Source organism: Hoplias malabaricus, chromosome 11, assembly GCF_029633855.1.
Source record: "Hoplias malabaricus isolate fHopMal1 chromosome 11, fHopMal1.hap1, whole genome shotgun sequence".
Taxonomy (NCBI): Eukaryota; Metazoa; Chordata; class Actinopteri; order Characiformes; family Erythrinidae; genus Hoplias; species Hoplias malabaricus.
In genome coordinates, this window is record NC_089810.1 from 33,003,396 (window position 1) to 33,129,084 (window position 125,689).

The 125,689-nt window shown below is 38.1% G+C and overlaps 6 protein-coding genes across 11 annotated transcripts; 1 reads left to right on the forward strand and 5 right to left on the reverse strand.

Moving 5' to 3' along the window:
* Positions 1 to 1,736: 1,736 nt before the first annotated feature.
* On the reverse strand, positions 1,737 to 22,843 carry si:dkey-119f1.1 (Structural maintenance of chromosomes protein 6-like). The gene is made up of 27 exons (XM_066684856.1): positions 22,688 to 22,843; positions 21,199 to 21,336; positions 20,856 to 20,973; positions 19,412 to 19,517; positions 19,169 to 19,305; positions 18,548 to 18,609; positions 18,161 to 18,241; positions 17,323 to 17,424; positions 15,883 to 16,002; positions 14,758 to 14,856; positions 14,500 to 14,646; positions 12,847 to 12,935; positions 12,605 to 12,769; positions 11,284 to 11,462; positions 10,979 to 11,180; positions 10,418 to 10,532; positions 10,147 to 10,307; positions 8,786 to 8,921; positions 8,278 to 8,358; positions 7,712 to 7,882; positions 7,288 to 7,425; positions 5,733 to 5,878; positions 4,790 to 4,915; positions 4,441 to 4,546; positions 2,640 to 2,792; positions 2,367 to 2,464; positions 1,737 to 2,204 (listed from the first exon to the last, which is right to left on the reverse strand). Exons 2-27 carry the CDS (start codon positions 21,334 to 21,336, stop codon positions 2,099 to 2,101), a joined length of 3,282 nt encoding a protein of 1,093 aa, XP_066540953.1. The 5' UTR covers positions 22,688 to 22,843; the 3' UTR covers positions 1,737 to 2,098.
* A 1,442-nt stretch (positions 22,844 to 24,285) lies between these two features.
* Positions 24,286 to 42,662, reverse strand: LOC136709376 (suppressor of tumorigenicity 7 protein homolog). 3 transcript variants are annotated; one of them, XM_066684542.1, is made up of 16 exons: positions 42,373 to 42,662; positions 37,715 to 37,750; positions 35,212 to 35,294; positions 34,681 to 34,840; positions 33,914 to 33,968; positions 32,373 to 32,488; positions 31,902 to 31,977; positions 30,887 to 31,041; positions 28,528 to 28,625; positions 28,284 to 28,398; positions 27,686 to 27,758; positions 26,994 to 27,096; positions 26,730 to 26,880; positions 25,664 to 25,756; positions 25,246 to 25,385; positions 24,286 to 25,049 (listed from the first exon to the last, which is right to left on the reverse strand). In XM_066684542.1, exons 2-16 carry the CDS (start codon positions 37,734 to 37,736, stop codon positions 24,954 to 24,956), a joined length of 1,536 nt encoding a protein of 511 aa, XP_066540639.1. In that variant the 5' UTR covers positions 37,737 to 37,750; positions 42,373 to 42,662; the 3' UTR covers positions 24,286 to 24,953. The 3 variants fall into 3 exon arrangements, with proteins under 3 accessions (XP_066540639.1, XP_066540638.1, XP_066540640.1); XM_066684541.1 differs by having other exon boundaries at positions 25,246 to 25,388; XM_066684543.1 differs by lacking the exon at positions 37,715 to 37,750 and having other exon boundaries at positions 25,246 to 25,388.
* Positions 42,663 to 42,769: 107 nt separating this feature from the next.
* On the reverse strand, positions 42,770 to 47,181 carry LOC136709687 (ATP-sensitive inward rectifier potassium channel 1-like). Its single transcript, XM_066685113.1, has 2 exons — positions 47,048 to 47,181; positions 42,770 to 44,933 (listed from the first exon to the last, which is right to left on the reverse strand). Exon 2 carries the CDS (start codon positions 44,912 to 44,914, stop codon positions 43,799 to 43,801), a length of 1,116 nt encoding a protein of 371 aa, XP_066541210.1. The 5' UTR covers positions 44,915 to 44,933; positions 47,048 to 47,181; the 3' UTR covers positions 42,770 to 43,798.
* Positions 47,182 to 53,274: 6,093 nt separating this feature from the next.
* On the forward strand, positions 53,275 to 70,776 carry kcnj5 (potassium inwardly rectifying channel subfamily J member 5). Its single transcript, XM_066685206.1, has 4 exons — positions 53,275 to 53,406; positions 60,893 to 60,975; positions 61,589 to 62,468; positions 69,684 to 70,776. Exons 2-4 carry the CDS (start codon positions 60,913 to 60,915, stop codon positions 70,013 to 70,015), a joined length of 1,275 nt encoding a protein of 424 aa, XP_066541303.1. The 5' UTR covers positions 53,275 to 53,406; positions 60,893 to 60,912; the 3' UTR covers positions 70,016 to 70,776.
* Positions 70,777 to 80,962: 10,186 nt separating this feature from the next.
* st3gal4 (ST3 beta-galactoside alpha-2,3-sialyltransferase 4) lies at positions 80,963 to 112,900 on the reverse strand. Of its 4 annotated transcripts, none has more exons than XM_066685219.1 (12): positions 112,729 to 112,900; positions 105,534 to 105,602; positions 103,235 to 103,355; positions 97,524 to 97,596; positions 97,330 to 97,404; positions 93,113 to 93,210; positions 91,412 to 91,481; positions 90,854 to 90,949; positions 88,889 to 89,078; positions 83,176 to 83,307; positions 81,969 to 82,121; positions 80,964 to 81,721 (listed from the first exon to the last, which is right to left on the reverse strand). In XM_066685219.1, exons 3-12 carry the CDS (start codon positions 103,251 to 103,253, stop codon positions 81,632 to 81,634), a joined length of 996 nt encoding a protein of 331 aa, XP_066541316.1. In that variant the 5' UTR covers positions 103,254 to 103,355; positions 105,534 to 105,602; positions 112,729 to 112,900; the 3' UTR covers positions 80,964 to 81,631. The 4 variants fall into 4 exon arrangements, with proteins under 4 accessions (XP_066541318.1, XP_066541316.1, XP_066541315.1 ...); XM_066685218.1 differs by having other exon boundaries at positions 103,235 to 103,380; XM_066685220.1 differs by lacking the exon at positions 112,729 to 112,900 and adding an exon at positions 105,813 to 105,830 and having other exon boundaries at positions 103,235 to 103,380.
* A 1,455-nt stretch (positions 112,901 to 114,355) lies between these two features.
* On the reverse strand, positions 114,356 to 120,063 carry tirap (toll-interleukin 1 receptor (TIR) domain containing adaptor protein). Its single transcript, XM_066685359.1, has 4 exons — positions 119,640 to 120,063; positions 117,903 to 117,951; positions 116,429 to 117,067; positions 114,356 to 114,594 (listed from the first exon to the last, which is right to left on the reverse strand). Exons 2-4 carry the CDS (start codon positions 117,931 to 117,933, stop codon positions 114,491 to 114,493), a joined length of 774 nt encoding a protein of 257 aa, XP_066541456.1. The 5' UTR covers positions 117,934 to 117,951; positions 119,640 to 120,063; the 3' UTR covers positions 114,356 to 114,490.
* Positions 120,064 to 125,689: the final 5,626 nt, after the last annotated feature.

Below are 125,689 nucleotides of genomic sequence, written 5' to 3' on the forward strand. Positions count from 1 at the left end.
ATTTAACATTATTTATTTCCACAAATGAGAGTGGTGTCTTAGCGCCCTGTTGACCTGTCGACCTGTCACATCATGATTGTCATAATGCTTCGGTCACTTCATTTCAAAAACTGTTTTTTTGGGTGTGTTTCCAGTACACAGTGTGAGTACCTACCAAAACTGGTCCAAGAAATGACAATGGCTGAATGGCTGACTGGAGCGGAGCTGGGATGGCAGCTCCAATCCCAGTGTGTGTGTGTGTGTGTGTGTATCTGGACCAACTCTTTGATGTGTAGTTTCTTCACCAAAGGTCTCCTCTCAGACGTTTTTTGGAGAAGAGGGAGATCTTATTTATTTTGGAGGCTGTGTAATGATAGTATTGTAATTAAAACATATTTCCACAGAGGGTGGTGTCCTAGCACCTTGTTGACCAGCCGCCCTGCCAGATCACAAATGTTTTAGTCAGTTCGTTTCCAAAACATGTTTTTGGGATGTTCACAGTATATAGTGCTTAAGACCTACCAAATGTGGTCCAAGGAATGACAACAGCTGGACAGGTTTGGTGAACAATGGCTGCTCTGATCTCACATCTGTGTTTTCCATTCCACTACATTACTGTAAGTGACCCCTACAGATAAATATCTCAGATGCTAAACTCTATCATTTAATCAATTTTAATTTTTTTGATTTAATACATTTAAAATGCATGTGATAAACTATTCCGTCTGTTATTATAATCATGATATAATGAAAATATGTTGATTGTAATATGCAAGGTGACCTGGTGCATTTTTTAAATTTTAATATTAAATTACATTTAAACATGAATTTAATGAATATAAATGCCCAGTAAAGTAAATTACTGGAATATAAATATCCCAGTAATCACCTGCAAATGGTGGACAAATGTCCTAAGCATGTCTCATGACCAGTTCCTGTGTGTTTTAGCTGAAGTGTTCTCTCAGAGAGTGAGTATCACTTACTACTTCAAGTCATCTTTTCTGCTGGAAGACTATTTGTTTTCTTCTGAACAATCACAATCTGAACATATATTTAATTAAGTAAAACATGAAATAGACCATGATTGATAAACTAACATTTATCTAAATCTCCTGTTATCACATCGTTGTCTTGTTAAGGTAGTGTCCTCTCAAGGGTCTTCTTATCACTGCTGTGCCGATGGGATTCATCATCTTTCCCACCTGATATGCGGATATGTCTTTGTCAATAGAACTATTACTGACTTTGTTTATTATGTCTCTGTGAAACATGGGCAAAAGCAAATGAATGCCTAGCTCTGAATGAATCCACTCCCCCAGGTTTTAGCTATTGCTGTTCCTCATGCAGGACTTGTCATGGCAGTGGTGTAGCCACAAAACAAAACTCTGTTTATGAATGACTCCCTGCCTTAATTTTATCCTTGAATCATTGGGTCCATTCTTCTTCTTGTCTTCACCTTTTATTAGCAAGTGCTGTTTGATGTGTCCTCTATATCCCCCTCTGATAAAGCAGGTGGCAGTATATAGAAAATTAACTGTAACAAACAGCACCTGCCAATAAAAGATTTGTTTATAGGCATCAATCCAGAGCAAACACTCACTGGCCCATGATATCTGAATCTTTGAGAAGAGACAGTCTCATATGAGTGATTTCTTAAAGATAAATAAACACACGAAGTGCTTCAAAAGGCACCCATTTTGTTTAATGCATGCTCAAGAAAAACATTAGGGTTTTGTTCTTTGACATTGTTCTTTAATTAACTAAACAATTCCATACAAAAATATAATATAACACAGCAATTTAATTCTGTAGAACAGTAAAGTAAGCAGACTGAAGCAGTAAGATGTGTTGAACTGTAGATTTTATATATATATAATGAGTAAAAAAATTATATATATCCATGCTGTGCAAATGACTATGAGGCAGTAATACAACAGAAACATTCAATTTAACAGATCAATAAATACTTAAAGAATATCTAGCTGTAATTATTTGTACAACATTTTTTAGAATAAGGTTTCAGCACATCTAAGTCTGACAGATGTGCAAACAAAGCTAAAATGTACTTGATCCTGATTCTGTCAGACGTGCACTAAATTGAAATGTTTACTCTCTGCTCTCATTCTGGCACCTCAGGGTTTCTTTGACCAAAGGGCAGAGTGGATTGACTACGGTCCGGGTCAGTTAAACGCAGGATACGAGTCAGATTATTCACTGGGAGAGAACTAAAAATAAAGAGGGGAAAAAAAAAAAAAAAAAAAAATAACAGATGACTAAAACAAATATATGTATAAACAATCAACCCTAATCCTAACCCAGAAATTTCTGGGGTGTCAAAAAACAAATGTAACACATTGCAAGACTTATATTATCAAGAAAGTGGTTACCTCATGCTCTGTGGGGTCAGGAAAATAAATTGTCTGTAACGTTGGCTAGCTGCAATCTTCAACATCATGTCCATGGAAATGCGACGATTCACCATGTCCTAAATGAAAGACAACACATTTTAGAAGAAAAAAAATTCAACATTTCAGTTAGTTTTTGTAAAACTTGAAAATTTGTAAAAAGGTCTCCTTTTTTTCCTATTATATTTAGTATATGGATCTGAAATGGCTTTAATAACATGAGGTAGAAATGTTTATGACAGGGATGTGCTTTACCATGTAAACGTCAAATTCATCCAGGCAGCGAAATGGAGCTTCAGCTATTGCCCACAAAGACAAAACAAAACAGACAGTGGAAAATGATCGTTCTCCTCCAGACAAAGATCGCATGTCACTGAGAGTAGCCTTATTCCCTTCTCCAGGCTGCACCTAACAAAGGTGAAAGAAAGAAAGAAAGAAAAAGAAAGAAAGAAAGAGAAAGAAAGGTAAGTAGGTAAGAAAGAAAGAAAGAAAGAAAGAAAGAGAAAGAAAGGTAAGTAGGTAAGAAAGAAAGAGAAAGAAAGAAAGAGAAAGAAAGGTAAGTAGGTAAGAAAGAAAGAAAGAAAGAAAGAAAGAAAGGTAAGTAGGTAAGAAAAAGAAAGAAAGGTAAGTAGGTAAGAAAAAGAAAGAAAGGTAAGTAGGTAAGAAAGAAAGAAAGGTAAGTAGGTAAGAAAGAAAGAAAGAAAGAAAGGTAAGTAGGTAAGAAAAAGAAAGAAAGGTAAGTAGGTAAGAAAGAAAGAAAGAAAGAAAGAAAGAAAGAAAGAAAGAAAGGTAAGTAGGTAAGAAAGAAAGGTAAGTTGGTAAGAAAGAAAGGTAAGTAGGTAAGAAAGAAAGAAAGAAAGAAAGGTAAGTAGGTAAGAAAGAAAGAAAGAAAGAAAGGTAAGTAGGTAAGAAAAAGAAAGAAAGGTAAGTAGGTAAGAAAGAAAGAAAGAAAGAAAGAAAGAAAGAAAGAAAGAAAGAGAGAAAGAAAGGTAAGTAGGTAAGAAAGAAAGAAAGACAGAAAGAAAAAGTGTTTTATACAAAATACAGTATCCCACAATAGTGGTTCCCATTACTCCAGAACTTAGCCTTTAAATACATGGTACAGGTGTGATTTACCAAGGGATTCAGGTCCATTACTGAACTAGTCTCTACTCCACAGATCAGTGGGAGCTGCAGCATCTACTGAATACTTAGTTTCATCTTACAGCCAAAGCCATGATCCACATAGACCTTCCAAACATCAAAGGGATCTCATTGTTGAAACGTATCAGAAGGGTGCAAAAACATTTCCAAAGCAGCAGATAAGCCATGGAATACAGTGAAGACGGAAAAACTGGACAACCCTCCAGAAATGTTCAGACACAAGACGGAAACTGGTCTAGAATTCTGCCCGGAGGCCTACAGCCAGGATAAAGGAGCTGTAGGGTGTTTCTGTCAGGTACTGGTTGTGGACAACATGTCCCGAACTCCTGGTTTCCTCATATGTCTGGGCTATGGTTTCCAGGGTGATACAGCAGCTTTTTCATACAAAGAAATACATCTAAGCCTGGATATTTTCTCAAATCCAGGTGGAAAATATATGGGGTGACCTGAAGAGGGCAGTGCACTGGAGATGCCCTCGCATTTGAACAGACATTTGGACTTTGGAAGAAACACTGGGGGAAAAAAAATGCATGCAGACCCAAAGAGACAAAATGTTATTTTAAGGGTGTGCAAATTTTATGCTACCATGTTATTGTACTTTTTAATGTTTACTCCCTAAAAGATTTCAGTTGGTTTTTCACGTGAATTTTACAAATTATAGGTCAAGTAAAAGTGAAGATTTTTCAAAATCTTGATCTCATAATTTGCATCACAAACCTGATATTTTTTGTGTTGAACATTATTATATATATATATATATATATATATATATATATATATATATATATATATATATATATATATATATATATTGCAATCATTTCAAAAAGCTCTCACCCATAATATACAGCCATTGACCTTTAAAAATAAACGTATATTTAATAATGGTATTAATGTGATAAATATTTCTTACTGCAATAGAAAGGGCCTCTGTCTTGTGGTTGAAGGCCATTGATCCTGTGTATCCTCTCTGGGACAACATGGAGTCAAAATAGTATTTACATCGCACAGAAAGATACCTGCAATAAACAAACAAACGTTATATAAACATGGCCCTTAAATATAATAACTTCAAACAATCCTAAAATAGATGAAGAAACCCCAATAAAACAAGACAAACAATATTTATTGGTTCATTTATTTTAAGAAAATTATCCAATATTAGAATATCAATATCAAAATTCTTTCAATATCTGTGAGTGGTAAACCTGTGAACTTCTTTAGTTAACATGAAGGTGAGATTAGATTCTGGTTATGCTTACCTCCTCATTTCAGTGTAGACGTTGTGTCGGGTGTTCATGATCTTGCTCAGTAGAAGGGTGAAGTGTTTGAGGCCCTTTACTTGCTGGGCAATGCTGTTATACTTTTCAAAGGCCTCCTGGTATTGCCTGAGGAGATAACAGTAAAATACAATGTAACAGGTTCCTATCTGGTTACTTCTGGGCATATTCATCTCTAGGATTAGTGAAAGTATATGTGTTCTTAAGATACTATAATGGTATCTTCATTGGTCAGTTCCAGATCCCTTTAAACACCATATTTTAGTCACACCCACAAAAAAATAAAATAAAATAAAATAATAACAATAATTGGGAAGGAGCTGAACAGAACAATTCAAATTTAACAGAGCAACAGAACAACATAAATGTCTTTTTAAATGTAAGACAACATGAAGTCCACAAAACACACCTATGTAAACTAACAGTAGTATATGAGCTGGCACAGAGCTACACATCGCATTCCACCGTGCATGTTGCAGTTTGGTTATTGTTTTTAACAAATCTGTTTGGTAAACAATTACAATACTAAAAATGGAGCTTCATGACTTTGTAATTCTCAGATATTTGCCGTAATTAACAGTCTCATGTTTTACGATATTATATAGAGACAACCCTATAATTACATACAGCCCTCAGGTTAAATAAATGTAAGCAATTAATTAAAAAATACACCATTTTACCCATGTTTTAAGCCTACAGTGTGATCTATTCAAGAAAGAAAATGTATTTGAGGGGGAGAGAATGAAATACGCACCTGTACCAGCTGATAATTTACAACTGTTTAACATTTAAATTTAAAAAAGCAGAAATTAAACAAAGCTGAATGCTGCATTATGTGGTCGCAGACTGAACTATTTGTTTCATGAATCTGCAAAAGCTTCTTTTTTTTTTTCATTGTAAATGTATAAGGGGATAATATACATACCTGACTATGGTATCCCTGTCTCCATGCTGGTGCTGTTGTGCACTAACTTTATGTTTCAGTTGATTGATCTCATGGTCAAGACTCTTAGCTGTTCTTCTTATTTCTAATCGCTCTTGACAGATTTCTGAAGCTTTTGTTACAGAAGCCTGCGGGACAATATCACAGTAGGTTAACTACAGATAAAATGCTTTTAAGGAGCATTACCTGCCAGGTCAGGAACCTCAGACAAGCACCACTGTTCTGAGCAGTATTCTACTGGCAGCAGAGCATCCCTCAGTCTAATCGCTTTAACAGAGTTTAAGAGGTCCGGTTTATGAATTTCCCAGCATGCATTATGCTAATAGTGAAAAGTCTGGATTGTTTCTGACATTAAGCCGTTTTATTATTTATTAAATATATTATGCTTCTTGAAATATGGAAGCATATCAGTACCAAAAAGAAACTGCTATTGATTTCAATTTTACATTATTGGCTACAAATGGAAAATAGCAGATCTGTGCTCCCTGAAGAAAATGAAGTAACTGGCAAGTGCAAAGCAATTTCTAATTAGTTGGTGATGTTTTCGAATTGTTTGTTTCCTAAACAGTTGCTTGCCCTGTGAAGGACTGGCGCCCCCTCCAGGGTGTATTCCCACCTTGCGCCCAATGATTCCAGGTAGGCTCTGGACCCACCGCAACCCTGATTTGGATAAGCGGTTACAGATAATGAATGAATGTTGCTGGTGGCTGTGAGGGCATGGCTAAGGAATCCAACGAGGTTGCAATGGTATTTCAGGTAGTTGTTAGGAGGTTGCTACAGTGTTGGTAAATAGTACCTGTGTAAATATAGCTACAGGTAACCTACAAGTGTCACACACCCAATAATTTTGCTAGCTGAAAATTGTAGAAGGAAATGAGAAATCAGATGCCTCTAGGAAGCATTTTATACACAAATATCGGTGTAAAATAATCTTCAAATAATTAAAACAGAATGAATTATAGAAATGTCTCGCCAGATTGTGGTTGGGGGGGGGGGGGGCAGCAAGCAGCTAAACTAGTCTTACCTCAGCTCAAGTCTTTTGCACAACTGTTTATATTTCTGCTGAATAAAATAAATTTTGTTGTTTTGTTCCAATCCAGTTTGTTGGATATGCCAGTAATTCTCCTTTTCAGATCTGTCTGGTTACCTCCTGCTTATAAAATTGTGAATGTAACATTTATTTTTTCATTCTGTCAGATCAATAAGGCTGAAGAACAGAGTGCTTTGGTAGAAAATACTGTATAATGGGTCATAGTTCTAGGCTGAAACATCATCATATATCTTTTAATTAATAATAAAGATTATAGAGTATTTATAGAGTATATATATATATATTATAAACAAATATGTACATCATAAAAACAAATTAATTTCCAATCAAATAATTGGAATTTTATTAAAGCTTAAAACCTTTTGATTAATATTCCTTTATCTTTTTAAGAAATAATAATTATGACACATTAAGCAGAAAGGGTAACAGCTCCTGGACTCCACTGCCATGCTGTCTGCGTATTTGTGAAGTATGAACATGTATTACCTTTAGTTCTTGTTCCTTTTTCTCCAAGACCACCTTCTGATCTTGTATGTTTTTGATGTGCGCCTTACGCTTTTCTTCATAATGTTTTTTATGGTGTTTACACTTTTCTACTTCTTGGTCACTCTTACTCAGCTCCTCCTGCACACAGCAATCAATCAATAAATCAATCAAATAAGAAACCTGGGTGAATAGGAAAAACTGGACAGGGCAACTAAAGGCCAGAAACGAGTGTGTGTTCTGGCTCCTTTGTTTGGGTCCTACGTTTGGTTCTGTTTTTATAAGGAGAAAACTGTACCTCTTAAAAAAAAAAAATCATGACAAGGAACGAAAAAAAAGCTTAGCAGTTATGAGAATAAAAACAGGAAAGATTTTAAAAAAGGAGTTTATAAATTGCAATCTACCCGTGTCATTTTATAGAACTGACCTTAATGGGTTCTGCCTCTTCAGCCACACTGTTTATGGTTTCCCTGTGCTGACGGTAGAGAACATCCGCTTCCTCATATTCCTTTTTTAATGTGAGCATCTGCTGCCGCTCAGACTCACATTCTTCTCGACAAACTTCTAATCTGCTGCTCAGCTCCTCTAATTCATCTTCCTAAAGAAAAATAAACAGGGGAACACTTCACTTCTGCTTTGCAGAAATCATCACTCAGAGAACTTATCATTTGTAAGCATAGGTAGATTGATTATATGGCCAAAATATTAATGCACTTCGGTCAGGCTTCAACTCTAATAACAACTTGTGACGGATTAATTTTCAGTCATTTTTGGTTCAAAACCTAACAAAATTGTGGATAATTTGAATTAAATTTAACTGTAAGCTCCAGGATCACCAAAATGATTATTCATGTATGGAAGACTTTTTTGGAGCATTTCTGTTCTGCCTTTGTTTTTCTATTGAATTTAAGAAAATTATCAGCACAGGACAACACATTTAGAAATGGTAATTTATACAATTTCAACAGCAAAATGTTCTAAATAAGGTGTTACCAGTGGTTTCAGGTCCTCTGACTGTGGTTCTTCCACATTTCTCAGTTCATTAATCTCCAACTGAAGCTTCCGGCACTGAACCTTGATAAAGAAGAAAAAAAAAGTGTTTTGAAGTAGAACCCTGATTGACTTTCAATTTGTGCATATTTCAAAAAAGACTGAGAGGACAAATACAAACTTTTGTTCTGTGAAAACTGCAAATTTTACAAAGATTTTTAACTGCATATACATATTTTTAAAATGTGACTTACCATGGTTAACTTTTAAAATACATTAAAAAAAAGCCTTTACTAAATCTCTGCTCATATATTTGTGTAAACGTTTTCTTTCTACTGACAGCTTTTAATGCTAACATAGCAGGTGTACAAGCCACACGTCAGGCGAGTGTGACAGTGTAAACACTAAGATGGAAAGGAGCACGTCCCTAGCTGTCAAAAATTCTGTACAAAAAACATTTAAATGAAGTAGGTACTTCTGGAGCAAGAAAGACTGAAATATAAATATTAACCTTGATCCTTCTTTGATTTTCAAGGGCTCTCTTCAGCAGAGATTCATTCTGATGAAAGTTTTCATTAACATCACCAATCTGCTGTTTGAAATTTTTTAAATTTGTCTCTTGAGTGCTCAAGGCTGCTTGTAAATGCCTAAAGAGAGAGAAGCAAAACTGAGAAATGGGGAAAAAATAATAATAATAATGACACACCTGACATTTACTGAGCTTGTTTTAAGAGAAGTAGTATATGTAGAAGTATTATTAAGACGTTATTTTATGTTCTTCATACACGTGTTCAGCTAAATATTGGAATATATATATATATATATTTCATTTGTTCATTAAAACAAATGAGGCCAAAATCTCATTTTACAACGTGGATTCCAAAATAGTAATGTTTAACTCAGATGCAGTACATAATGGTGTAGAAGTCACTGACATACACTGTGTCCCTGGATAAAGTGATGTGCTCAAAAACCTTGACAGAAGTCAAAACTTTTTGACGAGGACAGTGAGCAGAAAGACTCCGAAAGGTCTTTTTACGTTTTAGAAGATTTAATCCAATCAGATTTGAAAAGGTTTCTCGGCTTAAAATTTGAAATCATGTGACAGAGATACAGTAAACATTTTTCATTCTCAATTCTGGCTGCTGCTGGGCACAAAGATGTAATATGAAACAAATATCTACATTGTTGCTTCCGGATGAAAAACAAATCTCTCTAAAGTTAAATGAAATTTTAAAGATATGAACAAGAGCAAAGGCAGAGTCTGAGATCAGTGTCGCTGAACTGTTTTTATTGCAGCTAGCAACTCTTGGTAAATAGTAACTAATTTTCATATTTATAAAATATCATTTAATATCCCTTGTCATTATTATTTTTTTAATCTTGCACACTAGTTAGTGTGAGAGATGAAACAATTATTTTTATGAGATTTTGCAATTTTGTATTTTTGCTTCTGGGCTCCTCCTAGTACTCTCCTGAAATCAAGAGGGAGCCAGAAGGATGTGGGCTAGTTTCCTACCCTCCTGCAAATGTTATATTGTGCGGTTTCTGCAGTGCTGAGCCCAGAGTAGCCACGATAGAGGCTGTATTCTCCCTATTACAGCTCAAGGGAATATCCAAATGATTTTGAACCTGTAATCTTAAGGTAAAAATATTACCTTGTGTTCCTTTAAATCTGTGTAAATATGATGTAGGTGATTAATCACAGTTCCACATGTTCGGGTAACACTGACAGCAAGTAATGAACATCATGGTGAAATTATTAAATTCAATTCAGTTTAGCTTCATTTGACATATAACATACCTTGTCTGTTTACTCTGATGAAAAGACTTCATTTTACAGAATTTGTATTTATGAGACAAAAACCATACCTGATTTCCTGCTCCACATCATGGCTGAGGTAGAGCGCTCTTTGTTGATCTGAGGAGTAGTAGCGGTTACTGTACACTTGGTCACCTTCACATGTAAATGCCTCTCTGCAATTGCGAGGAGGGTTTCCACACTGCATCACTCTCCTAGCATCTTTATTATTCTACATGAAACAAGTGCATAGCCGTAAAAGTTTAGAGCTGATCAGATGTCATTTTTACAAAAGTCTTAAGATAAAAACAAAATAAATATAGCGCAGTCCTACTTTCTCACCTTAATAAGTAGAATGGTTTCTACACCTCTCATGTCAATCAAACAATTGGCAACAACTGGATTCTCAATGTAGAGGGCCTGGAGCACTGATGGGTATTCAGGATGTGTGACAGCTCTGTCAGGAGTAAAGAAAAGTTTAGTTAAAACTAAAAAGAAAAAATATATATATATCAAATTTGTCCCTGACACACTTATATCATTTGCGAACTGAGGATACACATAACTGTGCATGTGGCGTATTCTGCAGTTTTTGCTCAATTTTGTCAGATGCGTGATTCAGATTAACAAACTACAATCAAATTGGTCAGTGAGCAAACTGTTAGTATTTTCTTTGATTTCTGTCAATTAAATAAAGCTTCAATATAATCAAAAATTACAGGTTCTTGCTTTTACTGAAGTTTAAAAAAAATAATCCCATTTCTAGGTTTTAGCATCCAAACATGTCTGTCTTATGTAACTGCATCGGAAAAATGTGATTAAAGCACATTTAAATAAACGTATATCAAGTACTGCTTTAGTTATTTTCCCCCTTCATGACAAGGAAGGTAAGACTGTAGGCACCTATCTCTGACGTTGTAAGGTGTGTCAGTAAATTCACTGACAATAATTTGAGGTCTTCGCCCTTGTGGAAAACAGCGACCCATGAGGGACTGTAGCACTCTCTCATCGTTGTAGTTATCACAGCAGAAAGCCAACATTAGGTTTTTCAAACAGTTCTCAACAGCAAGTGCCATGTCAGGGTCCCTCAATCGGATGCAGAATCCTACAAACAAACATTGAAAACTACTGTCAAACATCTTCACCGGAAATCTGCTCATCACAAACTGGTCCATAACCCAGCAACAGGTAAAAACAGGTCCTCTTACCTAGTGGACCAACAGGTTTTCTTCTGAACTGTCCTTTAATATGGGCCTCTTCTATGGCTGCTAAAAATTCTGGCATTTTCTCACCAAATCGTCGAAGCCCACCCTGTCTACTACCCTCCATAGCGGCCAAATCCCTTTGTTTGGCATCTAAAGCACGTTTCAAGTCCTGCTCCTCTCGTCTAAGGAGGGGGCACAGAGACAAAGAGTGGAGAAGATGTTGAAAGAGAAGAAAAAAGAGAATACGAAAGGAAATCCAGGTCAACAGAAACAATAAAAGTATTTAAAGCATTCAAATATTTATGAAATACTAGGAAAAATGTATAAATATTCCTGCAAATATACACATCCCTGTTTCCAAAAAGATTTTTTTTTCAGAATTTATTCATAAAACGCAGTAAAAAAAAGAATCTGTGATGTGTTAATGCTCCTGAACATTTATCTAACTCACAAACGAAAAGAAAATATTACCAATTGTTACTCACTTACGCAATTATATTATACAATTAATTTATATTTTTATGCCTACAACACACTCCACTAAATGGTATAAAAGAAGCATTAAACCAAAGCTCAGTCTTGAAATCAAAGAGAGTTCAATCCTTTCATTTTGTGTCAAAATTCTGCAGCAAAGTCCCACAAGATCAGCGGGTACAGAAATACTCAAACCAGCTCATCTGGCCCCATCAATCATGTCATGGTCAAAATAACAGATCACATTTTCCCCATTCTGACCGTTCATGTGAACATTACATTACAAAGTTGCACTGCTGCCACGACTGGCTGATCATATAACTTCATCACTGAGGTGTACAGACGTAAATCTGTCAAAATATCTTTCTCAAAAACTTGAAAAAGCTTTGTGTACAGCTATTCTCTTGGTTCAAGCATCACCGGACCTGACTGAACACTGCAAAACTAACAAACTGCTGGGGTTGGATCGGGCACACTTTTCAGCAGGTGATTGTACTGCAATAGAGTTTTGGGTGACGCTGAGGTGACAAAGATGATTTTAAAAACCTTCAGTTTCACTGTATCATATATACAAAGAAAAGGTTCACTGAAGGAAGTTAAGACATATATTATGCATCTACTGTTTGCCGTAATCATTTAATCCCTTTCTTTATGGGTTTAGTATTCAGGATCCAAAAAAGAGTTTCTGAGTACTGCTGAGATACAGTCCGCCTCTCACTAGTTCACACTCATATGAACAGATCCAGGGTTTGATGGATGACAGGAGATTGCTACCTAGCAGAATACATAAACTTCATAGTGAACATATTTTTCTAAATATATCTTTAAAAACAGATTGGTGTTTACTCACCTCATTTTACCAAGTCTGTCCTTAGCTCCAGTGCAAGCTTGCTGAAACTGATCGATCTGCTGAGCCAGTGTAGACTCCTGGAAGGTCAGAGTCTCCAACTCAGCCTGAAGGTGACTTATTTGCTGCATGCGGTTCTGAGTGTCTGCTGCACTGGTCTGAGAAATACTGAGGAGAAAAACACACATCAGTCATGTATGAGGCATAACATAATTTAATCTGATGTATGTCTTCAGTGTACAAACCTTTGCTTCAGTTCATTGATGCGTTTAGTCAGCTGCTCTTTGTCCCTCTCCAAGTCTCTCGTCTTAGTCTTTTGCCTATGAAAACCAGCCTGAAGGAAGTGATACATAAATCAAAATATTTTAATTTCACAAGGTATGACTTTACGATACATTACGACTTTATTTATACATTTAAAAAAATTATATTTTTTGCGACATTAAAACCCAATATGTGCAGTGCTTGGTGTCTGCCAAAATTTGCATCTAGTGATGGCCAGATTTCTCTATTTTGGTCCCATCCGAATGAAGAACCTTCTTCCAGTTGAGCTTGGAGTCTCCCACATGATTTTGCGTAAACTGTAGAGGAGCTTTCTTCAACAGCCTCCTATCATGATTTGACTGGTTAAGAACTCGGACAACAGCTGTAAGCATGGTCAGAGGTGTCTCATGTCCTCCCTCACTCATCTCGTTCTTGCACTCTCAGTCTGTGCCATATAGTCTTGCACTCTCTTACACCTGTGCCATATTCCTTACATTTCTCTATGAAGGATGTACTTGAACTCAAGTGGACATTCATCCATACATTATCCACCGCTTATCCAGGTTCAGGTCGCGGGGGAAGCAGTCTGAGCAAAGAAACCCAGATCTCCCTCTTCCCAGCCACCGTCTCCAGCTCCTCTGGGGGTATACCGAGGCGTTCCCAGGCCAGTCGAGACATGTACTCTCTCCAGCGTGTTCTAGGTCTTCCCCGGGGCCTCTTCCCCATTGGACATGCCCGGAATACCTCACCAGGAAGGCGTCCAGGAGGCATCCGGACCAGATGCCCGAACCACCTCAACTGGCTCCTCTCGACGTGGAGGAGCAGTGGCTCCACTCCGAGTCTCTCCCGGATGTCTGAGCTCCTAACCCTGTCTCTAAGGGAGAGTCCAGACACCCTGCGGAGAAAACACATTTCAGCTGCTTGTACCCGCGATCTCGTTCTTTCGGTCAATACCCAAAGCTCATGACCATAAGTGAGATTTGGGACGTAGATCGAATGGTAAATTGAGAGCTTTGCTTTTCTGCTCAGCTCTCTCCACCACAACGGACCGGTACAGAGCCCGAATTACTGCTGACGCTGCACCGATCCGCCTGTCAATCTCCCGCTCCATCTTTCCCTCACTCGTGAACAAGACCCCGATGTATTTCAATTCCTCCACTTGAGGCAGGATCTCACTTCCAACCTGGAGAGAGCACTCCACCCTAGTGGACATTCAGTGATTTAGAAACATTTTTGGATGCATCCTGACACTTTTCAATAAACTCAAAAATGAGATTTATGGAGTGTCATTTTGTCTTTATGGAATAACTGGAGTGAGCAATCAAAAACTGATTAACCAGTGACCAGATTATCCAGAATCAGGAGTCTTCATACTGCAATTGCATACACATTTACATTGTCTTGTAGAAATCTGTTTTAACTTTGACATTATAGACCAAATATTTTTGTGAATCCCAAATATTTCAACCATGATTCCATTTATAAAAGCAATAAAAGGAGAAAACATCCAAGGGGTTAATACCTTAAATAGCCATTATACAAGTAGTTATCCTGCTGCTTTGTCAGTATTATTATCGTAACGAGTTCAGGCTTCTGAGGGAGACAAACTCAAACACTTTGTTATCATCATGTACCTCTGCTTTTCGAAAGGCTTTGTTGCAATCCTGTGCTTTGTCACGAAGTAGACCACATTTTGGCTGCAGAACTTGCACACGCTGAGTAACAGACTCCAACTGATCATGAAATGTTTTATACCTTTGTTCGGCTTCTTCCACTTTTTCCTGTAAAGAAGTGCGAAAAAACAGTGTTAGGAATAGACACTTTGAATTAGAATTGTGAACTGCAACACTTTAATATTTAGTGTAAATTTATGCTGAAAATTATTGAATCACCTTCCACTCGTCCACTTTCTGATCATATTTAATGGTGGATTTATCTTCCTCTGCGATCCTCCCTTTCATCTTGTTAACTTCCTGCTCCATTTCAGCCACCTAAGACAATTAATGTTAAAACAAGTAATGTTCAGGACTTTGTTAAAAATAAATAAATAAAAAATACCAGCAGATGTTTCTGGGTGGTGCGTTAACTAGAACCTGAAAAACCTCAAAAAACACTTCAGTTTCCTTTTTAAAATTTGTTTTCAATTCTCCTCTTAGCATTGTGTCCCACTCTTTATTGATGCGATTGATTGTTATTTGTTTCTTATCAAGGAAAGAAAAATTGAGTTACCGATCTTACATATGACATTATATCCATTATCATTTTTCTAAACTACGAATTTATGGGCATAGTTTAGGCAAAACAATAACAAAGAGCAGAATGGTCTTGAACAACCTATTCAGATTATATTAAAAGCTGTGTTTAGAATAAAATTATACAGGATAAGATGGAAAAAAATCCACAGAGCAAATTCATTTAAAGTTATGTATTCATCCAGTCTAATCCATGTTTCCATGAGGCATATTGCATGAAATCAGGATTAATTCTAATTTAAATTTTATCACAATCTGAGTCTCAAAGTAGACCCTATGTGCCTAAGTGGACCCTATACAATGGTGCTTCGGCCAGTCTGTCTGTTGCCTGGCTTTAGCATGGTTTATCAGATGATCTACTCCACTTTTCTGGCTCAATAAGAAACTATGCCCTACACTGAAGAAAATAGGGGCAGCACCCTCCCCGGTGGGGTGTTGACCATTTTGTGTCGAAAGGCCCAGCTGGACCTCAAAATTAGACCAGTTATAAGTAAATCCCAATTAGTTTTCAGAGCATCCCTTGAATAACCAGGACATTTCTGCATATATCAACCTCTGGGATAATGTACACTCAACTTTAATATTAAACTTGGTAATTTCTCATAATATATAAAAATGTAATACCCCATAATCGCAGACCTCAACAACTTTAAATCAATAATATTAAAAACATCAAGTCTGGTGGAAATTAAATCAGTATTTCATGTGAAAGACTTGATCCACACTTGATAGATTTGCTCAAGTATAGGATGCTACACCGCTCACCAGTGCCCATGCCATCTGATGCTTTAACCGATCAAGTTTCTCCAGCATTTCATCTAGTGAGGCCAGATTTTTATACCGCTCTTCCTTCTCCTTGTATTTACGACGCATTTCCTGCAGAGTCTGTATATGGAAGAAAGGTGAAGGGTGTATTAATTAAGGAAAAACAAAGACAGCAACAGAGAGAAAAACAAAGAGAGAGAGAGAGAGAGAAGTGCGAGAAGGAGGGAGATAAAGACAGAGCAAGAGAAACAGAAGATGAAGAAGAGAGAAAATAAGAGTGAGGACATGAGAGAGCTCATGAAACACAGGTTTAAAATGAGTGCATTGAAGATTTGCTTTTGATGATCATTCAAAAGTTGTAATTCACACCTACTCTGCATGACAACAGAACACACACAGCATTGCACCAGATTTCATTTTAAAAAAAAAGGAACAGAAGTGTGCCTCACCTGAGCAACGAGTAACGAGTACCTGAGTAATGGCTAAGGTCAAGCAAACAAGCAAGTTCCCAAAATAATAGAGAAAAAAAATAGAGAAAGTGTTCTAAAGGAATCTGTTTAGAAAATGTTTCATATCAATCAAACATCCCTGCCTTTAAAGCAAGAATAAACACAAATAAGTAGCAAAGAAGGTAAACAGATCGTTAGGATTTGACTTTGTAGGTGATAATGCCTTCTACATCAGTCACATGAAATGTATACAGAGCTGAACATCTACCAGATGTTACCCTTCACAGACAAAAATGATGAAGATTCACAAAGTAAATTTTCAAGGTCTTAGTATGCAAGCTTCTAAATAAATTTGTGTAGCAGTCAAAAATTCACCCTCAGATAAACTCTTTAGTAGGGGACAATAGGTAAACTGTTAACTTTTAATTTCATTTATCAATTTTATTTACAAATAGGGCTGGACAATTATTCAGTATTAATACATATTGCAATATAAAATGTTTCAATAACAATGATGTGATTCTTAAACACATTTTAAATATTTCAATATACATTTTTCATCTGTCACTGACTAGTGGTCATTAAAGGGTGCTGTCATTCGTTAATTCACTCAATTTTAAAGTTAGATTAATATTAATATAAAGCCAATAGGTTTGTTTGGAGTGGATGTTGTTTTATGTTAGTTCCAGGCAGTTTTTTGTGGCTTTTATGTTGTTTAGATCGATATTGCAATTATATTATATAGCCTAAAATTTAGAAATATATCGTGATAGAAATTTTGGCCATATCGTCCAGCCCTATTTACAAAGCCTTTTTTTTTTTAAACAACAGTTTTAATATCATCTGTGCAGAATGTAATTTCGTAGCTCCTGTGTGTGTAGTCATGGGCCTGAAGATAAAGATTTAATTCCAATGTACGCAAGTTACATAGAAGATTAAAAATAATGACCATCTAACTTCACATGAAGAATTTTTGACACCAGATTCTTACCTCCTCATATTTCTCCACTGTGTTATGGGTCACAGTTTTAGTTTCCATAATGTAGCTGTAATCTTCTTTCATCTGTTCCAGCTGAGTTGCCTTCATGAAAAACTGGAATAAATCATTTTAATGATTACACTCACTATGCGTATAACATGTTTTCATGAATCAAACATTCTGAATACAGCAGCAGAGAGTACAATGTGTATATGACAACCAACAGAGTGTCTCAGGTTCTCAGGTCTCCAGGAGTTTCAAATCAAAGAAGAAAAAAATTTGCTTAATGTGCTGCTGTTTTATGTTGCTCCATGGCTTTGAAAAAACAACGTTTTGTTCCGTGAATACAAGTTATATTGAAATATATGACCACTTGACCTTGAGTTGACCACTTGACCTTGAGTTGAGGCTGTGATCATTTCGGGGGAGACAGGCTGACACAGGCCTGATCCCATTTCTTATTTTGTGTCTTTTTAAGTGTCATCTTGCCCCTTGGGACAGGGAGCGGAGATTTATTTCTGACTAGATATTTCTCAAGGATTTGCCTTTGTAAATATACCACATTAGTACATTTGTGCATGTGCTAAATAAATTATATCACATATGTTTTATCCTGTTCACCTAGTGTTTTGACTGATTACATTTTAATTATTGCATACATTTGTTTTATAGCACTTAGATTTTCAACACAGGGATTTGGTTATTTCTGAAACATATAGCATCTAAACACAAACTATATCATCTGAAAATAAGACTAAATATTAATTTGGAGTTTTGCATAGTTGTATAGAGTAAACACATTAAGGGAATGAAAGTGTACACCACACAAATACGAAGACTTGTCCCTCACTTTGTACTTGTCCCCTTCTCCTTTAGAGTGAAGGAAGTGTTTGCTCATTTCCTGTGTGAGCACAGAGACAGGATTGTCCACCTAAATAAGAGAGTGAGAGAAATTAGATACTGTGTAAATAATGGACAGACTGGGCATCCCTATCCCTTCTCATATACAGAAATCAGCCATAACATTACAGCTACCTCGTTTGCACACTCACTGTCCATTCTCTCATCTCCACTGACCATAGAGGAGAGTATAGATAATAGTATATTACATCTGGAAATACCACATGAAAAAATTATATTAATTAATTAACAGGCTGCAATGTGACTAAAGCTATGGACTGTACAGGCTATGATCATCAAACTTAAGTCTGAAATTTTGTAACCAGTACTGATTTACCTGAATGTTGAAGTGATCAAGGATAGCAACCAGCTCCTCCTTTTTAGATGACACAAGTTGACCTACAGAAATCAAGTGAATCAGTGTCAATTTTAATACAAAGGAAACTGCATCTAAAACTGTATTTCTCTTTCTGGATTACTGCTTGTTCTGTAATCACATGCTTGGTAGATTTAAAATCGATTTATGGCCCTAAAACCTTCACTTCACAAAGAGGCAACGGTGCACTGCCTGAAAATGAAGACAGAGTAAAGTCCCATTATATCTAAATAAACAGCAGTATGTCAACCCAGAGAGAAGTAAATATCTGATTTCTTATTCTAACACTACCAGTGTGTTGACTTATTTCATTGGCTAATCTATGGACTTCTGCAGTCTCTTAACTATTCCTTTCAAGTGCTCCCACTATTTCTATATTAAATTCATAAATCTTCACTTACTATGAAAATTTTTAAATTATTATTATTTAGCTTTGGTGTCAAGCAAAAGAGGATTGGTTTCCATTCAGAGTCCAGATTACGCTCAGTGCTTCTCACCTGGTGCTCAGACCCTGGAATTCTGTAAATCTGTATCTCTCTCCAGTATTTCTCTGTTTTACATTGCAAGCAAAGTTTTGTCTACCTGTGCTGCTTTTGAGTTTGTAGGTCCTTAATCCCTCACTGGAGATGCGAAGATCTATGGAAATGGATTGGCCAAACACGTCCGGTTTGTACGCGTCCTGTCCTCGGTTCCTCATAGTGACTGAAATTTCTGCAGAGCTGATGTTGCAGGACACAAAAAAAGACAAAACATGTTTAAAAGGAAACCTAAGAATGCTGAAACCCGAACAAATAAACACAATGAAAAGTAAAGTAACACAAATACCTCTCGCCTTCTTTGACAAAGCCTTTGAGAGATGAGCCCCTGTTGGTGGTCTGTGCTTTTCCTCCCAAACCAACAATAAGGGCTGTGAGTATGGCACTTTTACCACCTAACAGAAACAAAGATGCACATGGTCATGACTAATAGCAGCTAAATTAAACATATTTTATGTTCTTGGTTTCCTCCCCATATTCCTGCCCCAGTACAATAAGAACATACTGTTTTGAAACTTGTTGACTGAAAAATACAGTAAGAATATTTTCTACTTGCATTTAGTGTCATTCCACACAGAGCAAATATAAAAAACACACTTGGAAAGAGAAAACTAATGTGTTTGCTGCATCCAGCACTACACTGAACATAGAGTGCACATTTTTGTTTGTACGTTTTGTCTCAGAATCTGTACAAGGTCTAAATCTTTCCCCAACTCAATGCCAGACTGAAAGTTTCCACTCTGACCCAAATAAATTAAAGTTGCTCTCATCGCTAAAGTGAACTCAGGACCAGTTCTCCTTCATCCACACAAAATACTCCTCAGGAAATATAAGTCTAGACTTTTAGTCTGAATACTCTTCAATGCCAAGATAGAAATTTGCCCCATTCAACACTGAACAATACCAGCTGCAGTGTAGAACCTATTCCCCATCAAGAGTCTCTATACCACCCTGTTCTCTGCAGCTTTTATCTTACAAGTATGACAAGTATTTATGGAGACTTGAATGAGTGTAATAGTTCACAAGCTGCATTCACAAGGCTTTCCTCAGACTGGAGTAAATGGCTCAACATCTTGCAAAATGTTTACCAGTGTTGCCAGATAAAGAGTATTTGTCAGATAATTAAGGAAATTAACACAAGGTGCCAGATTAGCACCAGCATCCTTAAGTGTTGGAAGAGAATCTCCCCCACGCCCTCTGCTGCAGCTTTCTGAATCTGAAACAGAGCTCGAACTAGGAGGGGTAGACCACTCCACTACTTCTGGAACAGGCAGAGACACTGCTGGTGAACAGACAGCAAACTATAGGTTAAAACATTGTCTTTATCTCAGTTATGACCAAAACTGACAGACTGTTAGCCACAGTGTATAAAGCGATGGTCATACATATAACCTTAGTGCAATGTCTTCAAGAGCTGACGAACCAGATGGTCTGCACTCAGGGCTCTTTCAACTTGTCCTCCTACTGCAGCATGCTAATGTTTATTAAAAGGGATCCATCAAAAGAGGGAAGCAAATATACACCAGACCTTTCAGACTGCATGCACAGCAGAAACTAATGGTGTTTCTGAGTATCCAAACTGAGATCAAGGACAGTGAAGGGTCGCTGAACTTGTGTGAAAGTCACAGGTCATGGATTGGGTCACAGGCAGAGTTGAGACCAAGGGATCTCACAGAGAACAACTAATACATGTTTAATCACAGTAAAAAAGCAATGTAAGAGAAAGAACTTACTTCCATTATTTCCAACAACAAAGTTGACATTGGACCCAAATGTAAAGGGTCCAAGAAGAGAATGGCACATGAAGTTCTTGAGAAATATTTTCTCTATGATGCCCACCTCACCAGATGCCTGAAAAGAAAAGGAGAAACCTTAAAACAAAGCCCAAAGGAGACTGAAAAGATGCAGACATTTAGTGCTCTGCAGAATATTCGCTGAGCCATAACTAAAGTAGTATCAGTATTAGTAAGAATATTTATTTGAAAATGCAAGTTCACAGAAACTGTACAAAAACAATATTAAGGTTTTGTGTGTTTCTGAACTAAATGGAGAAGTGTGTTTGTCTGTGTGCATTACATTTTGTTGTGTCCCAAGCACACTGCCGCCGAGATCATAGTGAATACTTTCTTCCTTGTCTTCCGACGGCTCTGCATGTGAGGACCTCGCCTTTTTCTGTGGAGTGTTCACAGGATGACTGGATTTCCTCTTAGACATCTGTAAACACACAAACTGGGTATTTTAACGCAATCTGTTAAACCATTTAATTCAGGAGAAAGGAGCGACCTCACCAAAGACTGATATAAGATACAGATACAGTTCTACCTGTTCTCGTTTCCTTTTGAATTATATTATTTTAGCACGAGAAGACATAGCAAACACAGACATAAGAACAATACCAAAAGGAAAAGTGCAGAGGATAAAAGTACAAGCCCTTATTGACATCACTGTAAGAGGAATAAAATCACAAACTTTTATTCATCAAACATTCATCACAACAAAATATATATAAATAAAAAAAAAAAACAGAAAAAACAACCAGAACATTTGGAATCATAAAAAGCAGAAACTTCCAATGGAAAATGTTCACGTTTTGTATGTTTTATAAATTAACTGCATTTAATATTTATTTATAAATATAAATAAATATATTTATATTTATAAACAAGCCAACACAGTCCAGCATAATCCAACAGATGTACTTGGCTAAAACGGTTGTATCTAACTGTCAGGAAATACAAAATATAATTCTATGAAAATGACCACAAAACATTTAGGGTATGGAGCCATTCTGTGACCAAAATATTAAATGTCTTAATACTTTTTACACAATAACGTACCAAAACATGTTTATTCCTCTCTATGTCCCTGTGAGTATTATTGTATGTGTGTGTGTGTGTTAAGAGGGTGGGGCAGTTTGCTGTATTTTGTGCTGCTTTGTGTTAGGTGTGGTTATGTATACTTGTAGCTACTGTAAGGCTAACTCTGTAGAAGTCCTGTATAAGGAGAGTTTTGTGTTATAGTTGTTTTGTATAAAGAGAGTGTGTTGTATTTGTGTAGGGGCAGTTTGCCGTGCTTTGTGCTGCTTAACTGTGTATAAAATGTCAGTTGTGTTGTAGTTGTATATAAAGAGGTTTTGTAGTTGCTGATATGACTCTGATGACGTTTGCTTTGTATTTTGTGTTGCTCTGTGTTTGGTACAGTAACAGTAATAGTTGTATTTATGTATAAAGGGTCGTGTGTTGTAGTTGTTGTGCATAAAATGTCAGTGTGTTGTAGCTGTTGAGTAATTGTAGTTTGCTGTACTGTAGCCGGTGTTAGTGTGATGTAGGAGTCACTGATTATATACAGACTCAGACTTTGATTTTTTTTACTCCTAAAGAAAGGGCAGTTACTCGGCGAATGAGTCAGAAATAAACAATGAGTGAAATGTCAGAACAAATAAGAAAAACGTCAACAATATATAATGAGTGAAATAAGTCGGAATACATAAGAAATAAGTCAGAACTAAATAATGAGTGACATAAAGGATAAAAAAGAGGCGCCCCTTCAGAAAAAAAAGAATTACCTCAGACCTGCTCCCGCGCCGCCGTCCCTTCCTCTGCTCCTGGAAGAAGCGTCAGGGAGGAAACTAGATCCTCATACCGCCACCTAGCGATTCTGCCGAGACCAGGCAGCTGCTCCTACACAACTTCCAAACACATCAGCCATAACAACACTACCAACTTCTTGTTCCTTAACTCAAGGTCCATTCCCTCAGCTCCACTCTGTAGTTCTACAATTACAGATTTACTTAGATTGGGGAATAATTCTTAGTTCTGCAGCGACATTTTGGTTGTTTGTTAATGCTTAGGAGTGGAACAGACACAGCAGTGCCGCTGGAGTGTTTACACCCTCGCTGTGTGTTCCCTATTCACTACATAGTGCATTATTTTGTGGTTCCGCCGTTTTGTAGCAGTATCCAAAAACATAGTGAACAGTTTTCAGGGACATCAAACAATCCCACAATGCAGTGCAAACAGTAGTGTACAACTAGAGCTAAATTTCCAAATTCTGATATTGATACGAACAATATAAAAGCCATAGAAAAACGTATAAAACCGATAAGGATCATGAAATCACCATTAATCATAGACCTCTTGGTTTTGTCAATATTATTATTAACCTGACTTTAAAACTGAGTGCAATTAACTGTAGATACTGTATTTTAAAATATTGAAATGTGTTTAAAAAATCATATAGCATATCATTATTGAAACTTAATCTATTGCTTAATCTATATATTGATATTTATTTACTGTCCAACACTAGCTTCCTGAAGTTATGATGAATTGATTAAATTAACAGCTGTGGCAATATTTAAAAATCAGGGTTGTAAAAGTGATATACTCACTTATAAAACAAAATTTCAACATACCAATAGTGTTGTGAAACAGTCTGAGGTCAACATGAACATTCATTCATTATCTGTAACCCAGTTCAGGGTCCCGGTGGGTCCAGAGCTTACCTGGAATCATTGGAAGCAAGGCGGGAATACACCCTGGAGGGGGCGCCAGTCCTTCACATGGCAACAAACACAAACACATAGAATGTGGGAGGAAACCTACACAGACAGAACACACCACACTCCTAACAGAGGAGCTGGGAGCGGGAATCGAACCCACAACTTCCAGGTCCCTGGAGCTGTGTGACTGCGACACTACCTGCTGCGCCACCGTGCCTCCCTCGACTTGAACAGTTTAAAACTAAACATGATATATATGTCCAGTTACTCATATCTCTCCCACATGTGAGACAGGCACATTGTAAACACATTTTAGAGTAAATACAGTAAAGCACATTTATTCATTTATCTTTAGTAAGTGCTTCATCCAGTTCAGAGTCCCAGTGAGGCTGAATCCTACTAGGAATCACTCACCAGTATTTTAACCACTGTCTCGGTTCTGTTCTCTGATTCTCTCGGTTCTGGGTCCATTAGGTCGATTTGTTTGAAAAAAAAAAGTGTTTCTTACATAAACATTTTTATAATATTTATATTCCAAATCTGTGTATTGTGTTCCTAATATTCTTAATGATTATGATTTGCTAAAGGTCAATTGCTCTTTAAAGAAGTGTAACTGAATTACTATGTTATTAAGACAAAATGCTTTGTCTTAAAATGGCAAAAATATTTTATTAAAATAATTTCTGGGACAACAAATCAACCCCAAAAAATGGCTATTGTGACAGGCCTATTAATCATTTTAAACTGGGGCTCAGACTGGTTCTGAGAACAGATTGAATATCGAATGTAATACTTGACCTTGGCTTTTCTTGACCTACTGCTAAACAGACATGCTTTATTGGCACTGCATTTAAGAAGATATTCTATTGTGGTTTGAAAGCAACACAGTAAACATGTGCTGCTGTCCAGCCCAAGAACATGGAAATACAAGTGTGTGAAGCCTTGTGAGATGTACATCTTCAGGTTGAATAAACCATTTTTAAACTGTGGCCTGAAGTTGAGACTGAAGCAGAGGAACAATGAGTGAAGAATCAACCCCACCCATTCAGGTGGAAGAGCTCCGTTGTAAAATCCTGCAGAACGACTGATATCCTCATATTTGTACACAGTGCCAGCCACAGAAATCACAAAGTTATTTAACGTCTTTTTTAACTTTAATAGGGCAATGTTCAGCCGTTTAGAAGAAAAAAAAATCTGAAAGGAAAATGGAAAATGACAAATAATGAGAAGTCAGCAGTTATCTTTCTCTTCCTGTAGTGACACTTTCCATTTTGCTGTGGTCTTATGGAGCTCGCAGTAAATTGGCACGGTGTGTTGAGTTCATATGTTCTCAGATTCGTGTCAGCTGGTGCCAAAGTCCAGAAGGCAGAATACTTTCTACTTTCTCCATGATGAAGTTAAGAGGCGCAAACAGGGTTCCAAGAAACTGTAGAGAGAAGAAAGGAAAAATGGTTAGAAAATGTGTGAGAGTTCTGTAAAGTTTACTGCAATGACCCTGCACATTTAGCTGCTGTGAGTTGAGACAAAGGAAGATAACCTTGAAAAAAAAAATTACCTAAAATCTGACTCAAGAAACTTTGTGTGTGTGGTGTTCTTTAAATAAATAAAATGATCAGACTCACTGCCTTGGCGAAGACTCCCATGAGCTCGGGAAACTGGTGTGTGAGGAGAGCTAGCATTGCAGTGAAAGAACAAAGGCCTGCCGTAAACAGAATGAAGAAAGGCAGCTCCTTCTTCGGGTACACAGACACTTCATGGAACACTGCTTACACACATAAGAAATGTAAGGGAGACGTTAGCTAAGACAACACAATCAAATACACTTTCCTCAATCACTGACCTAATCACATGTTGCTGTCTCATTGCTTTTAACGCACAGAACCAGGGGCATCATTAGACCCAATTGACTGGGGCACGTGCCATGAATGTAGTAAAGGAAGTGTATCCCACTATTAGCTTGGTATCAAAATGACATCCATAACCCCATAGTGGAGATAAGCCTGCCATGTTGTAGTGACTGGAGAGAGGAGAATCTCTTACTTGGTAGCAGTTCCCTGTCTGCTGTTTCTGTGCAGATTGGATATGGATAAAACAGATGTCCTTTCTCCAAAGGGTAAGGAATCATCCTAAAAGCTGAAAAACAAAGTTCATGTTCATTAGTTCTGCTTTAACAACATGTGCTGGATTGAAAATAATGGTAAAGGAACATGGTCATAATTCACAAATGAAATATTGACCTAAAGATTAAGTCAGTGGTTCCCAAAGTGAGGTGGTGGGGCAGAGCTACTGCAGAACGGGACGCAAGCAAAGAAAACGAATAGCTACTTTACAGCTGTACAGGTCATTTTTCACTTTATTTAGTTTTGTTTCATAAGAAATTTCAGTTTTGTATGATTTAGTGTTTAAAATAAATTCCAGTGGAGTCTGAAACAAAGGATGTGTACATGTTGGGGACTCTATAATATTCTCGTGTACAAAAAGGGGAACACTGCAGAAAAAGCTTTTGATATTGTATTTTAAAAGATGTATTTTCCATAAATGTCCCCAGTCCTTTGATACTGCATTTCCACTGAACAGGCCAATTTATGCTTCTGCTTTTATTTGAAGCAGAGCCTAAGCTGCATCCTGCACAAGTGCCCTAACCCTTTGGGAGCTGTTGGTGTTTGCATCGATATGCAGTTACACCACGACAACACTAGGGCTGAATGACAAATATCTACCCCCACTCTGTGTAGTAGACAATGTAGTGGTGTAGAAGTATTAGATGTATAATCTGTGAAGTGCACTATTTAGGGATAAGGGGGTTTCAGACTACAGCGTAGGGTATAGTGTAAGGTTAGTGTTGATGTAGGGCGGAGAAGCATAAATTGGCCTTAAGCTAAACCAGACCACTGCTTTGTGATGAACACTGTGCTGCAGCCAAAACTCTGTAGTCAGGCAAGTTAACAAACCAAGCCTGAACAGTAAAAACACAAAGGGTAAAGATAATTACACCATCTAGTCCAGCATATTGGCCAACTGCCAAGCTGTCTGTTTGTAAAATCCATATTCACACTTGAAGAAAATTAACACTTCAGCACCCGTGAAGCTAAGGAGAGATACTCACTGCCTTCCCACGTGCAGTGTAACAAGTTCAGCGCCCCCTCCACTCTCTTCCAGTGCTGCAGGTGAAAGAAGGCATACGCTATGGCCTCGCTGTCTCCTCTCTTTAGGATGTGTTCTGGCGGCAGTATCAAACTTTTCATCTCTAAGAGGTACTGTAGAAGGCAGTAATCACTTGTTAAAGAGAAGCACAGTGTGATAAATGCTCTAAACTCTCATTTCAGTGCTCTTATTTGATTTATATGCAGTGTTGGTGTGAGGGGATTACTTTGGGTACATGTGGGTTGAATTCTACTGCTCTGTGAATGGCTTCCACTGCATTCATCTCTGCTGTACTCAAGCCTCGCCGAGATGCTGCTTCTGGAGAAAACCTGGAAAGGTGGAAGGGGTGGATTACAGAAAGTGACAGCAAGGAATTTATGGGCAAACCACATGCACCTGTAAAAAAAATAAAAATTAAAAACAGTGGCATAGGGGAGGATTTTGAGAACATTGATCAGTCTCAGACTTTCTTTATTTTATTTTCACTTATTAATTTATTCTTTTAATTTCACAAAATGTTCGGACTGGTGAATTTGTTAAATAAACTGGCCAAGTGCATTTTTCAATCTGACCATGTGTTTCAAATTTAAGAAATTAAAATTATTATTAAAAAATTCAGAACTGAATACGAAAGGGGAAGCACTCTCTGTGTTCCTCAATGTGAAAGAAACAGTCAAAATAAACGTTTCCATTACGTTAAAAAAAAGACTCATTCCGTCTTTTAATATTTATACAAAAACTGAAATGTCTCTTTGGCTTCACAAACTGACGTTCACATTTACATCGTTATTGACCTCCTTCCACAGTGAAGCTTTGTAAAATTACTGAGGATTTTCCCAGAATGTGATATTTGTTTGAAATTAAGCAATCTATGAAACTCCATCTTGGCTTTACAAAATATAAACACAGAATACTCACTTGTCAGACACTGCCCTGGCTTTGAGAAGAGCAGCTGTGTAGCATATTGTGGCAGATTTTGGTAAGCTAATGTCTGTAGAAGAAGGAGTTTAAGTTAAGAGAAATCAAGACATGATGGCTGAGATATCCTCTGAAAAAAAATAGGACCACTTAGAATCTATCACTGATATTAGAATTTAACAGTGGCTTCCTCAGTCTTTCTCCTTCAGCCTTAAAAAAAATCTCCAATAAACCATTAAAATAAAAACAGTGATTAAGTCACATTTATTCTCTTAGAAAAAGCACTGTTCTTGACAAATAAGTGAAATAACAGGATGAATGGTGAGTGAATGAAGAAAAGAATTAATTTGTGTATGTCATTAACTGAATAATATATATATATATATATATATATATATATATATATATATATATATATATATATATATAATACAATCTTCCAGAAAAACACATAAATGACATTTACATTTACATTTATGCATTTGGCAGACGCTTTTATCCAAAGCGACTTACAAAAGAGGATCTAACAATCAAACTACAGCAGAAATTATACAACTGACATGTTATTGCAAGGACAGTTTAAAAACTGACAGCGTACCGTCGTATTTGGCGAGTACTGCTTGAACATCAGCATAGTTTTGCAGCTCTAAGAGTGACTCCAGTAGGTTCTCATGAATATTGAACATACTGAGAAGAGGGAACTCCTTCATTAACTGAAACAGAGTTATAACAGAGATAAAACAGCCACAACATACTCACTGTTATAGCTACAATAAACAAACAGAACAGGGCAACATTGCTAAATTATGATGGTAATTATAAGAATTACAAGCATTACTTACATCTCTCATCATTTTCACTGCCTCTCTCGTCCTTCCGAGCTTCCGGGAACACATAGCAAGCCTCCTCTTAATGTACACTAGAACATTAGTGTCCCTTCCTGAAAAAGACAAAGTAGAGGTGTACACAATGCTCCAGTTTAAAAATAATAATAATAATAATTATTATTATTATTATATATATATATCTATATACACACACACACTGAATCCCTTTCGACTGTTTAAATATGAACATTAAAAATCACTCAACACAAATCTATTTTAATTATTATATTAATAAATAAACTATCAAACAAGCAGGGAGGGTATCTAAGACAGAGTGAGAAAAGTGGTGGTGATAAAGCGAGATTAGTTAGCAGACTACATATCCACAGACCACAGGACAGATTTCAGTCTGCTGACTACGTCAGTGTCACTACAGCACTAAGAATGATCCACCATCCAAATCATACCTGCACTGTGGAGGTCCTGACCATGTAAGAACCGTGTGAAAAGGGGACAAGAATGTATGCAGAGAAACAGGTGGACTACAATCCATAATTGTTATTATATACATTGTTAGCCCAAGTTCACCCTGTTCTTCAATGGTCAGCACACCCACAGTGTATGATTTGGGTGGTGGATCATTCTCAGCTCTGCAGTGACACTGACATGCTGGTGGAGTGTTAATGTGTTTAGCTGGCATGAGAGGATCAGTGCTGCTGGAGTTTAAACTCCTCAGTGCCATTGCTGGACTGAGAATCATCCACCAAGGAAAAATATCCACTACATGGTGGTCCTGACCATTGACAAACATGGGGCAGGGAAACAGATGGACTACAGTCGGTAGTTGTAAAACTACAAATGTGCGCATACACAAAAAGTGGATAGTGATTGTACAACAACAATGGTTGACAAACAAACAGGTGATAGAAATGTTATGGGTGATGAGAGTATATTTACGTTTTAAATGTTTTAATTTAATAACGTTTTTAACCCCTCAGATGCCAAGCCACAGAGAGTGCTGCTATTTATTTATTTAGAAGAAAATTTGTAAAATCAGTTTGGGGTAAAGGAGTGTTAAAGATCACCTAAAAGTAAAACTGACTGCTTCCAAAAGTGAATTCCTTTTTGTGTTCCTAAGTTAATTAAAATTTTAATGAACTCTCTTTTCTCACCATATGCTGGGATCAGACTTCAAGATACAAGTCACTTTGTCAGTTAATATTAGCGCCATAAATTTGTGCTGTATTTCGGTCGTGAGACTGGCTAAACTACATGTTTTATGCCAACCAATCATCATTTGGCTTCTTGTGCGAGTTAATATGCCATCATAAAGGCAGGTCTAGATGTCAATCATGGCTACAGAAGTGCTGTGTGTGATTCTGGCGGTATTGTTCTGAAAACAATAATTAGGCCCTGTTCCTGTGTGTCACAAAGACGACAGTAACAGCCGTCTGTCCTTCAAAGAGAACTTAAGGTAATGTGTGAACATGGCAACAAAATTACATTAATGTAGACCGGTTCATTACATTTGAAGGTGAATGTCTCTCATGGAAAACAATCCTCCTTTCCTCAGCTTGGTTGTTCCTCCACACAGCTTTCTCTTCCCCATCTTTACAGAGAGCGTTCTGTCCTCCTATTGATCAATGTCAAGGAATATGTCGCAGGAGAGTAGGCGGAAAAATACAAATAATGCTGACATGTTGGACTTTTTCAGGTGTTGTTGGGTGTCCCAGATGTCACGTTGCTGTTCTTTACACAGCACATTTCTCCTTCCAGACGCTCATATTTGGGTCAGAGGCTGGAAATTTGTCGGATTTAACAAAATTGTGCTAAATATGTGCAGCCTGATCCCAGTAATTGTCGCTGACAGATTTAATTCAGTCAGTCAGTAGTGTGTGTGCCTGATTTCTATTAAACACTTTCACAATCCATGCTCCAAAATGTCACTGATTAACATTTTGTACTTTTCCATTGTTTACTGTTTCATTGTGATGTAGAGAAAATATTACTTATTCAATTTCTGGTGAATAAAATGGCAATGAAATATAATCTTTTTTGCTTTGCTCAATTACATCGGAATGGTGTGTATGAGTTCTTTGACTAGTGCCAGGTGAAGCCTGTTTTTTGCAGTTGCTGACAGATCGAAGAGTGTAGACAATTAAAAATGTACATGTATGTTCTCAACAAATGTGATCCAGATCAAATGACTCCTCAAGGTGATGAGCATGAAGCAGGAGGGGGTTCAGCTCAACATTCAGGGTCAGGGAAGTCACTTGTCAAATGCGGCGGAGCTGGTCCTCTGAAACCCAGTCTTGCTCCAAATGTATATGTAGGTGTGTGCATGTGTTTGTTTGTGTGCTTGTGATCTACTTACTGTGTTGAGCTTCATATTGTGAGCCATGGTGCTGCAGCTGCTGGCTGCGGCGGTAACAGCTTTCCCCCACTTTCAGTGCCTGTTTGAAGAGCTTTTCTGCCTCCACAATGGTGGTAGCCTCCTCCTCAGCTAGAAGGATGTACGCTGTAGCACAGCTGTAACACAGTTAAAATAATGAGGTTTGTTGCTTAAACGTTTAAATGTTTGTGATTAAACAGTGGCTGTGTAACATCCAGACTAACCCCATTCTTATTTTAAAACCATGGGCAATAATACAGTACATGTTACAAAGTTCCTCAACACCAAATTGGGGAAAGTGTGTGTTCATAAGCCTTGCTTTGTGCACAGGAAGATAGTCATTCAGGAACTGGAAAAGGCCTTCTGTTGCTACAAAGGTAAAGGCCTTTCATTGTCTAAAATGTCTAGCTGTGGTCTTAAAATGAATCTTCACAGGAACTAGCCCTATGTCCAATAAACATTCCCAAACCATAATCACTCATCCACAACATTTACTGTAAACACTATGCTTTCACCACTGGAGTATCCAGTGCTCCAAAACCCACTGGAAGTGTTATTCACGCCACTTCAGCTAATGTGATTAACTGCAACTCTTTTTTGATGCTTAAGTATAGATTTTCATATTTAAAAGTGCATTTAGTTATAGACTGAAGAGCGGAACAAATTGGGGGGGGGGGGGGGGGTTATAGGAAACTGAGGACTGCTTTTGGAAATGGATTTTAAACTCATGTTTTTTTTAATCACTAGACAATAAAGTTTCCATTTCCATTCAGTACTTATGACTGGACTAAATCAAATCCTGAGATTTAAGACATAAAAGTAAGGTAAGAGATAAAAAAGTAAGAATAAATGAAGTTGTCATATATAAATCATCAGGCTTTGAAGTCCCAAGAACATTTTAAAACAAATATAAATTCAAAGTGTACAGAGCAATGGGTCCAATGGCTGTAAAGGCTCAGGTGTGTGCATGTGGGGTATGTAGTGAGAATGCGCTCACTCCTCAAGCTCCAGAGCTTCATGGGCAGCAGAGATTCGTGCCTGGGGATTCCTTTCTCTCCAGGCTTTCTGCATTACTAGCAAAACACACAAAGACACCAATAATATTACACTAAATATTACAATCAAACAAATATTTAAAATTTGCGTTTTTGTCCAGTCACATCCAAATAAATTTAGTAGGTCATCGGCCAAAACTATGACACCTGTCATCTTTTATATCAACTGTTGAAGAACAGCTGGAAGTTGTGAACCAGTGAAGTCTCTGCTAAAGTCCTTATTTAAAAAACAGAAATGCCATACTTTTTCAGGTTTCAGTTTAATATTTAGGTTAGTTTTATCTAATTATCCAGTGGTAATGCTCCATTTCTCATCTTACTTGGTCTGCTTGAATTTCCTGGAAACTGGAGTGTTTCAAAATATTTTGACAAGTAGCATCTGTTTAAATTATCTGAGTGCTTTGAATCCCTACTAGCATCAGCAGGGCGGATGTGGTCTGAGTCGCAGGTAAAGAAGGTCTGATGGTCCTGTGCTGAAAGATTCATGTCATAGTACGTCAGAGGCTCTCTACCTGTAACCCAGGTGTATCTGAAAATAGACAACAGCAGCAATTAGAAACAATCTCATAAAAAAATGTCATTCAGAAACTGAGAAGATTCCCCTTCAGAAAGAAGCATACAGTGCAGTTTGTAGTTTTTGTGATAAATTGGTGAGAAATATAATATCTTAAAGTATCTTTTGGTTTGATGGAAGATTTAAGCCGTTAATATAATCTTGTATTGTTTTCTGTATTTTTTTGGTTTTGATTTTGTGCTAGGAATGTATATATGTGTTCATGGGAATATGGTGTAATCAGATTGCACAACACACACAAATCCTACGTCTCACTGCTTCTTTCCTTGTGCTTTTACTGTGGTGTCCAAGCCTCGTAGTATTATTCTAAAGAAACGTTCAGTGATTTACAAGCAGCTGCTAAACAGGTATTCATGGAGTCATGCAATGGCACCCATCGCTGAGGATTTGAGGAGGGTTTATAACCTATATAATAAGGTTTATTAAAAAGTGTAGATGCCCAAGTAAGATAATGTTCATCTTTATAATACATGTGCTTTTAGATATTTGTGCATTCCTCTTGTAGATTGATTTACAAACACTGCTGCTGTTCCACTAAATTAAGCAGCTAACGGATATTATTATTATTATTGCTATATAGTAAAAGAATCATGTAAAATATAAACTGTAAAAAAAAAAAAAACATTTTCCGTTCCATCTTAAATGGTAGAACGTTACATGTTAAAAATTATTTCTCAAGCAAAGTCAAATTATGAACAATGAGTTAGCCACTGAAATAGGGAGGGGTCTGGACTGTTTTGGGACTGCTTGGAGGTTAATATAGGGTTGTTAGGCAGTGAAATAAAAATCACATATCTGCTGTGTTCAATTACCCATCTCCAGTAATATCACAATATGAATATGAGGAGCTACACAGGGCTAGGGTACATAGGCCAAGAACCATTTTGGAACCTGCATGTTGTTTGAGTATGTAGTGTTTCTATGGACCTGATTAATGAGGCACACATTCCCACAGTTAGAGCTCACCACAAAAGCACTTGAATTTGGATTATATGTATTATATATATATAAAATATACCATGCTCATAATAAACTAATGCCCTATGTTTCTTGATGTAATGTACATTTATTACATTTTTTTTTTACTTTGGATGTTTGTTCTGTTTGTGTTATTTGGCAACCTACAGAAGTGGAGAAACTTGGCAGGAGCCTAGCTAAAATATTTGATTCTAAAAATTTCACTCAGCAACTCTAGTGACCAGAACCCCTTACAGACTGTTAAACTTCAGTGAGAACATTTGTTCAACTCTTGCATCTGTGCAAGAAATGTTCTGTGGAAAACAGTGCAAGGTACAGAAGTTCTTTGTCTATTTGCTGTTTATGTTTGTGATGTCTGTCAGGGAACAATATACTGAAACTTAATAAGAAAGAAAAACTCACCGGTTATATTCTGCCCCCCGGAATAAATTAAGTGGATTTCTCCATACTTTACATTCTACAGAGAGAGAGAGAGAGAGAGAGCAGAAGAAACATTTCAGAAACATTAAGAACAATTTCAACATTCATTTTAACTTCAGGAAAATAGTTATAGGAATACAGCCGGCAAAATCACTGGGTTGCAGCTCAAATGAGGGGTTTCTCATGTTCATTCACACGGTTACAGTAAACCACTAACTGTGCTCCTCCACACTCTGCACACATCAGCGATTTATATCCAACACAAAACTTTACAGAAATGTCAGAAATTGTCAAGAAAGTGAGGAAACAATAGAAGAGCAGAGCACAACGTCAGCCACTCGAGAAGCAGCACCCACGTGAGTGAGGGAGTGAGAGAGCAGCAGCATTGCTGTGTCTGATCCACTCGTACCAGCGAAACACACTAACCCACCACAGCCATGTCAGTGTCACAGCAGCCCTGAGAATGATCCACCACTCAAATCATACCTGCTCTTTGAGGGTCCTGACCATTGAAGAACAATGTGAAATGGGGATGAATGTATGCAAAGAAACAGGTGGACTACAGTCTACAATTGTAGTCTATTACAAAGTGCTCCTGTATGGTCAATGGACAATGAGTGTCAATACAAAATAGGTGTTCCTAATCCAGTGATCATTCCATGTATTTAACCTTACTGCCAGTGGTGAGGGGAAAAAAAACCCCAAAAAACGATCAGACGTAGTACAAACTAAAACAATCATCAATTTACCTGATACACTCTGTCGGCTGGAGTCTGCATCTCCATTTGTGGTGTTTGTGTTGTTTGGAGAGCTGTTATCCACGCCCCCCAGCAGAGGACGCAGGTGACTGACAGACACTTGCTCAATGAAGGAAGTGCCATACTTCCTGAAGTACCACCACTCAAATATCTGTAGAAAAAAATAGACACTTTAAAGTTATTCGTAACAATCAAGCAAACACACAGAAAATGATGAGCTAATAAAATGTCTCATGTCTCAAGTCTGTCCTTCTTCAAAGAGGAATAGAACACCTGCTGCATGCAGGTCCAACTTTAGCAGCACTAATGAGGCCAAAGTAAAGTTTTTTTATGTGAATGATATGCAGTGCGAATAAACAATGCTGTTTTATGATCACTTGCAACAAGCCAAAACATTTCCTCACTGGGCTGGGGTACACTTGTTTTGTTTAAAATGTGCAATACATAAGATCTGGTGACTTAAAGATTTAACACCATGAGTTTTACTTTTATACACAAAAAAAAACATCTAATATAACTTACCAGAATAAGTCCTGAAATCAAGGAAGAGGTTCCAGTCAAAGCCACATAAAATTTTGGGGTTAAAGTGTTCAGGAACATGCTTACTGTGAACAAACAGACACAGGACTCAGGTTAGAAACACACGAGTAATACACCTGGTGGAAGAAATGCCAATTTGGTGTTTTCAGCAATGGTCCCATTAAATTTTACATGGAATTGTGGAGTGATTTAACACATTGTTTTTGTGGTGTTTTTCTGTCAAAAATGCATTTAGACCAGATCACAAATGCAGGCAAAGGCACAAGTGGCGCAAGAGTGCCAGGATTTATCCGTTAGATTCAGCGTGAAATTCAGGTGAAAAACAACACATACATAACGAATGTTAGTTAGTTAAACAAGACATGCTGTGGTCTCCCAAATCAAAGTAGTACCCAAAATTATTAATTTTCTTGTTATCTTTATAGAAAATCAAAATTGTATTCACTCAGAACAGGAAATGAACTTTTTACTGTGAGAAAAAAGGAAATTAATTTAAGGATTTAAGAAGAAACTTGCTTAGAAACAGCTCTGTCCAGCACAGATCTTCAGATAGACACCTGACACTAAAGTGATTACAGTTTAAAATATCCCAAAACAATGACCGTATTTAAAGCATCTCTACACAACACTTATATACATATACTATACTATTTTAAAAAGGGATTTTATTATTTTTATTTATTTATTTTCTACACATATAATTTATTTATTTTATTAGATTTTACTTTCTTTATTGATAATTTATTAAAGGGTAATGCTTAATTTTCTCACTTGTTCATGACATAATTTTCAACAGAAAATATATCATGCTTAAATTATGACCACACAATGTTGACTAATCCAGAAAGTCCTGATCATGTTTGATCAAATTCAGTTTGTATTTTTAGACCTGGTTCGATGGCAAAACTCTACATTTGTGAAAGTGAGGTGATGTTAAAGTTATGTGAAGAACCTCTGCTCTAAAAGATTTAAACCTATGACGAGTATTTGTGGTTGTTGCAGGAATAAATGCCATTTTGCTTTTTACAGAGGACACCACATGCAACAGTTGGACCATCCTAAACATTTTAACAGCTCTGTGTCTGTTTGGGAAAATGTCATATGATGCTGAAACAAAGAGTGATTTGAGCACAACTTCAGCTTTAGTTGTTGAAAACAAGCATGCCAACACATCAGTCCCTAATTTACATGTCATTTGCAACAGACACACTCTGACTTACCATCATAATTTAAAACATGCCCTGATTTATGAAGATATTTGAGGCTGCCAAGAAAAACAATAGCAGTCTGCAGCTGCTGAGCCAATGGTTGTATTTATTGTTTGGTTTATGCACCCATGCTCCACCCTGCCATAAGACAGGGCTTAAACTGATTTATAATATTAACATTGCAATGAAAGTTCATGCTAAGGAGTAAACAAAAGTTCAAGTGTTGTAGCTTTGATCCCAGATGGGGCGCTGTGCAGATCACCTTCATAAACATTGAGTGTTTGAGTATTACATTAGTAAACATTGTGGATCCTGGGCTTGCTAAGCTGTGTTTTCTGTTTTAAAAGGTAGTTATTTATTCTATCAGCAGTATAACAGGTTTCAGTAGAATATATATTTAATATAACCTTTGTTTATATTAGTGTACATGTATGAAAAAATATTAATATTATTAGTAATAATTATAATAAAGTAATAGTAGTAATAACAAGTCTTATATTTTTTATTTGTACAGTTAGTTAAAAATATTGATTAATTTCCTAAATAAATAAAGCATTTTATAAGTTATTCAGTTAATGTTTTCAAATTCACACACACTACCAGTGTGTTTCATTAAACATAAACATTAAAGATGAAATTGTAGAATAACAAAATAATTTGAACCCTACACAACTTAGATGAAGAAGACTATATTTGGAAACTGCTAATGTTAGCCATACACTATTTCATATATATTTTAATTTACATATCTATGGGATTTCTTCGGAATGAATTTACTCCTATTGTTTATGTATTTATTCATATGTTGTTCCAGGTTTTCAAACTGTCACTGAACATTTCCTCCATCTGCCCCCAGTAAAAACATTTGGACACCACTACTCCAAAATATTTCTTCTGCAGCCAAGGTATGCAAAGCAAAATATGATCATTCCCAGCTAATGGCATGCTCAGAACGCTGGGAAACCATGGCAGGAACAAGAAAAGAACAAAACGACACAAGAGAAGAAACAGCACAAACTGGAGTGAGGAAAAGACAAGGTGAAAAAAGGGAATGCAAGAAATGAATTCTCCATAAATTATTGGGCATGTAGACAAAATGGTTGACTCCAGAAGCTGGCCTTGAAACACATCAAAAGGAGCCATGAGAAGCAGTGACACGAAACAGACGGAACGAACACATAGGGATAAAAAGCACAAAGGGGACCATAACCCTTTCACAAAGGACAGGGAGACACAGGCAGCTGGTGCAGAAGAGGCTGGAGGATGGGTGTACTTACGTGAGGATTCTGTGCCAAACATGGCTGGGCTGGGTGCTGCGATGGAGAAAGAGAGACAGAAAGGGAGGGGGGGAGGGAGAGAGAGAGGGAGAGAGAGAGAGAGAGAGAGAGAGAGAGAGAGGGAAGGGAATGATGAGCAGGCAGCTACTCAGCAGGGGTCATCAATGCACACAATGCAGCCGGCCAGCACAATGCCAGCCAGACGCTGCGCTCCTGCAGCCAAACAGCTCTTCTGCTCATCCTCAGGGGCATCAGAGCTTTACACAGCTGTGCCCCTAACTCCGGTGGTTTCAGAACATCCAAACACACAGCACACACTCAACATCCACCAGCACTTCTGTACTGTTCAGGTCCAGGGCTAGTAGCGTTTTAGCCGTTCTCTTCCCTCCAGCATTATGTCACATCTCTTCTCTTGAATTGTTTACGTCTCTCATTCCTACTCTCCTCCTCCCACACTTCCCTTCGCAGACAAAAACACGAAGCTGCTGAGGTTTAAAGCAGAAAGGGACACAGCAGTTGGCAGGGCTGAGGCTGCTAGCTGGTGAGACAATGGCTATACAAACGCTAGGTGACGTCAAGACCCTACGAAGAACTGCCACACTGCTATTTAGGGGAGACTGAGGGGAGGGTGGGTTTGGGGGAGGAGTGAGAACAGCCCAATCTTAGAGGATTTTGGATCATATACTTATTGCATATATACCAACCCACACATTACAGATTAAAGTCAAAAATATCACCTTCCCGTTTCTTACATTCTCCTTTTCACACTGCACTCCTCATTCACAGCCTCTGAGCTATGCCTCAAATTAACTCTACTCATTAAAGCCACATTTCATTCATTTTACCTGCATGACTCATTTTATATTTACATATTAATAACTAAACTGAAAATTCAGCCTTATTTACCATCTATTTCTCAAATGGGAACCTCTGTAGTGTACAGTTTTAGATTAAAATGCTTTTGAAAAGCAAACACCAGGCGCTGTTACTTAAAATCTCAATACTGACCTGTAATCCTCCAATAAACTGAAAGAAAAAGTACTGATTACTGCTCATGTGTTCTTTCAGTTCCTTGTTCCTCATTATTTCCTGACCCTCAGGTCGTTATTTCCCCTTCTGAACACACCACTCTGTGGAACATGCATCCCCATCCTCCCCCATTTCAGAACTCCTCCAAGGTCCTGACACAGGCCTGTTAATCCCACAGGGCCTGAAAGAGGAGAGTGGAGGAGGGCCCTCTCCACCCATTCCCTCCACCCACTCCAAACTACAAACTATAGCTGCACAGGAACAAACAGAGACCAGGGCACTTATTAAACCCATGTCCTGTCTCACACTGGACATTAAAAAAAATGCAGACACCATCCCAAGACACTGCTCTCTGAGAACGACCTCAACTGCAGTTTGCGTGGAACTTGAGTGGAAACATCTCTCAGGATTTCATGCAAATTACCACCTGACCATAAAGATGGCTTTTGTCAGGAGTGGCTTTTATTATGGGGATTTTTTTCAAATTCAAACCCCCGTTTCAAGAAAAGTTGGGACACTGGGCAAAATGTAAATAAAACAGCATGCAATGATGTGCAAATTATTTAAACACTATATTTAACTAAGAATAATACAAAGGCAGTATTTCAAATGTTAAAACTGAGACTTTTTTTTATATTTGTCTATTTTTAATTTTACAGCAGCAAGACATTCCAAAAAAGTTGGGTCAGGGTGTACCCCTGTGTTTCACCATCTCTTCTTTAACAATACTCTGTAAGCATTTGGGAACTGAAGAGACCAGTCGCAGTAGGTTTGAAAGGGAAGTACTTTCGCAATGCTGCTCGATATAGGATTTCAGTTGCTCAACAGCTCAGGTTTTCGTTAGTGTTTTTCATTTCACAATGCACTTACTATATTCAGTGGGTGACAGGTCTGGACTTTTTTACATTTTTTATTTTACATTACTTTTGTAGTCCATGCACAATGTGGATTTGCCTAGACGTAGTGAAATAAACCAGGCCCTCTCCAAAAAAAGATGCTGTCTGGATGGCATCATGTTGCTCCAAAACATGTGTAAATATTGTTCAGCATTAACGTTGCCTTTGGAAGTCACTAATGCATCCTCGGGCCATCATGTATTCAAACAAAACAACTTTTGGTTTCAACATTTTCTGTATTGTGTTTGTACTATTTTTTATTAAATATAGGATTTAAACGATGTGCACATTCTTGCATACTGTTTATATATACATTTTTTTCCAGTGTTCCAACAGTTCTAGAAATGAGATATGTATATTCACTGATCAAATACAAACAGAACTTCCCAAGCTCTAACCCTTCCAGCTGTCTCTTAGCACCCTCCTGAAACTCTTTCCACCACCATGTAGTTCTATTGTTTTATTTATTTTTGAAACAAGCAGAAAGTCTTGTTCAGTTTTAACTAATGGATTAATCTGCAGAGTCCCCCCTCCATGGAACATACCAATGCTGCTGAGCAGCTCTTCACCAGCGGAAACTAAACCGCACCCACAAGGGGGAGGTAGAGGCTGGTATTTAACCTCAGTGAACCTCAATCATGAAACGCAAGCAGACCATTTAGTACTTAAATAATTCTTGAAACACATCTGATATAAATGCCTGCAGTCATTAAGATTCTCCTAGGATTGAAATTATATTTTTCAAATACAAAAAATTATGTTTTCAAACTTTTGTACACCTGCTTCTCATATTTAAATGCCAAACTTTAAATAAACAAATATTTTTATTAAACACATCAGTTACCTTCTGCTTTTTAAAACTGAATTCTCATCCACACCATTGTTCCATGTTGTTTTTAATTCATTTTCTACACAGCTGATATAAAATAATATAGAAAATAATACACCTGGTGTTATTTAGCATATCCTCCTTTATTAATGTAAACTAAAGTATCCAGCTACAAACACAATACCCTCCACTAATATTGTATCTGAGTAAACAATGGGAAAACAGGCCATAAATTTCATTGTTTATTTCTATTTGAATTTCAGTCATTGGGGGAAAAAAAAAAAAAAAAAAAAAAAAAAAACCCTTATAATTACATTCTCCCCCTAACCTTTTAGAACTAAAGAGTGAAATCTAACTGCAGGAAGGTCTCATTTATTTATATTACGTTTGTTTTTTAGCCCTCAACCTACCTGGCTGCACACTAATATAAATAATAATAATAATATTAAAATTCTAAAAATAATATTAATAACAACTGTAATAATAATAATGGTCATAAATGTTGTATAAAATTGTTTGCTATTAACAATATTTATTTAACAACAAGATTAACTGCTAATAGAATATATTTTAAGCATGTTTAAATCTTTGCTTAACTTTAAAGTGATTTAACATTTTAAAGAATTTTTTTAGTTCACACATTTTACATTTGTGATTTTATATTTCTTTTTTTTTGTATACATTTAATTTATATAAATTTTCTATATAAAACTTTTCATGTTAAAAAACAAATGCCATAAACTGGAAGTTTTCTGGATTAAAATTATCACGCACACACTTCCATTAACAGCACCACACACACACAGAGTAGCTGCAAAACAAGGTAATAGCAAAATATTTTTGCTTGTGTTTATTTTAGGACTGAACTACAAAACCCATGATTCGATGAGACGCCGCTTCGGGTGATACTTGGTAGTGACGTCATAAAGGCGACACAATTTGTAGTCCGTTTAGAGATGCTGTTGGGACGCTTGGCTTTCTGGCTTTATTGTCATTATGACCGCATCCTGCGGGTTAACGCGATGAATTATTAAATCACAGCATTAACAGTGTACTTTAGTCCACTGTGAGGGCGAGTCCCGCAGCTGTGGACTGACCTCCAGCCTCAGACCCCGAGCCTGCGTCGACCCTCTCACCGCTGCCGCGGTCGGGCCAGCACACCCCTGAACCCCACCGCCCTGAACAATTTGCACCGGTCCCCTCGGACACCAGACCACCCAGAACCGAATTCAGGAGAGACTATTTAATTCAGCTCTTCCGACTAGAAACCGCGTTCTCCTACGCAGTCAGGACAGACAACGAGATCAGTTAGAAAAGCAGATGAGAGAGAAAATATCCAATTTTATTTCAGTTTCATTAATAAAGCAGGTCCTGGTGAGCCCCAATAAAACGAGCTTTCGAACTTTGCAGAAATTCTATGATTAAATGTAATAATAAAGACCACTGGGAGCCAAGGCTGAGACTTAACTTTACAGCTCGAACACAGATAGAGGAACGGGCATTTCCAGCTCTTTTTTTTACATTTTATTTTATTTTTTCTTTCTCTCTACTAAAACCAACGTCCCGGAATTCCGGGTTACTTAATTAAAATATAACGGATTAATTCCCGGATCAGTGCGAGCGGACACCAACACTGACCGCCGTGTGGTAGCCGGTCTCTGACTTACAGTTAACTGCGCGGACCCGTTAGTGTTAGCCCACTGTTTACAAACAGCCAACATTGGAAACAGGTTCCATCAAACCTACACCGGGGTAAGTGATAAATTCGCGCTCAGTGGAGAGAGTGGCGTAGTGCACCAGAGGGGAGGTCACGCTGCGCCGTGGACGGTCGGGTCGGAAGCTAGGTGGCTAGCGGTGAAGTTTTCACACTAGTTTAAACGTAGCCCTCACTGTTCAGTCCTTACCTGTAAGCAGGTGTCAGAGGGTCTAGAATCTTCTCCCAGAACCTGTGCTTGAAACAGCAGAACACCGAAGCACGCCTGTCCGGAGTAAGGCCCCTGGAAGCCGGAGCATGGCCGGAGAAGTCCGCTGTCCACTAGGCCACGGCCCCGCTCCACACGGCGCTCTATTCCCCGAGCTCCGACACAGCGCACCGCGGGAATCAGCGCCGCACCGCTGTCATTTAAACTTAAAATAAAATTCTATATATTATTTAAAATCTTTATAAATTTCTTCGCTGCTTCTCATATTTAGACGTGTGGACGCTTCGGTTGCAGCATGCCATACTAAACAAACCCTACAACATCATTTTTATTTATTTATTTATTTATATAATGATTTAATATTTAATTGTGTTGGAACCTGACTGGTAAAACAGTAACAATAAGAAAAGAGCAGTAAAGACTTTGCATTTTTAAATAAACACTTCCAAGGTTTACATGATAATTGTATTAACTATAAATAAAATCTTAAGTTCAGAGTCTTAACCACCCACTTCTGGTACAGCACACTACAGTAGATGAAGAGTATGGTGGCCCGTAAATGCAAAAAACACGCTTAAAAAAATAATAATAAACTGGTGAACGTCACAGGCTTGTTGCTGATTGGCTGATGCACTTTCTGTAGTGATGACATTCTTTTGGGCACAATAATTGCTGTAGGGGCACTCACTGTTACCCTGCTGGGAAACTGATAGGAATCGTCCTCTTCAGGCAAAAGTTTAAGTCATAGGTTACATAGACATAGACGTATTAAATGAAACATAATAGAAACAGAATTATTACATAATTCCAAAGATTTCAGTAAACAGCGCATTTTACTCCCTTTGAAAAATAGTGAAACTCAGTAAAAGGCAAAGCATGTCAAACTAATATCAAATTTAAAACTGAAAACCACACAGCTTTGTGTTGTGAACTTTGTGATGAAGTGTGTATTACATTTTTATCACTAACCAGTTTTACGGCATCAGAGACATGCACATAACAGAATATTCATTTATTATTTCTGTTCACCCCTTTGTTTCCTGTCTTTCTCTTAAACAAAAAGATTACAATGGATATCACAGCACTGTCTTATATCAGAATATTTATCAATCCCACTTTCATAATTCTATCATTTAATGATGATTTTAACTGAACATTCACCAAACATGCTTAAATCATGGAACTCAGATCCAGTGAAACCCGACCCCTGGTGAACACATGAAGAATTCTGTCCTTGGAGTGCTTTCGCAATTTAGGACCTAAATGTTACTAAAAACAAAAGTTCCAAACAGCTACTGGATCTCAAATATCACCTCTTGGCTAACATGTATATTTATTATATCTATAGCCATTCTTGATCCACGTACTAAAGCAGGTGTACACTTTACTGCAAGTCCGATACTAGACTTCACATTGTAGTAGTGACCTGGTTGTTAAAGTCAGTCATGTCAAAGGCCTGGTTGTCGATGCCGTTACTGTGGCTGTGGTGGCTGAGGCCGTTGTATAAGCAGTAGGCGCAGTGAGCCGTGGGTACTGGCTCCACTCTGGCGAAGTTGGAGAAATCGACTCGATATTTGCCTTCTTTGCTGCGGGAAATGATTGGGAGGAACTTGTAGCCCCACTTGATCTCCTGAGGGATGTAAGACGTCCTGACTTGGCAGGAGGAGCTTGTGGACTCATCAGTGCCATCCAGAAACACCACCAGCTCGAATTCGTCCTGAAGCAGCGTGTCCGCAGCCAACTTAAAAAGCGGGCTTGCCTTGTCAATGACGTGATAGAGGGTCAGTGGGCAGACGAAGAAGAGATTGTCTTTCCCTGCATCCACTATGAAATCCACGTTTACTTGGTCCAGGATGACGGTGTCTCCTTCAGGCGTGACTGTCGTCCGAAGCAGCTTCCCATAGACCTGACTGCCAATCAGCAAAGTTTTACGCAGGTTAGCCACTCGTATCTGCAAACAGAGGACGCCGTTTTTGGGACAGATTACAGCCATTTTGCTGAAGGTGATGGTCTTGGCTCTTCTTCTAGGCAAGGCAATTTTAGCCATGATCAGCCCACACCAGAAGCAGCTGATGAGTAACCCAATAATGGACTGAATGATAATGAGAGCCACCGCCCCAGGGCAGTATGGACTGAGGACTCTCAGACCATAACCAATGGTCATCTGCGTTTCCAGTGAGTAGAGGAAGGCTGTTGTGAGGCCAAAGACATTATATATGCATGGTTTGTGGTCTGGAGGTGGGTTTTGCCACCAAATGTCCCCATTACTATGAGCAATCCAGTACCAGATAAGACCGAAGATAAACCAGCTGAGAGTGAAGGAGGCCACGAAAAAGAGAAGGATGTAGCGCCAGCGGATCTCTACAAACGTGGTCCACAAATCTACGATGTAAGCCAAGCGACTGCTGTATCTCACGTTGCCAAATTCAATGTTACAGTGTCCATCTTTGGTGACGAGACGATTTTTGCAAACACGCCTTTTGGCCAGGTAGTCTCTGAAGAGCTGCCGCAAGGAGTGTGTCATCTTCAAAACGCCTGTAATGCTAAACAGAGAAAGAATAAAGAGTAGAGTCATGAAGAATATGTCAGAAGTATTCACTGAATTCACATATTTAACATAAGAACACCCATATCCCTTTTTTATCATGATAGAACTAATTTAAGTTCAAATTCTTATTCACACAAGCATCCTGGGGGCATTTACAAGAACTGTGAAGATTAGCAGGTAGTATAACTGAGAATAGCCTCTTATTCATCATGTTCTAACAGTCACACCCATTTCTTAATTAACACATAATGAGACTCAGTTTTTATTTTATCAAACAGATCCAGCAGCAGCTTCCTCTCATGTTTCCTTCTTCCAGTTCCATTCTGCAGCAGAAGAACCATTTTCCACAAAGTCCTAGGTGTACTTGAGTGATTGTACCTTCCCGCTACATGAGGCTGTCACCATCTTTATATCTTATCTGCTTTCCTCTGTAGTCTGACTTCTCTTATCTGTTCTTATCAGGTGGAAATTATTACAATGTGTGATGCATCAATCCTGATTTAGTGTAAGATTTAACCCTTCCAGAAACAGGGAAACCTGCAGTGGAGCCCAATGCACTGGGCTTCTGCTGTGAATAGAAATTAAATTGGCCCTTTTGAATTAATATGACTGTGATAACATTAACCTTGCTGTGTAGTGTCTGTATTTAAGCAGAATAGATTTAGCATTGATTACGTTTCATATGGTGCTACATTATGTCATGCACACCACCAGTATGTTAAAATAATAAAGCCATGGATTTTGCAGCTTATACAATAAACTTGCTATATATATATATATATAAAAAATGGTTTATTTGCTAAAAACAAAATAATGCCAAATAATTCTAGTGAGTGTGATATTCTGTGTGTGAATGTGTTGGTTAAACTTTCTCCAAATCTCTCCTCATGGCAGTCCGTATTATTTGATGTTATCATCCAATACCTAGTTTTACTGGTTAATATATAATGGTTTTAAATGTGTGCTATTGATTTAACAAATTCATGCAATCAAGGAGATTCTGAACAAAACATTCCTCTTTAAACTCACTCATACCTACTACTTTATAGAAACAAAATCTTACATTTCTTATTTGTTTTATATTATTATTATTTTTGGTACTTACTGTAATTATATATAACTTTATCCAAGCACCACACTTACTGAGAAGGCATTAGTTTAAATATATATAATTATGTTAGGTGAAAGATGAAAAAGTATTGAAAAAGGATTCCTCTGCTTTTACAGATTTGTCTTCCAGGTAGATTTATCCTAAGACTAAACCTTTGTCTCATAACTTCTATAAGTTGGGAATGATGTGTCAAAGCAGTGCTGTACATTGCATCTATAATACAAAACATTTTTACTTCATAAAGCATATCAACTCTCAAATATATATATATTATTTTTTTTAACAATTCCTCTATAGAAACGCGTTTTTCTATGTATTATCTACACCCCTACCAAAGATGTCCTGATCCCTGTTTATTTTTTTATCAGAGCAGGTTTAGTTCATTGAAGTGTAAAGTTACCATTGCATCAGTTGTTCCTACAAATTTACACAGTGTTATAATCACTTTCATACTCTGAGGTGGGTGTCCTCTATCCATAATCCAATGAAAAATATATTCAAGATGAAACACTGACTTAAATAAAATACAATCAAACGTAGACTTTAAAGTGAAAAACCTGAATGAATATTTCACAACAACTGGGTAGTTTTAAAACATTACTATTTAAATCTGTCCTTTGTATTTACAATAAAAATTATAAAACGCATTTTATATTTAAAGTTTCTTTCTTTATATTAAAAAAAATAATGAATTTAAGAGTAAACAAGATGACTTAAAATTCAATTAAATTCAACTTTAATTGAACAAATATGAGATTAATAAAAATTTACTTGTTGTTTATCTCTTTGTTTGTTAGTTTTTTTATTTCCTGCTGTAAAAATATCTTTTCATTACATCATGATCTGAACCCATGGCCAAAGTGAGCCATCTGTCTGGTCTCAGAGGGAAGGAGTGTATGAAAAATCAGTGCTCTTAGGGAAGAGATAAACCACTGGAGAGTGAGGAGTCATTCAGTGTAAATGTGAGAAAAGCAGAATGAAATGACCAGGGAACTTACCTGCTATAGCAGATCTCTTGAGATAACCCAGAAGAATTCTACAGTATATAAAGGCTGACCATCGCTGCTGTTCATTCCTCCTCGTTCTCTCTCAGTCTGTCTGAGGCTTTTGTATGGCCAGATCATTAAGGCAGGACCAAGTCTGTTTAATGTTTACCTGTAGACAAAAATCATGTGGGTATATATATATTGGCCCTGCTATTTCAAAGCATATTTTAAGAAGCCAACATGTAGTTTCGTTCAGTGGTGAACACAGCAGCAGTCTCAAGAACATTTTCCTTTCTACAAAGACCATTCAAAAATTTTTCACAACACTTTTTCAACTGGATTTGCTCTAACTCTTCCTACTTCTATGTGGCTGAGAGCAGTCCAGTCCCCACTACACAGGATGTGTCTTTTTGTCACCTAACACACCCTCAGGATAAACGAAGTGAGATGTGAGGAATAGATTCCCTCTGTATGAATGAAGGGTTGTCTGTCTCCCACTGAAGTGTGCGACTGGAGCATGACGATGGAGACTGGAGAGGAGAATGGAGAGGTGTGGGATGTCCATCCCACTGGTTTTCTGTTCAGTCTAACTTACACTGTACTGTAATGAACCAAAACATATGTCTAACACACACTGTACAGTAATGAACCAAAACATAAGGGCCTCTTGCCTAGTATGCTGTTTTGGCTACGTGGGCTCTGTTGATCTGGTGTCTTAGAATTCAAAATTACTATTCATAATTGAATCCTAATATTTTTGATCATTGGTGTATATTGTAATATTTTTGAATCCTGTCTTTAGTCAATCCTGAAACATTATTACACAGAGACGCAGCAGTGATGATGTAGGAAACAAATGTATTGTTCTACTTTCATGCATTGCAAAAACCAAAGATAATAATTGGATTATTATATGATTTATAGGCTAAAACATGTCTGTAGGAGAAAGGTGGAAAATTCTTCTATAAGAATAGAATAGAGTTTAGTTGAGATACGTGAGTGATGTGAACATTCCCTTCTTATTCTAAGTTAATGATTAAACTCCTAATCAATTTCACATTGATCTTTCATACCAAAGTCCCTTTTAAAAAGTTTCTTGAAGCAAAAGAAACATGGAAAGAACTTAATCTCACAAATATCTGGGCACCTTGCATTAAAGTTTTTGGTTAGGTAACTAAACAGGAACTAATGATTAGTGCTGGATTAACACCCAAATCACTCCTATTAGCGACCGAGGAGTACTGATGTAGTACCTACTTATGTACCTACTCAGTAAGTAATAGTGAATTAATGATGAATTAAGTTCACTATTAAGTAAACAATACTGAGTCTTACATACCTCCTGGAGAACTACGTACTAATTATGTCTCCATCAGAGTAACTACTCATTAATCACTGGTCACATCAACATCTTACATGCCACCTGGTGAACAATAATCTAAATACCTACTCCCAGCACTTCAGTGTCCAAACTATAGTATCAGTGCTAATATAAAATACATCCTCAAAGGAAGCTGGAGACAATGTGGTTTTTGGGAGTTATCAGCAACGTATGGTAACTCATTGCTAATGAACAAGGTGTTACTGTGTTCTTCATTAGGAGTTAATGACATCTTGGGCCACTAGGTTATATATTCAAAAGCTTTGAATAAACATAAAACTGAAACAGTAATTTCTTCATTACATACACTCTGTTGATTCTAACCAACAGTTCATTCATTTCATTCATTATCTGTAACTGCTTATCCAGTTCAGGGTCGTGGTGGATCCGGACGCAATTAGGCGCAAGGCAGGAATACACCCTGGAGGGGGCGCCAGTCCTTCACAGGGCAACACACACACACATTCACTCACACACTCAGACTTATTGAGTCGCCAATCCACCTACCAATGTGTGGTTTTGGACCGTGGAAGGAAACCGGAGCACCTGGAGGAAACCCATATTTGAATGTTAAATATGAACCTTATTTAAAAAGTTATATATGGCCATAGGCACAGCCTAAAGCCCACCCCTCAAGAAGGAAGTAGACACTTTTCCTTGTAACAGTGGGTTGTGACTCAGGCATTGCACTGATATCTTGATTTCTACATTTTCTGGCCACAGAGACAATCTGTACTATGTACAAAAATATTTTGAAAATTTACATTTTAATTGACTCCTGTAATAATAAATAGAAATGCAGATGTTGATTCATTGTTTATTTATTTATGCATAGTATGTTACTTCTACATAGCTACAGTGGAATTGGTCTATAGCCAGCATGGGGCATGATTCGTATTAATTTAAAGTTAGCTAAATTTATATTTTAAATAATTTGCATTAGGTAAACAGATTCATATTCATCGTAGCCTTAAATTTTGAAGTGAAATTTTAATGTTATAAAGATATTTTTTAGCGGTTATATAGTCAAATGTTGTGGTTAGCTAGTTTTATTTATTCCAGATTTATACCTGTTGCTTTTTAAAATCCCTTCAGCAAAATTATTGATTATTGATTTTGCTTTAAAAAACCACAATGATGGCAGTAAAATTAGGCGCTGTTTACTCATCTTTGCAGGGTTTCCACATCACCATTTAGTACCTACTCGGCATGGTTGGAACCCGGAGTGAGCTGTGACTGAAAACCTACCCGGTTCCAAGGACCAGGCACCACATTTGGCCAGTGGAAAAGCAAAAGAGCCATGCCGAGTCGAGTAGAGTCGTGTAGGTTTCATGCAGTGGAAAAGCGCCATTAAATTCTCAGATATTCTAATATATGATCAGCACAGTGCCCTGAATGTGTTGATGTATCACCGGAGGTGTGTTTTTAACGCCCTGCTGCTTCATAACATGGAAAGCTTTGCTGCACCTAGAACAGCTGTGAACTTCACAGTAACGCGGCACTCTGCCGTTCAGGGTCAGGTCTGGGAGACATTCAATAATTTAAAAGTTTATGGTGTGAATGTGAGCTTGACTAATCGTGCTCCATTGACCCATCACTCCACTTGAAAGGCATGGAATTTAGTCCTGTTCCAATCTAAAGCACCTCTCCCTTAGAGGTCAGCTACTTAGAAAGGCATAAGCCTCGCCTCACTGACAGGTTAAAGCCCTCCAGGCCCACTTCACACCTGGACCTGTTAAAATGTCCATTCACATGACCACAGTTCACCAGGGTCTATTATCCATTAACACAAACAGCTTTGCTTCATGTGAACACCACATCAACACTTGATCCCTGATAGCAAGGAGATGGCGGACCACTGAGGGCAAAGTTGGAGGTCCACTAGTGTTTTGCACAGTGTTTTCTGGGCAGACCGCTGCTGATTAAACAGAATTTTAGACAAAATGCCACATTTTAGCACTGTTCCATTCACAGTGCAATTTACAGATTTTTTCTTCATTAGGTTCTTTTGTTATTTTTTATAAATAAGATTAGTAAATAATTTTAATCCAGCACAGTGTCAACATTTTCAGCATTTAATCATTTTATATCAGGTTTATACTCATTATTATATCTCTCATAATTGTTGGTAATATTTGTATTAGTTTGTTTTCCAGAATAAAAGTCTCTGTGAATGTAAAATCTGTTTGAGGAGATTATAAATGAGATATATCCTGTACAGGACAGTAATCTGAGTGGTCCGATGGTGGACCAGCAGTGGTCTACAGTGAGTGGTGTGTCAGCCTTTTTATGCCAGTGGACCGATATATGCTCGCTGTCTGGGATGTGGTGCATCAGTTTCTGATGACATTACTTAGTACAAAATAGGTCTTAGAGGCCGTTAAATAATTCACCACATGTGGACGGAGAATTCTTTTCACATATTTTACAAGAGCACCTGTTTCACTGTTTCAACTATTAACTGCATCGCCCCCTAACCGTTTCCAGTGGTAATGCTCCGTTCTGTCCATATCTGTAAGCTTTCCGGGAAGGTACACAAAAACTTAAGGCCATGAACACAGAGTATAGATAGAAGCATGTCAGCAAATCCATATCCGTATTTAATTTTGAGCATTTCATTTAAACATTCAGACAGCATTATGCCCTGGTCTCCTTAATTATTTAGCTCCCAGTTAGCTAGCACTGTTAGCGATATCAGTTGATAACAGCACATTTAGCATTATGTTAAACATACAAACACCATGGAAACACATCCACGTCCAGCAGCTGGACAGTGCTCTGTGATTTAATGAGAAACAAACAGATAGAGGCTATATTAAACTGTATGATTCTATAGCTTTATAGGATCACAGCAATTTTTAGCAAGATAAACAACTCAAACACTAAAATAAATTGTAAGTAAAACTCCACAACCAAAATCACAAAGATCTCAGTTCAGCTTCTTTGCAGAGTCAGGAAGAGACAGAATTCAAAGAAACCTAGCATCTGATTTGATATATCAACAAACAATCAGACACATGCAGGCTAAGAAAAACACACATATACATGCACACACACACACTCCATAAGCACGCATGTATGTACATTCATGCAATGGCATACATTTACACTCAAACCGACTTTATACTTTATTTTAAAAAAAAAAGGGGGGGGGGGGCTTATAGAGTGCAGTTATCAGTTGCTTGGCTTTTTAGCAATAAGTGTAAGCATTGTAATATTAGCATCCTCCACCTGGGGGCGACAAACCAACACTGTTGGTTTTTAACCAGCTTTTAGGTTTTTACATTATTCTTATCCTGTGTGGTAAGGTCATGAAAGAAAACATTGAGCCAACAGTAATTTCATAAAGGACTGACAGAGTTGATTGTGAACGGGTGCTTGTTTCCAGTGCTGAGTTCTGGAGGAAGCTAAGAGCCCTCGACATCTTGACACTGACCAGTGACAACTCACACTTATAAATGAGGTATAACTCTTGCCATTTGGGCCAAAGTCCAGGGAATGTGCGGAATAATAGTGTTGGATTATCAGCAGGAACAAAAAAGTGTCCTGTGGAAACTGATGGTCAAACAAAACCAACCTAAACCAAATGCACCTTTTCATCTCTTAAATAGCTGCAGTGTTACTATTAAAGTCAGCTGGACCTACATAACTTTATTGCTTAGGCAGGTGTTCTAACTTTCAGTTAAACATTTTATTATTGGTTTTAATACTGAATCATAACAAGTGTTTATGAAAATTGTAATATCCATGGATAAAGCCAGTGAATGACAACATTTTCTCTAGTGTCAAAGCCCAACATTCCATTAAGTATATTTTAATAAAGTCAAATTTATATTTAACTTTATATTTTATATATATTTGATTAATAATTTGGATGTGTGGGAGGAGGTCTAGCAGGATTATTTAAAGGCATAGTTCATGAAAATTAATGAAAAAAAACAACAAATTTTGATTAAATTCAGAAGGTGTTTCCTCACCATATGCTGGCTCTCCAATCTGTTTGCGTGCTGGAAACAGTTTAATGTGTTTATAAGCCCCAGTGTCTGTAAACAAGTAAATAAACAAACTGTATTGGTCCCCTATGCTAAGATCTCTTTTTGCTCATGGCACAGAAAATGCATCTGTTGTTCTTTTAGACAAATGGGAGAACTCCAAACAATTAAATGCTGAGCCGAGGGCAGAGGGTCTCCTAATTACAGGTCAGTGAAAAATCACACTGATTTTGAAGCTGTAATTTCAAGGTAAATATATTCATAGTGTTCCTTTAAAAGTAAAATATTAAACACACTGACCGTGTGTAATTATATTAAAGTCAAAATCAGCGTACATTTTCACATTCAGCCCCAGCTGTTCTGGAGCTGAAGTTTGTATAAATGTGGCACTGAATACAGTTTCCCTGTGCTGTTTATCCCTCTCTCTCTGTAGTCATCTCTCTGGACCAGAACACTCTGTTTATCTCTGAGCTTATATTTTCACTCTCGCATCCGTCCCTAGACCAGCTTCTGTGTTAGTCCTAATGTTTATGTAACGTTCCCTTCATTATATCTCTGCATAGACTTATATGATGCATAATGAACATACCCTCCATGCAGGATCTGCATACACACACACACACACACACACATACACATACACATACATACACAAACACATGTACATAGACACAGTACCATAAAGGACAAATATTGAAAGAAGAAAGCTTGGTTCGGGGGAGGACATATATTCTGTCTGCTGCACGTGCGCACACACACACACACACACACACACACACACACACACACTGCATACCCTTCCTCCTGTGTCCGAACAGCCCCCCTCCAACCATTCTCTCTGTCTCCCATCCCCCAGAAGTGAAAGGTAAGGAGAAAGCAGAGCGGTGTGAGAGCAGTGCGTGAACAAAGGCAGGCGGTGCAGTGCAGGACCACCGAGAAGCCCCTCAGCGATGCCTTCCATAACACACAGCTACATCGACCACTGCACCGAGGCTGAGGTAAGAAAGAGTTACAGAGCGAGAGAGACAGCGAAAACAAACAACTTACAGAGGACAAGAGGGAATATGGTGGAATATTTCAAGTTCAGATGTTTGTGTGTGCATGTGTGTAGAACTGTCCTATTTGTGCAGTTTATTTATCACCTGTAATAATGTGCTGTTGTCAGTAACATCTGATTGCTAATGGTTTTACCAGCTACTGTAGTAGACCACAAACATAAACCTGATACAGCATGTACCAACCAATATCCTTCAGCTCATTCAGCATTTACACACACACACACACACACACACACACACACACATAGCTGTTCCTGCCTGATCAAAGCATGGTCAGCGGTAAGATGTGAGGTGTGTGTGAGAACATGTGCATGCACAGCCTATGTTTGTGTGCATATATATATATATGTGTGTGTCTGTGTGTGTGTGTGTGTGTGTGTAAGATGTTGCTCTTTAGTGCAATGCAGGTGTTTTATGAGCCTCTGAGAGTATGGGAGTATGAGGACAAGGTACAGGTTACACAAAGCGCATCTAACTGCGTTTACACAAAGAGTGAGGATCGTTCAGTGTAATAAATGTAAATAATAATAATAAAAATGTTTAAATTCCCAAAAAAACGAATAGCTGTGAAGAATTAGAAGCGTGCCTTTTACTGTGACAGAGTTTACAAAGTTATGAAGGTAATAATAGTGTATTTAAATGCTGACAGATCTGTGATGGATATGACAGTGTCGGCTTGAGAATGCTCTGATTTACCTGTCAGCAAGGTTCCTCAGTGCTGCATCCACAAATACAACTTAATGTACTTCTCAGACGCCGTATGTCAACATCACCCACAAAAACTGCTGACTCCTCGAGACCCAAACTCATCTGAAAAACAAGGTGGAAACATGCCGAACCGACCACACAAAAAGTGTTCTTCGGATCAAAGAAAAATTCAGTTAATAGTAGGACTAGGAATATTAAGGAAGCAAATGTAATGGTTTTATAATGGTAATGGTAACTAAAATATAATCCTCACTGGGTGTATGTCTTTACCTGTTCTCTCTAAACAAAACCTCCTATAAAGACTATTCTAGATTTAAAATGCATCATTTATTTTAAAAGAAAATGAATTATAACAGATACAACGGACTGAGTGAATGCCAGTGCACATTCTGATCCAGATACTAACCTGTAACACTCACACAGACCTGGCTTTAGTAGCTGAGAATTGATGCAGATATGGCTTTAAATGGTTAAACTCTAAAGAACTGATAGAAATTTGAGAGGAAGCTGAGGAGCTATTTTTAAGAGCAAACATCCAAGCTAAGTTACAAGTTGTAGCATCCAAGGGAAAATGTTTGGAGTTCCTAGCCTTGAAGGTATCCCCAAGGAAAAGCTCTTTTAGAGAGTCTTTTATTTCAGTTGGGATCTGCAGTCCTCCCTCTTCTCCAACTTCAGCAGCTCATAAAATAGATTTTTTGATAGCAAAAGAGTGGTTGTCTAATGCATCTGATCTTATGAAGAATTCAGGGTCAACCTTGATTGATTTAAATCTGTTCCGTAGATGAGATTGCTTCCTCTGGAGTTCTTGATCTTGCCCTATTAGATGCATTCAAAACACCTGCTATCAGAAATGTAATGTTTGAAGAAATGAGGCAGAACAGCTTGTTGGTCTGTACATCAGTGGTTCTAGCCAGCTAGCATAATGGCTAACCCAGCAGTTGTTATATAAATTGGAAGGATATATTTTAAAGGGAAGTGCAGCGTCAGAATAGTATACGTATTACACAATAACAGACATATTTTTCAAAATAAAGTTAAAAATCCAATATTAGGTGTGTAGGGCTGTTGGTCAATTAAAAGAAAATTAACAAATTAATCACACAATTAACAGTGATTAATCGCGAATGATGCACTGCAGCTTTTAATAATGGATATTTAAATGTAAAACAAAAGAATCAGTGTATGATTAACACTGTAAATGTAGATTTCTATTAATAGTGTCTATTGATTGGAAAATGTAATCATTATAATAAAGCTAAAATTCTAGTACTTCCTTGTGATTTTTGCAAGGGAGATATGTGTGTATTGTGATTTGCATGACAAACTGTCTCAAAGAAACCATTCTTTTTTACTTTATTATTTTATTTCAGTGTAGTTTTGATGATCTTTATATAAGAATCTCTTAATTAGCTGAGTAACGATTTCAGGGAGGGCTTTAGCATTGCACACAAAAAATTTAACGAAGAAAATAATGCTACAGCGCAGCTTGTGGCTCAAACAATAAACACCTCCATGTTTCAACATTAACAACTTAATAAACGGAGGGAATACATGAGGTAGAAGAAGAAACAGGAGCTGTGTATGAGAGAGAGAAAGAAAGAAAGAGAGTTATGATAATTAATACATATTTCTACATAAATAAAATGTAATCTACATCTGTATTCTGAACTCAACAGTAGGGCCACTGTGTTTACATCACTAGATAAATCCACTAATACGTCACTAGGCTTTGTAAAGAGTGAATTATGAATAATTAGGGTTAAAAAATGTGTTAATTTCCAGCATATGTTAATGTGCGTTAACATTTTAATATTAACAGTATTAACATGCTGACTGTGTTTATGTGCTCAATTTGTGCTAAAGTATTCAAAACAGCTGCTCAGCACAGTTTCAGGCGCAGTGCCATCCGGGCTGCGCTAGCTGACGCTGTGATATCTTCAAGGCCTTCCTTCTGCTCTAATTCGTTACCCAGCTAAACCCTACACTCCTCCTTGTCCTTGTTAATCCTTAGTTTGAGCTCTGTTTGCACCCCATCCTTATCCTCTGTGCTGAAGGCCCTTTTCTTCTAGCTCAGGAGAGATTTTAATTGTATCCCATGTCTTGTTACTGGAAAAGCATCGGATTGTTTTTGAGTGTGCAGCACAATGGTTGATGTAATCTGTAAAAACTAAATGTTAAGCCTCAGTTAGTCATTTCCTCACTGTCCTGGTGGTCACTGGCTGTCTGTGAAACAGGGGCTTGTACAGAGAAGTAAGGAGTACAAGGCTGTGGTCAGTTTGGACCAGGTGTGTGGAGAGTGGTGGAGTAGAACACAAGTTTAGTGTCCTGTTTTCTCTGGTTCTAAACTTCTCTGAGTGACTGTAGGCAGGAAGCAAGTCTTTAGATTCGGTTATTGAAACTTATTAAAACTTCACATGAATTAGATGGTGGTGGCACGGTGGCGCAGCAGGTGGTGTCGCAGTCACATAGCTCCAGGAACCTATGTGGGTGTTGTGGTTCCTGCTCAGGGTGACTGTCTGTGAGGAGTGTGGTGTGTTCTCCCTGTGTCTGCGTGGGTTTCCTCCGGGTGACTGTCTGTGAGGAGTGTGGTGTGTTCTCCCTGTGTCTGCGTGGGTTTCCTCTGGGTGACTGTCTGTGAGGAATGTGGTGTGTTCTCCCTGTGTCTGCGTGGGTTTCCTCCGGGTGACTGTCTGTGAGGAGTGTGGTGTGTTCTCCCTGTGTCTGCGTGGGTTTCCTCCGGGTGACTGTCTGTGAGGAGTGTGGTGTGTTCTCCCTGTGTCTGCGTGGGTTTCCTCCGGGTGACTGTCTGTGAGGAGTGTGGTGTGTTCTCCCTGTGTCTGCGTGGGTTTCCTCCGGGTGACTGTCTGTGAGGAGTGTGGTGTGTTCTCCCTGTTCTGCATGGGTTTCCTCCAGGTGACTGTCTGTGAGGAGTGTGGTGTGTTTTCCCAGTGTCCTCGTGGCTTTCCTCCGGGTGCTCCGGTTTCCTCCCACAGTCCAAAAACACACGTTGGTAGGTGGATTGGCGACTCAAAAGTGTCCGTAGGTGTGAGTGTGTGAGTTAATATGTGAGTGTGTGTGTTACCCTGTGAAGGACTGGCGCCCCCTCCAGGGTGTATTCCCGCCTTGCACCCAATGATTCCAGGTAGGCTCTGGACCCACCACGACCCTGAACTGGATAAGCACTTACAGATAATGAATGAATGAATTAATTAATTAGATGGAACCCCTCAAATATTGTTTTAAATTTGTCCTGAAACACTGCATTTACAACCTGTGCTGCATCGTCCTGTCCATCGGAACCAGATTTATATATTTATTTATTGACTGCACTTTAGTAAAACAATGTTGCATGACAGTCAAAAACACACATATCATCACTGTCCAGTTAAAAACATGTATGTCTTTTTTGTAAACTTTTTGCTTACTGCATCATTTGAACACAGCGGCAGTTCTAAATATCATGTGAACATTTGATGACAAATGGACCAATAGAAATCACTTGGAATAAAATCTTTTTATTTTCACTTACATTTAAAGTTAAGAAGGTTTTTTCTATCCCCTGTAAAATTACAGTTTTGGGAGATACATGTTTTTAATTGGGCTGCGACAATATGTTTATTAACTAAAGGTTGTATCATTTCTTTTACCTTGGTGGCCCAATCTAACTCAGGTTTGAATCGGCTTGTTCTTTGTGCGGCTAACATTTCTGAAATTTTGAATCTGAGAAGAGTCAGATAAGGCTTTTCTGGACATAACATTGTGTGCCAAAGAAGGAGGCCCCAGCACCCTAAAGCAGATGCTACCAACCTATGTGCTGTGGGTCATTTGGTACATTGTTGCAATAACTGCCAACCACTGCATGAGGAAATAAAAGAACAGCCACTAAAATTTACTTTTTAAAAATGTAACCATTATTATTTTTAAGAACGCAAAACTTAATCCTAATTTTGGAGTATTTCTGTTGGTCATTCATCATGTAATTTTTACACAGTTTGAACAGCTGGACAGTAGGACAGATGATGTAGTAAACAATAATTACACAATACTGGACACACAATTTCTTTGAACAGTGGCGATATACAGATCAGATATGCATCTATGACTACTCCTTCATCTTAAAGGGTCTGTATAATAAAATCTCCTTTGTAGCAAGTTATTTCTTGCAGGAAGAAGTTGACAGGTCATAGCGTATTGGCAGGGCATGTGGATAGTGTTTCCACATGGAGAGAAATGTCAGTCAACTGTTCAAAGGCAACTGCAGGGTTTGGATTGATCGTCTGCTTGTAACAAGGTTATAGAAATTTCTGGAGACACAATGACAGAAGAGTGACCTTATCATAGTGTGCCATCCACTCAAGCACACACACTCACACAAACTCACCTTGAGTGGGTGTCTGTCGACTCATTCCCAGCGCACTGACACACACACACACACTTCATGAGCTCCCCTAATACATGACATGGAGTTGATGATGCAGTCACACACACCACTAACCTTCAGAGTGGCTGTCATTGGGCCAGCCATGCATACTTCCTTCAGTAACACTCATGGATGTGTGAGAGTGTGAGGATGATTAGACATCGCTGCCCCTGGCGCCTCAGTTACCGACTCACTTCCATCTTGTTGCTGCTATTCCTGTCTCCACAAGGTCAATGTTCTCTCACCTTACTGTCCATTTAGGGATGCTAAGTCCCCACAAGGAACAGAAACATGCACATACACACATATAGACAGCTGAATCTCTGAAGACACACTCTCACACACTCAGAGGCTGCGGGTTTGGAGTCCAACAGACTGCTAGTGATACCAGGGACGTTTTAAGTTGTTTGCCCAAAGCAACCTTTAAGTGTCATAACTATTAAAGATTAGATACCGGAGCCTTTCGCTCTTGAACGGTACTCTCACTTCTGTCTTTTCTCGGCTGGTTCTCCCTCTCTCTTCCTCCCCCAGGCTGTCAGTATTGGAGCTGTGTCAGGTTTTTATTTTGTTCTGTTTTGTTTTGGCTCTGATTTTACAGTGGAGTTGGGAGTTGAATATAAATTCACTGTTTTAGGAAGAGACGGGATGTTTTATAAGATGCAATAAAAACAAAACAGTTTTTTGTTCATTCTCTACATGCTCTGTTTAAATCAATGGTGTGTAAAGAAAAGATTTCCACTGGTTATTCTAGCGAACTGGGGATTCAAATTATTGCACTGTTGCAAGTGGACATTTTCAGTCCAATGTAAATTTTCAGTCCGATGTTTTGTTAATTTCCTCTTCATTAATATATATCCTGAATATATATTTAATTTGTGGTTTTCATTAGTTGTCAGTTATAATCATCCAATTAAAAGAAATAAACACTCGAAATATATCAGTCTCTGTGTAATGAATGAGAATAATACACAAGTTTCACTTTTTGAATGGACTTACTGAAATAAATCAACTTTTTCATGATTTTCTAATTTTATGAACAACACTTGTACGGTCAACCAAAAGATTCCAGGTGTCTACATCATCAAGCAAAGGGGAAAGGTTGACTCGCTCGTCCCTTGTGCCTCAAAAGAAGAAGAGTGGAGCCCATTCTCAGTGGATGCCTCAGAGCACTGGGTGAAATTTGTGACGGCTCTGCAGGACGATCAGGTGCAGTAGGTAATTCCTGATACCTGCAGCGCCAAAGGCCGGTCCAAGCACCCTTCGACCAGCAAAGAAGACTGCTGTGTTTGTCAGAGCAGGGTCCAGGCCTAGTCTTAGCTGAAAGTACTAGCAGGGCTCTTTGGAATCCCTAACCGGCATGACTGGAGATGGAGGGTGGACCTGGGGAAGCAGCACTGATTCCCAGAATACATCACTAAGGACACCCTGAGACCGAAAACGCTGCTGGTTTCACGGACATTAGAGTGTGGGGTCACGCTGCAGATCACAGTGCCTTGGGAGGAAAAGCTTGGAAGAGGCAAACAAGACAAGTGTACAGACTTGGTGGAAAGTTGTCATAGACGGTAAAGGAAAGCACACCTATGATGCTCAGGAGGCGGTATGTTTTAGACATCTTTACAAAATAATATTTCACGTGCATATCATTTAGTTAGGAGCCTGCCCAGAATTATTGGGTGCAAGGAGGGAACACACCCTGTCGCAAGGTGACACACACTCAATCCACCTGCCAATGTGTGTTTTTGGACCATGGGAGGAAGCTGGAGCAACCGGAGGAAACCCACATGCACACGGGGAGAACACACCAAACTCCTCACAGACAGTCACCCGGAGCAGGGCTCACAGGAACTGCAAATATTACAATTTAATACAATATTCCTGGCTTCATTGCTTGACTGTTGTATAAGGACTGTAGGTCCTTCAATGGTGTCGTAACATCATGTGCTTGACTCCTTCAACTTCTTCACAAGACATTTTGAGTAAAAAACACAATCTACACATTCAGGAGTGAATCTTTCCAGCAAATCAAAATGTACAAAGTTAGGAAATATTTACTACTCTAAATGCCACCAGTACAGATTGATTCACTAATCACTTCAATGTTAAATGTGTATGTGTGTGTATCAAGATTTGCTTTAACTATGAGTTCTACCTCTTGCTGCTGTAGAAACCTGTGTAAATAGTGAGTTTGGTGAGGAATGATGATTGGCTTGTGGGGTCTACCTCCAGCTTGTGTTTTTATTCTATTCTTTTCCAATCTGTTCTATTAATCAGACGTCACTGTTTTTTACTCTACTGCAGGTTTGCAGGTGGAGCTGAGGATGGCAGGAGACTCTCGTGTCCACATGGACCACGACATGGAGACAGGAGTGACACCCAGAGAGGTCAGAAACCTCAGACATGCCACTTGTTCCTGTTAGTTGAACTTAACAGAATTGTAGTCTTCAGTCTGTAGTTGACTTTGGCATTTTCCAATGTGTTCCACAATATTCTGAATTAAACTTCAGCTGTGTGTGTGTGTTCAAAGATTATATTTTTCCACTGTATCTTGAGGTTGACTTTTGGATTGAACTCGCAGACGGAATTACCTGAGAGTTGATATATCAGAGTTCTTGTTCTCCTTGTATTTCTGAAACAACATACATTTTGATAATTCTCTTATTGAAACAGGATACAGTTTCAGGAAATGACCACTACTTTCTTTCTTACAAACTTTCTACTTTATACTGTAATATTAGGCTGGGGTTTAGTGATTGGGGTTAAGTTTTAGCTATAGGCAAATCTTGCATCAGATTTGTAAAAAAGCTTCAAAAAAAACTTGTTTTAGTGTTTGCTATGGAATTATAAAGACATTTTTGATCATTTTATTACTATTATATGTGCTTAACTGATATAAAAAACACAACCTGACCTGATATTGCATCTCTCTCTGTCTCTCTCTCTCTCTCTGTCTCTCTCTCTCATACTTTCTGCCATTCTCACACTCTCTTCTTCCAGCAACCAGTGAAGAAACTCCCAAAACACTTGAGGGAAGTCCAGATCTCAACAGATCGCACTCGTCTGATAACAGACATAGTGAAAAAACCCCGGCAGCGTTATGTGCAAAAAGATGGCAAGTGCAATGTGCACCACGGCAATGTCCAGGAAACCTATCGCTACCTTAGTGACCTCTTCACCACAATGGTGGACCTGCGCTGGCGTCTCAGCTTCTTTATCTTTACCCTGGTCTATGTGCTCAACTGGCTCTTCTTCGGGTTCCTCTGGTGGCTCATCGCACTCATTCGAGGGGACCTTCTGCACATGAACGAGGAAGGATGGACGCCATGTGTGGAGAACCTCAATGGATTCGTCTCCGCTTTCCTCTTCTCCATTGAGACAGAGACAACTATAGGCTACGGTTACCGGGTTATTACAGAAAAATGTCCGGAAGGAATCATTCTTCTTCTAGTGCAGGCCCTCCTGGGATCCATCGTCAATGCCATGATGGTGGGCTGCATGTTTGTGAAGATTTCACAGCCCAAGAATCGGGCCGAAACGCTCATGTTCTCGCACAAGGCTGTGATCTCGGTGCGGGACAACAAGCTGTGCCTGATGTTCCGCGTAGGAGACCTGAGGAACTCCCATATTGTGGAAGCATCGATCCGAGCCAAGCTGATCCGGTCTGAGCAGACTAAAGAAGGGGAGTTCATCCCCCTCAACCAGACAGACATCAACATCGGCTTTGACACAGGGGATGACCGGCTCTTCCTAGTGTCACCCCTCATCATTTCACATGAGATCAATGAGAAGAGCCCTTTCTGGGAAATGTCTCAGGCACAGATGGAGAAGGAGGAATTTGAAATTGTGGTCATCCTGGAGGGCATGGTGGAGGCCACAGGTATGGTCTTCATTGGGGTGGGGGAGGCTTTTATTGCACTTGCACAAGTACAATCAAATGCTAAGTTGCTAAAATATTGTACTCATTTTAAATCCATATTTATATATCATTATAAAAATACAAACAAACAAATACAAAACTCGGCTACGTTTTTAAATATCGGGTTCTATCTGCAATAATATAAAATAAAAACAACAAAACATTTATCTTGAAGGTTTATCTGTGAAGGTTAAAATGATTTTTTAATTATTTTTATCAATAAAGAAAATATGCATTATAAATTCCTGGATATTCCAGCAGTTGTTTATGGTGACAGTAAAAAGGGTTAAATGTATGTAATATATTGCCATAAGAGGGCCTTCAACTCTAGAGGGAGAAACAAGGTCTCAGGCACTTTTATTTTTATTAATTTAATATACTTTGCTTTACTTTTAGCTGAATGTACAGGAGTCACGTGACCAGGGTCAACTAATGTCCATAGGCAGCAAAACATTTAATAAACAAAAAAATTGATAAAAGAACATATATAATGCATACCACTACATCTGTAAACCATGTTGTCAGGGCCTTAAGGCCTGGGTCTGTGTGACATCCCCCAGCTCCCTAATTTTCATTAATGATGCCATACCTAGCAGAATTCACTTAGAGAAATAGCTGTGTCTCAATTCAGGGGCTGCATCCTTCGAATATTGCATTTGTAGGCCAATTAGGCGCGACTCGACGGTCCTGTTTCTGGGATTTCAGAATATTGCGGGGTCAGCAGAGGAGCGAACAGTATTTTAAAATCTGGAGAGAGATTAGTCTTAAAATACTTGACAAATGCGTAAATGTTAATACACAAATTAAACACAAGTCATAAATATGTTTCACTATTCACAAATAAATAATTCCCAATCTGTGTCTCACGGCCTGCAATTTGTACAAATACAGTTAAATTCGTAAATACGTTTTTGGTTTTCATATGTGAAAATAAATACATTTGTTTTAATCTGTTTAATTAAATTTGTCTCGAATTTATAAAGTTTTGAATCAGTGAAGTATTTTGGTTCATTATTTCTTGTGGGCTTTTGGATTTTTCCTTTCGCATTTCACTCGATCCACGCGAACGCAGCGTCCTCCACAAATGTGGCAAGGCGAACAAGCCACCACTATGTGATTCTGTTGTTTTAGGAGGTGTGGGGACAACTTAAATAGAGACGCAATAGGTTTTGAACACAATGCCGACGAATTCAGCGTCACATCACAGGAAATTAGGATTGGGTTATCACTGGCAAATGCTTTTGAATGTGCCCTAAATTTAACGACGTTAAGGTCCAGCCGAACTTCCCTAATTTCAGTGCAGACTAGGGTTGTGAAATAAAGTACTTTAAAAACATCCCGTATTTGGAATCTACCAGCCATCTTGCGTATTGAACTGGCGTTGGACTGTTAAAATGGATGATTTGAGACAGACAAATGCTACTCTCGCTCAGCCGGAGGGAGGGGCAGATACTCCACGTAAACAGCGCTTCTTATTGGTCATCACTTTTATTTAGCCAATCATCAGCCAGAGTTAGCAGGCAATCATTTACCGTGGCAGCCAATGGAGTCTTAGTCCCGTCTACAAGGGGGTTGTTTCGCAGCGTCTATGAAAACCACAGGTCAGCCCTGAAACACTGGGGGAAACAACAGTGCCACCTAGCGGTGTCTCGTTCCCCTGCGGCCACATTTGTGGATCAGGCTGCATTTGTGAGTGAATTGAGTGAAATGCGAAATGAAAATATCAAAATCAAAAAAACCCGCGAGAAGAAATGAACAAAAATACGCCACGGAGAACAGGCGAGTGACTTGATCCACAAACGCAGATTCAACACTTTATAAATTTGAGACAAATTTAATTTAACAAATAAAAACAAATGTATATATTTTCACATAAAATGAATATATATCTATGAAAACCAAAAAGATATATAATTGTTTATATCAAATATTACCGTTATGTGTGTGGTACTGTGAGGACATCAAAGAAAAGAGAGAATGTTGGTTTGTTTAATTAATAAAGTTAAATAAACTACTCCAAAATCTACTGTCATCATTGGGTTTTAAAATTAAATGAAAGTGTGTACTAATTATTATTACTGTTTTTAAAAAATAGCCAAAAAGAATTATATAGAGCCACAAAAGTGATATAACAGTAGCAGGAGAGCATTCAATCGAAAGGGCTGTATCTGTTTCAAATGATTAATTATATATTTATGATATTTTTCAGTGAAATCCACTATAATTAAACACTTTCATCTCCAGCTAAAAATAAAAAAAAGGAAACTTTCTGGCTTCAGGAGGCATCAGGAGCTGCAGTTAGTAACGGTAACAGCAGTCAAACAGGAAATGCACAATAGACTGTCCCATTTTAGTTTGGTGTTCAAAGGACACTCAACAGCCTCCGACGGACAGACTTCTGTAGACCGCATACTTCGAAGGATGCAGCCTTTGAATCGAGACGCACCTAGGTTTAACCTGTAAACAACATGCCCTTATTAACACTGAGTATTTGCTTTTTAAAGACATGGGAATCACTGGAGCAACAGTTTAAACTGCAGTAGGTATTTACAGGTGCATCTCAAATTAGAATCATCAAAAAGTTAATTATTTCAGTAATTCAATTCAAAAAGTGAAACTCTAATATTATATTGATTCATTACATTAACAGAGTGATCTATTTCAAGTGTTTATTTCTTTTAATGTTGATAATTATGGCTTACGGCCAATGAAAACCCAAAAGTTATTATCTCCGAGAATTAGAATAATCCACACAAAGCACACGCAAAGGTTTCCAAAGCCTTTAAAATGGTCCCTTCGTCTTTTTCAGTAGGCTACACAATCATGGGGAAGACTGCTGACTTGACAGAAGGCAGTCATTGACACCATACTAGTGTATTCAAGCATATTAATGGAAAGTGGAAAGAAAATGTGGGTTTTAAACTAAAGTGCACAAGTGGGATAACCACTGCTTTGAAAGAATTGTCAAGAAAAGGTCATTCAAAAAATTGGAGATTCACAAGGAGTGGACTGCTGCTGTAGTCAGTTCTTCAAGAATCACCACACATGTATCCAGGACATGGGCCACAACTGTTGTGCCACTCATGACGAAGAGACAACGCCAGAAGTGTCTTACCTGGGCCAAGGAGAAAAAGGACTGGACTGTTACTCAGTGACCAAAGTCTTCAGGTAAATTTTGGATTTAATTTGGAAATCTAGGTCCCAGAGTCCGGAGGAAGAATGGAGAGGCACAGAATCCAAGTTGCTTGAGGTCTAGTGTGAAGTTTCCACAGTCAGTGATGGTTTTGGGAGCCATGTCAACTGCTAGTGTTGGTCCACTGTGTTACATCATGTCCAAAATCAGTGAAGCCATCTACCAGGAAATATGTGGTGCACTTCATTCTTCCCTCTGCTGACAAACTTTATGGAGAGGCGGATTGTATTTTCCAGCAGGACTTTGGCATTCTTTGGCTGTTGTCCAAACTGCCAAAGGTACCAATACCTGGTTTAATAAACTAACTGAGAATCTATGAGGTACTGTGAAGAGGAAGATGAGAGACACTAGACCCAACAATGCAGAGGAGCTGAAGGCCTCTATCAAAGTAAACTGGTCTTCCATAACACTTAAGCAGTGCCACAGGCTGCTTGACTCCATGCCACGCCACACTGATGCAAACATTCATGCAAATGGAGCCCCAACCAAGTATTATGCATAGACTGTACTTGTCACTAGGCCAACTTTTCTGTATTAAAAATCTTTTTTTAAATCGGTCTTATATAATATTAAAAGTTTCGGAGATAATGACTTTTGGGTTTTCATTGGCTGTAAACCATAATCATCAACATGAAAATAACATGAACATTTTAATTGAAATACTAAGCTAAATTTACTTTTTGATGATGCTCTAATTTATTGTGCTGCACCTGTATAATCATTACTCAGGCCACTGGAGGCTTTATGTAATGGCTTGGAGCTTTGCTCCAAAAAGGTAAATGTGGTAAACACAATAGCCCAGATTTATACAAAACATAAAATAGTGGCTTCCACTGAGGCTCTCCTTGGGAACATTTGAGAGGAACCTGCTGAGGGATGGAGGGGCAATGTTGCACTGTCAATACTCTGAACTACTTTTTTTTTGTTTTGGGCAGATGCTGCTTACATGGAAAATGTGTCATTATTGTGAAACAGTGGAAAAAGTTAAACTGTGGTGGAGTGTGTGTAGAGCGTGTGCTCGCTGAACTAATTTTTACTGAAAACTTTCCAAACTGGAAACTCAGCTCAAATCTAAAGTGACGTTCACTGTTAACATTTTACTGGCACTAGAATATCGGAGTCTGGACAGCCAGCATGTTTCAACTGTTTTCATTTTAGCTAAAATAATGTTACAGAATGTATTTACAGCCTATGGTAATATGCTGAGTGCAGCTGACATGATGTTGAAATGAAGAGGTTGTATTTTTTTTAAATAGAGTAGTTACAAGATTAATTCAGGAAATGAAACTCGAATGAGAAGCCACCTTTAGCTTCATAAAGTTGCCTTAAACTCTTTTTAAGACTGAATGAAAATTCTGTCAGAAATCAGGAATGTACATAGTACACCATTTAAGTGGAATGCAATGTTTGAATAAGAAGCTAATTTCCAATCATTTCTAGTTTGTTTTCTTGATTATTAATGTTACAGTACATGCTTTATGTTGTTGTGATAGGCTTCATCTCATCTGCTCAGACGGTTTCCACAAAGAGGGTGTGGTTTGAGAACTGAGACCCAATGCAGCTTTAAGTTTATTCCATTAATGTGTTTGTTTATGAAGTTTCATATCCAAAATCAGTATTACGTTTCGAGCTGTCTCAGTAGTCTCTTGGCCATGACAATTAAACATATAAACAAGGTTAAAATGTATTATACAACACAAATTACTTTCTGGCGGCACGGTGGTACAGCAGGTAGTGTCGCACAGCTCCAGGTGACTGTCTGTGAGGAGTGTGGTGTGTTCTCCCTGTGTCTGCGTGGGCTTCCTCTGGGTGACTGTCTGTGAGGAGTGTGGTGTGTTCACCCTGTGTCCGTGTGGGTTTCCTGAAAATTATTTCCAGAAATTTTCTGGCTTTAAAGGTTACATTGTTCAGTGTGTTGACAGAACACATGTCTAAGCAAAGAGCCCTATCTTTAAAACCAGATTTTATTTTGATGTTTGATTGTATAAACTCACCAGAGTATTAGCGCTGTTTTTAGATCATAGGTTCAGGTATAGGATGGTGCCCTGTCACAAGATTATGAGGCTTTATACAACTCTGGCTGAGAATTTATTCACAAGATTCTTTTTAAAGCACCGTTAATGAATATTTTGAGCCCATTTTGATTGACCTTAGGAGCCTAAATTAGATTATTGGGGTAATTTTCAATTCCTACAAGTGTATTGTGTCAGACCTGTTACACATGGACTGTACATTCACCAGCCACTGAAACAGCAGAAGCAATATGAACTGTGCCTTGTTTCTTGTATTGTCCTATTGTTTACTGTTTGCCTCAGGGCTGGACAAATTTCTTGTTTCAGTCATGGCAATTGTTTTTAAATGTTTTTGCCTTCATCCAAAGTAAACTACAGCTGTCTGATATGCTTTCAGTGGAGGGAGTCTAATGCTCTGGATAATGGTCTGCTGTGAAACCCTGGGTCGGGCCTTGTGGACCTTGGTTTGGATTGTTCCACCTACCTGCATGTTGTTGTGTAGCATTTTCTTTTATAGCGATGGTGTTCTCATGGCTTTCGCCTCTTTCAACTGATACTGCACATCGCTACACCGCACCATTTAAGAACAGAGTGAAAAAAAAATAGAAAATTGTTGAAAAGATATTCTGCCAGATCTTACTTGAGCATCTGCTTAGTTTTAATCTTATGCACAGTTAAACTCCAGTTCCAACAAATTGGAAGAGTAGGAAAAATGTATATTAAAACATGTAAAGCAAAAATTTGCAAAACCTTGTTTGGCCTGCAGATACTAAACATTGTAGTTGTGAATATGGATGATTATTTATTTATTTAGAAGTGTCAGGAACGCAGAGGCGGACGCACTTGCTAAAACACAGAATACTTTTATTTAAACAAAAGATAACTAAACAAAGACAGACAGACTTGGACCACACAACAGCATACTTAGACAAAGAAAGACTTAGACAGGGAAACTTGGACAGACTAGACTAAAGAGACAAATACAGACTAAACCTAAACAGAGGGAACTAGACAGTGATAGCTAAAGAGATAAACCTTGACAAAGAGAGCTTATACAGAGACCTGAACAGAGAGAGCTAATAGACTACAGACAGAAACCACAAAAGAACACAAAGCACAGAAAAGGAAACACTAACAGACCAGAGAAACAAACTAGAGAGACACAAACCGACTTGATAGGGAGGAGGCTGAAGAACAGACAAGACAAACAGACCAGAAACAAACAAGCGAATGTGGAATGTCCAACAAAGAAGGAGTCACACAAAGGAACTTAAATATACAACACAGACAAGGGACACCTGAAACAGATAATAAGGGGGCAGGATTACAAATGAGACACGGACGAGGAGGAGGAACAAAGTGACTCTGACTACTCTTTTACAGCCTAACCCCTATAACACCTATAATTACAAAAACTTACAAAACTTTCATTTCTATACAGAGACATACTTGTTGCTTAAAGCTTTGATTCTTGATGCTTTGTGGAATGGTGCTCTGTGGTTAGTGGTAAAAATAAACATTTAATATGTCTGATATCTTTTAAAATGTTTTGGTCACATGATTCATTGGCTCGGTGACCAAATTTATCTAATTTTGCTTACTTTGAAATTCCCATTTCTTGTTGAAAAAAAGCAATACTCTCAGTAGTAATTTAACAGATGTTCTAGTTCAGTATCAATAACCATGAATGTTTTTATAACTGATGTTTAATAGCGATACATTAGCTCTCATTGGTATGTCATCTAAGGAATTTAGCTCCCAAAACCACGAAATTAGTATCATAACTGTCCCCATCACCATCCTTTTCTCTGAAGCCTAGTCAGAAGTTTTTGAATTATTAATTTCTAATTTCCACCATAATCTGGTCACACAAATATATGGCTCCAAAGGCCCGACTAGAGATTCTAAATTTCTATGTCTTATCCTCTCCTCTAGTTTAACACATGTTTGTGTGTTTGTGCCTGTGTGTAGGCATGACCTGCCAGGCCCGCAGCTCCTACCTGGACTCGGAGGTCCTGTGGGGTTACCGCTTCACTCCTGTGCTCTCGCTGGAAAAAGGCTTCTATGAAGTAGACTACAACAACTTCCATGACATCTATGAAACCAACACACCGTCCTGTAGCGCCAAAGAGCTCGCAGCCAGATTGAGGGAAGGCCAGCTGCTCCCTCAAATCCCGCTTTTGGGCCCCGAACCTAAGCCACACATCCTGGACCCTTCCCTTCCCATGCTACCGAAGAGTGAGCAGGAGAAAGTGGGAGAGACCAACAATGGTTCAGCCAACACTCAGAAGGAGAATTACTGAGGAAAGCCCCACTATAGACAGAAACAGAGGACACTGACCACCTGTCTGTCCATTACGTCCTGCTGAGTTAACATCACAGTTAACATTATTTCACTATAATGCTTAGAATCAGGCTTCACACCGTTATGAAAATACATGTTGCACATAAACTGCTGAAAAACTCTACTTCTTTTCTACTTCAGTCAGCAGTGCGTTTTCATTGTGCCGACCAGTGTACAGTGAGTTTAGGAAGTACACAGGCTCAAAGCAATACCATGGACTTCACATCTGCATTTGATACACATTTATGGAGTTCGATATAAGCCAAAACCAACCGCAGTTTGCCTTCGGGCGGCACAGTGGCGCAGCAGGTATCGTTGCAGTCAATAGAAGTAGCTTGCAGTTTGCCTTCATTTTGTACTTTTCATTAATTCAGATAGCTTAAAGTTTGTGCTGCAGTTTTCTACGTGCAAACTTTAGGTGGTTTAATACCTCTGCTCCCAGAATCACAATTGTACAGTTGATATCTGTACTGTAAACTATAAACTGTAGATGTTTCAAACTTTGTGAAAATGCAAGCATTACATTGGGATTCTTACATCTGACCCACGCAGAATCCATGATTGACAAGGAAAATGATTTTATTGTGAAGAGCATCACGCAATAATGAGCTGGAAGTGACCACAGCTTCTCTTGACCATACAGTTACGATTTAGAGAGAGGTGCAAAAACTCTGTAAATGTGAAAATGAGACACAAACGCGTGAGGGGTTGTGAATTAACCTTTCACAGAGATTATGTGTAGAGTTCAAATCTGCTTTCACAAAGTTTAAAACATCTACAGTTCAGAGTACGATACAGATTTCAAGGAAATACCAAAAATAGCAAACTGAAGCGCAAACTTGTGGGAGTTGATCTGAACGAATGAGTACCAAATGAAGACAAAATGCCAAATGAACGAACCAAGACCCCACAATTAACAACATAATTCAATTTTTGTATTTGCAATGCAAATCACAATTTACAAATACAATATGTTTTGGCTTTAATCTAACTTTGACAAGGAAGACTGCTGTGTGAATTTATCATGGTATAAAACTACACTGCACCCTTAATCATATCATCAAGGCTGATGCACTTTTAAATGAGAATGTAGAGTTTGTGCAGTGCTGCTCTTATGCTACAGTCACAGGGAGTCCACGGCTGTGGATGGCTGTACATCTCTGAGTTAGTTCCTGTTTCCATGTTTCATAATTTTAAGCTTATTTATGGGTACAGGAATTCAGGGAGGTGTTAAGATGAGAGTTGTGACATTTTAAGCAATGTACCTGGCATGCACTTTAACATCATATAACATATATATTTTTTCTACATCAAGCAGGACCTGTTATAACACCATTATAATGTGGCAAACTGGGGGGAGATGTACACAAATAACTGACATATCAATCTGCTGATGTGCCCTCTGCTCTTTTTTCTGCTGGATGAACTAATGCATTTAGTGCTGAACACTTAGATTTTTGATGTGGTGCAGTACCCAGTTTTGTCTGGCCCACTCCCGCTAGACGCTGAGATCAGGTTTTCCAAAGCACAGCAGGTATGAAATATAATGTTTAAAAAACAAGTAAAGTTATCAAAACATTTAAGTGAAGTAGAAATAGCTTTCAAAACTGCACACACTTTACTGGCCCCCCACTGCATACCCTTACAAAATAAAGTTTATTCAAGTGTGTTATTAGTATACTTCTTTTAAACTAATAAATAAACAAGTAAACTTTCAGAGGTTTTTTTTATGCAGTTATCAGTGATAAACACAATTGTACTTAACAGGCACATGCACAGATAGACCCCTAGTGGTGCTCAAGCACCTGCCCTTTGGCCCTGGATGAAAAAAGTGCCCAATTTTTTTCTTCATTCATCAATATTTAAAAATAAAAACCCTCTCTGTCATCAACCCCCCCTCAAAAGTGTTTTGATATCTAAAGGGCCTTTATTTGAGTTATTGTAAGAATTCTGGCCCAATCTGACAAGCTCTGGCCTTGCCCTTGCCTCTTCCTCCGGTGAGCACGTATGCAGTGCTGAGCACCAAGCCAAATCACTGCTACACACTTCTCCTTTGACCTGCAGAAACAGACAGACATGTTATGACAGTGTTTGCGCAATCGCTGATAATGTTTGGTGCAGAATTAACCACAACACTTAACACGAAAAAAGAGCATTTATTATTTTGGCAATGGGTGCCCTTTTTTTGGCTTGAGCACCTGCACCCAAAAATGTCTGAGCATGTGCCTGGTACTTAAGCATACTTGGCTTTTACTGACATTTGGAGTATACTCATCATAATATTTATCATAATATATAATATTATACCTACATCATTTTCATTGACGTACATTTAATAAAAAGTATTAGTAATAAGTATTCTTGCCTTGTACATAAAGATATAATGGTATATTTGGGTTGATGTCTGAGGCAGAATTGCTGAGTGTAAACAGAGTATGGGGTGGAACTGTACACAGTGTTGTTACCCAACACAGAAACTTAATATTTGGCTGATTTTACAAAAAAACATTCTTCTAAGGATCGAGCAAGATGATTTTACATGTAAAACGTAAATATTCTACTGAAAGACCACACCTATTAAAACTCATTTGTTCCTTGAGGACACTTTGCTTCATCTTAACTTGTACTTTTTGTATGTTCACAAAGTGAGCCCCCAACCAATGGTGGCGCTGTTTCACTGCATACACTCAGACTATTATTTACCCAATGAAGAGCTTTGATGACAGCAGAGTTTACCGTTAGCGACATTGCACAAACACAAAGCACTGCTTTTATAACATTCTGTACTCTGCAAATAAATCTTCAGGTTAAGTTTCAGTTTGCCAAATATTCACATTTCTTTTGTACGTAGTTTAGGAATAATGGATATGGTCTTTTAGTAAAATATATCTAAGTATTCACCCTGATACCAGGTTGGGTTTAAACATATTGCAAAAGCCTTAAATCATACTATAACTGTTACTATTATAACTGGGATAGGATAATATAACTAGTATATAGTATTCCTATATACTAGTTTTCGTTAAACAAATTTGCAGTACAAAATAAAACTTTATTATAACAAAGATGTAATCTAGTCGTATACTCAAAATGTACTACTCTTACACAAAGTATATTTAAGTATAATTTTATAAACTTTAACTTAGGCCAAATTAGTCCCAAGAAACACTGAAATAGTACTGACAAGTCTACTATTAGTACACTGATATTAGTATGCTAACTATAGTACATAAAGTATACTTGGGAAATATACTTCAAATTTACTTAACAAAATGAACTTTAAATATAAAATATAAATCCTTTTTTTATTTTATCCTTTAGTGGCAATGCCTAAAGGGGTCAGCAGTTGGGAAGAGAAGCAATTTGGCTCATTATAACAAAAATACAGCATTAACTACAAAAGTGCATGGCTACTGCAGACAATCTATATAATAAAAAATAAATCTAAACAACACTGACAAATGAAAAACTACACCGTACAATAAGCATGTTTTAATAGGCTCAAATGTAATCTTTTCATTCTTTGAAATTATTATCAGTTAGCTTTCTGAAGTTCCTTCCACAGACTCAGGCTACAAAATGTATAGCAAAGATGTAAACATATATTAAAATGGGGGGGCATTGGTGGTGACAAAATGATCATCTGAATATGCTCCTGACAAATATTAACTGTGAGCTCCACATCATATCAACACTTTAGTTTACATATTTTAAAACCAACAATTAATATTACTTCATGTTGTTCCACTCAGAGTGTGATAATGGCAGATTAGACTACTTTCTGTACTAGACACAAGCACAACCAGAGCAATGGCAGAAACATACAGTTGCAGCAGGCTATTTCTGTGGAACTTATTTCAGAATTATCTCTAAACTTCATTCTGTGCAGAGCTACATAGTTTTTAATTTATTAGCCTTGTTCAACAATAAAAATATTTATTTCCAGTACTTTATCATAATCTGTGTTGTCACCGTGAGGAAATACTCATTTTTCACTTTTCAATTTTATATAATGTCATATGCAAGTCTACACAGATTGATTTAAATTTATTTGGAGATGTGGGTGAAAGCATGAACTGACACCCACAGCCAAACCCTACATACTACAATCTTCTACGCTTCAATACAGGGTATATTCTAAAACAAAAAGAAGTTTTGCAAAGACAAATGTTTCAACCTTGATTCCAGAAATGTTGAGATGATTTTGTAAAATGCAATAAATTTTCTTTGCCCTTTTCTTTAAATTACACTTTGTAATAATTTGTGAACTGAGGATACACACTGTTTTATGAGTGCAGTTATTGCCATTTTTGGCTTCATACAAGATTTCGTCTGCTGTTGGTCACTGTTGTTTCTTCTTCATTATGACCACAGCAGACAGATCAGGACCACGGGTTGGTCAAGCACTTACACTCTGTGTCTACAAAGCCATGCTGTTGAATGAAGTCTGGCATTGTCTTGCTGAAATAACCATGGACTTCTCAGAAAAAGACGTCAGCTTGATGACAGAATGTCTTTCAAAAATACCAATATACACTTCCATTTCAAAGGTACTTTCACACACATGCAGGCCATCCACTTATGCTGTTATAATTGTTGTCCATTTTATCTTTGCCTCAGTGAGTTTAAAGTAATTTTTCCTGAAATTAAGCCGCAACCTGGACTCATCTGACCACAGTATGTGTTCACTGTCTGTCGGACCTTCTGATCTGAGTTCAGGACCAGAGAACACAGCAGTGTTTCTGAGTTGATGGATGGAGTCCTCCTTGTGCAATAGAGTCTCAGGTGCAGCAACAGACTGTGTGCAATAACAGACAGCACTGCTTGAGAAACCATTACAATGCTGTGATAATTATAGGGCTCACTTTGGTGCTTTGGTGCAACTGAAGGTCACGCTCACTCAGCAGTGATGCCTTGCTCTACATGCACTGAGACTTCTCCAGGTCACCAGAAGCTTTCTTCAATATGTACAGCAGACAGTGAAAGAACAAAATTCTGTGCACGAAAATAAAATAAATATTTTATTTATGAACCGGCGGACAATTCTCTGATAAAGTTTGGCCAAAATGAAAATATTGGAAAACTTTTCTTTGTGCTTTTGTTGTTGTAAATGTTCAGGAGAATTAACACTGCACAGATTCATCAGTTAATGCTCAACATCACCCAAATCTTCTGGAAAGGTTGTAAAGAAACATGGATATCCAGAAATTATTGTTTGAATGAGTTAAGACATTTATTTCAGAGTGGCCCAATATCTGTTGAGAATCTTTGAAATGCTACATGTTCCTTTTTGCTGATTTTTCATGTATTTTCTTCATTTTCATTGTAAATAAACTCTTAAAAAATTTAACAAACCTCCAGGTCCATGCAAATTTAAGAGTATGTCATTTATGTGTTTATATTAATATGCATTACTGCATATCTATTTGTGCATGTCTGTAGGGTAGGGTTTAGGACCGTAATACTGGAACATTTGTTAACATTTATTAATCTTCTTTACGCTTTTAAAAGCATAATTCGCAGTTGATATCAAAAAACACTTTTTATAACATTCAAAAGATGGTTCCTCACCATCTGCCAGCTCTCCAATCTGTTTCTCCAAGCTGGAAACCATGATGTGTTTTTAACCCCAGTGTCTGTAAATGAGTTAAAAGCAGATTGGCTCGGTCCGGTATGCTAGGCTTTCTCTTGTGGTAGAGGCATTTAGAGTATTTTTAGACAACTTCAAACGCTGAAAAGCATGAACAGAAAAGAGCCTATTGCTCATGAATGCTCCATAGGTGGGTAATGATCTGAGATGGTGAAAAAGAGGACACACCACTTGTTGGGGAGTTGGGGGACGACTACTGACCAATTAAATGTATACAGCTAAGGTTATCGACCAATAACGGTAGGTCTACAGTCAGGCTACTTCATCACTCCCCCTTCTCACTCAGGCGAACCAATCGGAGTAGGGGAGGGCGGGACTAGTTTGTGAACGAAACTTCTCGAAGTTCTATGTAAGCTCTAGAAAAACAAAATCCCGGATGTTTGTGAAATTCCGCCCGGACATTTTTTTAAGTCTAAAAAAGAGGACATGTCCGGGTAAAAGAGGACGTCTGGTCACCCTAGTGTGTAATATTGGCGTACTTTTGCTGTTTGGGATCACTTAAGGTGGAAATGCCTTCAAATTGGGAAGACGGCTACGTGCATTGCTGAAAGTGCTAGGAACCAGAGCAAATCCAGTTACAAATGAGTTTCTGTGGTAATTCAAACAGTGAATAAAAACTTACAGACAAGTTAAACTTAATCCAAAGACAAACAATAGTCGGGTTTTTTCTCCTTAAACATGTCGTTCCACCTTAAAAGACGCTTTTGCGTTGAATTTATCTAAACGCATGCGCATATAATCTTCACAGAAAAGGCCAATGGAATGGGAAGCAGTTAAACATGAGATCACAATGTTTTTTGCAAACTCTGTTAACCTCACAGTCATGAGAGATAGGTGGTAAAATTGGTATGTAAATAGGAAAAATTACCTCCTCTTTGTAAACAGTACACATATTTTCCACCTTTTCACAGTGGAACACAGTTCTGGTTCTTAATGAAACGTCTGTGACCTGCTTTGGTCAAAACCCCACAAGCCACAGCCGCCTTCCCCGGTGTCTAAATAGCCACTTTCAGAACATGGTCCTTTAAATGATAACGAGGCCCTTGCTGTTCCCCCCCGACCCGAGTGCACAGCATTGAGCTCTGGTTTTTAGCTGTTTATGCTCAGTTCTCTTTCTTTTCCGTTCTCGTTTTCTCCAGTTTTTCCTCAGTGCTCTTATTTCTCCGCTAGTTGTGTCTGTTCTGCTGCAATAAACTTCTTTGCTCTCTCACATAACCGTCTAGCCCCCTGTGGTTCCTCACTGTCCTCTGGGGCCAGTTACATCACCTAGGGCCTTATAAATAGCACTAACTGTTTCTGATGCTTTCCTATTTCTCGTCCGTCTCCCTCTCACACACATTCACTACGTAAACACACATGTTTTGGCTGCCCACAGCTTTTTGTGTCCCCATTACTTCTGTGTTGTTCCAAATGTTTATTGTGGAACCACGGAAACTTCCAGCTGGAGAGCAACACCTTTTCTCCGCTATTTCAGAGAACCTACTGACCTCAGCACAAGGAAATATTAAAGGGCTTAATGGAATACAATGTAAGATTTTTTATTTTTTTGTCTCCTCAGTAACTTTTGGGCCAGTAACTCTCAAAAAAACGATTATAACACATTTGTCCACAAACTTACACCGCAGCAAAAAGAAAAAAGGGCAACAAATACTACTCCAACGTGTGTCCTCAAGTCTGTTTCAGCTCACTGTACTGTGTAAATCTCAGTATTAACTCTTGTATGGCTGCTCATTCTCTCTCTCTCTCTCTCTCTCTCTCTCTCTCTCTCTCTCTCTCTCTCCTCCTTGCTCTCTGTTAGTTTTGCTGAATGTGTCATTGTTCATGTTTCTAAGACTTAAAAGCAATGGCTGCACCCTGGACAACTGTTTTGCATTGCATTATGGGAGTCTGTTTGTTTGTTTGTGAAGTTGGTTGGCTGAGTTTTTGTGTTACATTGTGTGTGACGCTGTCCTGATGCTGTTAGGTGTGTTGTAACACACTGATGGTGTTTTGATGATTGTTTTCAAAGAGTGAGGTTCTGCTCTTATTCCAGAAATAAAGTTTATGACCAATACAAGATTACATCCCATATTCCAAACCATGATCCCTGCCTGGAGTGAAAAGACCCCTTGGGCTGTAAGCCTTTCTCTTGGGCTGTAAGCCAAGAGAAAATGCAGCTGACTCTGTGTTGAATTAAAAATCCTAGACATGTGGTTTATGGGTTGTTTACCAAGTTTTGTGTGTTGTGTTGTGGGTTAATATAATTTGTTTTTCATTTTTCGTGACTCTTAATGTAACGAACTTCCTGTTAAAGAGGTTCTGTTACGTTTCACAACAAAAAGTCTTGACATTTGCTCTTTTGTTCAAATCAGGAGCAAAAATGGCTGTTGAAAGAATGAATATAAAATTTATTGATTATATTGTATTTTTGAAATGGAGAAATCTACACATCCAAAATACAACTACTTTAGGATTATTATTATTATTATTTGTTTATTTATTTTTATTTTTGGCAGGACCTCTTGTTCTGATTTAAATCAAGTATTTAAATACTTCTTATAGAGAGTTCCTCTTTTTAATATTATTATTATTACTAGTACTACTACTACTTAATAATACAATAATAATAATATCAACAATAACAATAAATGAATAAGATGAATATATGAATTCCCTAAAATCCTGTAGATACATCTGGCTTCATTTATTAAATATGTAATGATAATCACTTTCATATTGCCTTACACTGAATTAAAGATAGACCCTTAATGCCAATATGATGTCACAGAAAAAAAAATCCAAAATTAGGTAAAAGAAATCCATTAAAAAAAATCACAAGCTTCTGAAAATGTAGCCCCATTGTCTCATCACAATACACTCTTTTTTCATTTCTGATGGATGTTATCAAGAGATCTTTGGAAAACTACTTTGTTGATCTGTAATAATCTTATTCATTTTTATGATTAAGTTACAGTTTTATCAGTTGCCTGCAGTCAATAATATTATATCATTTTTTTATTTTATGAAAAAACAACTTGATGATAATTGTTCACTGTTATGTTTTTATTATTATTATTATTATTATTATTAATGTGTATATGATTATTTTGGGGATATGCATGATTAGTTAGAAATAAAGCCAGGATGTGTTTTTATTAAGTGTTTCTTTATATATGGCCAGGGGTGTGTGGGGGGCGTGGCTTTATCTTAAGAAAGCATGATGCAGTCATTTATCCAGTCAGCATGTCCATCTGTTTCTGACCAAGTGATTCACTGCCACCTAGTGATTCAAATCAAGAGTTTATTACCTGCTTCACTCTCAGAGAGTAATTACAAAACCTTCAACAGCTCCTACAGATTTCCACCACACAAAACAACAAAGCAGGGGATTGGATAGGCGCTATACCCCACACTCAACATGGATTTAAATCATCCACACTGTTCCTCATTCTGTTTCCAATATTTTGCCATGTCCTCACGTCTCCAAACTCAGTAGCCTAAAATCCTATTGACACATGGTATGGTAGAGGTACATTATTGGTTGCTAACAATTTTCGAACCTATGAGATGTGGCCAATCAGTCTTTTTCCTGAGTCACATTCATGCCATGTCCCCGCTTAAAGCAGCACTGGGTAAAATCACTGTGATGATTCACTGAGCTACTCTCATGTAGTACAAGCGTAGTGTCTCTGAATAATCAAGCTGCTCCTCTTCTTACAAGGGCTTAAAGATTCTGCTCTGCTTGAGTCTGTGTCTAATAAAAATAAGGTCTGTGTCTAATAAAAATAAAGAAGAGTGTTTGTCATCTCACATCTTGCTTTACTCATCAACTCTAGAACATCTTTAAAGCAAAACAAAAAGATTACACAAAATGTAAGTTTGGTCTTGCTCCAGGCTCATCCTGGGAGTGTAGGGGTTAATAGAATTGGCAAAAGCCAAGGTAGCTACCTTCATAAACTTGAAAAATAGTCTACTTTTAAAATTATAGAATGATTTAGAGTTAAAGATGTCATTCCTATTGTAGCTGTAACAGACGTTGAACATTTTGTTTTTTAATGCGGATGAAAAACATGTAAATATCTTTCTGGGGCACATTGACATCAGCATAAAACAGTAATTCATAGTAAGGTACATGAAGTTGAGACCTTGGCTTGTGTGGAAAAATAGTGGAATATTTTAGAGGAAAGATGAGGCCAAGGCAACGACTTCCAAAATATGGCAACCAGGTTCGTCTGTTGTTTTTATAGAGATTATTATATTAATGACACGTTTTGGGCATTTTCTTCAAATTCTCTTGGTGGGTGGACCCCAAGACACCCTGAAGAGCATAGCTCCTCTGTTGTTGAACTGCTAGCGTCACCCTGAGGCAGAACTAGGTCCAAAGTTGTCTTTTTTAATGTTTTAATAATGTGGTTTATTTCTAGACCTTGTTCAGTGGCGGTTGGCTGTCGGGACATTTCCAGAACGTCCAGCAGTTGGAACATATACACATTTTCAGGATTAAACATTTCCCTTTCTTCTGAAGACCTTATTAATATGTCTCATCATTCCTCTGTCATATTTCTGAGGGAACAGATGAGTTGTAAACACCTGCGTAACCTGCACTGATTGTATTTACTGTAAACATTGAGTCCAGCTTTGGTGTTAATTCATGGAAGTGCTGATGGAGTTTGTCTGTTTTTGTTCTGTCAGTATTTACAGTTTGTTTGTGGAGGAATGCTGTGTTTACTTATTTTATGTACTTCTCCACTGTAAATCATATTTTCTGTGTCTGTTTTTGGCTCAGCAAATTCCATTAGAGTTCATAGACAAACATTCTGACTCATGCTTCACTTTGTAAGCACTCTTCTGTTTTGAGGAAGGGTCCAGCGGTGAAAAGTTGACAAACGCATCCATAAGCCTACAGCTATGTTGTTGAAAGTTAATACATAAATAGACACTTTAACAAGACAATTAACACATGCCATTATGGTCACTCACTGCTTAACAGGGCTGGCTAAAAGAGTATTAGTGCTGCACACTCAGCTACACCCTTGACTTTATAAAACAACACTCCACTATATGGGAGCAGAACCTTGGGGTATGTTTGGTGTAAGAGAAGAAGAACTCTGACAAATTATTCTTTCAATTCCATGAGCTTTAGGAATTCTGAAAGGACAAATGACAAAAGAACTCCATCCAAACTTGAAATGAAAATATGACCACAGTCAAAAGATTTATGAAGGTGGCTGCATTCTGTAACAAGACAGATATTCAAAATTGTTCATGCATTTAAACAATGCCTCTGTGTTTGCTACTCTGGGCTCATCGCTGCGGAAACTGCAACTTTTAGGAGAGGGTAGGAAACCACCAGTGCTACAAAAGTGAATTACATTCTTCAAGCCCAGGAGCAAAAATACCTAATCTTACCTACTGTTCCTTTAAATAAACACAAATCTGGTTCACTGATTTCTCCAGTCTGAACTGTGCTTGTGCTAAACTTGGAATAAGAATGAGATTCTTTTCAAAAACTTCATTTAATTTCACAGAAAATCCAGCTGTAACTTTATAAAAGCATCAAATAATTAATAAAATATATATAACACAAATAATTATATTATCTGGAGACAAAAAAAAAACAGTCCAGTTTATCAGGGTCAGCCCAGGAGCTGTTTACTTTCTCAGCAGGAAATTGTCTGTTTCCTTTCCTGTTAAAGTTTCAGATCAAACTCTGATCAGAAACAGATTGACTTTAACCAAAGCTAAATGAAGAACATAAGCACAGGGATGTCTCAAAAATGACCAGTGCTTGGGAAAGGAACGTCATTTAAAAAGTGTTCACATGTTACTCAGCAAAACTCCCATAAAAAAATATAATTCTGATGAAAAGTCCAGGACAGAACAGCGCTGAAGGGGTGTTGGGAGAAAAGGACTGGACACAGGAGCTCTTCCGTGAGTTTGGGTTTGTCAGGAGCGCTGATGAAGCCTTGTAACAATCTCCAAATCTTCCAGTCTCTTCAGAGCTTTTGCTTCATGGTTGAGATCATGATAAGAGTCCTTCAAAACACACAAAATATTACAAAATAAAAGTGTCTAAAAAAACACATTTTGGCTTAAAGAGCCCATATCACTGAGGGTTTCCCCACAGAGCTTCATTTATATTTTCTGTGTATGGCCTGGAGAGTGAAGAGAATGTGATTTTATCAAAATGGTTTTAACTGCTTTTTAAGATAAAAAAAAAACAGACTCTTGCTGAATGAGCCCTTAAACACTATCTATATGCTTCTCAAAACTCAAAACATACCTTCATGGATTTCATAGTGGTAGAACCGTAGTAGTGTATTGGATCCTTCATGTTTTTAGAGTCTGGGTATCCAAAGCCAGCTACATGTACCACATCACAATAGTTTAGAGCCACAATTATACCTAGAATCCCTGTGGTAGGGTGGACATGTTTCTGAAAGTGTGAGGGAGAGAGAGAGAGAGAGAGAGAGCGAGAGAGAGAGAGAGAGAGAGAGAGAGAGAGAGAGAGAGAGAGAGAGAGAGAAAGAGAGAGAGAGAGAGAAACATGAATATCTTTGACAGCATCTACTCTCCAGCAGAGGGCAGTAATTTTCAACTCTTCCAAAGTGTTTCTCTCTTTTTCTCTCTCTCTCACTCACACACACACACACACACACACACACACACAACACTGCAGGGATTTTAGATGCCTTCCCACACTCTTAGTTAAATGATTGCCTAATCCACTTGATTATACCCTGGAATTTTCCAAATGTCTGCCGTTTCCTGCCAAGAACCTCCACCCTCCAACTTTTTTTTTTTCCATGAGATTAGATGCCTTCCTGGTATACAGTGTGTCCATCACCAAGTTACTAGTTACTTGTAGAAAAGGGCACACGTGGGTTCTTTCTTCGTAGTTTTCTTTTAATATTCCAGATTCTCTTTAAAATAAATGAAAAACAGAACAGCAGAATGGATGGCAACAGAGCTACCGGAGCATCCTGGACATACTGGTACATATTTGTTTTAATCAAGTTCACAAATTTACATTGTGTTTTATTGATAATGCCAATTTAAGCATGTATATATATATATATCTCATTAGGATGATATATTCCGTTTTCAGAGTTGAAAATCATTTGTTGAATTTTCTCCATCCTGCATTTATCATTCATTCATTACCTGTAACCGCTTATCTAGTTCAGGGTCGCAGTGGGTCACACACACACACCTATGGACACTTCTGAGTCTCCAATCCACCTACCAACGTGTTTTTGGAGCTTGGGAGGAAACCCATGTGGACACGGGGAGAACACACCAAACTCTTCACAGACAGTCACCTGGAGCGTGACTTGGACACACAACCTCCAGGTCCCTGGAGCTGTGTGACTACGACACTACCCTGGTGTGCCACCGTGCTGCCCCTCCTGCATTTAAATTATATTTATATGTTGTAAGTCATATTACAAAACAAACACACACACACACATTAGTGCCATCACCTTCACCTTTTTTAATTGTAAGGACATTTCCAGGAACTTGCTTGCCGTTAGATGGAGAAAGTGGGGGTCCAGGATACGGAGCTGACTGGGTCTGCCAAGCCAAATCTGTGGAGGGCTCCTCCAGAAGCCCTTCCTGACCTGAGCAAAAAACAGAATAAGACACTTTTATTCAAAACCATGTTACTGTATTAAAGACAGCAGTAGGGCTGAGCTGAAAAAAATATAGGCTTTAAATACTCATAGTTCTCATTTTTAACCCAAGATTTTTAAGATTTGGAGAAATATACACGTTAATACAGCTCAAAGGCACCCAGAGTGATATGTGCAGAGCTCTTAAGTCAGACCAGGTGAGAGTCGGGTCAGACTGGATTACTGCTTTGCCACACGTCAGTGATGATACAGAAAAAAGAAGAAACAGTTTTATTAATTGAAAGTTTTTAATTCAGTTAAACCTTTGTTCTCCAAACTGAAATGCCACTGTGAGTGAAAAAATATCAATATATAAACTATACGTACTGTTAAGGATGAGGACATTCTACAGGGTGGGCCATTTATATGAATACACCTTAATAAAATGGGAATGGTTGTTGATAATAACTTCCTGTTTGTGGCACATTAATATATGGGAGGGGGGAAACTTTTCAAGATGGGTGGTGACCATGGCAGCCATTTTGAAGACAGCCATTTTGAGAAGAGGGTCGTGTGACACATCAAACTTATTGGGAAATGGTTTTAACGTAACTTTATTCTTTCATGAGTTATGTGCAAGTTTCTGACCACTTATAAAATGTGTTCAAAGTGCTGCCCATTGTGTTGGATTGTCAATGCAACCCTTATCTCCCACTCTTCACACACTGAGAGCAACACCACAGGAGAAATGCTAGCACAGGCTTCCAGTATCCGTAGTTTCAGGTGCTGCACATCTTGATGGTATGGTGTGGTATATGGGGTACAAAGATAGTGGGGCCATTCTTCTTCAGTGGAAACCTCAAGGCCACTGGATATGCGAAATTGCTACATGATGATGCGTTTTCCTCTTTATGCACTGAAGCTGGCATGTTCCCTGGGTTTTTCCAGCAAGATGGTGCACCACCACATTATGGGTGTCAGGTTCGAGCATTCCTAGATGAACAGTTTCCTGGAAAGTGGATTGGTCGTCGTGGGCCAGTTGAATGGCCCCCAAGGTCTCTCGATCTGACCGTCATAGACTTTTATCTTTGGGGTCATCTGAAGGCAATTGTCTATGCTGTGAAGATACGAGATGTGCAGCACCTGAAACTACGGATACTGGAAGCACATGCTAGCATTTCTCCTGCTATCAGTGTGTGAAGAGTAGGAGAAGAGCATTGACAATCCAACACAATGAGTAGCACTTTGAACACATTTTATAAGTGGTCAGAAACTTGTAAATAACTCATAAAAGAATAAAGTTATGTTAAAACCAAGCACACCATTTCTTGTGAAATTCCCAATAAGTTTGATGTGTCACATGACCCTCTTCCCATTGAAAAAACAAAGGTTGGATCCAAAATGGCTGACTTCAAAATGGCCACCATGGTCACCACCCATCTTGAAAAGTTTCCCCCCTCACATATACTAATGTGCCACAAACAGGAAGTTAATATCACCAACCATTCCCATTTTATCAAGGTGTATCCATATAAATGGCCCACCCTGTACATTACATATTACTTATACATTACATTTTTACATATTCCCATCTGTTTCTGCTAAACCGTTATCAGTTATCACTGTCAAAAAACAGCCCTTCACTCCTATGAGTGACTGTTTAAGTCAGGGAACAGCAAGTGAAGAAGCCATAGTTTGTGTGATCTGTGTAGCACTCACTGTCAGGAGCAGGCAGCGACATCAGATTTGACTCGGTACAAAACAATCACTGTCACTGATAATTGAGAAAATCTTGTTCTTATAATAGTAATTCAAAAATCCATTAGCATTAGAGGGTTTTTACAGCTCCTTTCAGACTGATCAGTCAGGCCCAGACATATTTGGACAATAACTGTGCCTCTGTAATCCACCACAGTGGATTTGAAACAAAGATCAGTATATGATTGAAGTCTAGGCATTCAGCTTTAATTCAAAATAAAATATTTAACAAAAATACTGTGATAATGATAAGCAATTACAACCACTTTTTTTAAACAATTCCTCCATATTTACTTGTTCAAAAAAATTGGACAAACTAACAAATATAAGGACTCTTTTTTATATTTAGAGATGCAAATCTTCTACAGCCAGTGACTTTTAAAGTCAAGTCTGGAACCCCACAGGCATTATCAAATGTGAAGATTCCTCTCGTCAGATGCTGTGCATCTGTGTGTCTTTATGGATTCAGTTTTCTCTGGAAGAAAAACTAGGGCTGCATGAATAACAGGATTTTATTGTTATAGCAATCTGAGTTTCAGTGAAAACATATCGTAAACGACTGCAGTAAAACACTGCGGTAAAGAACAGCTCCAGTCAAACCGCAAGATCCTCATTCAGCAGCATAGGCACCTAATGACACTGCATACAATATGCAACATGTGGCAGAGTCTGGAGCAAGAATGGAGCAGTGATGTCCATTGCAAAAAAACACAGAATAGTGAGGATTTAGTGGAGGATGAATGGTTAGAAAAAAGTGGGAAGCACATCTGTTCTTTGAGAATAATTTGACACTAGATGTTGACAATGTTAGATTCAAAGCTGTTGTGGCTACTGTCACAGCAAACTAAACGTAACCAGCACTGAAACCACTACCACAACAAACTGCACTATGAGTAGCAAAAAATGCTTAATCAGACATAAAGCATAATATATTCAGAGTGCCTAGAAAACATTAATATAATGTCATTATTTACTGTCAAAGTCTGTACAGTGACACATTAACCATTGTAGATGATTAGTGTTCTGAGCTGTCAATAAAATTAAAATTAAATTTAAAATGAAATGTGCTGTACTAGGGATGAGCAGTATAAAGTTGTTTTATTTTACACCTTCGAGAGAGGATTTCATTGTTTCTGAGCCTGATAGCACACACAGACATATGTTGACAATAATAAACTTGTGTCTGGGAGAGCAAAGTGCAGCGACAGGTGCTGGAGAAACAGAAAAGTAAACATTAGTGAAATAAGATGGTTCTGCAGTGTTTGGAAGCATAGCTGGCCAGTTAGGTTTAGATACACAATCTAACAAGGCTAACACCACAGCACTGTTCGTGTTCCAATGAACTGAGTCTCAAATCCGTCTCATATCCGTCAGCATAGAGTCAAGTGAAGGATCTTCAGGGAGTTTTTGTCTGTCTTCATCTTTCTCTCTCTTTTAGGCTTGGTGCTAAACTCACAACTGTGATGGGCCACTGGGTTTGTGTTATTTCCCCTCATCCAGTTTCAGAGAATGACATCATCAGTCAGTGAGCTCCCACAGTGCCCCCACCTTGTGGCTCTCTTAAATGCGCATTTTTACTTGTACTTAACTTACCCAGGCATAGAACAGAAACTGGACACACCAGACATGTCATAGTTTTTAAACACTGACCACATTTTTGATGCGGTCCACATACGGTATTAATGTTATAGCACCCAAACCTATGTTTCACATTAACTACAAGGGTCAGGTGAGCAAAGGCAAACAAAAGTGCAAGTAGAGTGCAAACAGCCACTACAAAATAAAAAGCATCATGAACCGCAAATAAAGCCCTAATTAAAGCTTAGTCTAAAAGACACACTCGACTCTTCAAACTTCTTAACTTTCAACTAAAGTCAGAGTAAATAAAGTTTCATTTCAAGTTATTTTGGAGCATTTCTATTGGTCCATTCATCATGAATTGTGTGGAAATTTCATGATGAATGGACCAATAAAAATGCTCCAGAATTACAGCGAATCAAATCTTTTTACTTTGACTTCCATTAAAAGTTAAGAAAGTTTTATTTCTTTTCCTGTAAAGTTACTGTTTTGTAGATGTTTTCTTTGAACAGTGAATATATACACTTTAGCAGGCCCGCCTCCATGTCACATGCACACACACACACACACACACACAGCTGTATTAGCCCATTTCGAGTCTTCACTCAACAGCCCTGCTAAATCTGTCTACTGCTCAGTGATGAGTACAACACTTTACACATTCTAACAGCCAATACATTAAAAACCACACACCACAGAAACACTGCTCAACTCTGCTGAAATCAGTTACCTAAACCACAATCTCATTCCTGTCACTGTCTGATTCTCGTCCATTACAGTGTTCCCAGACATAAAGATGACATCATTAAAAACTTCTGGAACCTTTACCACACATCATCCCAGGCCTACAGGACAGAACTGTTTTCCACATTCTGCTTACCAAAAAGGTAAAAGCATGCAATCCTATATCTCTGATGTAAAGGAAAAACAGTTTCTGCTTGCTGTCTTTTCACTGCTGTAATACTGGGTACCAAGGTCCTGGGGGAACACTGTATATGCTTGAAATGTCAATTAAAACCCTCTTACTCACAACAGCAAGACAGAAACAGTGTCTGACAGAGCAGGGGCACAATAAAGGGGGACATTTAAGATGATTCCAAAGTTCAGTAACAAACATAAATATGTAATAAATAAATAAATGTATTAGACCATTTTTTAAACTGCTTTATTACCATTTTATTTCTTTCAAATAATTATTAAACTGTCATCATTCATAGAATATTATTCTAACAATTTTGTTTTATTTTTAACTTGGCAAAAAGGAAACATCCTGAGCCTCTGCATCGACTCATTGCCCCCTCCCCTTTCTTTTTACATCAAATGGTTCAGTCCTCCCTCAAAACAGTGCCAGATGCAAACTTTACTTGTGAGAGAGAGAAAGTAACATTAGAATAGGTGGGTGTAGTCTGTGAGTGGTGGAAATTAACCTATTAGTTTAGTCCAGAGTATAACAGTCTACATTATATAATAATGGGGAAAAAATCAGTGTTTACATATCACTCTGACAGCTGACATTTTATCAGTGCAGATGAATTTCATAGCAGATTCTCGTAGGGTTATCTCTATATCTGTTATACGGTTAGGGGCAACTTCAGGGTCTGCTGCCCTGCCTCCTCATCCCCATACCACAACCCTACTCCCAACTGAAGGAAGTGGTTGATGAGGGTATTTGTGCATAACCCTGCTGCTGCAAAAAATAGCACAGACTCATGCCTTTGATGCTGATGTATGTGGGTCTTTGATGGTGCACAGCAAATTCACCAGTGTTAAATCAACACTTTTAGTGTTAAATTAAATTTAATTCAGTGTTAAGTTAATACCAGTAGTGTTGATTTAACACTGTAGAACTGTAGTGCTAGTTAAGCCGGTCACCCACTGGATGCCCGTGCTACATGTCCAGTTTATCATATCATATTATTATATTGGATAAGCAGTTACAGATAATGAATGAATGAATATTTGGGATTTCTTTTAGTGTCCATTTTACAGCTTTCAATATCAGAGTATAAATAAGTATTAGTTAACTATCGCTACATATGAAGCATCTGGCTATTGTTAGAAATAGCCAACCCCTTATAAAAAAATTGAGCCAAGTTCTTAATATATTTTTACGCTGCTGATGTGAAATTGTATTTGTAAGGTTTACATTTTCCAGTTGTGGTGGTGAGGCCCAATGTAATATTTTTTCATTGGGACCAAAATCCCTGGCAGTGCCCCTGTGTGAGAGATAGAGATGGTTGCATAAATTATTTACCCTCTTCTCGTTGTATAGAATTTGTTTGAGCCAGTTCAGATCTTCCGCTTTGAAAGGCACAAGGACCATGAGGGTGTCTGGGTCGTTGTGGAGGTCAGGGTTCGAGGATGCAGACTCGGGGTAAAAAAGCCGAAGGGTGGTCTTATTCCCAACGTCGTGTTCATAACCTCTCACTGGGGCATCATTCATCCTAAAAAAAAAATAATAAAAAGCAGAAGAGGAAGAGAAGAGTGGCAGAGAAAGGAAACGAGAAAGAATGAAAAAGACAAAATAAGAAATAGAAAGTGTGAGAGAGAAGGAGAGGGAGAAGGAGAAATCAAGAAGCATTCATTCTGGAAATCAATGTTGGGAGACCAGTACTAACTTCTTGATGCAACAGTGGACTTTTCTCAGTGACAGTGACATTTTCACAAGTGGATATATTTGTTACAGCAAATGCAGAGCTGTGTGAGTGCTCAAAGGTCACTCACATTCAGCAGTGGTATCCAGCCTTACCCTACACTGACTGGGTTTTCTGTGTTCCCTTATTTTTACCACTGTTATGAAAACCTTGCATTGAGAAACTTTTGTAAATTGCTTAAACAAATCTTTTGCAAAATTTGGTACAAAGTGGTGAGCCATACCCCATTTGCTTAATAGACTGAGCTTTTCATGGATGCTCCTTTTACACTCAAGCAAGACACACACCCGTTACCTATTCACTTTAATATAAAGATTTTGCTCTAATTTTCATCTAGTTCCAATTTTTGAAGTGTGTTTTAGATGTTAAATTCAACATCTTTATATAAGACAACGTTCAAGCGGTTCTCTGTGTAGGTATGAAGTAAAACACAGGAAATGTATTATATTAGTATTTTTCTCTGCCCCCCCTCCCCCTTAATTTCCATACATTTGTTAGATCTAGCCTTTAGCTTTTAAATTCCCTGAAAAAAATACTTGAAAATGTATAATTTGCTATCATTAGAAAATCTCTTTCCACTTAGATGTTTGGAGACAAGACCAAAAGACAAAAAATAATGGACTGCATAGTAGAAGTTATTGTTTCAGAGGACAAGGCGAGGTCAAATGTGTTGTTTGGTGCCTCAGACGTGGCATTACAAACAAATGAAAGTTAGTTGAGTGACAACTTGTGGCTGCAGCAGTAAACAGTATTAAATCGACTCATTAAACACTCCTCGTCATTCACAAAACATCTTCATGATCTCTAAAAACATGTTGTCGCTTTATTTGTCAGTGAGCTAGCGCAAATTACAGCTACAAGTTACAGCTGTTTAGGCTCATAATTATTTGCAGCTATAACCAGCCCATAATGATTTAGTGTCTATTTATAATGGAGATTAATTTCTTTAAAAAATTATTTATAAAATAATATTAACAATAATAACAATAATAATAATAAGCTTATGACACTTTTCCAAACAGAATTTAAAAAGCTATGCAAATTAATTTATTACAGTGATATACAGCAAGCAATGTAACTTTATTTTTTTATATTCTGCATTTTTTAAAGATATTTTAAACTAGCTTTTAAAAATGAGTGTTAATCTTCCTTAATTCTTTTTTAATCTTCGTTTTTTAAACTTTATGCTTTATAAACAGATGTGTGTGAGGATGGTTTGCACATTTACTTGCAATTCTCTATTTGAACACATGCTGTGAGCAATTTGTGCTCTCTCTCCAAAAAGGGTTATGGCTATGCATGGGTCAAACCTTGCTTAAATATATGCTCATTTTTATGCAAAGTATTTCATTATAAATCACAGTTATTGCACAAGATGTTACGCACACACGCTTCAGACCCATTTTTGTGCGTACGCACCCTTTATAAATGGAGTCCACAGTCACACACATCACCAGGCTCAGGTTGTGCTGATTTTGTTCAGCCTGAAGCAGGTTTGACCATTTTATAATTTGGTAAAATGTAGCACAGAACAGCCAGACTGTAATGAATAAAGTCCTCTTTACCTGATTACTACGTCATACTTGTTAATGGTTGTCCCCAGGGAGCTGTTTTTTATCTCAAAGCCATTTCCAATGACCACACATGTCCTGCACTCTAGACTGGAAACAGAAAATTCCAAATGATAGCAATTAGACTTAATTTATTAGACCTACGTCAGTCATTTGTATTCTCTTTTAAATATCTCATTAGTTTCATGGGTTTTCTGTCATGGAACATGGAAAGATAAACATGGAACATGGAATATTTAGGTCTTAAGACCTCACAAATAATCCACCCAGCAAAGACTTGTTGAGAATACATTGAAAACATGATTTGGTCGGCTGTCTCAGTCGTTTAAATGTTTATATTTATTTGAAATTGAAAGGCCAAAAGACATTGTGAAAAAAGACGTCCCTCGATGCCTAAAATTGTTTGAAATGTGGAAATGGTCAGAACCAAAAATTTTAACCAAATTAGACTAAAGACAGCTCAAATTTCAACGTCTACTTTGGGCAAAATAAAGGCCTTGACAGACCAAAAAGATTTGGCCCAAAAACTATGTTTCTATGATGAAACCTTACCTATCTATGATTGTGGGCATTCTAGAGTCAGCAATTCTGTAATGGGCCAGGACTTTCATGAGCAGTGCCTCTATTGAAAAAACAAACCAAAAACAAAGGAAAAAAAGAGAAAACATTGATTGTTAACAAAATGTAAAACACAGAGTACAATACCAAACAAGATTTCAGTACAAAGAGTAAGGTCAGAAAGTGTTTGGACAATAGCAACATTTCCATCATTTAGCCTCTGTATTCCCCCACAGTGGTTTTAAAATATAGATATCAGCTCCCCATAGAAGGGTGACTTTTGTTTCTGTGTTGCCACCTTCTTCTCTGTCTAGATAGACTTGTTATAAATAATGTGATATTTTTCAGTTACAGCTATGTGTCTTCCTCTTGCATTAACCAAAGTGCAATACATAAGTATAGTGCTACAGGTTGGGCCTGAAATATCCGTTGCCCAGTAGGTTTATCACTGAAAAGGGTTTTAATACGGGGCCACGGTGACGGCAATTGTAGAGGAAAGTACACAGCTTTAAACCTATGGGAATGTTCCCTTTTCAATGTTGGCTGGACTATGCATTTTATTTATTAATTAATTGTCTATAAACACTTATCCAATTCAGGGTCGAGGTGGGTCTGGAGCCTACACAAAATCACTGGGCTCAAGGCAGGAACACACCCTGGAGGGGGCGCCATTCTTTCACAGGGTGACACACACTCAAACTTATGAACACTTTTTTTGAATAGCCAATCCACCTGCCAACGTATGCACTTTTTAGACCACGGAAGGAAACCGGAGCACCTGGAGGAAACCCATGCAGACACAGGGAGAACACACCTCACAGACAGCAGCACCCTGGAGCTGTGTGACTACAAAACTACCTGCTGCACCAACGTGCCGTCCAGTATGCATTTTAAGATGTCAGAAATCCCAAAACCTTCATTCATATTTTGCTGCTTTCCACTGAACTTGCATGTAAAACTGGACTTTGTAGGCTGAACTTTAAATCTGAAATAGTGGTTTAGACCTCATGGTTTTAAAATGAAGCTAAGTGTCCTGAAATAATCAAATGAATAATAAACATCAAAATTAAACTGAATGTTTTATTTGTGTGATTGTAATTTGTGTTATTGATTTTTTCTAATTAAACTTGTTGATGAGACTGTTGTGCTGATGAGAAATTTTATAAAAATGTGAGCTCCAGAGATTCTTTGAATCATTTTATTCAAACTGCTTTTACATTTCAAAACCTTTTCACAGTAAAGTACTTCCAGTTTCAGTCAGTCATTGACTGTAAAGAATTTGTGTCCAAACATTAACAATAATACTTATAATTATGCTAAATTTAAAATTACTTGTAAGCCTGTGAAAATGGTGGGACTAAGAAATGACTGCCTTTCCTAAACAATTGATGCAATATATTTGTAAACATTTTGGAATCAGATTTGAAATTCTTCAATTACATTTTGTATACTTTGTTTTCATTGTGCTGCAGAACATAGGCCAAATTTTGAAAATTTGTGCAGGTGTCCTAACACGGTGCAGCAACCAGAAAATGCAAAGTTTACAGAGATTTTGTATAATTTCACAGATCAGTGAAGTACAGAGACAGTGTTTACTGAAAGGAAATACTGTGTGAACCTGAAATATAAAACACTCCTGCCACTCCATCCACCTGTTTTAGAGTTATACTTCTGAGATTAAATGATAAACCATACCACTTCCTTTAACTCCATATGGCAGGGGCAGCTCTGACCGATGCTCTTTCCAGAAAAAGTCCTGCAGCTTCAGAAACAGCTCGGTTTTTCTGCTAACGCTGTTTCAACACAAGAAACAACAACACCATATTACCCCAAATCCTCAGCAGCATTTCATAGCCACACACAAAGCGGAACTCAATTATAATTAAAAAAAAAATGCTGATAATTACAAGAAAACTAAATTTAGAAACCCGTTGTTCTCACATGTAGCACAACATCTTTTCAACAGCTCACGATGGTGTACATCTGAAAACAAGTAATTAATGTAAAGAATCAACAGGCATTACGTTTCAGAAGAACAAATCTCAATGTTGCGTATCTCATGTTCACCATTTTTCTAAAAGGATGAAATGATTCAAGATCAACTACACATGGTGAATAAATCTTTTAGAAATGTCCATGCCCTTTTAATCTTTTGATCACAAGTTGTCATCTGTGTGTTTTGGCTTTATCCCTAAAATTCTGAACAGAGCTGAACAGAGCAGAACGCAGGGGAGTATCTGAACAGGGTAATATTTTAATCAAACTCTTGAGAAAGACAACTATCCACAGCTTACTGCGGTTACGTGAAAGAGAAACAAAGCATGCACTTCTCTTTTCTATACACATGCATTTGAAAAATGGCCAATATCTTGACCTTCAAAAATTATATTCAAAAATGGCAGCTACATTTTCAGTTAAACAATATCCAGAGAAGAACAGGGATATGCAAATATAAAAAATGTAAAAATAATTATTTTAATGTGTAAAATATATATAAATCTGCCCTGAGCAAATGATTTAAACAATGCCAGACCCATTCCAAAAGTAAAAGTAAAAACTGTTCAGAGTAACAACAGAAATCCACAGTGTCCCCAGTTTCCTGAGGATTTTCAACATTGTCAAAATTGATTTATGAAATCATAAATCTATTCTCTATCCTCACCCTGACTGCAGAAATGTCAGGTTGATATTAAATATTCAGCGATTATCATCTTACTGGTATTTTTCATACACGGCACCTACACATTCACATACATCTTCATGACAGTGCCTTATTTCAGGTATTACACACGAACTAAACACTTACACTATGTACAAACATCACTTCTGGAAATGTTAATAAAGTTAATAAAATTAATAAAAAGAGCCCGTGATCTGTTCATTCTCTTGAACTGACAAAAGCATAAATAAATGATTTCTACACTTTTGGCCCACCGACTTTACTGTAAGAATAGCAGAATTGGACGATGACTTTCCAACTTTGAAGATCATCTTGTTGGAAGAGGTTTTAAAATGGAGTTTGGACTAAATCAAGTTCCCACAGAAATGTGGCTTGAACTGACACATGGATTTGTGCAAAAACGCCACCCTCACAAGTTGAAGCAGCTCTTGTGAAAATAATGGGGGAAATGTCTTAGGAAACGTCTTAAAGGCTTCGTTAAAAAAATACTAACCACTGTTAAAGTTATGTCTGCTCAAGTCTGTAAAATAAATCAGTGAAAACTATAGAAATCTTTATGGGTTATTTGTTTTTATCGGGTTGCCTTTATATTCTGTTATAAATAAAGTGAAAAATATGATCATATTTTAGTTTTATGATCATATGATCATGTTAATTTTATTTTGAAAACTAAACAAATGAATTCAAACATTTTAGAAGCACAGTTTTATTTCTTAGGTCACTAAAAGGAGCAGATTTTTAAAATCATATTTACAGTATATCATCATCTATTCACCATTTTGAAATCCTTAGCTGCAAAGTGGAAAAAAACCTTTTACTGAGTTACTGGATGATTTAGACATGTGTCTCTGTGTGTTTTGTGTTTTTATGCACAGAGACTGTGATGTAAAATGGTATAAATATTTAAACATATAAATCTAATCTTCAAAATCACATCAAATCAAATCAAAAATTTGTCTCATACTAGCAGTGAAATTGTATGATGACTACTCCTTTCTTAAAAATGAAATCAGCATAAGATAGAGTCTATAAAAGAAAATGAATAAAATATATGGAGGCAATAATATAATATAGCTACTGAATATGTGTGAATAACTGTCAGACTGGTATGGAAGGGTATACTGATCAAAAACACATCTGTTTTTGCTCCCATTTTTCATAAGCTGACCTCAAAGATCTAAGAGTTTTTCTATGTACACAAAAGGCCTTTTTCTCTCAAATATTGTTCACAAATTTGTCTGAATCTGTGTTAGTGAGCGCTTCTCTTTTGCCGAGCTATTCCATCCACCTCACAGGTGTGGCATATCAAGATGCTGATTAGACAGCACAGGTGTGTCTTAGGCTAGCCACAATAAAAGGCCACTCTAAAATGTGCAGTTTACTTTTACTCTATTGGGGTGTCCAGAGGGTTTGAAAACCATTAACTCATTATCTGGTCTTACCACCATTAGGCAGTGCAACACACCTCCTTCGCATAGAATTGATCAGGTTGTTGATTGAGGCCTGTGGAATGTTGGTCCACTCCTCTGTGCAAAGTAGCTGGATATTGTCAGGAACTGGAACACACTGTCATATACGCCGACCAAGAGCATCCCAAACATGCACTCAATGTCCAGTGAGTATGCTGGCCATGCAAGAACTGGAATGTTTTTAGTTTCCAGGAATTGTGTACAGATTCTTGCAACATGGGACCGTGCATTATCATGCTGCAACGTGAGGTGATGTCATGGACGAACAATGAGCCTCGGGATCTCATCACAGTATCTCTGTGCATTCAAAATGCCATCAATAAAATGCACCTCTGTTCGCTGTCCATAACATATGCCTGCCCCAACCATAGCCGCACCGTCACCATGGGCCACTTGATTCAAAACGTTGACATCGGCAAACAGCTCACCCACGCAATACCATACACACAGTCTGCCATCTGCCCTGTACAGTGAAAACCGGGATTCATCCGTGAAGAGAACACCTCTCCAACGTGCCATACGCCATTGCCCACTAAAGTCGGATACGACAACAAACTGTAGTCAGGTGGAATCTCCAATGGGGACGAAAGGCATGCAGATGAGCTTCTCTGAGGCGGTTTTAGACAGTTTGTGCAGAAATTATTTGGTTACGCAAACCAATTGTTGTGGCAGTTCTCTGGGTGGCTGGCCTCAGACCATCTTGGAGGTGAAATATGCAAATATGCGAAACATGCAAAAGCTTGTGCTAAACACACTGTGCAAAAACATAGAGCAGGAGATATTTGTGTGTTATTAATGCCCAGTGTGAGTGATGAGTGTGTATGTCCGAATATTTGAAAATTTAAGGAACGTTAAAGGAACACTATGCAGTATGTCCATCATAAAATTACAGCTTCTAAATGATTGTGATATTCTACTGAGCTGTGATAGGGAGAACAGAGCCCATGTGGCTCCTCTGGTACTTTGATTGATTTTGGTAATAAGTGCTTTTGTCCGGTGTGTGCTTGAAATGGCTAGAGTTACACTTTGTGTCTGTGGAACCCAAGCTTTGTTGAGAAAGGTGTTATAATCAGGTTTTGTAGAGTTACTGATGAATAAGGGCGAGTGCTAGTGCATTCTGACTTTAGCCGGATTAGCTCACTTTTTAGCATTGGACATCAATTCTGGTAATAAGTGATTTTCTGTCGGTTGCTATAGAGTGCCTCCAATTTACACATTATAACTATAATAACATGTTCCAGTGTGTACTATGAGTGATATATGGGTTTTACCATGTAGTCAACATTATTTTATTCGATTACATACAGTCCCCGGCTCAACATCAGCTGAAGCCCTGAGAGCTGTTTGCAACGTCTGTAAACATCACTGAGAGAGAGTGAGTGAGTGAGTAAGTCAGAGAGGTTTTTGTGTGTGTGTGTGTGTGTGTGTGTGTGTGTGTTTTCAGTGAGAGAGAGACAGGGAGTGTGTGTGTTAGTAGAAACCCAGAGAGCCGGTCGTGTTTAAGTCAGTAAGCGAGGGAGAGAGAGAGACTTGATTTCACAGCAGTTAGGGGGTGCTCATGACACAAAAAAGCCAAATCTTACATTGTATTCCTTTAAATTAACTCAACCAACAACCCACATGCAAATCTCCTGCTGGTGGGCTGCCTTATGTCAGGACTATTTCAGTGTTAAACAAAATTCCAAACACAAAATCCCAATGTGTGTGTGTCTCTCTCTCTCATTCTCTCTGTCTTAAACACACAAACGCACACATGCACTTACTTGAAGTTGAGGCTATCCCACTTCAGTTGGGCTATCCAGTTATCACACAGTGACTTGGTAGATGGTAGATACTTACTAGAAAAATAATAATATTTCAGATATCAGTGACTATATAATTTTTCCACCTTTTCTATAATTATAACTGAACAATGCAACCTAACATCCTGCTCAACACCTGCCCAAATATGGCTTACCTTTGAAGATAGAACTGGGAGAAGAAGTAGCAGATCAAAAGGACAACAATGGGCATCAGTCTAAACCCCCAAGCTGGAGAGACATAGAGAAGAGTGTAAAACAGGGTGGGGTATAATTCATGTCACCTCACAGTTCACCACACTGTAACTAACAAAAACTGCACTTAGAGGAATTAGGCTCCTGAACACAGAATACTTAATCAGAACCTCCCCATAGTGAATATACCTGCAGCACTGATTAAAGAGTAACTGCATTCCCCCAGCTTCAGCAAACTCCACCCTTAACACAACTGTGAAAAATGCTTAGATATTGGAGGGAGGATATTTATTCATGCATTCATTCATTATCTTTAACCTTTTTTCCAGTTCAGGGTCACAGTGAATCTGGAGCCTACACAAGGTGACACACATTCACTCACAATCTCACACCTACAGACACTTTTGAGTCACCAATCCACCTACCAATGTGTGTTTTTGGATTGTGGGAGGAAACCGGAGCACTCGGAGGAAACCCATACACACACTGGGAGAACACACCAAACTCCTCACAGACAGTCACCCGGAGGAAACCCATGCACACACAGGGAGAACACACCACACTCCTCACAGACAGTCCCCCGGAGGAAACCCACACAGACACAGGGAGAACACACCACACTCCTCACAGACAGTCACCCGGAGGAAACCCATGCACACACAGGGAGAACTCACCAAACTCCTCACAGACAGTCCCCTGGAGGAAACCCACACGGACACAGGGAGAACACACCACACTCCTCACAGACAGTCACCCGGAGGAAACCCATGCACACACAGGGAGAACACACCACACTCCTCACAGACAGTCACACGGAGGAAACCCATGCACACACAGGGAGAACACACCACACTCCTCACAGACAGTCCCCTGGAGGAAACCCACACGGACACAGGGAGAACACACCACACTCCTCACAGACAGTCACCCGGAGGAAACCCATTCACACACAGGGAGAACACACCACACTCCTCAGACAATCACCCGGATGAAACCCATCGCACACAGGGAGAACACACCACATTCCTCAGAGACAGTCACCCGGAGGAAACCCATGCACACACAGGGAGAACACACCACACTCCTCACAGACAGTCCCCCGGGGCAGGGCTTCAACCCACAACACCAGGACCCTGGAGCTGTGTGACTGACACTGCCTGTTGCCATTATTGAATCAGAGGGGGGCGCTGCAGATGAGGAACTGACCACAAAGAAAAAATCTTACTTTGACAATATAGAAATAATGTGTTTAAATGTTAAGCAGGGCTGGTATTTTAATTTCTTCTGAGACCAATAAAATATATCTAATAGAATAAAAGATGCACAGATAAAACCATTTAATTGCAAATACATGGTAGATTCCTAACAAATGTGGGGGGTTTTTTTCACAGAGTACAAGGCTGTCAAGTGATAAAAAAGTCCTGTAAGAGTTTCAAAAACACAAACAAAAAAGCTCGACTGATTGTAGATTTTTTTTTCAGGCACGGCACCAAATACAGCATATTTATAATTTTTTAAATACTTACTTTGTAGAAGCTTTGATCAGTAAGGGTCATGATTTTTTGCAAAATGTAATCAGTGTCTAGTCATTAATACGCAAATGTGAATATACTTTTTCAATAAATCAACCAAGAGTAAAGAAAGGATGTTTTTCTGATTATGCCCTTTGGAATATTTAATGGACAAAAACAAGCAGATCATTCCTCACACTGTTATGGAATAACCGAAGCAGAGATGATGAAACACTTTTTGTGTGACTCATAAACAAATTCTCCTCCCAAACACAGCAGTGATCTCCATGGATTTATTTCCAAGCAAATCTGTGTTTAATTGAGGGAAACATTTCTAGAAATGCTGAATACAGACAGGCCCTGAAAGAAGTTTCACAGTAACCAAATCTACTTCTAACAAACGCTAGAAAAGTGGTTTTCTGGTATGAAACTATTTTTCTCTTTTGTTTCCGGTTTGTGGACAGTTTCACACACACACACACACACACACACACACACACACACACTAACACATACACCTGTGCACAATGACCCGAGGAGAGAAGCCCACCCAGGACCCGATGGCCCTGCAGCTCTCTGACCACTTGCAACACCACCTACTGCCCAAGACATTTATTTCTGCTGTATCAGATTTTCAGAGGGTCAAGACATTGATTATCTTTAAAGATTTAGAGTTCATTATAGCCACCTAAGCTCAGTTGTGTTGTTTTGGTCTGAAGTCATCTAAAAACGCGAAGCCACTCCATTTCAAATTCCACATTACAGGTAACAGGTACAGGCAATGTTTGTGAATTTATTCAAAATATATTTTTAGAAAATTCAGAGGATGTTCCCTCACCATTTGCTGCTCTCTGGTCTGTTTGCATGCTCAAAATAGGTCCTGTGTTTGTACGTGATTCTGGCTTAGAAAATAGGGAAAAACACTAAGAGTCTTTGTCTGAATTGGCACAGGTCTTTTCTCTGTCCATCGCTGGCTGAGCTTCAAGAAACTTTATCTGGAGGAATTTGGGTGGCGGAGATAATTCAGAACATTAAAAAAGTAAGAAATAAGATGAAGGTAATGCTTTATTTTCTGTTGGTAGGTAATACTGACTTATTTGTGCTGTTACCGATTACTTATGGTAATTCAAACAGTGGATAAAAATTTATAGGCATGTTAAACTTTAACCTTGTACAAGCTACAATCCCATTTCATACTGAAACATAAAGTTCCACCTTAAAAATCAGCAGTTCCACATAACTCTCTTAATTCCCTTTAAAGGAATAAAATACCAGATAGTGGTTCTTAACCTCTTTGGATAGATTAAGTAAGCTCCCTGAGGCCGTTAAACCCTTTTCGTGCTGTGGTCATATTCAGCTTTCCTAAGCATCTTCACCAAAATTCAAAAACATTTCATACAAAGAAAGAATTTTGTCATTTTAGCAGAAAGTAGCAAATATTTAGTTTTTAATTTCTTATATTTTTTTATAGCGTGACTAAACAAGGCCTTATCATGGGCTTAAATATCTTCCTCAGGATTTAGCAACAGTATAGCTTCCTTCCTTCTGTGAATAAGAAACAATACAACCACTGATATAAACTTACTTTTCTCCCCACAGAAATTATGGAGCTATTTATGGACAGCAAAAGAGGAAAGTAACTCGCTTGCTGTGGAATTCACAGGACATCATCTTTGTGGGATCATCGATCAGACTGGGAGTAGTCCTTCAAGGTCCAAGAAAATGTAAGAGGAGCATAATGTGAAATGACTGCACTGTGCTCTACTGGGCAGGGATAATATATGACAGAAGCAGTTGGGCTCCATTCTGCCAGAACAAGATGCGGCACCTCTCATATTTGGAGTGCATGCGCTTCTGTAACAATTTATGTGGATCTGGCACCTCTGAAAAATACAGTTGTCCCTCATAAATCGCCCACCCTAGTCCATTCTCTCTAAACCACACAGATAGATAAGAATATATATGTTAGTATATATATACACTATATGTTAGTGCTGGGCAACATGACCGCAAATCGATATTACAATTAACGTTTTACCTCGATTACGATTAATTCATGCTTATTTGTTGTTTTTTTTTGCCCTCATATTTCACTGATAAGGCTTGTACTATAATTATGCTCAGGTATTAAGGCCCTCACAAATTAAGCCCTGGACAGAAGTTAGGCATCCAACAGGAATTAGACAGTGAGGGTTTATGTATCTGAGCTAGGACTTATCCTCTTTAACTTGACTATTTATAGCCTTAACATGCTCTGATGCAAAATAAGTGATGTAACCGGATGTTTCCTCACAGTGCAAACGCTAGCACTGAAACAGAAAATGTCACCATCATTAACCATCAACATTTCTATAGATGTAACCACACTCCAGTCCTCAAAATCGGCAAGTGAAACTATACAGTGTATAGGTCCTCGTCAAGGACATGCCGTAGGATATGTCACACTAGGCAAAACACTCCCAAAAATTCAATGAAAAATGACTTTTCTTTGTGATTACGAAATTCCACCTCAGGAGGATCCTTGACCCACAGTCGGATCAGCATGAAGCAGTTACAAAAGATTAATGAATTAATTAAGCATCAAACCATAGAGAATAATTTCTGCAGGGCAGAGCCTGGGAACTCTGAGTAGTCTCACATCGCTGCAGAACAGAAACTGATTTATGTTCATCAGAACAGAGCAGAAAAGAACTAGGCAATCTTCACAAAAACTGAAAACTGAGGCACTTTGAATATTCTGATGTTATTTCTGTAAAACACATATATCCTGTGTGAATACATGGGAAATACATAATAGGAAAAAGTAGTGTATGCCTTTCAAAGTCCCAGTGTAATTACATGAATTCGGATGCAAGGAAGAGACTACACAAACACACAGATAATTGTATGTGTGTGTACATGCACACACACACACACACACACACACACACACACACCAATCAAACATAACATTATGATCACCTCCTTGTTTATTTCTCTCAGCTCTACTGACCATACAGGGGCACTTTGTAGTTCTAAAATTACAGACTGTAGTCCATCTATTGCTCAGCATAAATTGTTAGCCTCCTACCACCCTGTCCTTCACCGGTCAGGACCCCCACAGAGGTGGTGATTATTTGGGTGGTGGATCATTTTTCGCCATGTTAGTGTGCGTCGTGCTGGTATGAGTGGATCACACACTGCTGAGGTTTTTAAACCCTGTGTCCACTCTGTTAGACACTACTACCTTGTTGGTCCACACTGTAGATGTAAAGTCAGAGACAGTAGCTCATCTGTCACTGCACAGTCTGTGTTGGTCGTCCTCTAGCCCTTCAGCAGTTGTCTGAATATTTTTGGTTGGTGGGCTATTCTCAGTCCAGCAGCACTGCTGTGTTTGATTCGCTCATACCAGCACAACACACCCCACCACATCCGTGACACTGCAGCGCTGAAAATGATCCACCACCCAAATCACTGAAGAACAAGGTGGTAGGGGGCTAACAATTACAATTTATTTAGAGCAATAGATGGACTACAGTCTGTAATTGTGAGCCTCCTCCTACCACCTTGACCTTCAGTGATTTGGGTGGTGGATCATTATCAGCGCTGCTGTGTCACAGATGTGGTAGTGTGTGTTGTGCTACGTGTGAATCAGACACAGCAGTGCTGGTATGAATGAATCAGTTGGACTACGAAGTGCTCCTGTGAGTTCAGTGGAGCTAATAAAATGGACCGTGAGTGTAGAAACAAAGAGGTGGTCATAATGTTATGGTCTGTACATATAAACAAATTTACTGTGTTTGTTTTTTTATATCATAACACTCTCTCACCCTTATCCCCTTTCTCTCTCTAAATAATGAAGTAAAGTATAATGTAGACAAAAATATAGGCCAGATTATGTATATGTATAATTTATATATATAAATATATACGTACAATGTAAAACAAATTATGAATTTTCATTATTAACATCTGTACCAATATCTGTAATTTTTTTTACTTATTTCATCAATATTCACAGGCTCAAAACTGGATAAAATAACATTATAAAAATGAAGGATTAATTTTAACACTTAGATGCAATCCTCTGCAGTTAGTGGCTCCTTGAAGTCTTCAACTATCTTGTAAAGACATCTTGGTGAACATAGTACTCACAAAACATACAAGTAAAGGCTTGTACATACCTACTGCAGATGTGGACATGGCGCATGGCCAAAATGACTTGCAGTGCAGATGAAATGGTGCGTACAACTTCACAAGGTGATGCAAACGTGTCTTGATCTCCCATTGGTCAGAGAAACCATGCTGTAGAAAACAGGAAATGGGGGATCTGAAAAAAATGGCCTGCTTTCTCAGAATGTGTCATATAAGGTGAAACAAGCATTTACCAGCAGCATTCAGTAAATTAGTTCACTGGACTTTTATGCTCCAAAACTAACCACTGAACACAATTCCAAACTTCACTAGTGCACTGGTGTTTGAGTGCCATGAAATTCTAACAAAAATGTTCCAAAATCTATAGTAAAGCCTCCTCAAAATGAAAAGGCTTTTAGTGTGGTGAAGGGGAACACCGTTTCTATTAATGCCCTTCATTTCAGAAGATGTTTTGGTTGAGAAGGTTTCTACAAATATTTGGTGATAAATTTTAATGCACCTAAACTGGTAATGAATCTCATTTGTATATAATCTGTATTGCACAGAGAAAACGTCTTCCATAAATTTGCTATTTATTAAGTGATATTTTTTTCTTATTTTTGTTTTTATCAAAATGAGAAATACAGAATGTTGAGCTGTCACCAATAGGATGTGACACTCGAGCTACAAACATTGTGTGATGTGGACCAGTGATTCCCAAACGTTTCCTGCTCCCCACACCCACACTTTTGTAAATGAGTTAAGCATTAAGGAGACACTAAGGAAAGTAATTGAGAGGTTTTTTCGGCTATTTTGGAGATTAAATTGGCTAATATTGGAAGAGTTGTTTGAGGTTGACTGAGGATGTCGCTTAAATCGTCTGTTAACTGCTGAGAACTATCCTTGACGACTTTGCGTGAATTTACCAGCAACAGTGTTCCTTCCCATAGCTGAGGTCAGACAGAAAGAGGGTCACCCTCTCTGCTGACGTGGCCCTAAATGCCTCAGAATGAGCATAAAAGTAATTTAGGGAAACGGTAATCACAGGGTCATGGTTACATGAAAGATAACTGTTCTCCTCGTAATCTGTTTGAATGCCTTGCCAGGAGTCATCTGCTGTGAAATAATCCTGGAGTTTTAGTGCATGCCTCGAAGATAATGGAATACGAGTACATGGTAATGTTACATAAAAATGGAACATGTACAGCATGTTATGTTATGCTGCGTTAACCCAGTTCATTGTTAATCTACATTTAGGACACAAACAGGAAAGTATGGTCTGACCTTGATCTTTTCCCAGTGGCAAAAGTTTCAAACCACAACATAACGCTGAAAGGAAAAAGGATTTCTAAATATAACTATGTAAAGCAATTAGAGTGAATCAGAGTCAATCTTGATGTCGGTATCTCTCTGACCACTCATTAAACTGCAGGAAAGCGGAAGGAGCACTGACCGCTGTTGCCTTCACTGCTACAAGAAAGTGTCAACATTTCAGGGCAGTATCAAGCGCAAAAAAACTTTCAGAACACAAAAATCTGTCAAATTTAGACTACATGCATGTACAACCACAGCTTAAGTTTAACTTTGAAAGGCATTAAAGACCCCACTCCGGGTGACTGTCTGAGAGGAGTTGGTGTGTTCTCCCCGTGTCCGCGTGGGTTTCCTCCCACAGTCCAAAAACACACGTTGGTAGGTGGATTGGCGGCTCAAAATTGTCCGTAGGTATGTGTGTGTGTGTCTATGTTGCCCTGTGAAGGACTGGCGCCCCCTCCAGGGTGTATTCCCACCTTGCGCCCAATGATTCCAGGTAGGCTCTGGACCCACCGCGACCCTGAACTGGATAAGCGGTTACAGATAATGAATGAATATATATATATATATATATATATATATATATATATATATATGTTTTTAGCATTATAGCAATGAATCTAGTGGTATTTCTACCTCATGTTTGTGAAGTTTATATATATATATATATATATATATATATATATATATATATAAACTTATATAAGCCCTCTTAAGGCTGCAATGACATTGTTTGATGCCTTCTCTTGAAAATGACACAATTGCTAAACAACTTTAGTTTAGCAAGCTTTATATTTTCAATTTAAACACGTGTCCCTTTTGAATAACTGTATCTCGACAGCCAGGACTGCATAAGGGCGGAGTGCCAATGAATTGTAAAAGTCTGATATACAGCATTCTTTGTTGTAAGGGTTCAACTGTTCATAAGGACAGTTATTATCTTACAGCACAGCCTTTCCTTTAGATGGTATAACAAAAAACTTCAAACAGTGAATGTGCATGTGTATGTATTCAAGTTCACTGAAAGAGTGTACTCACTTCTGGCTGTTTTTGTGAACATCTTCAGTTGGTCTTCTCCTGTCTCATCTCTGAAGTGTACATGTTTCCCTGAAAAGGGAAGATAACAGCGGACTTAAAATGCTAAAATTCTTTTCGCTGCCTTGCAATGATACTGTGGGCATTGACAAGGTGTATCTAACATCCATCTACCTCTCTATCATCTCTACAGTGTCAGTGGCACAGGGCAGAAATAGAGCAAGAAAGAGGAAAATTAGTGAATTGTAGCTAGAGAGGAACAGACATAAAGCCAAAATATACCTCTGTCTCCTTCCTCTGAATGGATGACAAGCCAGTGACTCTGGCTTTGACCTTAACCTTCCTCGTCCACTCACACCTCTACCCCCTCAGTCTGACTAAGCTAAGGTCCTGTCACAAGCCTCTGGTTCTGTGGTGTATGGGGGAGGGTAGGAGCAGCTTAAGAGAATGATTAACAGCAGCCATAGATACTTTTGTGAGTGGTGGAAGTGCCTGACTATGTGAGCAGGGCAAAAGTGACTGAGGGTAATCTGCTGGGGTAGATCCTGGATTAAATCAGATTATAAGGCCAGCGATGTCATTCATCAAACTGCAGCAAAGAGACAGGGGCACTGACGCCTATGAGAAAGTCCCATGAGAAAGAAAAAGTGCACTGAATACAGGCCTTCTGGTTAAGTGAGTTAAAATTCTCTTTGAAACAGTGCTCCCTCCATCTGCTTTTGGCTTGGCTCCCATCAGAAAGTTGAGATTTCTATGAGTAGCTAAAATAGAACCACCTACTTGTCCAGTAAACCATTGTCCAGGAGCTGTTTTTCACTGCACTGGACTTTATTGCCAAATTAGACAAAAGATTATTTTAGCAAAAATTTTAGTAAAAGGTTCTGAATAATCAAGTTAAATCACGCATGTTCTAATTTCCTATGAGAAAAAATGGACGTGTTGTTGTTAGTTCACGTTTTAGTGATTTTCATTAAGGTTTTAATCTCTGCTAGTATTGCAAAGAGTTTGTAAGGTGTTCAAATCTTTAAATAAATAATAAAAGATATGATTCTGCCAAAATACACACAGTAATTAACAAGTGAAAGGGTATTAGAAAAAGGACATCCGAATTTTGAGAGGAAATCCTTCACCCTAGTCGAGGTGTCGCATGTCTTGCAAGAGACCACCGTCCTGTGATTCAGTGGTTGCAGTAAACCAGCTGAGGACCTGGCGTAGCAGCCACAGAAGCCCTATTCTCCCAATTACAGCTCTGTGGAACATCACAATCATTTAGAAGCGGTAATTTTGAGTTAGAAGTACTACATAGTGTTCCTTTAAAAGCGACATATTTGATACCGTTTCCACAAGAGGACACCATTCTTAAACAGCTTTGAGAAGAAAGAAGCAGAAACACTGTTTTTAATGGCTTTTACTCTGTTCTTTTTCTTCTCCATTTCCTTCTACTCTTATTTCCCCGTGCTCATGTGTCTGTTTTGCTGCATTTAGCTTCCTGTGACTGGAAACACTCAGATGAAGCAGAATGTCAACATTTGCTCTATAAGTAAAATTCACAAAACCAGTCACAACCACAAATTGCCATTTGTGTCTGAGTGATTAACTTTGGTAGGACATTTGAATTTTAATTTTCATAACTCATACACCCACCTGTGCTATGTTTAGAATAAAAGTAGTGACAGTCCCCACAAGACAGACACAAGGACAGTCATGCAAATGAGGTGGGGAAGACTTTCTTGACCATTATAATGTTTTACCAAACATTAACCTCGTGTTTACTGCTCTGGTGAATGTTAAACATTCAACTAGCTTATACAATGCAATATGTTTCATGATGTGTTAAAAATATCTTACAGCATGAGCTGCTCGGTCACTTTTACTGGCGCCTGTAGTTTCACGGCGCCACATGTCTCTCACTTACAAGACCTTCTGATGTGGTACCATTCACTGTGAGAACTGACTCAGTTAATTCATTTTAAAACACCGTATGAAAAAATGTTTTTAAACGAAAAATACTTCAAATGAAATGTTACAAAACAGTTGTAAGTAAAACTGATGCCTCTGTGGAAGCTTGTGCTCTATTAGCTATTTATGTTTAATTCATAAACGAGTCGTCCTGTTGACCTGATTATAAGTGCTGACTCAGCTGAACAGATTCCAAAACCTGGATTTTCTTGATCATTTTTGCAGTGAATGTTAAATAATTCTAATAAAATGTAAATGAGCAAAGCACAATGTTTATGAATCCTCTCCAAAAACCAGACATTTCCTCCCAGTTCGTTTAAATCAAGTGCATGTTTTCGGGCTCTGAGAAAAGCTTTGATTTCTTGTGAAAATCTTTGAAACCTCACTGGTGAAAATGTTTCTGCACAAGTTATAAAAACCTGTACCTACATTCAGATATACTCCCTAGATCTGTGGGCTGCTATTATTTCCCTTTTTCTATTTAATTTCATAACATAACCTTACTGCCACCTTCTCGTTTCTGAACTCACGGTCCATTCTCGCGCTGTACAGTTCACTCTGTAGTTCTACAATTCCAGACTGTTGTCCATCTTTTGTTCTGCAAATTTGTTAGCCCTTTTGACCCTGTTCTTAACCAGCATCCCAAAATATCCACTACTCACATCTTTGGTGGTGGTCCGGTGGGCATCCTGACCATCGAAGAAGAGGGGATAGAGCATCAGATGAACTACAGCCTGTGACTGTAGGACTAGACACTACAGATATATAGATACTCAGTGGACTGTGGACAGTGATTAGATAATCTGAAGCAGTGATTATAGACTAAAACAATATATGCCATCATCAAGTGTTACAACAGACTCCTGTAGGCAGATAAGTTTAAGATGTTTTGCATGTGAAAGCCGACTTGTCCAGTAAACCATTGTCCATGAGCTGATTTCACCGCACTGGACTTTATTGGTAAATTAGACGAAAACGCACCACGTTCTGAATAACCAAGTTAAATCATGAGTGTGCTTATTTTTCTAATTTCTTATGAGAATAGAACATTTGTAAAAAAAAATCACTACGGTAATAATCTCTGCTAGTATTGTAAAGAGATTGTAAGGGGTTAAAATCTTTTTAAACCTTTATTTTGCAAGTGGAAGCAGAAGTGATCAAATTGTGAGCCAGTGAAATAGGAACCCTGTTTTTCATTTAATAAACTCATATCACACCTCAACATATAGTTCTCCATCTTTCTTATTACTATTTAAAATATTATTTTTTCTTTGAATTACATGCATTGTTTGCACTAGGAGCTGTTCAGTAACTTCTCCTGTGAAAAACACTCTATCTACCCATCTAGCTAGTTTGTATTTTGAAAAATGATATGCTTGTATTATTTGTTTTATTTACTCCACCTTAATACCCATGGCTTTGTAATTGCATCTAAACTTGCATTAACTGAATTAGCCAGCATTACTGATAACATATGCATGTGATAATTATTGAAAAATATTTAAAGCTGAAATAGGCAATTTTGTAAACACATTAAAGCAACACTATGTAGTATTTTTAACTTACAATTTCAGCTTCAAAATCCTTGTGATGGTTCACTGATCTATAAAAGGGAGAATAGAGCCTCTGTCCTTGCTTCTATGGGCTGCAGAAACCGCCCATGAACAACAATACCAAAACTCATCTAGCGTTCCTTTAATTGTAACTGAATGTAAGCTACTTAATAAAAATACATAACTGAAAAAACCAAAACACTTTGTGCTTTCAGGCCTTTTTCCAAAGCTTTCCCTCAAAAATACATGAAAGTAAACAACCTGAATGCAGCTGGAGGGGCAGCGTTGAAGATAAGAGTGCAGCACAGCATTTTTTTACTTGTCTTTCTTTTTTCTCTGTTTAGAAGAGCTGGCTGTTGGAGTTATCTGTGAAAACTTCTATGTCGTTCTTGTGCAATGGGTGTGAAGCACCATGTGAATGGCTGTACATATGCGCACATGCAGACTGTGCGCGTGCGGGCATGTCATGAGGTATGTGGGTAGGTAGACTTGCAGATAGGCAATAAGATTATTATTTGATTTGCTACTAGAAAAACACCATTTCCATCAAAGTCAAGACAATGTGCAAAATGTAAATAAATATAGAATGCAATGATGATTCAAACGCCTATATATATGTTATATATATGTGTTTTAAATGTTTAATCTAAGAATTTTTATTAGTTTAAGTAAAATACATGCCCCTTTTAATGTTGAGAGTTACTATGTGGCCAACACCTCCACTTTCACTGTAATTTTAAAAGTGAACTGCTTCCTCATTTTAACATTTCTTGTTAGATTTCACATGCTCCACATCCCATTATGGGGTTTTCCATTTAATAATGAATCGGTTGTTTTCAGAGGGTGACAGGTCTGGACTAATTTAACTCTCAGACTCTTTCACTAATGAGCCATGCTGTTGTAACCCATGCAGAAAGTCGACTGGCCTTTTCTTACTGAAATAAACAAGGCCTTCCGTGACAAAGATGTCTGAATGTTGATTTAAATCGTGTAACTTCACAGATGTGCAAGTCAGCCATACCATGTGCACTGATGCCCCCCATCCCACTGTGTCCCTCTCCTCTTTAGCTCCGAGGACGCAGCATCCTTGATTTCCAAAAAACTATATAAAATTTGGATTTGTCAGCCACAGGACTCTTTTCCTCATCTCCTCACTCCAACTTAAATAAGCTTTGGCCCAGAGAAGGTGATGGGGTTTAAGGATCCTGTTTATATCTGGTTTCTTCTTTGCGGTTGAGAGTTTTAACTTGTGATGAACTTGGATGCAGCAATGAACAAAGTTCACTGACAGTGTTTTTTAAACTATTTCTGTGCCCATTCAGTGATTTCCACTACGGAACTTTTACTGGTTTTGGACCTTATCCCTTACATATAGAGACTTCTTTAGAATCGCTCAAACTTTTTATGATATTATTTATTGCTGATAAAGAAATACCAAAGCATCTTACTATGCTTAAGTTGAGAAACTGAATAGTTGCAGTCTTTAACAGAGACTGTCTTTTGAACACCTCTTTTTTCCTAAAAGACTGAGCCAAATGCTCTTTCATATCACTGACCTATTGCAAATCAACTCAATTTATTTTTTTGGAGTATTGCCAACGTTTATCTTTTGTCCACAGTCCCAACATATTTGGAAGTTTTGCTGGCATCAAATTCAAAATGAGTGAGTAGTGTATTCAATTGTATATAGGTTGAAAAGAATTTGCATATCATTGTATTCTGTTTTTATTTATGTTTTACACAACATCCCAACTTCATTAGAATTGGAATTGTACACAGTAATCAGTATTTTATCAGAACAAGGGCATCACACCAAGAAATTCTGAAAGCAAGCAATCATCAGCAAATACTATATAATGATATATAATAATTATATTGCATTATTATATGCAATTGTTATTATTATATTTTTTTCTGAAATGAATAAAATTGATCAGTTTTAAAATTTTAAATATTTTCTTTTTAGGGTTTCAGTTGACTATAGGGTTTAAGTTATTTGCACTCAGGTTTTTTGCATTCGTTTGATATTTACATCCTGGGTGTGTCTCAGCTTTTCTGGAAATTGGGTTTATAGATAACAGTAGATTAGACACACACCCACACACATAAAAACAGTGTCTCCTGTACTGTTGTTTTTTACAACATGACTTATTACAAGCCAGAATAAAAATTTATTACTCTACAGTATTATAACACCTCAGTTCTGATGAGCTTGACATGAGAGATCTATAAGTTTGTTGAACTCAGCAAACCTATGCTTTCCACTGTGCACAGTGGTACAGAAAACAGAAGCATTTCTGTTTGTTAAACAGTCTGGGCTCTCAGACTTTCATTGTACACACATTTCTCAATTCCCTAAATTTTCTGAGGGTGTGATGCAGGGTGTGATAGAGTATAAAATTCACTGGGGCGGCACGGTGGCGCAGCAGGTAGTGTCGCAGTCACACAGCTCCAGGGGCCTGGAGGTTGTGGGTTCGATTCCCGCTCCGGGTGACTGTCTGTGAGGAGTTGGTGTGTTCTCCCCATGTCCGCGTGGGTTTCCTCCGGGTGCTCCGGTTTCCTCCCACAGTCCAAAAACACACGTTGCAGGTGGATTGGCGACTCGAAAGTGTCCGTAGGTGTGAGTGTGTGAGTGAATGTGTGTGTGTGTCTGTGTTGCCCTGTGAAGGACTGGCGTCCCCTCCAGGGTGTATTCCCGCCTTGCGCCCAATGATTCCAGGTAGGCTCTGGACCCCCCGCGACCCTAAATTGGATAAGCGGTTACAGATAATGGATGGATGGATGGATTATTCACTGATGATTTTAAACACAAAATAGCGAACCTCAGCTTGTCTCATATGAGATGAGGGTTTTCTTAAGGACCGGTTAAAACCAAGCACCAAGCATAACTCCATCACCTGGTTATTTGAAAAAATACTCCTAGCGCTAAAGTCTCTTTTCTGAAATGCACTGATGGCATCAGTCTCAGAAACAAACAAACAAACAAATAAATAAGAAAGAGCTGATATGAAAAATATATGTTTGTAATTGCATTTCACAAACTCAACCAGTTAATGTGTGTGGAGTCTTGTGTGTTCTCCTTGTGTCCAAAACACATGTTGGTAGGTGGATTGGCTACTTAAAGTGCCCCTGGTTGTGTGTGTGTGAGTGAATGTGTCAGTGTGTGTCGTCATGCGAAGGACTGGCGCCCCTCCAGGGTGTGTTCTGGACCTGCGCCCGCTGATTCCGGGTAGGGTCTGGACCCACCTTGACCCTGAACACGATAAGCTGTTACGGACAATGAATGAAAGAAAAAATGAGGAGTTAATGAATAGTTAATGAGTAATTAACTGAGAGAAAATGTAGTTAATGAAGAAGAAATTGAGAGTTTAAATGTAGTTTATGTAGTTAATTAAGAGTTAATGTATACTCAAGTAACTGTATAGACCTAAGAAGTAATAGAGAGCTCATTTACGACTTAATTAAGAGTTAAGGAAAAGTTAATGGAGGTTTGTTGGTACGTCATATTTTGAGAAATGTAACTAAAACTGTGAAAGGTGGGGTCGTGTTAAAACGGAAACAACATTTTAACAAGTTTAACTGCCACTCCACTCTACAAGCGCTGCCTCCCCCTGCCTTGTGTGAAATGGACTGTAAAGTCATGTAACGGTAAGTCGAGGATGTTTTTCCTGACTTCACTTACTCACCGAGAGAGGGGTCCTGACTCAAGGCGGGGGTCGTCTGGCTGCTCCTTCTCCGCCTGTAAGCTCCTGGACACATCCGAGAAAAAACCGAACTGACTGCAGCGGCCACTCCTTCAGCAGCGGTTGTTAAACCGTCCTCTCACCGCCTCTCTATCACCCGTGGTCAGCTTTGCCTTTATGTCGCAGAGTTTTGCTTAGCTTAGCGTAGTGCGCATGCGCAAACCAGACCGCTAGAGATATTCAGCGTCCTGGTCCTCTGCGCTACTGATGTTCGATACCACCGATTTCCTTTCCGATCAGATACTGGGTAAAATTCGGGCTGGTATCGGCAATGCCGATATTTTGTGCAAATACACCTAATGTGTCTGGTAAATATATAATAAATATCTAGGCTTTTTTTTGCCTATGTGAGATTATCTCAGTGATACACATTATTACACCATGCAGCTATTTGTTGAAGCATGCAATTACTTATTTACTTATTTCATAATCATATTTATCATTCTGAACAGTCCGTTTCTGAGGGCTGAAATAAGGGATGAAACAAGCCGTTTTGATTCTGCTCCGTTTCTGACATCACATGCAGGTATTTGCTGGGAGAACGTTGCTGTGGGGCTTTGAACAAAGCAGATCATAGAAGATTCATTAAAACTGTGTTCCCTTATGGAGAAGATGGGAGATTATGTCATTTACATAATGTGCCCTTTACTGCAATGCACTGGAGTTTGCAAACCACCATGTACCTTATTTTCCTGCCTTTGTTTTATTTGGGTGTGTTCCTATATCCGCAGGACACATGTGAAAAGTTGTCCACTCCGAGTGTGGTCTCCACCCCATTAAGAATAAACACATCAACATATTGAATGTCCTGAATGCTTTAGTATTAATTCATTACTAATTCCCTTAATACTCGTGTCAGGCTACAACTCTGTATTCTTACTAACACTCCATGATTCCATGAGGACTGAATGCGTGGAAATTCTGAAATTCTCATCAATGGTGTATTAAACAGGCCAAGAAAGGTTTTTTTAAGAGTAAAGGGAACTTCTACAATTAATGTCTAGCAAAAATAATTCAAAACTATCCACCTATAGAGCAGGAACAGAGCAATATCCTCATTTTGTTTCATGTGTTTTACTGTTTGGAGTTCTGTCCGTTGTCTAAAAAACCTCCTGATGCCTCTGACATGAGCAGAGAGAGAGAGAGAGAGAGAGAGAGAGAGAGAGAGAGACTCATATACTGGACCGAGACAGTTTTTTTCCTTACAGTCATTGAATATTTTGATGATATAATGTGCTGTGAAATGCGCACAATCCCTGCAACCACTCACTGCACTAAACCCACTGGACCAAGTGTCCAGGCTCAGTCCCTCCTTTCACATATAGGACCAGGCCTTTCCCAGAGGAGGATTTTATACTTGGAAAGTTTCCCCCAGATTACAAAGAGGTTTCTGGAGCATGTGACAACATTTCTGGTCTAAATTATTTTAGAACAGGCTCCAGACGTAAAAACACAATGAGATTTGTAAGTGAAAGTGAAAGTAAAGCATTTTTCATCTTTGTGTTTTTCATTTAAAAGCAGGTGAAAATGGACATACATTTTATTTTATACATTTTATTAAAAGTCATTGTATTTTTTTAATCTAAATGTTGCTTAGTGTCCCACCGGAGGGTGCGCCTTAGTGTAGTTAAGTTGTCACAAAGATGATAAAAAAACATGAGGGGAATAGAGGAAGTGAAACAGTCTTAGATCAGCACATGTTCTGTCAGGACAGACATATAGAGGTTTCAGAAGGTTCCCACGTGATGCTGGTTTCTGCATGACCTTCTGTGCTGTTTTTTGAGAGGCGAACAGCGCTGTCCTTCAGGTCTGAAACACAGAGGAATAATGTTAGTGCACAAAAATGCCACAGATCTTGCTCAAGCTCTCTCACACAAGCACAGCACTTTCCCTAACCCTAACCCGAGACTTTTATTACATTAAAATATGTAAACAGAGAAATACTGAACCAAACCTGTAAGATGATATAAAACGCCCATAAACACTTTCACATATTTTCAGAATATTAGTGCTGTTTATAGTAATGTGGTAATGAACATGGGAATTTAACATGTTAATATTTTAAACATGAATGAAGCATTTTACCAAATTTAGCCATAACTTCCTTTCATAACTGATTTTTTTTTCTGATTACTTTGTGAAGTCTGATTACTTGTTAACGGTTTTATTTATCCATGTAAACACAGTGTCGCTACTGTTGTTTTCAGATAAGATCCTAAATAACACACACACACACACACATCATGCTATATATTTATCTCCCTCCCAAAATACAAGGAGGCATTAGCATTTTAACTTTATTGTTGTGATTTTAATGTGTGAGTGGACTGGCGCCCCCTCCAGGGTGTGTTCCTGCCTTGCACCCAGTGATTCTGGGTAAGCTCTGGACCCACCTGCATAAGCGATTATAGACAATGAATGAATGAATAAACTACTAATATAAATATAATTACATAGTATTGATCTAACACTGGGCAGCACAGTGGCACAGCAGGTAGTGTTGCAGTCACACAGCTCCAGGGACCTGGAGGTTGTGGGTTCAGGTCCCGCTCCAGGTCTGACTGTGAGGAGTTTGGTGTGTTCTCCCCGTGTCTGTGTGGGTTTCCTCTGGGCGCTCCTGTTTCCTCCCACAGTCCACAAAAACCCCACACATTGGTAGTTGGATTGGTAACTCAAAAGTGTCTGTAGGTGTGTGTGTGTGTGTGTATACATATTGCCCTGTGAAGGACTGGCACCCCCTCCAGGGTGTATTCCTGCCTTCAGCCCAATGATTCCGGGTAGGCTCCGAACCCACCATGACCCTGAACTGGATAAGTGGTTACAGATAATAAATGAATGGTCTAACTTTAATTCTTTTTTTTCTTACTTTTAATTATACATTATTAAAAGCATGTAATTATTAAAAAGTGATAATGGGATTAATCATGGTAAACTGTTAATTTTTTTAATCACTTGACAGCCCTAGAATATACATATATACCTAGAATATACAAAAATACAGAAATAGTAATTCTCAGAAGTTCACGGAATGAGTTACGTGAACAAATCACACAATATATTTATTTAACTTATGTAATTAATTTAATATATTTCACGATTTAATATATTTTTACAGAAAGAGAACCGAGTGAAAATGGCTAAAATCCAGAGCTTTTGCTGCTCATTTCTCGTTCCTGTGCGCTCAGGTAAGGGTGAACTGTGAGCGGCTCATTGTCATTTAAAGGAACAGGTGCTGAAAGCGGCCATCCTGAACAGCGATGTTAAGACGGGACGCTGAGAAGATTTTTGTACAAAGCATGTCACAGATGTTTCATTAAGACCCAGAAATGTGTTCCCTCATGAAGAAGAGGAAGAATACATCCCCTTTAAGAATTTACATGCTACATGTTTGAGGAACTGCCCATTGCGTGTTGCACAACCTTCAGTAAACTGATCCGAGTGTGTTCAGTCTGTTGTGTAATAGTTGCACTCCCCTCCCTTAAATGCACATTAATGCGTTCCACACTCCAAGCCCATAAACTGCTGATTTATGCTGGTATAGCAGTTCCATGAATAAAATATTGCTTCTTTCATCCAATTTATACCCACAATTGGCATAAAAGCCTGTGCAAACTGGACCCTCTATGTTTTTACAGCCACTTACACTGCAGCACTGTCCTGTAGACCTGAACGTAGCCTTTCTCATGATTCTTGCTCAGGTCCACAGTGTAGAAGAAGCGCAGTTCATGTGGAATCTGTGAAATGTGCATGTCCAAGACAGCAGGGATGATCCTCTGTGACATGGGCCCTTCACATATGACCTGATGCATCTGGTACAAGCACCAGTCATCTCGCAGGAAGTTGGGACTTATCAGCAGGACCCAGCAGTGGCTGGACTCAATAGCTTTACACACTTCCGTGGATACAGCGCCACCCACTGGACAGTCACGTGTTTGCAGGTAACAGCGAAGTCCTCTAGAAGGAGACTCCAGGAAAGATACCAAAGCATAGGCCTGGGAAATGTTCTCTTCACAGTGGCACACACACACATCATACATGAAGGTCCAGCGGAATGGATCCTTCAGAACGGAGAGGAGCCGAGAGGAGCCCTGGGAGAAACTGGGGCAGGGCGGAGGCTTATTTTGAGAAGATGTGGCACAGTCTGAAAGTGTACTAGTGTCACAGGAACAGTTCAGGCTGGATGAATTCCCTCTGGAAGAAGACCCACTGTCCTCAGTGTTCTTACTTCCACAATACAGAATGGACTCATTTCTTGATTTTCCAAATTTCTGCCGAAACCAGCCTAAAGGTAAAAATAGAATAAACCTTTAGCTCACAGTGAAGCACAGAAAACACAAGGACTCAATGACTGTGTCCTTTAAGTATATGTAAATGCAACTTGTTGGTGACCACAATGGTAGATTAACCCAGATTTGCACAGTACAGTTACCTCTGAGGGTTTATATCAACAATTCAAAGAAATTCTTCATAATAATATCCAGAGAGTAGCAAAGCTGGATAATAAATTCATTATATTATGTTTACAAATAGTGTGTGTGTGTGTGTGACATATAACTGTAATTCAAATAGCAAACATCCTCAAAAATGTAAAATACAAATGATAAAGTCTGGTGTTTACAAATGAATTAATAATTTTAGGTCATTTTTTGTTGAATTAAATGACTATTGTCATTGCAATACTACATGTAAAAGTTACTATAAAATGTAGAATGTGTGAGAGAATGTTTGAATTTTTATAACATTTATACGTCATACATAAATCTCATTAAAACCTATTGGTACACCTAATATGAATATTTAATACATGATCATTAGATAGATAGATAGATAGATAGATAGATAGATAGATAGATAGATATTTTATTGATCCCCAGGGGAAATTCAATTATAACACACAGTATGTATTGCAATGTGAATATTCTTGTCATACCATTGGACCGTACTTGCCTTACCCGTAAATCACTGTTTCTAAAAGCATCTACCAAATAAATAAAAAAGTATATGACACATTATTTTGCCTATTAAAATGATTAGAAAAATATAAAATATCATATATTTTAAATGAACACTCAGCTGTATTTTACAGCGATAAGTAATTATTTATAACAATAACTTACCAAAAATACTACTGCCATACTTAGTCTCCATCCTCCCCACTGCTTTCCTCTGAAAAGAAAAACTGTGGCAGCTTGCTCTGGCATGGACTGCACATCAAATCTATCCTGAGAACCAACTTTAACCCCCAGTTCTGAGACTCGAATAGTAACTCAAAGGTTACTTGGAAATTCATTATTTTAGATGTACATGATTAGTTCAGAAGTACTGTACATTTAAAAAGGTACACATAAAAGTAATATACCCTCAGATGTATATTAATTGACTGACATCGTACCTTAATGCTCCACAACATTCACCTTTAGCAGGTATTTTTAAAACCCTGTGAACTAATTCACTACGGCTTTAAATCAAATAACTGTTGCAACCATGTTCCATAACCAAAGGAACTTGAAATAACAACTTTGAGGACACCACCCTAGTCACGTGACAGGAACCAACCAAGTGACAGATTGAAATCTTTTTTCACACTCCACTGAGCTGGAAGTGTTTATCTGCATATTGTTCCTGTTTTCCTATTTATAACTTAAATTTTATTTGCCTTAAAGGAGTAGTCAGTCATTGGATGTGTCAGAGATACTGTCCTAAACCTACTTTAACATGGACCCCCTTTGTGGGGGACCCATTCATTCAGGGAAGACACAGCAGTGAGATTCCTCGTCTTATATGAGCTGCACTTTATATATATATATATAAAAAAAAAAAAACATTATCAGTGATTACCTTCATAAACAATGTGTTTGTTAAAATTCTGGTCATATGGGGTTTATGCTGTTTTCAGAATAATTTAATTTTACATCATTCACTGCATTCTGAATTCAAACTGCATTTCACCTCAATGTTCATTTATTCATTCATCATCTGTAAGTACTCATCCTGATTAGGGTCACAGAGGGACTGTTACCTGGCTGGAACACACCCTGCACACGACGTTACACACTCACCTAGCTACTCACACATTCACTACTATGGACAGATACACACTCACACCCAGTCACCCACAAATGTAGACCGTTTCATACACTCATCCAGTCACCAACACACTCACATCAGTAAACAGTTACAGACACTCTCATACACCCACACCTCACCTCAGTTTACAGATTGCAGATTTGGTTAATAAAGGTTTTAGGGTTCCAGGAGGCACCTTTAAAAATAGATTCAATCACATTACGTTTCAGTTTTATAAGCATTTAGAGAATCCCGTGCTCTAAATGTCATGATGTGATTAAAAGCTGCTGATATGCTCCTTCCAGCAAAAAATCAACTTCAACACTAGCTTGGATTTTCCTGTAAAGTCTTAATTCTATATGCTCTTACTGAGCACAACTGTCCTCTGTGGTCCTGTTGGACTAGGGTGGTTCTAAACAAAGCTATAATAGTATATACCTGTATAATATCTGAGATGGACATGCGAGCAGCAAAAAATTAACTTGACTACAGCAGTCTCAGCCATGAATTAACAGAGACACACACTTCTTTTCAAGTCAATTGTCGCTCCAAAACATATACGATTTCAAGCTCTATCTCTTTACTCAGGCAGGTCTTTCAAAATAGAGTCCTGAGAAAAGATAATTAAAATAACATTGGTTTTTAGACACTGAAAGACTAAATTTCATGTCCTAAATCCCCATTTGTCTGTGCTCACTTCATTGAAGTTTACTAGTTTAACTTCACAAATCTAGTTTTAAATGTAAAATAAATAAATGAATTTAAAAAATGATAGAAAACAGACTTACCTGCTTTGAAGCATGGGTACCTCTTGTTACAACCTTTTAGCTCAAACTGTATCTAAAAAGGAAAATATAAATAAATCAATCAATAAATAAATAGATAAATAAATAAATAAATAAATAAAACTAGGGAGGCTTGAGAAAAAAAACTAAAAGTAAATCCAAAGCACTGTTAAGAACTATGTTCTGACTTGAAATTAGTCAATTAACCCCACACTAACAACCACAGCATGAGAATATACACAGGCATTGAATGTTAAAGCAATCATTGACACTTGCGGAAGAAGACAGTTAAAGACGGTGGATTATGGAACGGAAACCTAAATAAAACGGGAAGTGGTGTTACAGTAATATGGCTTCTCTTTTCAGAGTTTATACGGACACAAGTGACCTTATAAAAAAGATGATCACCTCCACTGAAGCCAAAGATATTTTTAAAAATTAGAAAAGAGTGATGTTAATCAGATTTATTCTCAGACGTGAGACCAAGAAAGAGAAAACAATTAAAATTTGTTGCCTGAATAACAAACTAAAGGCTTAATTAAAAGTGAACTTCCCAGCCTTCCCTTGGCCACACTCCTGTAGAAAGCTGGTGAATAAACTTATTGCCTTGAAATGTCTGTTTCTGGATAGAAGATACTTGGACATGAGAAATTCAAGCAGACAAGTCTATACCATTCATTCATTGTCGATAACCGTTGATAACTACTTATTAGAAATGACCATATTATAAAGCAGTGAACTTGACTCATGTTAAAAAACAATGGACAAGTATGGGGACTTTGAATGTCATTTACATAAAAACTACACAGTAAAATCACTTCATATTTCATAGAAACATAGTATATCCTGAACTGATATCTGTTGGTTGTGTGGACTGCTTATTAGAAATGACCATATCATAAAGCAGTGAACTTGACTCATATTCAAAAATATTGGACAATTATTGTGATTTTGAATGTCATTTACTCAAAAACTATAGAGTAAAATCACTTCATATGTCATAGGTACACAGTGTGGCAAACACAGAACTGATATCTGTTGGTTGTATGGACTACTTATTAGAAATGACCATATTATAAAGCAGTGAACTTGAGTCATCATTGAGTATTACCGCTCTGTCACTAGTATACGCGCACAAAAATCTGACGTGCGGCTAGTTTAACCATCCATCCATCCATCCATTATCTGTAACCGCTTATCCAATTTTAGGGTCGCGGGGGGTCCAGAGCCTACCTGGAATCATCGGGCGCAAGGCAGGAATACACCCTGGAGGGGACGCCAGTCCTTCACAGGGCAACACAGACACACACACACACACACTCACACCTACGGACACTTTCGAGTCGCCAATCCACCTGCAACGTGACTCCGGTAAAGTTGGTTTCATATTCGCATATTCAGATTTCTTTCTTCAATAGCTCTCAAACGGTGCATGCAAATGACTTAAAACTTGCAAAGTAGTGTTTTTGGGATCCAACACAAGCAACTACAACTCAGTTTATGTCAGAAATGTTTGCCATTTAAAAAACACGAAATATATTGTTTTCTATGGGCTGCCGCCATCTCCGCGAGAGCTAAGGGACCGTTTACAAACTACACTACACAGTAAAAACGAAGGTGACGAACCTCACACATGATGTATACTACATCTGTTATTTTGGTAAATTTAACCCTTACTGGCCCGTGGTGATACATTTTTCATTATAAATTTCAATAGCTTTTGAACCTTTGATGATATTGTTTCAAAACAAGTTTTATTTGATCAAGTGCCACCCACATGACGTACTACACCTGTTATTTTGGCAAATTTAACCCTTACTGGCCCGTGGTGATACATTTTTCATTATTAATTTCAATATCTTTTGAAGGTTTTATGATATTGTTTCTAAACAAGTTGTATTTGATCAAGTGCTACCCACATGATGTACTACACCTCTTATTTTGGCAACTTTAACCATTGCTGGCCCGTGGTGATACATTTTTCATTAAAAATTTCAATAGCTTTTGAAGGTTTTATGATATTGTTTCTAAACCAGTTGTATTTGATAAAGTGCAACCCACATGACATACTACACCTCTTATTTGGGCAAATTTAACCATTGCTGGCCTGTGGTGATACATGTTTCATTACAAATTTCAATAGGTTTTGAACCTTTGATGATATTGTTTCTAAACAAGTTGTATTTGATAAAGTGCAACCCACATGACATACTACACCTCTTATTTTGGTCAATTTAACCATTGCTGGCCCATGGTGATGGGTTTTTGAAAATAAAATTCAATAGCTTTTTAACCTTTTATGATATTGTTTCTAAACCAGTTGTATTTGAACAAGTGCCACCCACATGACATACTACACCTCTTATTTTGGTCAATTTAACAATTAATGGCCCATGATGATGCATTTTTGAGAATACATTTCAATAGCTTTTGAATGTTTAATGAAATTGCTCAAAAAGAACATGTAGCTGTTTGAATGAAGTAATGGTGGGGTAGGCAATAATTTGAGCAGCTTTTTTAACAGGTTTTAAAATATTTTTATCGACCAACTGTCAATATTTTGCAGAATGTAAGTATATACACACAAAACAACAGAAATAGTTATAATCCAAAAAAATTACTTTCAATGAAAAAATTAAGTTGTCTGACTCATGAGAGACATAACTTTTGCCAGAGGTGTACATACAGTAGGTGTATGCAAAACGTTGGTGTATCCACAGGATACATTTAAAGAAAGCTGGAGCAGACATTCCCAGAAACAGAGACTGTTTGTCTGTAAAGGGCCATTGTGGATCTAGGACATTGTCCAAGACAAGTAGCAACACATCTCATGTTATGCATTACATAAGGTAGTCTCTGTTTCTGGGAATGTCTGCTCCAGCTTTCTCTAAATGTTCTTTTTTTACATGTTCTTTTTGAGCAATTTCATTAAACATTCAAAAGCTATTGAAATGTATTCTCAAAAATGCATCATCATGGGCCATTAATTGTTAAATTGACCAATATAAGAGGTGTAGTATGTCATGTGGGTGGCACTTGTTCAAATACAACTGGTTTAGAAACAATATCATAAAAGGTTAAATAGCTATTGAAATTTATTTTCAAAAACCCATCACCATGGGCCAGCAATGGTTAAATTGACCAAAATAAAAGGTGTAGTATGTCATGTGGGTTGCACTTTATCAAATACAACTTGTTTAGAAACAATATCATCAAAGGTTCAAAACCTATTGAAATTTGTAATGAAACATGTATCACCACAGGCCAGCAATGGTTAAATTTGCCAAAATAAGAGGTGTAGTATGTCATGTGGGTGGCACTTGATCAAATACAACTTGTATTGAAACAATATCACCAAAGGTTCAAAAGCTATTGAAATTTATAATGAAAAATGTATCACCACGGGCCAGTAATGGTTAAATTGACCAAAATAAGAGGTGTAGTATGTCATGTGGGTTGCACTTGTTCAAATAAAACTTGTTTAGAAACCATATCATCAAAGGTTCAAAAGCTATTGAAATTTGTAATGAAAAATGTATCACCATGGGCCAGTAATGGTTAAATTGAACATACTACACCTGTTATTTTGGTATGTGGGTTGCATTTGATCAAATACAATTAGTTTTGAAACAATATCACCAAAGGTTCAAAAGCTATTGAAATTTATAATGAAAAATGTATCACCACAAGCCAGTAAGGGTTAAATTTACCAAAATAACAGGTGTAGTATGTCATGTGGGTGGCACTTGTTCAAATAAAACTTTTGAAACAATATCATCAAAGGTTCAAAAGCTATTGAAATTTATTTTCAAAAACTCATCACCACGGGCCAGCAATGGTTAAATTTACCAAAATAACAGATGTAGTATACATCATGTGTGAGGTTCGTCACCTTCGTTTTTACTGTGTAGTGTAGTTTGTAAACGGTCCCTTAGCTCTCGCGGAGATGGCGGCAGCCCATAGAAAACAATATATTTCGTGTTTTTTAAATGGCAAACATTTCTGACATAAACTGAGTTTTAGTTGTTTGTCTTGGATCCCAAAAACAATACTTTGAAAATATTAAGTCATTTGCATGCACCGTTTGAGAGCTATTGAAGAAAGAAATCTGAATATGCGAATATGAAACCAACTTTACCAGAGTTGCAACGTGTGTTTTTGGAGTGTGGGAGGAAACCCACGCGGACACGGGGAGAACACACCAACTCCTCACAGACAGTCACCCGGAGCTGGAATCGAACCCACAACCTCCAGGCCCCTGGAGCTGTGTGACTGCGACACTACCTGCTGCGCCACCGTGCCGCCCGCTAATTTAACCGTGTTTTCTCAAACGGCGACTGGCTTAAAAGCAGTGATAAAACAGGGTTGCGGTAGGTCTATGGACTATTTTCTTCTTGTTATTTCTCTCCAGCAGAGGATACAGTATTAACCTTCACTTCAATTTCACATGTGTAGATTTTGCAAATTTAATAAATGTCATTTCATATCATATTTCATTATCCAGTTCCTGCGGAGATCTTCGAATCATCTACAAGGTATGATGCAACCTGTGATAAGTGAAATCCACGACAACTACGCATGCGCAAGTGAAGGTGAAACCCACAAGACTACTAGACCCGACTAAACTGTACCCTGAACTGTCCCCTCCTCCACACAGGGAGAGCTGGGTGTCGGGGAAATGCCCTGGTTTTGTTTAGTTTGTATAAACTTTAGTTTGTATTATATTATATTTATATAAGAAAGCTAAGGGCTATTGTTATCCTGCTAGCTAATGTGTTACCGGGTAATATATTTACTTCCACTAATAGACCTCGAGTGTGCATGCGCAGTTGCAGTCTTCCTGAGAGCGCCAATTTTTTTAATGTAAATTTTTTTTAAATATATATTTAGTAGGAGGTATTAAAGATCTCTGGAAACAGTTTGGAACAAGTTCTCTTTTTTCTTTCCTTTATAAATTGTTAACGTTTACCATAAAAATGCATTTAATTGAATTCATTTTGCGCAGGGACGGCGTGCTCTTCCCGTGACGCTGCTGCTGCGTCAGTGTGTGTGTGTGTGTGTGTGTGAGAGAGAGAGAGAGAGAGAGAGATATGAGGAGTGCGACAGTGAAAGGGATTACGTTATTTCAACGCTGAACCAACGGCTAATTGTTTACTGGGAAGCCACCGCTAGGTGGCACTGTTGTTCCCCCCAGTGTCTCAGGACTGACCTGTTGCTCTCAGGGCCGCAGCGAAATAACCCCCTGTAGGCGGGACTATGACTCCATTGGCTGCCGCAGTAAATAATAGACAGCTAAGTCTGGCTGATGATTGGCTGAATGAAAGTGATGACTAATGAGAAGCGCATATTCTGTTTCGGAGCCGTGGGGTATCTGCCCCTCCCTCCGGCTGAGGGAGAGCATCTGTCTGAAACAAATCACCCGTTTTAACAGTTCAAGCTCAAAATTACGAAACATATCAGTCCCGTATAAGGGACCAACAAATACGGGATGATTTTAACGTTTTTTCTTAACGTTTTATTTGACAACCCTAGTCTGCAGCGAAATGAGGGAAGTTCCGCTGGATTTTAACGTCGTTTTTAAATTTAGGGCACCTTCAAAAGCGTAAAAAACTGTCTGTGATATGAAGCTGAATTCAGCAGCTTGGGGCTTTTTGTTCAAACTTCCACATTAAATGTTAAGCAAATTCTTCTCTATTTAAGTTTGCCACCACGTCCTAAAACAACAGTGCCACCCAGCGGTGGCTTGTTCGCCTGCTGGCCGCATTTGTGGATCAGGCTGCATTTGTATTTGGAGCGGGTGGAATGCGAGAGGAAAGTCTCAAAATCCAAAAACCCGCGAGAGGAAAAGAACAAATGCACGTCACGGAAAACACGTGACTGACTTGATCCACAAACTCAGATTCTACATTTTACAAATAAATTTTAAATTCGAGACTATGTAATATATTCAATGTAAATTTAAACAAAGGTATTTATTTTCGCATAAAATTGTGATATATCTATGAAATCCAAAAACATGTATTTATGAATGTAACGGTACAAATTGCAGACTG

Excerpts from the sequence above, each read along its gene's own strand:
- si:dkey-119f1.1 (XM_066684856.1), bottom strand. The coding sequence starts at position 21,336 with ATGTCTAAGAGGAAATCCAGTCATCCTGTGAACACTCCACAGAAAAAG. Across the intron at positions 5,879-7,287 it reads AAAAGGAACAAGAACTAAAG|GCTTCTGTAACAAAAGCTTC; the intron begins GTAATACATGTT and ends ATTGTCCCGCAG. Across the intron at positions 4,547-4,789 it reads GTCTACACTGAAATGAGGAG|GTATCTTTCTGTGCGATGTA; the intron begins GTAAGCATAACC and ends TGTTTATTGCAG.
- LOC136709376 (XM_066684541.1), bottom strand. The coding sequence starts at position 37,736 with ATGTTTGGCACAGAATCCTCAC. Across the intron at positions 31,978-32,372 it reads CATCCGCCCTGCTGATGCTA|TAATGCAGAAAGCCTGGAGA; the intron begins GTAGGGATTCAA and ends GTGTTTTGCTAG. Across the intron at positions 31,042-31,901 it reads GAAGCTCTGGAGCTTGAGGA|CTGTGCTACAGCGTACATCC; the intron begins GTGAGCGCATTC and ends ACTGTGTTACAG.
- LOC136709687 (XM_066685113.1), bottom strand. The coding sequence starts at position 44,914 with ATGACACACTCCTTGCGGCAGCTCTTCAGAGACTACCTGGCCAAAAGG.
- kcnj5 (XM_066685206.1), top strand. The coding sequence starts at position 60,913 with ATGGCAGGAGACTCTCGTGTCCACATGGACCACGACATGGAGACAGGA. Across the intron at positions 60,976-61,588 it reads CAGGAGTGACACCCAGAGAG|CAACCAGTGAAGAAACTCCC; the intron begins GTCAGAAACCTC and ends CTCTTCTTCCAG. Across the intron at positions 62,469-69,683 it reads GGGCATGGTGGAGGCCACAG|GCATGACCTGCCAGGCCCGC; the intron begins GTATGGTCTTCA and ends GCCTGTGTGTAG.
- st3gal4 (XM_066685221.1), bottom strand. Across the intron at positions 83,308-88,888 it reads TTCTATACAACGAGAAGAGG|GTCAGGAAGGGCTTCTGGAG; the intron begins GTAAATAATTTA and ends TTTTTTGCTCAG. Across the intron at positions 81,722-81,968 it reads CCACTATGAAATCCATGAAG|GACTCTTATCATGATCTCAA; the intron begins GTATGTTTTGAG and ends TGTGTTTTGAAG.
- tirap (XM_066685359.1), bottom strand. The coding sequence starts at position 117,933 with ATGGAGACTAAGTATGGCAGTAGTATTTTTG. Across the intron at positions 117,068-117,902 it reads GTATGGCAGTAGTATTTTTG|GCTGGTTTCGGCAGAAATTT; the intron begins GTAAGTTATTGT and ends TTTTACCTTTAG. Across the intron at positions 114,595-116,428 it reads CTACAGGACAGTGCTGCAGT|ACCTGAAGGACAGCGCTGTT; the intron begins GTAAGTGGCTGT and ends TCTGTGTTTCAG.